General features: G+C 42.5%; 5 protein-coding genes and 1 long non-coding RNA gene across 15 annotated transcripts in view; 2 read left to right on the top strand and 4 right to left on the bottom strand.

Moving 5' to 3' along the window:
* dcp2 (decapping mRNA 2) overlaps window positions 1-4444 on the bottom strand; it is an 8610-nt gene extending 4166 nt beyond the window's left edge. For 2 of the 5 annotated variants that reach the window (XM_042058574.1, XM_042058573.1), the window contains exons 1-7: window positions 4135-4441; window positions 2786-2937; window positions 2515-2642; window positions 2176-2274; window positions 1534-1686; window positions 1314-1426; window positions 1040-1138 (exon numbers count right to left, since the gene is read on the bottom strand). In XM_042058574.1, the coding sequence (XP_041914508.1) occupies window positions 1040-1138; window positions 1314-1426; window positions 1534-1686; window positions 2176-2274; window positions 2515-2642; window positions 2786-2937; window positions 4135-4187 (797 nt within the window). In that variant the 5' untranslated portion in view covers window positions 4188-4441. Of the gene's footprint in view, window positions 1-1039; window positions 1139-1313; window positions 1427-1533; window positions 1687-2175; window positions 2275-2514; window positions 2643-2785; window positions 2938-4134 lie in introns of all 5 variants that reach the window. The other 3 variants (XM_042058575.1, XM_042058576.1, XM_042058577.1) reach the window with 3 other exon arrangements.
* A 537-nt stretch (window positions 4445-4981) lies between these two features.
* Window positions 4982-8371, top strand: reep5 (receptor accessory protein 5). The gene is made up of 5 exons (XM_042058578.1): window positions 4982-5206; window positions 5588-5681; window positions 6778-6916; window positions 7391-7559; window positions 7991-8371. The coding sequence occupies exons 1-5, from the start codon at window positions 5089-5091 to the stop codon at window positions 8038-8040; spliced, it is 570 nt and encodes a 189-aa protein (XP_041914512.1). The 5' UTR covers window positions 4982-5088; the 3' UTR covers window positions 8041-8371.
* A 660-nt stretch (window positions 8372-9031) lies between these two features.
* Window positions 9032-32564, bottom strand: chd1 (chromodomain helicase DNA binding protein 1). 4 transcript variants are annotated; one of them, XM_042058572.1, is made up of 37 exons: window positions 32239-32564; window positions 30143-30263; window positions 29294-29480; window positions 29029-29169; window positions 28797-28852; window positions 28347-28505; window positions 27764-28032; window positions 27296-27521; window positions 26949-27049; window positions 26658-26836; window positions 26374-26495; window positions 25700-25916; window positions 24993-25082; window positions 24659-24849; window positions 23370-23558; window positions 22929-23091; window positions 22246-22398; window positions 22019-22090; window positions 21518-21667; window positions 21170-21318; window positions 20301-20397; window positions 19883-19978; window positions 18515-18691; window positions 17377-17537; window positions 17221-17262; window positions 16939-17072; window positions 15970-16108; window positions 15595-15745; window positions 15131-15253; window positions 14673-14816; window positions 14072-14350; window positions 13524-13658; window positions 12947-13125; window positions 12465-12564; window positions 12235-12286; window positions 11756-12023; window positions 9032-10558 (listed from the first exon to the last, which is right to left on the bottom strand). In XM_042058572.1, exons 2-37 carry the CDS (start codon window positions 30193-30195, stop codon window positions 10543-10545), a joined length of 5160 nt encoding a protein of 1719 aa, XP_041914506.1. In that variant the 5' UTR covers window positions 30196-30263; window positions 32239-32564; the 3' UTR covers window positions 9032-10542. The 4 variants fall into 4 exon arrangements, with proteins under 4 accessions (XP_041914506.1, XP_041914503.1, XP_041914505.1 ...); XM_042058569.1 differs by having other exon boundaries at window positions 9032-11348; window positions 32239-32563; XM_042058571.1 differs by lacking the exon at window positions 32239-32564 and adding an exon at window positions 30730-32193 and having other exon boundaries at window positions 9032-11348.
* Window positions 32565-37008: 4444 nt separating this feature from the next.
* On the bottom strand, window positions 37009-50461 carry st8sia4 (ST8 alpha-N-acetyl-neuraminide alpha-2,8-sialyltransferase 4). The gene is made up of 5 exons (XM_042059876.1): window positions 50203-50461; window positions 47978-48109; window positions 46053-46310; window positions 43982-44275; window positions 37009-39154 (listed from the first exon to the last, which is right to left on the bottom strand). The coding sequence occupies exons 1-5, from the start codon at window positions 50316-50318 to the stop codon at window positions 38872-38874; spliced, it is 1083 nt and encodes a 360-aa protein (XP_041915810.1). The 5' UTR covers window positions 50319-50461; the 3' UTR covers window positions 37009-38871.
* A 17434-nt stretch (window positions 50462-67895) lies between these two features.
* pam (peptidylglycine alpha-amidating monooxygenase) lies at window positions 67896-121143 on the top strand. 3 transcript variants are annotated; one of them, XM_042059873.1, is made up of 26 exons: window positions 67896-68151; window positions 79328-80369; window positions 81050-81173; window positions 83774-83831; window positions 87718-87805; window positions 89981-90072; window positions 90403-90486; window positions 92284-92332; window positions 94390-94457; window positions 94954-95034; window positions 95151-95227; window positions 97777-97880; window positions 99487-99686; window positions 100456-100518; window positions 105531-105830; window positions 109130-109259; window positions 111334-111450; window positions 111598-111670; window positions 111779-111989; window positions 112184-112387; window positions 113239-113357; window positions 115516-115615; window positions 116702-116755; window positions 118093-118467; window positions 118903-118962; window positions 120194-121143. In XM_042059873.1, the coding sequence occupies exons 2-26, from the start codon at window positions 80278-80280 to the stop codon at window positions 120373-120375; spliced, it is 3105 nt and encodes a 1034-aa protein (XP_041915807.1). In that variant the 5' UTR covers window positions 67896-68151; window positions 79328-80277; the 3' UTR covers window positions 120376-121143. The 3 variants fall into 3 exon arrangements, with proteins under 3 accessions (XP_041915807.1, XP_041915808.1, XP_041915809.1); XM_042059874.1 differs by having other exon boundaries at window positions 81053-81173; XM_042059875.1 differs by lacking the exon at window positions 105531-105830 and having other exon boundaries at window positions 67897-68151.
* On the bottom strand, window positions 101027-117169 carry LOC121680467. Its single transcript, XR_006021713.1, has 3 exons — window positions 117098-117169; window positions 114702-114705; window positions 101027-101058 (listed from the first exon to the last, which is right to left on the bottom strand). It is a non-coding gene; the product is annotated as an uncharacterized LOC121680467 (long non-coding RNA).
* Window positions 121144-121896: the final 753 nt, after the last annotated feature.

Raw genomic sequence — 121896 nt, forward strand, 5'->3', positions numbered from 1 at the left:
AAAAGGGGCCGTGTTAAAGGGTGGGTTACAGGAACATTTATCATATACCCCAAACCCACTTGCAATCTAATAAGGGCAGATGTCTCTTGATTGTAAAATGCGGTTTGATTCACAAAAATACAGATTCTTCGAGTTATCCATCCATGGTCCAGGAAAGACTTTAGGACAATTTAAAGAGCTCAAATGCAAGCCTAAAATTCACAGAAGTAACAGTCCAAATATTAATATTGCACATTTTTAAAAATACAAGACATTTTACTATACTGAGTGAGGCTCAAGTATGCACACGAGGGAAGTATGAGGAAACGTAGCAATGGACTCTTTGCACAAAAGTCTCTCAATGCGGCTGCTTTGTTTCTGGTGGAACACTAACTGTGTTGTAATTTGCATAAATCCTTTTTTATCGTAAAGTGCTGATTTACTGGGTGCAACACCCAAACGGGTCCGTGTAGACACTAATTACATTACCAATGGCGGCAGGTTAAAACACACCTGGCTCCACTGGGAAACAAACAAGCCGTATGTGCAAAGAGCCTATTACACTATATTTGACTAAGTGTCTGTTCTACAGATAATGGGCTGAAGACTCAAAAAAAAAAAAAACTGGGTGAGAGGCATTTGCAAGTTTTGGAAAAATGTTGCCTTATTTATTACACACAGTACAATAATTAGACTACCTTAAAACTTGCTAAACACTTATTTGCACATACTAAATGTTGCCACCTCTCAGTTCATAAACGTATAACAAAGGGCAAGACCAAACATGTTCTCAAAGAACCTGCCACTTAGACTTGGTGATGTCTAATGACCTAAATAAGTCTAATTTGAATAACTTGTGGGGCTGTGCCTCAAGGCAAACAGACCTGTAATTATAAGGCCTGTTTGATAAAACTGCTGAACTCACCAACTGTATAGATCATATTAATTTCTATAAAATAAATATTTAAGAAATCTCTCAACTGCTCAAACAACCCTCTCCCATCCATCTCCCTAAAACACTGCTTTCTGAAAATGTGTTTTTTCATGGCATATGGCTTACCGGGTATGTGGTTTACATGGAGTGCTGCCATTGGAAGCAAAATCCTCATCACTGTCTGTAGACTCCCCTTTGTGCTTGGCAATCCATTCTCTGAGAGGTCTGTGGACATCCAAGAGACAGTTTTCACCCTTCAGTTCTAAGCGTATTACTTTCGTTAGTTAAAGTTGGTCATAGACTTGATAACAATGCAACATTTGTTATACAGTCCAGAGTTATGCGTGTCAGACAATAGCTACTGCACTTGAAAAAAAAGAGAAAGCCATTACATACAGACCTAACGAATGGAATGGCCATGAAAAATTTGTTGGGAGCTAGTCCAAGTTTGGATTTAGGAGTCATGTCATTCCTGTGACATGGAAGTTGTTCAACAGCAAACCATTCTATGTTCTGGGGAAAGGAACGAACAAAGAAATAAATAAATAAAATCAACCTCTCCAGTATTTATAATGTGGAAATAAAAATAAATATGCAACTTGACAAGAATTTCTTCGTACCCTAATCTCCTTTCTTGTTTTGGGATTGAATTTGGTATCATTTGGGACTCCAGGTATTATGTACAGTCGAGCCAACTGGTCTGTGATTTTCTGCTCAATGTACGTATCTTTGCAGATACGATCTCGGATATCAAAACCCGTCTCTTCCATCACCTACACAAAAAACATCAAAAGTGAATAAATTTAGTATAAAGTTTGAAATACAGGATGAAATTCTTACTGATTGCCTTCATTTTTAACATAGATCTCTGTTTCTCAAGGTCACCAAGTACTGTCGGTACGAAAAAACCCTGAAAACAATCGGTTCTAGCTGGCTTGAGTTGCTGCAGCCAGCAGCTAGAGCGCTACACTCTAGGGGCATGAACATGGGGGCTCATGAACATGACCCCAGAGTGTAGGTCTGAGAAACTGAGATTATTGTGAAAAAAAAAAAAAGAAAAAAATAATAATAATAATTCACTGGAATTTTCCTTTAATAGGTCCAAACATAAGAAATTCACAAGAGTACATAAACTGCATTCAAACAGATCAAGACATACTACACAGGAACAGTGGCAGACTACCAATAATGATAATGTTTCATGTGATTGCAATATCAGAAAAGAGAGAAAGAGAGAGAGAAAAAAAAAATGAATCTCTCACCTCACGCACTGCACAATCATGGGGGGCCTCATCCTCATTTACTTTTCCCTTTGGAAAACCCCATCCTGACTTTGCCAGGTAGCCCTGAACTAGCAATGCCTGCAGGAGACAATACAGGCCCAACTCACACACAGCTCTTATGATGGTCTAGACTAGAGAATGTGCTCAGTTCCCTCATTGGTAAACAAAAAAATCACTGTTAGTTCAGGGAGATTGTAGAGGCATTATTTGAAAACTTAACCTTTCTTAAAAATAAAAACTTTCCAAGAATTTCTAGACTTTCCCAAGAGCAGTCAAGTGACAGTAGGCCTTCATGGGCCCATACAATGTTTTACTTACATTGTCCAATGTCTCATCTAGGATAATTGCACCATATGTAGGAACACCCATCTTGTATTCCTTCCATTGATCTAAAACCTTTTGTACGTCCTCCCCATGCGGCAGCAGAAAGGGACAATGATTAAAAAGTATGATAGTTAAGGAAAGTAAGTATTCAAGGCCTTGTGGCTCAGAGATAAAGCACAGCGCAATAAAATACAATGCAAGGACAGATTTGGTATCTAAGGACAAAATTGATTAAAACAACCAAAATAGCAACAACAAAGGATATCAGCCTTGGCGAAGTCTCTTATCCCACACTGAGGTAGTCCTGGTGCATTCTGCATGCAGAAATCCAGGTAAAACCAATGGGCGAGCTCAATTTGGAAGCAAACTCTAATGGCATTGTCTCTCTCTTCACTGGGGATGTGAAGGATGAAGCGGCTGTAGTGAGAAAGAAATTCATCGATATAAATCATGTAGTAAGTAAAACAGAACAAGTACTCTCTCAATATGCTACAAGGTTGGGAATAAAATGCTATATGGATGCATGCATACATGCATTAAAAGGTAATAGAATATTAGGTGATAGAACAAGAGGCATCTTTGAAAGCGGCCCTGTGAATGACAACATTGGCGTTTAACATCATTTCGCGGCGTGTAATTTCTTAAGAGGAAATGACTAATAAATTAGCTGATAGCCAGTCATCTGGATATCAAAGCAACACATACTGTAACTCTCGAACTAAACGTAAGGAAACAATTAACGCGCCATTTTATGTTTCAAATCAACAATAACAACTTAATATTTCATTGAAAGTAAGGCTAACGTGCTAAATATTTGTATGGGTAGACATACTAGACATATAAGAGGAAGGTTTCGTTTCCCCTGTAGACAAATCTGTAACTTTAAGGAATCAACCTAAGGATTTCTTTTGCTAGCTAGCCTTTGATAACATTTACGTTCCCAAATAACATTGCAAATGACACATTCACATTTAGAGTAACGTTAGCTGAATTGGTTGAAAATAAAATGGGTGGCAGATATCTAACAAGACATAAGAGGAGGTTTCGTTTCCCCCCTAGACATACGCTGTGTAACTTCAAGGAATCAACCTAAGAATTCCTTTGCTAAGCTAACCTTTGCTAGCATTTACGTCCCCAAATAACATTGCAAATGACACATTCACATTTAGAGTAACGTTAGCTGAATTGGTTGAAAATAAAATGGGAGGCAGATATAACAATTTGAGTTAGCTTGGTTATAAAGCATACAGTTAATGTTTTCACATTTCAGATTTACAGCTAAGCTAACTGTTGCTATTGAAAAAAAAAAAAACAGTTTAAAAAGGATAACGTTACAGCTAAGTTACGTTAGCTGGCTTCTGCAGGTAAGCTAATGTTATTATCAGGTTAACCTATGTAGATACAAACAAATAAGGGGTAGAATATGTAATTTTCTCCACCTCAAAAACATCTCAATCGCTCAATATTTGCTACAGCTAAAATGCTTGAATGCGTTTGAAAGCCATAACGTTAATGGTATGCTAATGTTCATTGCAATCCTATTGTTTAATAGCCACTCTGAGACTACTTTGGATAGTTCAAGCTAACCCTTTCTAGCTAACTAGTTAACATTACCTGCAAAGGTCGTCCAATACGCCGTTGGGAATATCCCCTCGTTTTGTCTCCATGTTAAAGATAAAAACATCCCGAACAACCAAACTATTTTTGGAAGGTGTACAGCGCAAAGCTACTCTTTTTGCTACCCTAACATTAGCCAGTTCTGGCAGAGAGACATAGCCATGCTATACATTAGCAAAGTTCATAAAACAACCTAGAAAGTATTCTAGCTACATCGGAAATTAGCTAGCTACGTAGTTAGCTAGTTAGCCACTCTGCTAAAAATACAGTGAGACGCCGCGCAAATTCACGTTATTGTTCATGCAGGGTGGGCTCTAACCACGAACATATTAACGTTTCAACCAATGGTTGATAAATAAGGGCGTTCATAAAAAATATCGAACCAGTAATATTAAGCTATATATGACAGGCATCTCGCAAATCCAATCAAAATTCACAACGATGCCAAATAACTTAAAAGGAGAGGAAAGGAGGAAAGCTATCATAAAATAAAGTTCTAAGCTTCTTTCTCAGTCTATGCAAAGATCCCAGTGCATCAGATAAAAGTATAAACAATTATCAACAATACAAGACACAGAACATCATGACTTTGTATGTCAGTATGTTGATACTGAGTCATGAACAGTAAAGGCGCAGTCAAAATATAATACCATAATATTGTTAACGTTTTGCACTGATGCGCACTTTAATATTCCTCTTTTAAGTAATACATACATGGCTAATGAGCAACGTTAGCAGTAGAAATGTTTATAGTGACATAATTTATGTACAAGAAATAAACAATACTGTTTGCCCACAAGGGTGTGGTTGCGCCGTTACGTAGCAAAACGTACCCTGTGACGCTCACTCCATCATTTTGGGTGAAGCAGAAAAGAGCTATTGTGCATGGGTGTCGCAGTTTATGAAGTTTATTGAATAATCAACTGACACGGCCATACAGGAAACGGCGCCATGGCACAAGGATTAAAGGAACGATTTGATAAGTTTCTTCATGAGAAAAATCTTATGACAGATCTTTTGGAGAAGATTGAAACGAAAACGGGAGTGAATAGGTCCTATATTTCAATCGGTAAGTTGCCTACACTAGCGCAGCACGGCATCAGGAACTGAGGGGGAAAAAAAGCCGTTATGCTGTAAAGTGCTGTATGCTGTACATAGGGCCATACGCTCTCTCTTCCAATATAACCAAATCAAGTATTCTGATAGCAATAGTTCTTGTACATAATTTGGACACATTATTGTATCGTATATGTGAATGTATCTCAACCATTATAAAACGTTGCATGCGTTGCATAGCCTACACCATTTTTTGTCATTGGTAACAGATGTTGATTGTCCTGTAAGATACGATGTATTCTGCCGCCACAGTTCCATAATGTGAATAAATGTCCGTTCTATTTTGACATAGGACCTAGATCTAAATTGTTCATCACGCTGCCTTCTATTTCAGCCATCATCGCCATTATTGCTATATATCTCGTGATTGGATACGGAGCTTCTCTTTTGTGTAATCTGATTGGATTCGCTTACCCAGCATATATATCGTGAGTATATTGTGTCTTGTATAACCTGCAGTAGCATGGTAACATTACAAATGAAAAAGCTGTTGCTGCCATTGCCGGAACAATTGTCAGTGAATTACGTCACTCACCCTCCTACGGGCCATAGCCTACTGCCGTTATGATTATGGATAGGTCATACACACCCTCTAAACACATGGTAGCTTTTGGTGATAGCAAGGTGGGAGACGTGACGTACAGTAGCACACAGATGTGGACCACGTGGTCGACCTCACCTTTCTTTGCCTATGGAAATGTATGTAGGATCATACAGCTGACCTTTAGGAAGTAACAGGTGTGTTTTGAGGCCTATAGGCCAACGTTACCAGTTGTGTTCAGCCTCCCCACCCAGTGAATCATTTTTCTTGGGAACACTAAATGGAGGATGTCAATCGATAGGGTGATATTGCACCATCAGTGCCTCGCCTTGCCCCCTTCCATTAATTTAAGACCTGTAGGCCTTTACCTAAAGGGATACACCTTTCACATGTTGATAACATAAGCCTTTGTAATAGTTGAGTATTACATAAAAGGTTGAGATAAAAGATTACAGAGTAGGGTGTCATCATTTTCTTCAAGTGGTCTTAAAAAGAATTACAAAAAAATGGCTGTACTTTTTGCAAAAATGACTGCTGTAGAATTGTAGTGATTTGGTAAGTCCGTAGTTACACAAGAATATGTAGGCCTACAAAGCACAGAAATACAGGGTTACCAAACCACGAGAAGGCGAGTGACTCATCTCTGTCAGTAGTGACCACAGCTGCATGGTAGTTGGTTCCACATGCGTCTTAGTGTTCAAGTAGACACCAGTCTACAGACACACAAAGTCTGTATAAAGTTCAATGTAATAGCCCAGTTTCATAGTAAAACAGTGAGTCAGTGGCAAGGCACTGAGAAGTGTGTCAAGGAGAGGATACCCAAATTGTGAGCGATGTATTTGCCTGTAACATGGTTAGGCGGCACACTTGTTTTTTCCTGTTGTTCGATTTATGATACTGACAAGGTAATTACATTGTCTCTACGTGCTTATTTCCCCGTTAAGGCATCCACTTAATGAGGTTGTGTGTTGTGTCACTTTCAGGATCAAAGCAATTGAAAGTATAACCAAAGATGACGACACAAAATGGCTGACTTACTGGGTGGTATATGGGGTGTTCAGTGTGGCTGAGTTCTTCGCTGACCTCTTCCTGTTCTGGTTCCCATTCTACTATATGCTGAAGGTAAAGGGCAAATATTTGATTTAGGGTTGGCTTCAGTGTATTCAGTAATGTAATTAGCTAAGACAGACTTATATTGCAAATACCTGCTATTCAAACAATAAGAGCAAATTGCATTCATGTTATATTTAGTTTTTTTGTTCCGTATGTAGTTTACTACATTAAAAGGAGCATTATTGCACTTTTCCTAAATTTTCTCACAATGTTATGCCCAAGACAAATAAATGTCTATTTCAAAAAGTATTTTGAGAAGCACTGACAAACAGTGCTTTATTTGTTGCAAACCACAGACCAGTCCCATGCACATTCTTTTTTGTAGCCTTATCAAAAACTCCATGGCAACCCTTTCCCCCACTGAACCACCAGTGTTTGATCTAATAAAACTATTTGCATGGATATATTTAACAATGGTTTCTGGAATGAGGAAAAAAACACAATGTACAATGTAAAGATCTGTGTTTGTTTGGTACTCTACAGTGTGCTTTCTTGGTGTGGTGCATGGCTCCCACTCCCTCCAATGGATCCATCTTGATTTACAATCGCATCATTCGTCCCATCTTCCTGAAGAATGAAGCCAGGATTGACAGTGCCATGAAGGATATTAAAGACAAGGCATCCGAAGCAGCTGACAAGTTCAAAGATGAGGGTGAGGAAGTGCAAACAGTCAGTTTGGTACTCTGTGGGATGTGTCGATACATGAGCATTGTTTAAAATTGATGTCATGTAGGTTTAGTTTGTGTAATGATTTGTGACCTCTTACCTTCTATGCTGAACACGAAAGACAAAGCTTAAGAGCATCCAAAGTCATTTGTTCCAATTGACATCATTTCAGTAATGAAGTGAACACACATGATCATTTCCATGTTGCTGACCAATGTATTGTGTCACATTACCATACCTTACAATGTAACAGTTTACCATACATTACACACCTGTACTTCTATGACATTTTACATTAATGTCAGTTAAGGTGTTTTATCTCATTCTTTATTGTATTTTTACTTTTCTCATAAAAACCTCTTACTGAGAAAGTCTTTATGAAAACCACCCATTACAGCAAAGGTTTTTGTTTTGCAGCCAAGAGAGCCACAGCCAACATCATGTTCGAAGAGAAGAAGAGCACCTAAGGAAAATCCTGGAGTGGATCTCATATCAATCGTTGAAAACCCGAGGAGAATGTCTGTCACATATCTTAATAAATGTTGCCTTGAAGTTTTTTTTTAAATGTTTATTTTATAAAACAAAACTGGAGGATAGCTTTTGGTTTTGCGCACCTCTCCTGTCTCTGAAGGTAAAAACAAATAGACCTAAGCATTATAACTAATTTAAGGCCTTTTGGATGCAGTCAGATATCTGCAAGACAATTTCACAACATTTAAATTGTATATCCTAATGCTGAAAGTCCCTTTGTTCTCTTGCTATGCTTAAAATATCTAAATAAAGCCAAAAGTGGTCAAACTGGTTCATCACTTAAGTCATTTTCATATGAACATTATGGCTGTCTATTTAAGACAAAACAACTGCAGTTTGTTAAAGTTAGAAATTACCACGGTGTTGGAGTCCTAAAATGCAGCCTTGTTCTCTGTTTGAATCTTGTGTTGTTTATTCATGAGTTTGGATCAACATTTATTTCTCACTTTATATACACACTTAATCCTCATGTAAATGTAGTTTTATACCCCTGGAGTTGGTTCTTTTTTGTGTCAGTGTGACAGAACTAAGGTAGCACTGAACTGAACCAGTGAGGTGAAGGTATAAACTTTGAGAGAATTTCATTAGTAAGAAGTCTGTTGTCTCTTTTGCAAGTGTACTTTTGTGCATGTCCCCAGAAGAAGTGATTGTACCATAATTTGTCAAACAAATGAAGGGGTGTGTCTTTGGGAGACAATACACCTGGTGAACGCTGCCCATTCAAATAACTGGAGCAGAAGCTCCCTGTATTCTACGGTGAATTAAAAAGGGTTTTAAGTGGAACTGGAAACAGGTAGTGCACATGTGCAATGAAGTATTGTAGTTTTTTGATCCTCTTTAACTTGTACTGCTTTTAACAGCAATCTCCAGTTACGCAGTGTCTTCAAAAATCTGTGCCTGGTAAAAACTGACACACACAAACACAGCAACGTGACTACACTTCCACTTTCATTGTGAGAATGAATAAGTTACAACAGTCATGACATCCCATTTTGCCAAGCATCGGGAAACATTTGCTGAAAACAAAAAAGATTCAAAATGTCAATTTTGCCATCACAGAAGTCAAATGATCATATCAAAACCACAAGATTTTTCACAGGAGAAATGAACACTTTCTTGCAGGCAGCGACATGTTCTAAAGAGGCAAAAAAACTGTCCAGTCATCCACACAGGTCAGTGGTGACGAACAGAATCATGGTATGCCAGCTGTCACCTAAATGATTGGCCATGTGTTCATAAAATGTTCCCTGAGTTTTGCCAGAAAGGATTAGACACAGGCTTCTTTAAAGTGTAAGTATTTCTTTTATCTATACCTGGCAAGAATACCATAGGGAAACATTCTAAAGTGGAATTTTCGTACACAACTCCAGATTACAAGTGAGAACAGTGATTCGAGTTTAATGACTTTATAAACAATTATATAAAACAATATCTTTTAAAAATCCATGCATTTTTCAGTGTAAATTCAATTTGAAATATAGAGAAAATCTATATACATCAGTGTGTACTGTAACAGCATTTGACTTGCTTGGGCCGTTTGCCAGAAATACACTTGGGCTGCATAGATTTGACATTATTGCCTACAATTATGTATAAAAAGGAAGGAAAACAAAAAAGGAAGGAAAAAGGAAAGTCCATAAAAATGTTCTAGTTTATTTGAGATCATATAAGTGCCTCTATCTACGATAGACCCCTTACACTTTATCACATGATGCTTTAAAACGTGAGGTTTGCCATCTGCTTACTGACATATATTCACAACTCAGAATTATCCAAAGACTAGACTTTAAAAAAAAAAAAAAAAAAAGAAAGAACCCCCAGAGGCATACACAAATGGAATAGACCCCCCCCACCCCCGCCAGTTCCCGAGTTACATTCTAAATAGAATATTTATCATTAACTGTCATAACAAGAACTTGATCATTAATTCTTACAGTTGACAAAAAGCCTGAGTTGATGGGGAAAAAGTAGAGTCAAAACAACAACAAACTGAAAAAAGCCTGAGAGAAAAAAGCCCATTTGATTTTACTTTTATACAATAATTTACAGTAGTACAATTTGTGTGAAAAGGGACATTTCTCAGATGTGCACTAAAAAATCCAGGTTATTTTACATTTGAAACAGAAATTAAATATTTCAAGCATGATGCAATAAGGAAAAAAAAAAAAAAAAAAAAAAAAAAAAAACGAAGAAGAATCATCGGCAAGGTGGTCACAGGAAACACTGTAAACGAGGTACTTTGGAAGGTGAACCCAAGTCCTTCAGACTGCTTTCGAAAAAAGACCATTCAAATCCACACTTAGCATGATAACAGGACGATACTTTGCGCTACTTTTTCAACTGTGTCTGAACACTTCTTAAATAAGCCACGAACCACATTGACTTAGTGATGAGCCAATGCCAGGATCCAGTGTTGGTTGATGGGACGTGGGTAGCACTCAGGTCATTTTCTGTCTTTTTTAAAAAAGGAGAAAAAAAAAGAAAAAGTTCATTTATAAAAATAATAATTAAAAAAGGGAAAAATTATGCCGCAGCCTTTGCGAAACAGTGCAGCATTGCTTTTAAATACAAAAATATGTCTGTGCCCCCCCCCCCCCCCCCCCCCACGCATCCAAAACCCCGTCACTCCTCGGACTTAATACCGAGACACCCGTCAGATACAAAGAGATAGAGATAGAAAGAGATGGAGAGAGAGATAGAGAGAAGGCGTCCACACTGACCCCCATAAAGACGCAGTGTGTGCATGATACAGCGTTTGGACAGTCCCATAAGGCATTTCCTGTGTTTCAGTTGTGTCTATGGCTGAGTGAGTCTGCAGAGTTTGTTCGTTCGTTCGCTCGTTCGATCAATCGTTCATTTAGGTTTTTTTTTAAACCCTCTCACAGGTGGCATTCGTTATGTCTTGCGGCTGCTCCAGATCTGCTCGGGCGTGCTTTTGTGGTCGGACGAGTACTCGAACGGCGAACGGTGGCCCATGGGCGAGCGCGACTCATACGGGGAGCGCTGGTCGCGGGGCGACCGGGGCCCGCTGCCTGATGCCCTGTGGTCTGACTGCCAGTCCGAGTGGTAGCGGTAGTCGCGGGACGACTTGTGATGGCTGCTGTAGTCCGAGCCTGAGTGGCGGTCGGACCGGTGGTCTGAATGTCGGTGGTCGGAGTGCCGGTCCTTGGAGCTGCTCTCTGCCCGATGATCTCGGCTCGAGCGGTGGTCGTCTAACTTCCTGTGCTTGCTGTCGCTGTAGTATCTGAGAGAGATGAATGCGAATGGTTCAGATGCCAGCAGCTACTCTGTGCTAATTTATAATGGCTGATACTTGCACTCCTGTCAGAGCAGACCACACTGGGCAGTAAACATATATGCAATATGCAAATGACTCAGCTTGAGTGAAACCGACTATTAAAGAAGTTGTGGCAGACCATGTACTATACATTGCGTTATAATAAGAGAAGTGTTAAAAGATTGGAAAAAAGGAAACCCACTTATAACCACGAAACACACCGAGTCAGTGAAATACATGGTGTAATATTTCATTTTCACTTCCTTTTTAAGGTCTAGCAGACTATTAGCATGAAGCAGTGGCACATGCCCCTTCAGATTTAAACAAGAGGTCTAATAGTGCCATAAAGCCACACAGACAATTCAGTAGTGTACCTGCTGTCTTGACGCTCTGATCGGTACTGGTCTCGATCTCGATCTCTGTCCCGGTCCCGGTCCCGGAGGTCTTTGCCGTTGCTGAAGGAGGAGTAGGGCCTCTTGCGGGTGTCGCTGCCCTTCCTGTACGACTCGCTGCCGTGCCGCGGCTCCTTGCTCTGCTCGCTGCCGCTGTGGTAGCGCGTTGACGACGAGTGGTGACGGTCTGAACTGTAGCTGTCCCTGCTGCTGTCGTCCTGGTGCGAGTTGTCCTTTAACCTTTCAATGTCTGATAGAGACAATGCAATGAGTTTTTATTTTTAGTCAAATGTGAACAGAACATAGCATTAGGGATTTAATTACATGAATTAATTGAATAGATTTTATCACTTCGAATTACAACTAATGATTGACCATACAAAGGAGTGAGTGAAAATTTGTAAACGTTTCATAGTGAAAGAGCTTGGCTTGACCATAGAAACACACACAAGACAACATACCCGAGTGTTTAAAGCTTTGAGTATTTACAGTGCTAGTGTTCTGGTCCGCTGCCTACAACAAAAATAGACACAGTTGTTAACAGTGTAATGACTGCACACAAATAGAGTATAATTGTAGTATATCTTGGACTAATTGATTTTTTATGGCTTTATGGCCAACATTGCAAAACAGTATTAATACACACTTTAGTTTTGACGGCCAATAAATATATAAGAAAATGGAAACTGACCTGAGCATTCTCCTGTCTTTTCTTTATGGCATGCTTATATAATTTATGCAATTTTCTTGCATCAAATTCAGTGAACTTTGACACAAATATCCAGAGGTTTCTGTAATGAAAAGATCCACATTTAGCCAAGGATATTCCATAGGGACATTACCTGAGAATATGGGTTCAACATAATAATGTACATCATGTTCCTACTGCCATCAAGTTCAGCACAGATTTATTTATTTAAATCAGGGAAATAAATTAATATATATATATATATATATATATATATATATATATATATATATATATATATATATATATATATATATATATATATATATATATATATATTTATTTATTTATTTATTTTTTTAAATAAATTAGTTACAAATAGATACAATTTAATAATTATATACTTCACAACACAGCTAAATCACTATGGTAAAATGAATGCCTGACAGGATGACAGGATTTTCATATGCGAGTCAGCAACATACTTCCTCCACTGCTTGATCTGGTCTGGGTTGGTGTACTCCTTCAGACACTCGGTGATGTGGTCTCCGATCTTGATGAGGCACTGGCGGGTGTGTTCCAGTTGCTCGCGCTCCGACAAGCCCTTCTCCGGCCGGTCTAACTGCTTCAAGGCTGCCTTCACCGGCCGCATGCGCTCCTTACACTGTGGCAAATTCAGACACACTTACGTCAGTCAGGATAGACTAACCGGGAACGACAATATCTTCATAGCTCACCAGAGATAAGACAAGTTACTTTAAGGTAAAAGGCATTTCTCCTTACTAGCTGTTCACATTGAGTAGCAAAACATAATTGGCTGACAGATCAAATCATCTCAGGAATATCCAACAAACAAAAGGAAGTAAACCAGTCAGTCAAGACACTATATCCTTGTTTGGTTTCTGCCAAGATACTCGTTTTTGTTACGTCAGAGCATTCTCACTTGTCTCAAGGTTTTTTTTCCCTCCTTGGGAGCCTGAACATTCCCTCTTTTGATTTGATATCATGTCATTTGACTTTTTGCAGTGCCTGCAAAAAAATAAAACAATAACAATAACACACCACACTGAAGGTCTTCTGGTCCAGCTCCTCTGACTCCTCTGAGATGGGAACATTCTCTCCCCCTGAAGCGATGTGGACTGGCGTGTCGGCCTTCTTCCCTCCCTTCTCCCGAACCTCGGCTTTTATCTCCACCATCTGCCAATCAGTCACAGTGTCAGACACTTGACTTTGCCCACACCGAAAACTTGCTCAACCGTATGTCAGACATGCACATCAGCCACGGGCTTCTTGCACCTTCCAGACTAAATCATCGGTCAATCATGTCAGTGAGTATGCTGTAGAGATATCAGTGAAACAGTGAATTTCCTTCTGCAGTGTATCACTTCGACTGTCAATTCTGTGGTCAAGAGGCAAACAGATCCAAAACAAAAAACTAAATAATGAAAGATAATAAATAAATAAATAAATAAAAATCAGATTGCTGCTTAGCTAGCGGACTTAAATAAATGCATTGCCTTTTGAGAATATTCATGCATTCTAAGCATGTCCAGAATGAAACTACAGAAAACTGTGAGAACACCAGTGCGGTTCCCCTGGAGGTTGCCTACCTTCTCCACCGGTGGCTCCTCTACCCGAGTCACAGGCTCTGGGGGCTTGGCCTCCTTCTTCTCCTTGGGTTCCCTCTTCTCTTTGCCGTCGCGACCATCCTCTTTCTTCTCCTTCTTGATCTCCTTCTTCACCTCCCTGTCCTTCTCTTTCTCCTTCTCCTCAGGCTCTTTGGGGGTGAGGGGCTCAGGCTCAGAGTCCTCCTCTTCCTCTTCCTCTTGCTTGACGACCACAGGTTCCGCCCGCCCCCTTCTGGTGGGAGGTTTCACTGGGGCCACTTCCTGTAGGTGAGGAGAAATGAGGTCAGAGGATTCAAGTTCACCTACAGTCAGGCCATCAAAAACTAAGAGGACACCAAACTACTTTTTGACGCCGGACTGCGCTGAGAACAAAGTCGTGCACAACTCCAATGAGCTAGAAGACTCTTCTCATTAATACCTTATGGGGAACCTACTAAAATGCAAATTACATTTCCACTCCCACTAGTAAAAGAAATGTAGTGATAGTTAAACGCTATATCAGAACAGAGCGCTCATGTGGTGCATCTTTTCTATGGATTGAATGTGCGGCTCGAGTCCATCTCAAGTTTTGATCCCAACGTACCCTTTCTTCCTCCTTGTCCTCCTCCTCCTCTGAGCTCTTATCTGAAGGAGGCGCTGAGGACATGCTGTTTACCGCCTCGTCCACCTTTGCTGGCTTCACATTTTTGTTCTTCTTGCCCCTGGGTTTCCTCTTCCGAGAGTTGGCCTTTAAACACACAAGCAGGCCGTTTACAGGGAGATCATGTCTTTCGACAATCTGACACACCAGATATCAAGGCTTTCTTGGTCAGACACAGCTCAAACCAACTGAAGATGATGTACATAAACAAACAAACCGTCTGAAATGCTCAGACTGAGCGAGTTACAGGTGTAAATCCAGGAAGCACCCGTTTGCAGAGGCACCATTGTTTTCACCACATGTTCCTATTCTACTGCAGACTCAGCACAAGCGCACCCTTCCCAGGTCGACAGACCACAGTGGGCCCAGGTGTGTGCAGGTGCGGTCTACCTGAGGCTTACCGTGCCCGCTTGTCGCTGCGCCTCCTTCTTGGCCAGGTCTTTGCTCAGTAATTTGATGAGGTAGTCCGCTCTCGTCTGGAGCTGTTTGGCCTGGGGCTTCTTGTCGGGGTCGTCAGGCAACAACTGCTCGGGGGCAAAAACACAAGCGTCAAGTCTAGCTCCATTCCAGTTTATTTTTACACACAGGGAGGGTACATACAATCTCTCTCTCTCTCGCTGTGGAATCTCTGCCTTGTCAGTGTCTGTGGTCGTTACAAGGCCTAGCGGTTAGTATGAATGGGGTGGAGTTTATTTGACCAGCACAAAAATTGCTTTGGTTGTGTGGGAATGATAGCTATGGGATGCCTTAAGTGATGAGCTTGCCAAGCACCATTAGGCAAACAGAGAACAGCTTTGTGTAGAAACATTCAAGTGCTAACAGTGCTTCATGCCTGGGGCTAGCGATGTTGTGGTCCATGGTTTACCTTATGAGTCAGGTTGAGGTCTGGGTCCATTTTGATCATCTCCCAGCTCCCATAGCCATACTCATAAATGCCTATGAGCAAACTGGCATCATCTTCTTTGCCCCATTCAATGTCAAAGTGAGCTGCCTTTGAATGGCAAGGTAATTTATACCTGAAGCAAAATAACAGAAAAGGCTTGTAACATGCAAATACTGATATTTTCAAATACCAGACACTTATGCTCTACATAAGCCTACATCATGAGCTTACAACATGCGCACTGTTTTCCAACCCCACAATACTGCCTCTATCTATACTAAATTGGATTGGATCCACTGCAGAATTTAACCATCTGTCAAAAGTAACTGAGGAAGAGGAGCTAAGGGGCGTCCGCACCTTTTCCTCTCCTCGGGGTCTGCGGGGATGGCCTTGTGGAGGGGAGCCAGCTCCTCTTCGTGGGAGATGACCAGCTTGGCGTTCACCTGGACCCCGGAGATTCGGAATGTGGGCCCCTTCACTTTACCCCGTCTGCCTCCTGCGGCCAAACACACAAGCGACAACACTCGTTGGAAAGGAGAAGTTGGTTTGTGTAAATTCTAAAGGAGAGTGACTTCTCAGTTTTAAAAGTACACTATAGCATAAAGCAAGAACAAAAAAGGAGTACAGCTATTGACAACTACTTGTGCATCTTTCTAATAATACCCAGTTTGGCTAGTGTGTCGAGTTAAACTCTGTTAGGACAGACCTTGCATTGTATGAGTAAAAGCAATTGCACAAGCAGAAAAGTGAAGTAAAAAAAAAAAAAAAAAAAACATAAATCACAATCATTGTTGAGATCTACCACACAGACAGTCTGAGAGAATGAGGCTGTGCTGCAAATTCTGTTAACTCAAGCAGAAGTGTTGAGCACGTTCCTACTTTAACATACTTGAGATTGTGTATCCATTTAACCCTGACACTCAAGTATCCTTCACATTCAAATCTGTAACAATAGCAAGGTGCTTGAAAACAGGCTCTAGCAGCCAAATAGGCAAAGTGAGCTAGCCTTGCAAATGTTTAAATAACCACGGTAAGAAGTCATCCTGAGCAGAGCTATTCTTATTTGATGTGAGATGCCAAACGAAGGTATACATGAAACATACCCTTGGCTAGTCCATACTAAATAAATCAATGATCCAACCTAATATCATATTAACTGAAACAGCAAGCTAATATTGAAGCAGGACAGATGATCACAGCCTCTTCACCACACCTGTTTTACATCTTCATTAACACTGTGAGCGCTGGTAGCTGTTAAAGACTGTTGGTAGATGTGAGAGATGTGTGAGGTGTGTACTGTTGTGTAATGTGCGAGTGATCCGCTACCGGAGGTCTTCTCTGGACCACAGGGGTTCTCCCTCAGCGTCCTCACGCAGCCGTTGTGCACCGTCTCCGCCAGTCGTCTCAGGTCGTGCTCCGACTTGTCCACCAGCTCTGCGTCTCGCGCAATTGCATCTAACCTGGTATCCATCAGAAGGGTGAGTGATTTTGCAATGACTTGATTTTTATAGTGCTTTTAAAAAGATTTAAAAGTTAAAAGGTAGTCAAAGTTGACTGGATTTAGATGAAAGGAACTAGGTAAAAATAAAGAGAGAGGAGAGCAGTTACCTTTCCAGAGGGCCGCCAAATTTTTTGTAGCTCTTGATGAATCTGCAGGAGGAAAGCATATATTTAAAAACATTGTGAGGCCTCTCAAACTGGACTTATGCAACTGGAGGCTATGCTGGTATCATAGTATAGCCTCCACAGTATCATAATTTTTACCTTCGAATTTCAGCGTCTGTGAAGCCTTTGATGTTCTCTCGTGGGATGGTCCGAGGCCTGCCGCGTTTCTTGGGCCTCTTGCGGTCGGACACGGAGTCGCTGTCTGAGCCCGAGTACCTCCGATTCCGGCTGCGTCTGCCTTCGTTCCCGTTAAAGCTTATCTGAAAAGCCAAATGTAAATGTAAATAATAACAACAAACAAATAAACAACCACCGACTGCAACACTGGCACGTCACTCAAAAGCTCAAAGTGGAGATGTTATGTGTGGTGGAATACAAGGATCACAATGTGCTGAGAGCGTGCCTTGCTAAAGGTCAACTGTTTTTAGAAAAATGGCTCCAGGGCAGCCAAGGCACTATTTGGAGACATTAAACAAGCATGGGGGTCTAAAAGGGCGACGAAAACAGGTCTGACAAGACACTTCAGCTGGGTAATACCTCAAGATTAAGGAGCAAATATTATTCAGAATATATCAACATAACAAAATATCTATGAGGGTATTATTGCCTCATTCAGTGCATATTCACAGAAGCTAGGCCTTCTCTTCTCAGTCCCTGCAGTTTATGCCTACAGAACCAAATCAATCATAGGACAGGATGACCTCATCATAATGCAAGAAGAACTACATAGCACTATTGCCAAGGGAACCATTACAAGGCTTTCTCCACATAAAAGGCTTGGCAGTTCAGAAAGTTTCGCGTACACAAGACTGATCAGCAAGTAATTGGCAGAGGCACTCCAACCTGTATGGAATGCAAGAAGTATTTGACGCAGCATTAAAAGCTATTCACAGTATCTGTGTTGTCATTTCATTATATTCCCAGAACTGGCAAAAAACAAGTCTTGTCAACTCACAGATGCAATGTTTCTACTTGCTATTCAACCTAAGCCAAAATGACTATAGTGTGCAGATACGTTGCATGGCTATGTGAATATGGTATGTTCTATTGTTATAAAAAACACAGATGCACATTGTACATTTTAACATCAAACACTACAACACCAGTGAAGTACCTCCCTGACATAAATGACAGATCAAGTACCTTGCTTGTGTCACATAACATTCCAGGTGAGCTTTGGAAAATTCTGTGAATGCAGCAGCAGTAACCACATGGAATGTTCTAGAAGAGCACTCACCTGCTTGGCACAGTTCCTCATGCGCGGCAGCAGGTAGATCTCCTCCAGTTCCTTCTGGCGCTCCTCCTCCTCCAGGCGCCGCCGCTGCTCCTCGGGGATGATGTCGTCCCAGTTCCTGTGGCCCCGCTCCGGGTCCATGTCCATCTCCTCCTCCTCCATCATGGAGAAGTTTGCCACCTGCAGGACACAGTTGGAACATGCACGTGAGTCCAGAGTGAGTGGGTGGGTGGCACTTTATTCGGGCAGCCCGTCATAAACCATCAACAAGCCACCTGTTGAGGGACTGCTGACAATGAGCAGTACAAAAAGCCATTGTAGTTAGGGCTAAGTAAAGGGTTTGTTGACACATCAGAGTTGTTCTGCAGGTTGTTGAGAATTATGTGAACATAATGAGAACATGTGAAATAGTTGTTTATGGTCCCCTATGGCAGTGGTTCTTAAACGTTCTCAGTCATTCCCCACTTTGGAGGTGAGGAATTCACAAACCCCATTTACAGACCCCATCAACCAGGCAAAATGGTAACTTAAAATACCATTTTGGCTCCATGTTATATTTCCGGGCTCGTTCCGCTCAAAATGTTGTTTTAATCCATATGTCGGTCTGTTTATGACTCCTATGTTTGTGTGTGATTATTTTGTTTTGAATCTATGATCTTCCTTGTCAAAAAAGAAAGGCATTGTTAACGATGGGCTCAAAAAAATAAATAATTCCGCCACTTCATTGCGCCCCACCTGCCATGTCTCTGTTCCCCACTAGTGGGGGCCGCCCCACACTTTGAGAACCACTGCCTTATGGACAGTCAACAAACTGTAGCTGTAGCAAATTTTAGCCTTTTTCCTCCATTTGATTTATGTCAGTTTTCAATTTCTCCAACAATGACTCTGATGCATGCATCATTTCCTTTCCTGGTTTTGCTGGTGAGTAATTTTTTTCTTAAATGGAAAAAGGGTCTTTAGATGACAATCTGGCAACCAGACTGATCGTGTTCGTCATGTAAATGCAATGACCAGCTTTGTAGTTAGGAAATGCCAAATGCTGAAAAGGCCTTTGTGAAAGAATCAGATGACATTCTACTGTTTTGTGGGCTGTGGTGACATCGCCTAACCATTTGGTTTACACACAATTACACAACATTAGAGACCAAACCATGGCAACAGTGATGAGCTGATATTATTGCAATGCAATGCTACAGAGTCAGAGAATAAAGTTGATCCTTTCACATATACAGCAGTAAATAAAGAGGGCATCTAAAATCAAGTAAGGAGGCACAAAAAGGTTTTCAGGTTTTCAAAAGGTCTTAGAAATGTAATCAGAACCATGTGTCAGAGCCCATGTGCAGAACAGAGAAACAAGAAGAGAGAAAATACCTTGAACTGAGACAGGAGCTCTTCTCCTATACTTGACTGGCCAGGGTCATTCTCCCTGGTCTCTGCTCTCTTCAGGATCTCCTCAATATCCATATCCTGCCACACACACACACACAAACAATGATGTTGGGGACTAAAGCACACTACATCACTGGATATTCGTATTGGACAAATATTGACTATAAGGGGGTCAGTAAAAATATGCAATTCTGAAGCCAGAAAGAGATCACATAGTGGCAACTGTTCACACACCAACTTGATTGAGGCCTCTTGGTCAAACAAGAGTCTCCTGAGAAGGTTCACTAATCTGAACTGCTTTTGGCGGTAAATTATTCAATAGCCTCAATTTAGAATTCAACCACGATTACATATAAAGTGCACAACTCTGGCCAGGTTGATTTCCTGTGGGTGGACTAACCTGTGGTTCCTGCTCCTCCCCCTCGGGCTCCTTGAAGAGCTCCTCTGCACCAAACTTGAGGATGGCTGACAGCTCCTCCTTGTTGAACGGGGTGGAACTGCAGGCGAGAGAGAAAAATTTAAACTGAGCGGCAGAGGAGATCCAATTGCATTCTTGGGATGTTTCATTTGTGGAGTGCGGTGGCGAGGGTTCAGAGGCAAATACCTCTGACCTCGATAGCACGAGACACTCAATTTCAAACCATTAACCGTGCGACTGTGAAAAAGGCACAAGGATCAGGACCGAAAGAAAGGAAATGCAATCAGTGTAAATTTGCAATTTCCCAGCCAACCAAGGCAAACCAAAAAAAAAAAGCTGTGCATATATATTCACTCTTGCACATTCCACCTCAAGGCATACTTGAGAGCCAGTAAGGAAAGGACTGGCAGCATGTTCACAATTTTTACATACCCATAAAACACCTAATTAACTCCAGATGTGGGCCTTGTTCTTGAAGAACTGGCTTTTTCCTTTACACCCTACAGTTTCTCGCCCCCTGTTCTTCCCCTTGTCTAGTGTGGTGTCTCGGCCGTGCGAGCCCACAAAGGGATAGATACTCATTCTCCTGTCTGGGAGTAAATATAGGCCTGTGGTTTATCAGTGATAACCTCAAATCAAATGTTTTGACTCTCTGACAGTGCCAGATGGTTGCTGTTTGCTTTGCAAATCTCAGATTGTGGTGGCGCTGGAAGGTCAATGCTGTGACCAATGACCTCAATGTATCAAGTGAAAGCAAGAAAAATCATTTTTAAAGGAATCGAAAGGAGGAGAAACAACAACAACAACATGCCTACAACAACATACCCTACTACAAAGACCTGGAGTCCTACCTGGAGGGAGCAGCACCCGTATGTAGAACAGTCTTGCCGGTGGTGTCCATTCTTTGGATGACCAGGTGGTCCAACACCATCTTTTTCTTGGCCCGCTCGATGATCTCTTCCTCTACTGACCCTTTGGTCACCAGTCGGTAGATGTTCACCTAGACGCAGCCGAGAAAGGTGATGGAGTGAAGATAACAGATGATTCATAGTTATGCTAAAGTAATGCTAAAGAGTTGCAAACACTCTTTTGCTCTGACACACTATTGCTGGTCAACTACAGGTCTCTAAGAGGGAGGAAATACAATAATGTACTTAAAAAAATTGTGTTGAGCAGAGATGAGAACTAGGTGAGGGTACCTGTCTCTTTTGACCAATCCTGTGAGCTCTGGCCTGAGCCTGCAAGTCATTCTGGGGGTTCCAGTCCGAGTCGAAGATGACCACTGTGTCTGCAGATGCCAGGTTGATACCCAGACCCCCAGCCCGCGTGGACAGCAAGAAACAGAAATCCTGTGATGAGAAGAAATAGATAGATTACAGAGCCGAAAGGAATCAACCAGTTGATCTTTCAGTCCAAGTGAACATTCATACCAACACCATTCTTGAGATATTTGCGTTCACAAGAATGGGGCTTTCATGGTGACAGTGACCTTGAACTTTGACCTCTAAAAATGAACCAGTTCATCTTTAAGTCTAATTGAACTTTTGTACCAGATTTGAAGCATGTGACTTGAGGCGTTCTTGAGATATTGCGTTCACGAGATCGGGGATGGACAGATGGCCACGGCCATCACTGACGCAGAGGCATAAAAAAAAACTAGACAAATATGCATACAATAAATAAGAAACGGATTTGGTTACCTCAGAGCCCTCTGCGTTGAAATGATCCAGTGCCTGCCTTCTCATCTCGCCTTTGATGGAGCCATCTAACCGCTGCAGAGAGAACACATGATTACCTATGAGGAACACACTACAAGGGCCTGGGTATGGATCTCATGGTGGGGGTAGGCGCTGGCACCCATTTCTATTATTAAGAGAGCACACAACCAAAGAAACACACAACCAACTGGGCACAGTGCGACACAAACCTGGAAAAGGAACTGCCGGCTCTTCAGGTACTCGGCCAGGATGTCCAGCATCCGGACCATCTGAGAGAAGATGAGCACACGGTGGCCTCGCTCCTTCAGCCGAACCAGCAGCTTGTCCAGCAACACCAGCTTCCCACTGCTACGGATCAAGTGCTGCACACACAAACACAGAGGAGGGAAATAAGTTCCACACTTTTTACATTACAACATTACGTAAAGTTAATGAATTGTGAACGTAAATGAATGAATAAACGAATGCGTTGAAAGATAATGAAGGTTTTCACATTAGAATCAGATCAGAAAATGGTATGTTCTCCATGCCTTAGGCACACACAGGGAACATGTCAGTCAGTAAGGGAAGCTTGATGCTCTCTCTCTCTCTCTCTCTATATATATATATATATATATATATATATATATATATATATATATATCGCATTAAAGGCGGCATAAAAGCCCAATATATATATATTGGGCTTTTATGCCGCCTTTAATGCAACAAGATGGTGGAGAATGACAGGAAGTGAGTGGGAGAGAGTCTCGGGGTGGGATCCGGGAAGGACCATGGGGCGGGAATCGAAACCGGGTCACTGGCGTATGGTGCAGGTGCCCCAGCCAGTTGCGCCACGGCCGGGGCCAAGGCTTTAAGCTCTAAGCTTGAGGACGAAGAACTGCTGGGTTACCTGCAGCGCCTCTTGTCTGTTGTAGAACTCGTTGTCCTCTGGCGGCTTGATGAGGTAGCAGTGGTTACAGCACTTCTTAAGCTCCATCATGATGTTGAGAAAGCCTGACGTGCTGCCCTTTGTGCCTTTGCTAAGAGCTTTGTAGTTTCTGGTTAAAATCCACCTATGGAGGCCAAAGCAAGCAATTAGGCCCTCATCTAAACCCATGTGGTGATGCTCGCCTCCCTTAACTTTAACAAAGCAATATATCCATTACAGAGCTATTCAAGAATTATAATGTCTTTTGATATAACCAAACTAGTTATTCCAAGACCTATGATGCCTTTTAATTTAATAAAAACTAATTTTTTTCTTAATTTTTCAAAGCTACCAGTCTACACGACAGATGGGGACAGACTAGGGCCGAAACAGGGCAGAGCTCTCGTTGTCCGCTGTTCTTACTTGTAGTACTGCTTCTGAATGGCGCTCATCTCCACCCGGAGGATCTGCTCCACCTTGGCGGGCAGCGACTTCTCCACATCCTTCTTGACGCGGCGCAGCAGGAAGGGCTCCAGCTCCTTGTGGAGGCTGGCGTAGCCGGAGTCGCGGCCCATCCCGTGCTCGTCCTCGAACAGCTCCCACGAGTGAAACCTGACACCGCGGGGGGACATCGAGCAAAGCCACAACCACGCTTTAAAAGGTTATCCAGTGATAAGACGCGAAACCTTACCAGTCCCACCAATCTCAGCAAGAACAATGGAGCAAGGTTATATGTGGTGTGGCGTTTCAGACAAGAACACCATATAGTAGGCAATCCACTGAGGGGTGTGCTAAAAGAGTTACATTTAAATTTAACCAAATGAGAAAAATGGCACATTCCATCACATCTTACACCATCTATCGTTCATATAATTCCAATATAAAAACATCAGTAGGGCTGTCAAACAATGCGTTTTTTTACCGATTAACAGCTGAATTTCAAAAAAGTTAATCACGATTAATTCTTTTAATATATACACGATAAAATTCTATTACTTTGCATTTAAAAAATAATAATTAAGTCCATATTAACAATGTAAATCAAGTATTATCAGTCTATCTTGGGAATCAAATGAATGCAAAGAAAGTTACTTTATGAACATTTGTATTTTACTTTAAGATGTATTTGATTATTTCAAATCAAACTTAAAAAGATGTGCAGTGGGCCTGAGGCAACACAATCAGAAATATAGCTGATATAAACTGAAATAAATGCTACAGCATTAGTGCATGCACAAAATGTACACACATTATAAAGGGCATAACGAACAAAAAATACTCCATATATACTGTACATCCTATCGTTGAGTTCATTTGGAAAAAAAGGAACTTTTCATAATTGAGAAATATGCAAGTGCATGCAAAAATCACTGCTTGCAAGTGCATGTGCAAAATGTAGTCTAGGCCTACAGCACATTTCAGTTACACTTAAACTTGAAGTGCTTCAGTGATATTTTAATTCCATTCAATTCAATTTGAGGACAAGAAATGGCGCATCAAAGGATCAAAATAGTAGCAGCCAAAGAGAATCACTAATAACAGAACAAGTGATGGTGTAAAATTAAAAATATTCGGCGGCACGTGATTAGTGCGATTAAAAGGAAAGAACGTGTTATGCTTGGTCCTTAATCGCATCGCAACTAACGCATTCACGTTGACAGCCCTAATAACAAGACATCATCGAATGACGTGTGTATAGGTGGTGGGCCTACTTTTCTGGCATGATGAAGTGCAGTAGCGACCAGAGCTCTTTGAGGGAGTTCTGCAGTGGCGTCCCTGTGATAAGGAGCCTGTGGTTGGAGCGGAATTCGATCATCGTCTTGTAGAGGAGCGAGTCGTCGTTCTTCAGCCGGTGGGCCTCATCCACGCCGATGAAGGCCCAGCTCACGTTCCCCAGGAATGACTGATGCAAAACAAGAAAGAACCGTTCAAAAGTGTCTGAGAATTCACTTGGAGGTGGCCAACTGCCAGGTCATTTTTCACTCATATACATCTCTTCACGTGAGAAACTCTCAGTAGAAGAGTGCAGTAATGACTAATACGTACCTTATCTTTCAAGAGAATCTCATAAGTGGTGAGCAATATGTTGAGCTTCAGTCGCTTGTTCTGAACATGCATCCACTCATGCGTTCTGATCTGAAAATAAGAAAAATAAAGCATGGTGTTAATATTGTTCCAGCTCCTCAAAGTAAACACTGCACAAATGTTCACAGTAGATCAGCAGCACATCTGGCATAATTGCAATGTTTGGTTCCCTGGCTCAAATATTTTCCCTTATCGATTGATTTTCAAGGTGCCACTAGAGGTGAACATTTTTTTATTTGGGACATGGAAGTTTGCCCAGAGGCTGCATCAACAATCTGGACTTCCAGGTTAGCGCAGCTCCTGAACAGGAGGACCAGCTAATGAGGGAGAATGAATTCAAATCATCTGGCCACATTCATGCAGGAAACAAACAGAGCCTCTCTTCACTTCCTCAACCTGAATGTTGCCACTGAGGAGTCAAATGTCTCATTTAGATAATAATAAAAAAAAAAAAAATAAATAAAAAAAAAAAACACAGGTGCTACTGGGTACAACAACGCTCACTTTTTTGGTGTCTCGTTTCCTTTCTAGTTTTGTGTCCAACTGCTGTTGATCTTGCACCTCTTCCTTATCTAAACCTGAATATTGCCCTTAGTGACCCTCTGAGGATTTAGAGGTCAGAAATTCAACCACAAAAAAACAAAGTGCTATTGTGTGCAACAGCCTACCATGTTCCTGCTGTTGATGTCGCCCAGGTAGACGACCACATTCATCTGTGGGGCCCAGAGCTGGATCTCGCGCTGCCAGGAGGTGAGGGTAGACAGGGGCACCACCAGCAGGAAGGGCCCGTACAGCTGGTGCTCATGGAACATGTAGTTGAGGAAGGAGATGGTCTGGATGGTTTTCCCCAGCCCCATCTCGTCTGCCAGGATACAGCTGTTCCCTCTGCGGATAGGGATAAGCAATGTTACAGAACTAACTACAGTACATTGCACTCATTACTGTAATGTTATACATACTACATTACAGTACATTGCACTCATTACTGTAATGTTATACATACTACATTACAGTACATTAACTGTTCTGAAAATGGTGCAATTACAGCCAGGGCACAATTCCAAAAATGGGCATTATATATTATTTCACTGTGTTTCACTTTTTATAGTAATTATATTCAACCCTGCATTTTCACAGCAAATTCGATGTGCGAATCTTGTGACACACCGACTGTACAGGATGCTGATTCATCATAGAGGCTGACTGGTGTGAGCAAACCACAGCACTTCCATTAGCATCAACACCAGACTGACAAAATATTGTTTCGTGTTCTGTTAAGAAGGTTCACGACTGACTTAAATTACCATGGCGGCAAATTCAGTTCAATTCAATCTCAACATACTTGCACCAGGAATGAGCCATCCAGTTTAAGCCGTCCAGCTGGTAGTCTCGCAGCTCTAGGCCCTCTGTGATATAGCTGGGCTGCTTCTTCATGGGCATAAACCTCGGCCTCTGCTTCAAAACCTAGAAACAGGATAAACTGCATCACCACTTGTGCACATCTCTGTCAGAAATGAACAAGGTTTATTCCCTTCCCTTCCCTGTATTATGCTCAATAGTAGCATGTTTATTATCAGTAGTGAGACTAAAAAAAAAAGACAGTAAAAATTGCTTGGATGCTGATACCTTGCAGTCTCTGTAAGGAATGGTCTTGCTGTGGTTGCGGCACATGTAATCATCAATGCACTTCTGGAATTTTCTGCCGATGAGGGCGCCATCTTCCCAGCTGCACTCGGAGTAAGGAAGCCCCTGCCACTTACACAGGTAGTCAGGATAACCTGCCGCCGACTTCTGATTTGAGTGGCCTGTTAGTCCCAATGCATAAGATCTCATTACACTGCACGTGTATGGCTTAAAAAAATGTGACTTCTGACTATTGAATTTGTGTATTTCAGAACATATTTCTGTAAGCCTCACCAATAATTCTCTCCACAAGCTGGTACTGAGAGTGCAAGTCATCCATAAGCTCCTGCTGACAGTTAAAGTACTCAACATCCTCTGGTGATGCTGCTTTTAGCCTGAAGTGAGAAAATGCATTTCATTCAAACAATGACAGCAAATAAAGTCGCCAGATCACCACATGTTTAGCATTTAACAAGGCATGCAATCCAGGAGCGCTCCAGGATGCACATATTCAAATTAACAGGAAATGCAGGTGACAGCCAGTTCAGAAGCTTTGACAAAACGCTACTGTACACCTACACCTAACTGAAGCCAACCCACACGCAGCGCTACATCAAGAGAAATAAAAACATGGGGCTCACCACTTCCTCTCCTCTGACTTCTTCTTCTTGAAGTTGTCCAGTTTCTTCATGCCCTTGACGTTCTGCAGCTTGAGTGTGTCCTCGGTCTCCCAGGTGTTGTGAATGTGGGACCAGCCCTTCCACTTGATCAGGTACTGGACGTCTCCAGCCTCCTTGTGGGGGTTGAAGGTCCCGTTGGGGTCTCCGTCCGCCTCAACCGCATACACTGTAGTGGTGGCTCCCGTGGCTGCAAAAAAACAAACAAAGCTATGGTAAGAGGAGATCACAAATACAAGTGAGTGTGTGTGCATTTATGTGTGCAAATTGATCACGAAGTGCCAGAAATTCATTAAAAAAAAAGAGGCACCTATATATATATATATATATATATATATATATATATATATATATATATATAAAAAACAAACAGTAGCCCATAATTACACCAACAAGGAAGAGTCCCTTCACCCCACCCTTCTAATTGCTCACCTCCTTTCCTGCCAACTCTCGTGTCCATCACTCGCTCCAGCGTCTCAAACTCGTCCTCCTCAGGCTGCGGCACGTCCTCGCCGGTCACCTCCACCAGGTCGTCCGAGTCGGTCTTGAGCTCGTCATCCTCCTTGTAGCTCACATTGACCGTGGCCTGCCGGCGTGGGCCGGCCAGCGCCTTCTTGTCAAAGTCATCCTCGTCCGAGGAAGAGCCCGTCGGCGGCTTCTTCCTCTGTGCTTTACTCTTTTTGCCATTCCTGGCATTGGCCCTGGGTAGACAAAAGATTTTGAGTGCAAAAAAATAGGCATGTGTTCTATCCCCCCCCCCCCCCCCCCTTCTCATTAATGGCCTATTCTGGCACTCCAGACAGAGAGGAAATTCAATCAGCGGTCAATCACAGAGGGGCATTTCACTTGTCATGCAGCCTGTGGAAATATAATGAGGGACAGGCTCGGCGCTTCACGAGCTATTCTGTCAGAGGAGGGAGATTAGCACATGTGCTGGAGATTCAAGTCGTCAATTCAATCATAATAACAATAGATTCGCTACTCAGCGTAAGGAGCTAAGAGCTCAGGAACTCACTTGGTGGGTGGCTTGCGGCTCTTGACTTTGTGACTAGGTTCATAGTCTGATGCGGAAGCGTCGCTGTTTTCTTCCTGCTCCTCGCCAGAGGAATCAGAACCAGAGTTGCTGCCAGAATCAGACCCTGACCCGGAATCTGAATCCGAGCCTGAACCAGACCTGCAACCCCAAAACATACGTAAATAGGCAATTACAACATACAACAACCTCATCCTCGTGCCTATCTGGACTGAACTGTAGACCTCATCATCACGCAGCATCTGTCTCAACTGCCCTGTTTGACTCATCTGAAGATAAAGCAAAGAGGCAGCACACTATAATGAACATTCACCAGAAGTTCCACAACAATGACTTTCTTCTTCTTTTTTACAGCAACAGGAAGTGACTCCTGGTTGACTCGCTTGTAGCTTCAAGGTGGCTGGTTGTGCATCTCAGTGGCAGTGAACTCACCCTTTGCTTTTCTCTCTCGACGAATCATCATCAGAGTCGTCACTGCTGGAAGAGTCCTAAAAGAACAGAAGCAGTTTTAAAACACTCTGAAAGATGCGTGTGTCAACTTGGTCTGGCTAGCACTTAGATAGCACTCCAGCACAGGTAAAACTTCTGACAAGTGAATCAGCTAACCCATTCAATAATAAGTTTAAAAATAAGAAGTGCATCTTCAGAGACTAGGGAATGTTACCTCATCCGAGCTGTTTGAAGAGCTTTGCTGTTGCTGTTGATGCTGCTGCTGCTGTTGTTGCTGCTGCTGCTGCTGAAGCTGCTGTTTCCTGAGCATGGCTGACCTTTGCACTGCTAGGATACTGGGGTTTGACTTCCAAAACTGTGACAAAGCAAAAGAAATAAGTTTATCAAATACCTCAAATGTGATTCTATGTCATAAAAACTACAATTCGGTCACAAATCAACATGCAGCAATAAGAGAAGTTAACACAGTGGTGTTTTACCTCTGCCCCATCAATCTTTGCCGGTTCAGCTTTCTTGGACTTCTCTGAGTCCGAATCGGACTGGCTGCCGGAGTCGGAGCCACTTCCTGAGTCGCTGCTCCCTGATTGGCTGCTGCTGGAGCTACTGCTGCTGGAGCTGGAGCCTGACCCAGAACCCGATCCGGATCCAGACTCATCATCAGAGTTACTGCAACACACAGCCAGGGCAAATAAGTGGACAATGCAATATCATGACAATACAAGCACAACAACAACAACAACAACAACACATTTGGCAGGGGAATGTTTGACTGCAAACCAAATCAACCAACCACTGGAGGACAAGTTGTCAACACAAGATGAAAAATGTAATGTCATACACAGAAATGTGCAGGTCCACTCTAACAATATGGCACAGTGGAAAGAAATCAGCAAGCTATAAGAGCACAAGAATGACCCCAGCAGTCTGACTATGCATCTCTGGAGGTGATCGGCTAAACCCTCCATGATGTGAGTATTAAGTTAATGGAATGACTGGCACAGCAGGGGGACTGGGAGGCTTGTATCAATCACAGTCTGCAGCATCCTTCAACATAGCACTCAGACAGCAGTGATTTTTGTTACAGGAAATCTTGAAAACAATTATATAACTTTAAAGATGCCAAGTGTATTACAAAATACAAAATGCTGAACTATCAATATTCACTCCAAGTTGTGTCTTTTGGTCTCAAATTACACAAGACACTCATATTTTTATTGTGAATCAAGTGTTTACTTTTTCGGGCTCCAATGCCCACACTGAGTTTGGCTAAAGAGCAGGTCATCCACCTCATCCACAATGAAATGCTTGCACAAAGATTTAGGTACTACCTTGACTCTCCACTGCTGTTGCTCACACTTTCGTCTTCACTGCGTCCGTCCATATTGGAGTCTCCAAAGACGGCCTCAGAAATGTGGTCTCGCCCAGTACACCAATTACTGGGTAGTTTACCTGCAAGAAAAATAGCCATGAGCTTCAATGTGTCTTATCTACAGGTGCCCTAAAGACTTTCATAACACCTTCAGTGCAGCAAAACAGATGAAAATCTAAAGAACACTTGCATTTTGTTTTGTCAATAAGGACCAGGTAAACTGTTTACCTTTGGGGTAGTGTTGACATGTGTATTAAACCCTGCGCTGAAAATCTGTAGCCCTACATCCCTTCAAGATTACACATAACAGTGTCACTGTAAAAGAGGTACACATACAGTATAGTGCCTCTAAAAATCATCAAATCAAGTCAATCAAATATTTTCTCAATTACAAGTAGCAGTGGAAAAACTTTATGTTTTATACATTTTTGTCAGCACAATAAAGCAATCAATTATAATGTCACATCAGCTAATTAGTACTGCTAGCTAGGTCTAGTTAAACTGTACTGGTTACATTAAGGTGTACTGTAATAATACCGTTTTTACCTAAATGACAGCGGCGACAGCTTTGCCCGAGTTTCCAGAAATACGTTATTAAATGATAGGATTTGAACCTAAATTACTACCTTGGAGTTCATTTTACAATAACAGATGTGCAGATCTGTAGAATACTCAAAATAACATGTTGTTTTAAAACCCAATGAATTGCCCTCACGGCATGACCCGTTTGATAAAATAAACAGTGACAAACAAACACGCGATTTCATCATTTCCACGCACAATTACTAAAAATATTAGGAAATGTTACCGCGGACTGTAACTTTCTTTCCAGGATGTGTTAAAAACAACTAGCAACTCAATCAGTCCGCAGTCATATGTGTTTCAGTAAAATAAAAACCAAGCAACATCGCGTTAGACCGCAAAGGCCTCTTGCACCAGGCCTGAGAAGCAAGAGGGCTCTAGCGGACTCTCCTGGACAATGCCCCCAAGACGAGAACGTGAGTAGGAGGCAATAGAGCACCGACTCTGAGGACGTTCTTTAATCGCAAACCATTCGCAGTTAGCAATAAAATAACGATAGGCGAGCTGCGCACACCTTAAAAAAGACTATATGATCGCCAAACTTTGTCAACTGTTAAGCAAGAGGAATATTTCCAATAGACCCAAAGAGGCGTATTTCGCGCTATATTTCAAATGTAAGTTAGCTTGTAACGCAAGCTAACGTAACCATCCAGCAAATGATTGAAATTGTGTCTTTACTTTCTGAGCGAAAAGTTGCTAAGTAGCTAACTATCCAGCTAGCTAGGGAATGCTAGGTAGCCAACATCACAGCTCATGAGAGGCATGCTTGCTAGCCAACTTCAACTAACAAGCTATTCTCCACTCTTCCCAGTGTTTTGCAAAATAGAATAAATAGCCTCATATAAGGAAGAGGAAAAGGTTATTTCTTGCAATGCCGGTGTAATGTCAAGTTTAATTGATCATAAGAGCACATCTTCACGCGGTCATATGATTTAGCAGGCTATTGGCTAATATTTAGCTAGTTAGCGAGATCAAGCAAACCAGGTCACGGCGTGAAATGAAGGACTGTTAGCAGGCTAACATACGATAGCATTGGACAACGCCAGTAAGAATTCACTACTGTGGCTATTTAGCTATAGCTGGCTAACTTGATATCAAAGTGAAAGTTAACAAACCAACTGTGGACAGGTTGGCTGATGTTACTATTTATCATAACACTGAAGTCCACCTAATATGTACTAAACTTATCGAGATCCCAATATCAACACATCAGGTTTGCTGAATCCCGCAATGCACTACGAGCCACCAATGCTAGTAAACGTTAGCTAACGTTACCACCAGGCGAATAGTTGTTTTCATCCGTCGTTACTTCTCAAAATGTAACCAAAAAGCTTCTGCTCTGTAATAGTTACATTATAACCGGGAGAAGATCTTTAGAGCTAATGATAAACACTAAACAGAGACACAGCAATGCTAATCCAATGCATAACGCATCACACTTCAGCCTTGTTTTGCTTTTGATAGTAACGTTACCTCACTCAAGCGAGGGTCCACTCCGTCTCCGCGTCCGACGCCGAGGTCCTTTTTTCTATTTTCTTGAGCTAGCAGCTAACGGTTGCTAGCTCGCTAGCTTGCTCCCAGGGAGAGCAACCCAGCGGTCCTTCACAATATCAAACCAAGCTCCCTTGGTTTCTTCTTTCAAACGAGGAACTTTGTCTTCCTTTAAAACTTCCAAGTGGTAACTGGTAGTATATCGCTGAACAGTACTAACTGTTAAAGATTGCAGGCATTTTAGCTATGGGTCCTTCGACAGCCGGCCTCCGCCATGACGCCGTCGAGCTCATACACTCAAACGATGTCGAGTGTGGAAACCCCGGGTAGTGACGTCAGGACAGCGTTTTGTTACCCCATGTAATGCATCTTGGAAAACAAAACACAATATTTTTATATTAAATATTAGGGTTTGTTGTAAGGGCTTGTAATATCAATCGTCACATGTAAAAGACAGAAGCCGAAAACAGAGAAAACTACTGAAACTCAGTAATTCAGTGTAAAAATGTTAGCCTGCAGAAATTCATTAGAACACAGGATGGAAAGAAAGTCTCATTTTCAGCTCCTTTTGGGCGATTTTAAATTCTGACACATGATTATATTCTTATGAGCAGTTATGACACATAAATGTTAACTTATTGAAGCCAATGCTAAGTGTAGAGTTGGATGTTTTTCTGTTTACTTAAGTCTAACATGTTATAATCACCCATAAAGAATATTGCTCAAGGGATATTAATCACACAGCTTTAGAACAATCAGTTTCATTTAAAGTCTTTGCAAACCTAAAGTTGTTGTTACGAATTCACCGGGTAAGAAATTGTATACACTTCATAAGAAAAATAAATCAGACAAATAATTAAAATCTAAATTATTTTACAATATGCCTCCACATTTAATGTGCAACAGTCTTAAAACAGGGACAGAAGAATCTACATTGATTGAGGGGATTTTACAGTCATATAACTGATATTAATATCTTCATTCTGTAACAATTAAGTCAGCTTTCCTTTTTGTACAGCTATAAGAGAAACTATTATACAGAAAATTCTGAAAAGTTGGTGCACAAACTAACATTCAAGAAATCAACCGTTATCAATCAGTTGTGCATCTTTAACATTTTCCTGGTTAGAAATTACACCTTACGGTATAACAAAAAAAACAAGAAATTAACAGACAAATAATTAAAATCTAAATCTAATCTACAATGTGCCTCCACAAACACACATACTGCGTGCTGCGTTAGTCAACATGCTACCCAAGATACTGGTAAAGCTAGTAGGCCTATTTGAGCTTTGTCAGTGTCCTTTGAGGGCAAATGGGCAAGCTCTGGGCAATGCCTGTCAAGTTGGATTGGAGTTTTGCATTAGAGAAATTTCAAAAAGAAGAAACCCCGAACAAAGATGATTAACAAAAAGCTGTGAGCCATATTGTTACGGGGCCTCCTTACACTATTGTTATTCACATGGGCCACGTGATATGACCTAGATTCTCCTTCAGTCAAGTTCAGTAGTAGGTATTTACCCTATAATTATTGGTTCATAGTCAAGTCATTTATAATGCACACCATTTATTTTGTATACAATGGAGCATAATGCAATAGAAGCTTTAGGGATAAACAAACATTGTTTAGGGCTAAGAACTGAATGAGTGTTGATATGAAGATAAATGTACTTTTGCCACTCACTGTAACAAATGGTCGGGGTCTTTTTTAGTATTCAGAAAATCAATTCAACAGACCCTGACACCGAAACACCAAATTATAACTGATCTCAAATTCAAGATGATGTTTTCATTTACTCAGTACACCACAATGCATGTTAGACCACTGACCAGAGAAATATGGGTGCAATCCTAACAATCATTTTGCATAAAAAAAAGCCAAATAAAATAATACACTTGTCAACATAAACATTTCAAGTGAACTTTAATTCCTTTTAATTGATTTCATTGTTTCACTGCTTTTTACCTGTAAGAAACCGAAATAAGGCTTTTGAATACATATATAGCACAAACAAAAATGATTTGTAGTAGTTGACAATTATGACATAATCAGCCTTTACAGTTTACCTCTTTCTTTCTGTCTCTGTTTCTTCAGGTCAGATGCCAATGTCAAAGCCCTTGAACTTCACTACGCCTGCTACACCTTCAGTGGTTGCCCTCCTCCTGTGACCCTCTTGCTGCGTCTTTTCCTCTCTCAACTTCAGCCCGTGTGTAATGACGAACGCCAGCCAGAAGGGGTCAGTAATGATACGGCAAGCCACGCCACACCAGGCCAACGTGTCCAGCTTCAAGCCCACCTTCCTCAGCTCGACTTGAAGCAGAGTGGTGATTGCCACCAAGGCCAGGTCAAACAAAATTAGCCAGGTGCCGAAGGCCAATATGCCCAGAAACCGGCGAGTCCACGTCGACACCAGCAGCAGCCCGGCCATCACAATACAGACCAACTCCAGGGCGATTAAGGAGTAGTAGCAGTAGATGCCGATGGCAGGGACCTCTGTGCCATCGGTGCCATTGGCAGGCCCTACCATGGCAATGCGCAGGTTGCCTGCCTCAAACACCAACTGCATTACGCCCACCATCATAAAGTACAGGCCACCCACGATGGAACCATCACGTGGAGTCATACCACAACAGCCTTTTGCGAGCAACAACTGCATGGCCACGACAAGATAAACAGTGTAGCAGGGATAGTTTCTGAGTGCCCAAACAGGTATTAGTGTGAGATGAAGCAAGGAATTTCATGCATTGAAACAAAAGCCACAGCTTGGCATAAGGATGGCTTTGCAGATTCTCAGTTCTGATTCTGGATTCCCAAGGGGAAAGAATGGTGTATTCTGATCTGGTTTACAGAAAACACTGAGCTTGATCTTGTTTGAAAACTGGAAATGATGTTCCTTGTCTGTCACTGTTGGAACTGTTGCTTAATAAAAAAAAAAAAAAAAAAAAAAAAAAAATCACTCTCTGGACAAAAATGAGGAATTATCTGAGGAAACCAAAAGCCAAACAAAAACAGTTAGGCCTAACTTTCGTCTTCATTGACTTATTAGCTATACATAGCCTACTTATTTTTTTTAAGGAACTAAAAAGTAGGCTACTGTTGCAGATTAAATTTAGTGGAAAGGGAAACTGACAAGTCCTTTGCTTAGTTTACATATTTGCATCTCCCATTAATAGCATTGTCAGTCAAGGTTGTACAATTCATCTGCGCTCTAGCAGAGCTGGCTCTAGTCTTAACGCATCGGTTGCCTACCTAACGACAATTCATCTTAAAGCATTAGTGATAACTTAGCAGTTAGCACTTAAGATACTGTTGTAACCGCCATTGGTATTTAAGATAAAATAATTTGATTGCTTGTTAATGTTACTCCTTCGTAAAAGACCAATAACCAAAGACGGGCAAATAGTTGGAATATAACGTAACGTGAAGTTTTTCCATCAGTTATTACACAATGTTAGCAACCGAAACGCTGACATTGATGTTAACGTTCATAGCTATCCTATCAACCATTCTTTTACACAACATGGATAATAGTAACTTATTGATGGCAAACAAGTAGCCACTTCAGACACTAAGAGATGCAAATACCTTAGATGCCAAATGTCACCATGCTGTCAGCAATATGTTAATATTTAAAATTCTTTAAAGTTCTAAGCTCTTGACCAAAGATTCTAGAGCGCTACGAGTGTAAATCACTTTTTGCATAGTGCAACTGGGAATGTCTTCTATGTCATTAGTTAAAATAAATGTAAAAAAAAAAACAACTCGAATGAAATCATTCTTGGATCATAGAAGAGGTAAATGTCTTGCAATTTTATTAATTTCTATGATTTTGGTAGCACTACTCAAACTAAGCCCACAAGCTAGCAAACATGACGCTAAAAGGACATATCCAGGTAAACGTACTTTGGTAAAGTTGGCTTTATATTGGACGTTGGATATTCGACACATTCGAAAAATCTATTTAGCACTGACTATGAGGGTCGAGTTTGTGTCAAACTAACTTTAATGTGTTTGAACAAGGCCTGCCTATATTACACAAAGCAACCAGCTTACTTACTTTCATAGTCTAGGTAGGTTGGTTAGCAACACCAGGTTGAGAGATGCAAGTAAGCAGATTATTAACGTTAGCCTTCTATTTATTGTCATCTAAACTACAGAGGAACGAACACGTTAGGGCAGTCTTTGGTGTCATATGCAGAAGGTGCAGAAGTAAGTGTGCCATCTGGCTCAATATTCTGCGCGAGGGACTGTTGTGGTAGGTGAAATTACGATGATTGGTCAAATTTGCGAAAAAGTTGCGTGTGCCTTGGTAAGTGACGAAAACAATCGTCTTCGTGAACAGCTGTGCATAGGCTACTTTGTAAAAGAGAGAATACACTCATCTCTATACATAACGCAAGGGATAATTAATGTAATTATAGTTCGCCTTTTATTTGTGGATTTATTTAATGTAGCCTAGACTATTTAGTGTTATTTCTTCCCCATGCTCATAAAATAAATTTGGGTAGCACATAAATTGACAGGGTCGGTCGAAAACCGGAACCCAAGATTTTTTTTTTTTTTTATGCCTAGCTGTAGTAGCAGCCTGTTAGTCATCCAGCACGAGCAACAGACTGTCCTGAGTTGTTACAGAGATGTTTGTGATAGTTTGACTAGGCTGAGCTAACTCAAAATGCAGGCTGACCTTGGCTGGAGAGGTCACCATCTATCTAGCTGGCTCTCAATATTTCATAATAAATATGACACTATTCCATAGTAAATATTCATATTTAATCATCATTTCTAAAATGCATTTTCACAAACATAGAAATTTGATAAAAACAAATTCGAACAAAAACTGTAACTAAAATGTAAGAGGGAAAGTATCAAATTTCTTTTACAAATGATCCAAATCCTATAGGCTAACTATCACATTCAACACCTTAAGTCGGTTTGATTCAAAGTACAAAAACATTACATTAATATAAATTACAGACATATGAACCTATATAAAAAATAATATACAACACAGCAGATTTCACATGAATAAAGAATAAATAAATATATTACAATAAAAGGCATGATGCACATCATTATCTAAATGACCTTTCCTTATTCATTCTAAATGAATACTGATATTCTTTACAAAAGGCAGATCACAGTTTATTACATAATCATTACATAAATGGAGAGACATTCCAATTCATTCCTGTTGCTCTATATTCAATAGACTATCATGTATGTACATAATCACATTGTTGATACCTGACTTGAGTGGTTTTGACCTTAAAAGACAACAAATGATGCGAGAAAGAAATTAAATGCAATTCCCTCTGGCAATTCTGTTCCTTGACGGCACATTCTTGGATGGGGGCATACCCTTGTGTATTTCAGAACATGCTTTTCAACATTGTTGTGGAGGATGAGCATGTAAGACAGACTCAATGTGCCAACATCAGCAGCTAAACACATGACCTCACTATTTGAATGCAGAGGGTAATGTATGCCCAATAGTATAATTATCTTATTCAGTTAGGCTATGACTCACAAAAGCAGGCCAGTCGGTTGGCACAAGAATTCAGATGATGGAAACAGTATGATGGGTGTTACACACTTTGTGTAATCTATTGCCTATGATGACATCAGTATGGAGAAGAGTGAAAGACAAGTGTCAGTAAGTGACTGTAATTTTAATACTCTTAAGTAGTAATTTTTCTATCATCTACACAGCACACAAGATAGTATAGCCCACACCGCTTAGGCAGTTGTACATTCAGCAATGTTTTACATCCAAGTTTTACAAAAGGGGAAATTTATCCAGGCAAATGCACATTAGTGTAAGAAGCTGAATCAATCATATAAATAGTATGTGTGAAATTTCACATTGGCCACTATCTAAACATATAAAAATAATTTTTGACCTGAGGCCTCTAACTTCTAAAAAGTACAGCATTGAAGAACAATACAATCTCTAAAAGAAAGTGAAACAGAAATGACCGTCTTTGGGTTTAAAATTAAGGGAACCCAGTCCCTTTTGGAACATCCAAATTGCTTCAATAGGTCGTTTGGCATATATCCTTCTATCCGTGTATAGACCCTTTCAACAATAAAAACAAAAACAATGCTTGAACGTTCTATTTGGGCCCCAATCTACTTCCTCTGCATTAAGATAACATATGGAATGTTAAAAAGGAAGTCTTGTGGGGCCAACTATGATGCTGATAATGAAACTCTCTTGAAAGGGTCCATACTAAAGACAAATAGGGGAATTCAGAATATTGTAATTTATGTGTAATGGTTCAATGAAACCAGAAGTGACTGCGGAAAGTACAGTGTCTGACTCTGAAAGAGGTCACAGAACTCAGAATTTGAGTTCCATAGCGATGTACTGCATCCAAAACACAATTTATATTATCGAACAGTCTTAACATCCAGTCATTCAACGGTTCCAATACTGAAGGCACTCAGGCAACACACTCAGTACCTGTTCTCTTGACAAACTGAACCATGGCCTAATGAGTCTCTTCCATGATCTCTTTATGAGTACATACACTCTCTTCCAAATAGCATATCAATCACGAATGCCACCAAACGACATCATGATCAGTACTTCAAGGTTGTGTGCAAAGAGCACTTCAAGGTTGCACGCACTTTGAGGTTGTCAGCTTCAGAGCACCTTTGCTGTGTAATGTTTTCAGAGTCTTGAACTCCAATGGCATCCTGTGCGGCCCTGCGTTGGAGAAGTAGCGATATTTGAGTGTGTCGTAGTAGTGGTACTTCACTGGGTTCCCATGTGTGTCTTTGGGAAAGGGCCAGAAGCCATAGAGGTGAATCTCATCACAGAAACGAGTGGCCAAGGTGTACATGAGTAATCCAGTACTTGGCCGTTTGATGTGAATTCTATTGGTGAGCCAGTACCTAGAAGACAAAATATATCAGTTACATCCATCCAACCAACCAGTTACAGGCTCATTTCTATTACAACAAAATACTAGACTCCAATATCAGGTAATAAATTGCTTGCTGTAGTTCATTAGTACTGTCCCAATAACAGCTGATTTTTAGCAATACTCCGATGAAGTTATTCATCAGTGTAACTAGATGTAGCAAATGATTTTGCTCTGTAATGAGATTGAATATTTGGCAGTAGTTAAGTGATGTAGTCTCAATCCAACCCTTGAGAGAAGCACTCAAGAAGCACTGTATTATTGTGTTGTTCTTGAATCTTATATACAGCATATCAAATATTTAAAATAAAGGTTTAAGTTTAAATTAATTGGTTATTCAATCTACACATGAACAATCAACAGAATCGAAAGAGAACCGTCTGCACTTACTAATCTGTACCTGGAAGTGTAATTAGTTCTAAATGCAAAAAGCCTGTTGAAGTATGTGTACTGAATATATTTTCTGCTGCAATTTGACACAAACTGAAATAAAACCTTCCTGGAATACAGTTCCAAAATATTAATTTGGTAAAATACAAATCATTATTCAGTGAGTAACATTCAGGTCATAACATTCACCCTCTTCAGTTTCATGGAAAGCAATAGATTGCGGAGACCTCCATTTTTAATTACAGGCCCAAGATAGGCTACTTATCACTAACACTAAAAATACATGCAAGAGAAGTGAAGCTCTGTGTTCCATTCATTTCTATTGGACGGAGGAGACAGTGATGTAGATTAGAGGTTCTCAACTTTTCTGGAGCTAAGGGGCCCCATTTTTGACCTGGCGCATGGCGGAAAACGGCTTATTTTCTTGGCGCCATGTTTAAATTCTTATTTTGCACGTCTCTTTTTTTGAGTAACGTGCCAAGGGGTGTGGCAACTAACAACCTGTGGAGGGATCTGGTGCGTTGTCTAAAAATCACCATCATACACTATCTTACCTAAAACGCATTACACCACTGACCAAGAGAAACCTGGTCTAGAAGTCCATGGCGAGTTGTTTATAAGTCTTATGTTATTTTAAGAGCGCATTATCAACAGTGATATAGGGGGGGGGGGGGGGGGGGGGGGCACAACGTTGCGTTTATGAGTCATGGTCTGACGATCATCTGCGTCAAGTTTCGTGAAAATCGGATAAACTTTGTGACCTTTGAAAACTTGTAGGTGTTTTTGATTAAATCCAATATGGCAGCCGGATCAATTACGTTGACATCACAAATTCACATCCGTCGGCCTTAGGATCTCCCACAGACACCACTAGTACATTAATATTAACAGACACCAATAGCAAGTTTTAATTTCAAACACATTACCCGTTACAGGCCAAAATGTAATTTTGCTCATTATAGCGCCACCTATAGGTCAAAAGTCATCAAATTTATTGAGCCTCCTCCTTATTGGGTCTTGAGCCCATGTACTGATTTTGGTTTTGATACATTAAAGCTTTACTGAAATATTACTTCACTTCCTGTTTGGCCAAACTTGATTGGTCGTGACAGGCAACAGGTTTTGAATATGGCTCCAAAAAGCAATGCGTTTGTGAGTCATGGTCTGACGATCATCTGCGCCAAGTTGTCAAAATCGGACAAACTTTATGACCTTTGATTCCTTTTAAGTGTTTTTGATTAAATCCAATATGGCGGAAAATCCAACGTGGCGGAAATTGACGTCATGGGGTGCGTTGAGTTTGGTCTCATCCAAGGATTCCAAGTATACCTCAATTTGTATGGTTGAAACTTTAAGCGCATAGATGTAATGCAAAATCTGACACATTGGGGGCGCTAGAGCACTTGACATGAAACTTAGTGAAATTAATCATATGACTATACCGAATCAATGTGCCAAATTTCCCAACTTTTTACTGTATGGTTCAATGGCAAATGAGTGTTTCGTTATAATAATAATAATAATAATAATAATAATAATAATAATAACATAGAATCACTATGGGTTGCCTTGCAGCGTCGCTGCTTGGCCCTCAATAAAGATATTAGGAAATACATCTCACAACAAGTAGTTTGCAAATTGGTAATGACTGAGAGGCAAATAAGAAGCACAGCTGAAGACACATTGTCACCAGATGTAAGCAACTACTCTGCAGGATAAACTATTTTATTCAGTCATTTGAACATTATTGGGGCAAGTGTTGCTTTTTCCAAGGCTACAGTAAGTTTTCGATGGTAACCCATTGTCAGTCAATAGTGAAAGTAATTAACTGTGTATTAATGTTTTGTCGTTGACTGAAGTTAATAGACAAGTGCAAATGCGTTAATAGACAAGTGCAAATGCGTGTAGGCTATACTATGCTAGGTTTTAGTAAAGCTTGGTTTAGTGGAATAACTGTTCCATACAGTCTCGCGTGCAAGCAAATTCTTTCAAATGGGCCACTGACTATGAAAAAACTGCTGAGCTGTTTAAAATTGTGCTGCGTGCTGTTTAAATGATGTTACGCCCAAAACACACCCATGACTGATTAAACCTAGGAATGCCTTGTTGCGCCATCCGCCCGACGTTTTATAACGAGAACACTCCCAATGTGGACTGGACGTCCCACTACATTTAAATAAGCTTTTTGTGACCATGCATTTTAGACTGTCATGATAGGGCCCTAAAACTCCAAGGTCAAGGTCAAACTAGGTCAAACTAAAACTCAAAGGCCCTTTAGTGACCCTACAGCCTATTTCTTGAGCCTGTATGAAAACACATTGGGTGCCTCAAAATTACACTGCACACCTCATTTTGCTTCACAGAGAACCACTGATGTAGATGATCCAGTTGGGCAGAATGAGAAAAAAAAAGTTGACTAAATTATACTCGAGGTCTGTGCCATTCTTATAACTACAATGAACCTGTGTACCATTGAACCTGACTGTTGAGAGTACTCCTTTAAAGAACTATATTTAGCTGTGAGACAGGCTAGCCAGAGGAGGTCATTGTAAGAGAATGGCGCATGGCTGCTATGGCAACTCAAGGCCATCGGTCACAGCAATAGAATTACATAGCCATCATCCATTTCCATAAGGAATTGATAGAATGAGCAAAATCACAACTCACCCGGCTTATGCAAATTTTCATATAACTGGACTAGGCTACCATCACATTTACATAGTTTAGCATATGAACATTGAAATTGTATGGTAATACAAAGATCAGCCTTTTAAAAGTCTGCTCGTGTTGAGTGTGTGAGTCCAAGTTTTTCCCCCCATTTGCCTGGTTTATACCATAACATTTTATCATGGTTGTCTGATCAATCAGATTGTTTTATGATCAAGGCATAGCATTTATACACTTGCCCTTTTTTGGGAATCAACAGAGCCCAGATAAGAACCAGACATCATTTTCTTTCTGTCATTCACTATTTCATACAAACCAGACAAGCTGTCAACACTGGGTGCAGACACATCAAATCAAAATGTCTACCTGGCTTCCTCTGCATCAACAAACAGATCACACTCTGATCACAACCTTGAATCCTTGATCCACACTCACCCTTTCCACAGTATGTGAACCTAAAGAGCATCCTGATACAGACATCAATCACACCCATCAAACGAGCATTAGTGCACTGAGCGTATACCTGTAGATAAGCTATAGATGGGCTTGGGATGGAGGGGTGATCTGCACCACAAGTCTGCCTGTTGACTGTGTGTAGACAGACTAAAGGCTGGTGGGTAGCCTTTCCTCATCACACTGTGAGCACGATCTCGCGCAGCCTCACCACAGGAGACCTCTCTGTTCCTGCTTTGATTCTAATGGGGTCGCCAGAAGGGACTGTTTTTCTTACAGCCGACTGATGCAGGGGTTGCTGGCGGGAGCCAACAAGTGCTGTGCCAGTATGGGGCTGATACGTCTGCCACTGAAGTTTGGATTTTATAGAGTCTGTTAAAAAAAAAAAGAGACTGCTATCTCTAGAGAGGCAGTAAATGGCTTCCTCAACTAGGAAAACTAATCTTTTATGATCTTTGTCTGGTCTGTCTTCATTGTGGCCTTTGTGCTGTACAAATGTGCTGGTTGTGGTCTGTTGGTTTGACAATCACACAGAAAACATAGGCACCCACTACTCTCTATGTCTATACTGAGCATCTGGTGTTTACTGCAGATTCCTCTGCAATGGCAGTTTATTTTCAGTTTATATTGTTATATTATATATTTGCAGTTTATATTGGCGAGGCATTGTTTATATGTCGATAACTCTGCAATTTAAGCAAAGATTGCTGCACAAGAAGAGTCAAATGACTTATGACAGATAATTGGCCTATTTATATTGTAAATTGAAGGTATTACCAGCTCTTCCATTCAGCCGTTGTTGTAATTCTCTATTCACCCACTCATTTCCTCATCAGTCTCTTGTTTAATTCTGTTACCCACTCTGTGTCCCACCCCATTTCAATTTAATGCAGGTTGATGGAAAATACCATCTTTTCAAAACAGATATCAACATACACGTACATCAGAGTGGTTGCTTAGTTCATTAATCTTAGGAAAGTTTGGCAGATTGGACTGGGATGAAATAGGAAGAGAAAGGATGACACAAAACAAATTGTTTTTATCAGGGGGACAGGATTGGGAGGATTAGCTCAAGTCAGTTAGTATCCCAGTTGGCCATCACCACGTCACCAGTGAGCATGTCGGACGCTGTTTTTTTAAAGATGGTGGCAGCCCACTGAGTATATTTTTGGCCGAATTAGCTAGCCTAGCATTGGCTTTTGAAATGAATGGAGGTGCTACTTCCTCACTCTCAGTTCTATATAATACCGCCTTAAGTCTTAAAGTAAATAGCTAAAATGATGCTTACCCCCTGACAGCGTGGATGAGCCTCAGCGAGGGGTAGGCCGTCCGCACGCGCAGGCTCCGCTGCAGGATGAGCTCATTGACGCCCTCCACGTGCTTCTCGCCGCCCTTCACCATGAAGGCGGGGATCCACAGCACGCTGTCGTTGAGCGCCCGCAGCCGCTCCACGAAGCACTCACGGTCCGTGGCATTGCGCAGGCCCCCGTACGCCCGCTGGATAACCGATGGGTTCATGGTGGTGAAGTCTGAGCGCAGGCCTACGTCGGCCGCAAACTCGGCCAGTGGGGCCAGGTTACATCTGGGTAGAGGAGAGAGAAATATATATATATATTATCTTTCTCTCTAAAAGGAGAGAGAGAGAGAGAGAGAGAGAGAGAGAGAGAGAGAGAGAGAGAGAGAGAGAGAGAGAGAGAGAGAGAGAGAGAGAGAGAGAGAGAGAGAGAGAGAGAGAGAGAGAGAGAGAGAGAGAGAGAGAGAGAGAGCACCATGACCCAGGCGCCAAGGCATAGGACATGCGTTAATCACCCAGCAGTGAACACCTTCACATCCAGCTAGGCTGGAGCTCTCAGACAGGAAAAGCTCAGCTGGCTTTCAGGAGCAAATCAGCAGTCTCCATCTATAGAGGCATTATCGCGCAGGTGAGAAGTGATGCTGTGAGGGTAGTAAAAATAGAGCTCAAGGAGGCAATCTTCTGTACTCCGAAAATATGAAAAACCACAAGGCATCAGAATTGAAGCAGGGAAAAAAGAAAACAATTCTTCAATGAAATCACACCCTCCCCCTGAGATGGTTATCAGAAAGACTGACAGCAGAAATGCAATTTAGATTCTGATACATAGGAGGCAGTATTAAACTATGCGGGGTGGAACAGTAATAAAATCTCCAGGCCTTTTTGTGTTAGTGTTTTCTGCAAGTTAATTTTATTTTTGTCATAACCTGTGGCTATGCGCCATCCATCAAGCCAGCTTCTTTCACGCCAAGTTTTTTAAAATCTAATTTATATTTCTGTCTCTATGCAGGTGAGAGGCAATCACACCAAACAGAGAACTGATGCAAGGGGTCTAGCAGGTAGCCTGGGGAACCACCTGAGCCTGAAGTAACGCCGGCCGTGTGAAACCGAATAATATTTTCTATATGTTCCACACAGACAGTCATTGCCAACTCAGAGACAGTCCATTTTAGGGACATGGTCCTGCTAGCTATCGATGAAAAAATCCATCTCATATAAAAGTAATAATACAAACACTGTTTAAGCTACAGATATTTATGGATTATGGACATTTTAGAAAATGAATACAGTCCCATTTCACTGGATTTTAACATCAGTGTGTGAATAACAGTGAAAAGGTGTCATAAGTTCAACTACAATGATTCTAGAACATTTTTATATTCTGTTTGAGGGCTAACGTGGCAGTTTGGTTTCCTTAATGAAAAACAAGAAACAGCCCTTTCTTGCGTATCTGCACCAGTATTTGCTAAAGCGCTCAGTGTATACCCACTTCTATTCAGGATGTTGTTTTAGGTCACACACAGAAAAAGAAAAAAAAGTCAGGTTCAAATCTGGTCAGGGGAAGCCTGGTGCTACAACAGCACTCCAAGGGGAGTTAAAAAAGAAGATGTGGAGCAGGTTTTTAAGACTTGGGATACTCTCCGCTGTGTGCCCCTCTCCGCCTTGATCAAGGGCACAACGGTGGAAGCTGGGAATTGAGCCCATAACCGGGCACGTCCATCTTATTCAAGCTACTGCATGCTAGCCCCGCCCGGCCACTGCACTACCACCACCAGAGTAAGGTGCTACACAAAAAGGAATGAATACTAGTTAGACGGTTGCAGGTGTTCAAAACAAAAGTGGCCTTTTCACCTTCCTTAAACAGTTGCCTGTGAATTGTACTACAAAGTGGATGTATTGGCAAACACACTCAAATGTCCCGGTCAGCCAAGAAAAATTAATGTTTTCGCAAGATGCTTTTAGTGGTAAGATGAGTGTCAGGCTTTCTCTCACACCACACACACACACTAAGGCATCCAAGAAACAAAGACAGGAAGAAAAATAGAACATAACAGAAATAACATACCGTATTACAAAATCGTGGCTGTCTATCTCCTGGCCACATCCGCTACTTAGCAGCACCCCCGAGTTGCCAACAACAGCGCAGGTCTTGAACCTCCGGTTCTTCAGAGGAGAGACCTCAGGCAGCAGCTTGTGTAGGGTCTGCGAGACGTTGAGCGTCCGGCGCCGGTCCAGAACATAGTGGATGGTGTCACCAGGCTTCAGGCTGCTCTTCACCACAGACACATCCCGTTCAGCATCCAGGAATCGTAAGATGTCCTTTCTGATTAATTTTTTTTTTTTGGTGGTTAGGGTGGGTTGAAGTTAGGGAGCGTGTAAAGAAACAGCAGCAAATTTGTTAGATTACATTGGCGTAACGTTCACAGCTGTCCTAGCCTACCTCTCAAAATCCATCAGCAAGGGATATTCTGCTATGTCACACTTAACCACTTTTAATTATGTTTGTTTGTGCTGTTCCTCTTTCAAGAGAAGAAAAACAACAACTACACATCACAGCGCTTGCATATCCTTCTTCTAAGTGATATCTGATGCAACAGTCACAGGTTGCCAGAAACAGCCACAACCAGTCACATGAGTCTGTTTGTGTTCCCCGGTGGCATGGCATGTGGTCCGTGGTCCCAACAAATCTGTCAATTCCTCCTTACAATCTTACTCAGTGCTGGCACACACATGCACACACGCACTTGCACACACACACAAACAAACACACACACACCACCCTGTGACTCACATGATGTTCAAATTGCCCACTCCGGTCTCACTGTGAAAAATAAATAAGTATGTACCACCAACAAAGCTGTGTGTGTGTGAGAGAGAGAGTGATTTGTATGTAGGCTTATTCAATTATCAAATGCTGATTAAAATATGATAATCATCAAATGCTGATTATAATATGATAATCAAATCTCATTCAAACAAAGTCATTTCATGCACAAGTGAATACTGTGTCCTGGATCCTCTAGTGCAATGCAATTCAGCGATGAGTGGATACTATGGATCACAAGACAACGGTTTCCTCTAACCTTGTAAGACTGACTCCACAAAATGGTAAGGCTGTGATGGACTTGTGCGGGAAAGCACAGAATGCAACTGTGTCCACAAAAACTCACATGCACAGGAAATGGGCCTGCCCTACTATAAATCTAATTTCCATATCTTGATTGAATTTCAGCATGCAGCATTAAAGGAAATGCAGCATCATAACTCAGAGAAACTGCAGCAAAGGAACTAAATCAAGCCATATAGAATATCACCCAGCAGAGGGTGTTTTGCTTTTATATACAACTTTTATTCAGTGTAGTAAGGGTGTGTATGTGTGATATATATATGTCCCATCAAGGCTAGTTTTACTTTTTTAACACCACAGCCAGAAACAGACCAGGAGCTATTCTTAGCAGTCCAGGACACATTTGCAGCCATATTAGTTTTACCTTTTTTTATGAGACTTGTATACTTACATTTTCATTTGCTAGCTAAAAAAATAATAACTTTAATAATTACCTTTGATAAATTGAATGTGCAACAGCATTTGGAGAAAGATTCAGGAGGAACAGATGTCTAAACACACACACACACACACACACACACACACACACACACACGGTGTATTCCCTTTCCTTCATTTCTGCTTTAATTAGGTCAAAGGCAAAAAAGGATTCACTGCCATTTTATATTCTCTGCCGTTTTCATCTTTTCAGCCTCAGCCTCTGGTCTCTGTAGGCTTTAAATGCCTTATTACTGACCATTGGGAGAGGCACTGAATTAAGGCAGGAGTAGTGACCTTGATTTCCACCCCCCCCCCCCCCCTCCCTTCCCTTTCCTGCTGCTGTGGCTCTCCACTCTCCGCCGGCCCCAATAGTGGATCAGGTGACATCGGCGGCTCGACTCGTGCATTCAAAAATAGCTGGTGTGTCCCGTCGCTCCACTCACCTTATCATTAGCACCAGCGAGGAGTTGACCCGCCAGCCGTCCGCCAAGGGCTGGGGGGCATCGGGCACGGTCCTCCCGCTGCTTTTCTCCGAGGTATTGACCATTAGTCTGGAGGCTATTAGCTCACCATCCCTAGAGGGGAAAAAAAAGAAGAGAGGGTTGATGGAGGGAGAGGAGAAGGGGGACTGCTGTGATACGGATCTCTCCTCTCACTGTATTCAAAGCATGTGTCAGTTGTATCTAAGGGGAGTATTGTATGCTTGTCAATGATAACACACACTGCATTACAAACACAAACAGATTCAAATGGTTTCTTTACAGGAAACTCTCTTTCTTGGTAATATGACGACATGAGCCGATAGTCTATAAATGGTATTTAAATTCCAAATAGGAGAAATAATTTCCTTTACAAGCAAGCTCTGAGAACGTGGGGAATAACATGTTTAAAAAGAAAACAGAAATAATTTGCCCATCCTTCTCCCTACCATTTCTGCTACAACATGCCACAGCATGCTTGGCTTGGGAGAGATCATGACTGCAGTCAAATACCGACATACGCCTACAGTTAATGAACTCTTAACCTTTTTATCAGACACCAGGTATCTTGCAAAACCAGTGCAGACGCAATATGAGTTTTTGGATGTAAAGCACCAAAAACCACATCCTTGTGCCCCTCAGAATGGCAGAGATTGAGGCAAGTACAGCTGTATCTAACTTCCTCATGGCTGCACTGCTTTTCTGGAAGCAATCAACCATTGTGCACAAGACAAGACAAGTCTGTATGAAAATTTCCCAAGAACTACAGTGACAGAGAACTGACTTAACAGAGAGTTTTGATCTTTATCTGCATGCAACATGTTCCCGATAGGTCATAATTGTGCCTTGAGAGTATGTTAAAGAGCGTCATAGTTCACCACAGGAAGTATTGCTATTGTCTCACAGAGAGAGCCCTTCACACGCAATCCTTCGCCACTCTCGTCTCGGTTTTCGCCCTCCTTGTGTCTAATTCTCTGGGGGACTGTTCCACTGTTCCTGTGATTCTCTTGTGCTCTGTGATAAGTATAACTTGTGTGTAAATTCAAAAGATGAGGTGATGATTTTAGTGAATGTAGTAATAAAGACATCTAGTCCTAGCCCCTTTGTATAAAGGGATGACCCTCCAAAATATACTCTGAAATCTCCATTTCACATTGAGAAGAAATTACTATGTAGAGGACCGTTGACAGGCATGGAGTGCTAGGTGTTTTTTTTTCCTGTTCTGTAATTATGTGGTTATCATGAAAGACCTGCTGCTCGTCACGAAAAGGGAAACCACAGTCTCATAAACAGTTGTAGTGCTGTCTGGGTCTTGGGCTTTGATGTGCGCCTTTCTCCCCACAAACACACTCTCGAAACCAGAGGAAAAGAGTAAACATGTCTAAATACCTTAGCTGTGAGAGTGTGAGCTAACTAACTAATCCAACAAATGGATGAGGATACCGGTATGCAGCCTTTCTTGCATGTAGGCTTTCTATGGCTGGATATATAGTTATAGATTGGACTGTTGGAGCATGTCAAAAACTGAAAACATGAGATCTGATCAAATTAACGGCATTCATCTTTTTTTCACCTCCTTCCTGGCTCTGAAACCTATCTTACCTTGCTCACTCTCTCGCGCTCTCTCTCACACACACACACACACACACACACACACAACTAGGTACAGTAGTATTGTTATCTACAATTACTTAATCTTAGGCTAAATGGTAGACTTGTAGGCTACACTGCCCCAAGCAGAGAAGCAATTTGAAAGCAGAAGTAAAAGTCATCTTTCACAGGACACCACCAACTATAGTAGATTTAAAATAGGCCCAATATGTATATGATATACTGAATGAAGGGGAAATCCAGTGCGGGCAAAACAGTTAGACAGCTCACAGACGGAAAGCTTAGAAGGAACATTTCCCAGTGGTAAAATGATAATCAGTCTAGCCCAAACAAAGGAAAATAGCCATCCATCCCGACACAATTGCCATGGGCAGGACCACTCGCAGGATCCAATGGTAGGACACTGCTACCTGGTAGCCTAACATCCAGCAAACTCATTAACTAACATAAGCAGACTATTCACGGCAACTAGAAAAGCAACATGACATATCCAAAAGTACAGCGATGCATCAGCTACCTTCTGTGATGGACTATTCGATCAGCGGTGTCAATAGCAAAGAGAACGTGTCGTAGCCTACCCTTTGAGTTGGGCTTCCTGATGTTCCCCACTTCTTGTTGTTATGTCTTTCGTCTTGTAAAAAATCAAGAGAATACTAATGGTGCACACAGTCCATCGTTTCCAAGTAAGACGCATTTCGTTAATGTAGATAAGTTAGATCCTGTACAACGCGTCCTTCGGAGTCATCGGCTGATCAAGTCTCGTTCGGTTGATACAGACTAACCCCGTCTGTTGCACATTACCCATTAGTTTCTCAGCAGCTGCACACCATGTCCTGCGATTGCAGCCACCGCTTCGAGATTGAAACGCCGACCGTCCAATAATATCCACCCTGCGGTAACCTATGCAAATGTCTTACTTATCAAGCCAATGGTTATCGTGGAAGGCGTGGGTTAGTGACTTCGAAGTTGTGTCGAAGATCAGTAGCTCAGTAAAGCGCGGTCAGCCGAATAATGAAATTGATCTAAGACGGTCTTGTGGCCCCACTGGCACTAGAGGGGAAGTATTCGTTCCAATATCTATTTATTTTTTCTTTATAAAAACATGAAGTAATTGTATCAATTATTGGGCCTATTAATATAGCATGAAGTTCGTCTAAGGATGAAGTTAAATTAGGCTTTAGGCTTCCAAAGGCCCCTTCTGCTATTTTCAGCATGGTACAGGTCTAATCTGAACGATAAACTAAATTTATTTCATTTTATTTGTGGTAGGTAATGGTCAAGTGACTAAATGAATGTGGACAATGACACTGGACAGACTGTGATTTTAGAAGACTTTAGAATTAACTCAAGGCTTTTAGAGGCTTGAGTTAATTATTTGGGTAAAAAGAAAACAACATTTAAGGATAGTGATTAAGAGAAAGACAGACATAGTGTAGATATAATCGAGAAACCTTTTCCAAAGGGACAGGGTGGAAGCTCATTGCAATGTGCACATTGGTGAGTAAATGCTTGCAAACCAGCAAGGACTGAACGATCCAGAGTTAAGGAATTAGTGACTTGGATGGAAACTAATGCCAGTGATGATGAGAAGCAATATTGGAAACCACTTGGGCCTACTGTTCCTGCGTTAAATTCTGCATTGAATGAATGTGGCCAATTGCAGTAGGCCTATGATTGAATGCAAAAAAGCAAAGCTGTTTGCATCATAGGCTTTGTTCATAGAAACTGGGGGGAAAACACAGCCATGACCCAGTGGATATAAGAGAAGGAAACTCTAAATTGAACGAGTGAGGGAGAGCAGAGGTTAAGCGCGGGACATTGATGGAAGATAAAAGCTAGCAAAGAGGGGGTGCGAGATTAACAGTAGGAGACGGTACCTTTTACGCCCAGAAAAGAAGAGGATGATTCGATTGGGAGTGACGAGGGCAAGATGTCATTCGGATTACCAAACGAATAATAATAAAAAAAGATTAATCTGATGTTTAGCCTTTGAACAGTGGGTAGACATTATAACAAGGGCAGGGAGGACAGCAGTGGATATACATGTGAAGAAGGGAAGCGTAAATATTAACGCTTGTAAAGACAGAAGGGCTTGACTCTTTTAGTAGGTCTCTTAGCAATGTCATAAAGGCATGCAGAGTGAAACAGATTCAGGTTGGGGGAAAAAACAGATATCCACATCTATGCAGCTGTAACGAGGAGAATGAACATTTCACTGAACCTCAGGATTTCACGGCTTTGAGTCATTAATGCGGTTCTCATATTGAGAACGAGCCTGCAGCCCAGATCAACCATCCAGGTTAATCGCTCTAAGAAGGGGAGCAGGTGGGGCAATTCTTCATAGCCACGAAAAGCAAGCAAATAATGTGATAAATCAACAAGTGTTCATCAAGCATGTGATGTATTTTTTTTAAAGTAGGCCCTACTTTCGGGTAAGAGAGAAGGGTGCCAGAGGTAGTTTCCAGAGTTCCTTTGGCTCAGCTTTACAAAGGTTTCTTTGATTTGTAATTTCATCTCTTCAATGCCAATCTGATATGGAGCTAGCTTTATAAAAAGTCCCAATCCCCTTTCTTTAGAAACATCAACTACACCCACCAAGACAACTGCCTTCCATCAAGACTCTAACTTCCTTCATATAATTACATTACCCTGTAGACAGACTTTGCAGAGTACAATGATGCATATATCACTGGGCATGCATTCTGTTCCATAGTTCCTTCAGGATTTGTGACGATTTTGCCCCATGTTCCAATTCTATGTTTGTTTAATGAAGGCCAAAGCAGAAAACACCATCACACACCCATGGAACAATCTACACAGACATCAAAATGCAATTAATCTGAGCGTACAGCCGTAGGATTTAAAAAAATAAAACAGATGATGTAAAGGGGAACAATATGCTGTACAAGTGGTCCTGTGTGTCCATTCTATGACCACTCCACCCACTACTCATTCAATAACCCATGCCAAGGCATTATCATGAAGCATTCTTAATACAGTATAGGCCTATTGAAGTGTATTGTGAATTGTGTGTGTCCAGGGATTGTATGGGAGGGTTCCATTCCTCAAAGTCTGGTAAAGTGAATGCGTGCACATCCCACCTATATGTAGGCCAGGTGCAGGACAAAGTATACTATAAAGTAAAAACAAAAGATAATGTACACTGGGGTAGCTCCCAGAGTTTAATTCCCCATGTCTGTATAATGCTGCTGTAGCCCCGTGATGATGAAGCATTTGTTTATGATGGTGAGGTTTAGCGACACATTTCTGCGTTGAGTTAAAGAGGAGTTCTCAGCTGATCTGTTAAATGATATGCATGGCCAAAAACAAATGTTGAATTGCTCACTTCCTCTTGAGTTGCCTCCATGTGAAGAGGAAGAGAAAAACACAGATAACTGTAAAAAGCAGAACTCTGGAAAAAAAGACGTATGCATTTTAAACTGTCAAATGTTCCAGGGCTTTGTGTGTCCATACGCAACTCTGCAGTCTGGAATGAATCTATAGGTTATTCACATTCGAGTATCTAAACATCTGCTCTGCTCTCAGCAAAATGATCGTATTAGCTACAGTAACCTTATACTGTTGTGCTCAGACAGCAGCTGTTTCTTGGACATAACTTAGTTTTAGAAATACCACCTGTACATACACCACGCTGCTAGAGACCCTTTCAGTTCAGTAAGTCCAGTCTTATATCTCTTTCTATTTTTCTACTCTCTCTCTCTTTCTCTTTTTCTCATTCTCTCTATCATTCTCCAGACTCTGTCATTGTGAGACTGTAGTGCCGTTCTCCATCAGAGCACAAGCTTCATCACCTCCTATCTTGCTTTGTGAGAGCTGGAGTGAAATCCCTCTCTCTCTGTCCCTCTCTCTCTCCCTCTCTCCCACCCCCCCCCCCCCTCTCTGTGGAGTGTTTGTCCAAGATTTCGACACTCGTGTCTTCTAATGTTAACCTCGGGCTCTTGACTCAGCCTGAAATATTGAATCTCTGAGATAACAGCTCCCACTCGTTCGCAGCCTGCTGTACAGTGCAGTGCAGTTGTTGAGGAACATTATAATTTTTTTTTTGCACAGAGTTGAAGAAGCTGTGTAAGCTTCAGCCACTGTGATTATAATGCTGTATTTTTGGAGAGCCTCCACATTATGGCCTAGTGTGGAGCCTTGGTTTGTTGTTTCACTTGTGCGCAAAACAACATACATTACATTTGGCTGATGCATTTTTTTTTAACCAAAGTGACTAACAACATGATAAACAGTTTAAGCTTTTTAAAGCAATTCTTTCAACAATTCTAGGACGATTTTAAAAAAGGTGTAGTATAATAAGAATATGTGTATCGGTGAGTGCTGTTTTTAAACAATCGAGAGTGAGTTCTAGTCAGGTGGTAAGTGCTAGATCCAACATCCGTTGCCCAAACATGCTGCACTGACCTTGCCTGTACACTAACCGGGGCCTGACAACTGTAAAATATCTAGATAGATGATATATAGATAGATAGATACTTTATTGATCCCCAAGGTGAAATTCAGGAATATCTCCATTATTCCGGAGAACATTTTTGGACAATGTCAACCTTGCATCCTGTCCATCACACCAGTCTGGGCAACATTTACTTGTGCCCACTTGAAGCTACATTCAGGATCTAATTTCATCCATTTGCCAGATATACCGATCAGCATTCACACAACACAACAGTCTCTAATGGCACTGTGCTAGAACAGAGAGCAGTATCTCTTGATGTACCATTTAAATCCTCAGGAGCCCATTGACCTGCGCTTTGACGACAGCCACGTCCAGTATTTTTTCAACGGTTTGTCATAAAATGGAGGTCAGAGCACAATAGCTGTGCTTGACAGTTCCATCTTCAACGCCCCGTTTATTTCACGGGCCAGACATTATGGCTTACATATAGAGTGTTAAATGAAGAGTTCAGCTTTAGGCCCTTTTTATAGATCAGTTTCTCCCATACTGGAATGTGCTTTTTCACACTGAAAGATTGTTTCATACTAGATTGTGTCTTCTCATACTGGAATGTGTCTCTTAATACTGAAACGTGTCTTTCCCTACTGGAATGTATCTTACATGTGACATAAGGTTGTAGTCTCCACAATAGATAATATGAAGAAGTAAACACTGTTAGACTGTAAAGACGCCTGGATCGTATAGTTTGCTTGCCAATATGATGGCTATAGAGGCCTAAAGTAAAGTAACCTATGCTGGATGGGTCACTAAACATACAAATATCAAAAGAGGTGTATTTATTTACAATGTATGTTTATTTTCTCAATCGTGTAAATGTTTTTTGTACATTGTATTTATTAGAATGGTTTGTACATTATAGTGTGTGTGTGTGTGCATATATAATTATTATTTTTTATATTTTTTCTACACTGTAAACTCTAATAAACAAGAACAATAGGGGAGCTAGTGTGTGGATATTCCTTGCGATTTTTTACATATAGCTTGACACAGGGACATCTACTGTTGTGAAAATTTTTACAGCTCATCCCCCTTGGGTACTTTCAGGGGAAATCTGCTCACCAACGGAAATAGCGTTCTTTCATTTTTAATAAGATGCCATCTATCTCTAAAACCCTAAATGTTACAAGGACTGAAACAGTCCACTGATATGTCAAAACAAGTCGGAGATCAGACTACGCACTTGCGATTCAACCGTGCAGCAGGTTCAAAGACGTTTCCTGTCAAAGTTCTTTGAGACAGCTCAGATAAAAGGAGAGATAGCAGTGACATTTGATTCCATCTGACAAGAATATAAACCCTTTTTATCAAGCAGTAATCTGAGGTTAGATGCAGCGTTGCTGTTGCTTGTTTTGTGTGCTGCTGTTTCACAGACAAACATAAATATCATGCACCATACACTATTGAACTCAAAGAACTTTAAACATCACCATAAACTCTCAATTCTATTTCATGTCTATTTATTTCACTTTCGAATCATGCTCAATGTATAATCACTACTTAGTACACCACAGATTGCAGCATCTAAATAGTGTGTGTGCAGTGTGCTACATAAGAGGAAAAACAATATTTGTTTTGCAGTTACAGGAACAACTGAAACCAATAAATAGTTTCACTTTATCACACACTTGATCAAAACTGTCAGGCATGACAGAGATTGATAACAAGGCTCTTTTCACTGTCTGTTTTCAAGGTGTTACAAGGTTTCGTGAGTCTAAGGCCTTGGGCATGGTCAACAACAAGGTTGTCATTCCACAATAGACAGCCTGCCGGACCAACAGCAGTGCACATGTGCAATCAATCAGTCTTGTTAGCATTGCATGTATTTTCTATTCTCCCACAGGCAGCTGAAGTTAGCTGTGGAGCATATTATTTCATCCCAGAGCCAGTACATCCCCTTATACCAGTAAATTGACTGAGAGGATGGCAGTAGTGTAAAGGTTGCCTGTTCTAAATCACAGTGCACACAAATGGATGTAGCTGTAGCTGCCTGTTGTGATTGGCAGTCACATTACTGTTGCCCTGGGCCACCTTGCCCCGAGCCATTCTATCTCGACATCCCTCCTACCTATCCCAATGACACTGTTTTTGCAACTCACTCCATTGCCTCCCTTGTGTGCAGTTCAACTGGATGAGCCAGCGTTGCTGACAGTGACTAGAACTCTTGCTCTCACAGCTTTTATCTTTTTATATGTTTTTAATGTCTGCGGCTATTCTGGTTCCTGTCATTACCGTCTCCCTCTTGCCTACCTCAAAGGACTGACCTGCCGGTTTTCATCCCTCTGCCCCCTGTGCTTGAGAGAAAGAGAGTGTGAGGTATCTTAAAAGATGGCTGTTTCATCATTATCTTTCTCTGGTGTATTTTTTGTTAAGAGCAGCACTGTTCACTAGTGCAGACAGACAACTGAGGAATAATCTTTCCTCGGTCCATCATCAATTCTGCAGGCAGCCTATGAGTGGATGTTCACCAACAAGGCTAGCAAATTTTTATTGATTTTTAAGTATTTGTCGATATAGACTTGAACATAATGAACGCTGCCTATACCACATGCTTAGATATATGGGACAAATTAAGCCAGTATAAAAAAAAACCTCATACTCATTTGTACACGTTTATCAGGGCTGTGCACGGCACCAGTAATTTTCAAGAGAAACACAGAAGCATTAGGTAAGCTAGCCTCTCAGCCTATATGATGATGGTTTATTGCCTGGTGTGCACTCTAATGGACGGACATATACACTTCACTCAATCATTGTCAGGGGAGTTAACATAAATAGGCTGGTTTTCTGACAAATGGGAAAATGTCCAGATGGTGACAGGCTCCCTCACAACTTGTAGCACTTGATGTCACACAGTGCCCCAGCAGTAAAGTGAGGGGAAATGGCCAATAATGCTAATGGACGATGCATAACAGAACAGAACAGACACTGAGGAAAAGACACACATAGACACTGAGGCACAGAAACAGAGGAACAAAACAGACACAGAGGCACAGACAGAGGAACAAAACAGACACAGAGGCACAGACAGAGGAACAGAACAGACACAGAGGAACAGAGAGGAGATGGAGAGCCCCTTCAAAACCTATGAACCACCTATTTCTCCATCTCAGGGGCTGATGTACCAAGAGAATAGTGCCTGTTTCATGCTTTATTCGCACCTTAAAACATGGCATCATTATGTAGACTATGAAGAGATCGCACATGAGTGAAAAGGTATTTTGCCAGCACAGGAGAGCTGCTTGTCTTACCCAAGCATTAAAGGAAGGTTGAGGGAAAAGTAGGAGTACATAAGGGAGGAAAAGTGTTGATGATTGATTGAAGTGATTGATTTGGTATTCCGGCATATGTTTTGTGGTGGAACTTTTCGCCTTTTTAACCTTTAAACACTGTTCGTTGCTACCCCCCTTTATTTACTGTTCGCAGTCAAATTTGACCGTACAGTTTAACTTGCTCTTATTTTAACATAAATTAAAAATATACACTATAACAATAGTAATAATAATATTTTTTATGTATATATTTTTAAGATTTGTTGCCTCAATGGATGTTGGTATGGTAGTCAGGGCACATACTCAACCTGGCATTTTGTAAAACTTCATGAAGCACACATGATGCACTTCACACTGTTAAACCAGTGGCCTTGCAACCTACACATCAACACAAACAGGTGCCCCTCGTACATCCTTCCATCCACTGTTCATCACAGACACAGGGTGCCTCACTAATGCATCGCCTTTCCATGGGGGCCCCTAATGCAGGGGTCAACCCAAGGTCCTTAATACAGCTCTTACTTTGAGCACACTTCCTTTAGCATCACAGCAAGCCCTTTCACTTCTGGCATTACAGTATAGCAAAAGGAGAAAGCAGTCACCCCACCTGGCCTCAAACCCCAGTACAAAACCTGCACTCTGATTGCATTTTATTTGTAGAGCGCTTTATCATGTACTCATAGCACTGAACATTGTAGTGTAAAAAAGGGAGGCAGGCAGGATTAAAAGTAAAAAGAAAGTAGAATGACATAATAAATTAGGAGGCACACATAAAGTGTACAAGTGTGGAAAGAAACAGACATATGCCAGCATAATTAAAAAGTAAAGTATTACATATATAACTCTGTTTCTAACAAATGCAGACAATACATTTGCCAGTTTACTTACAAGTATAGGCAATATAGGCAAAATGTATTTGTTTGGCGGGTGTGGTTCACATTGGGGGAGAAGTACATTAGTTCAAGAAAACACTGGGCTCCCATAATTTACTCTAAGCTTTCTTGTGGAAAGTATGATTCATGTGTAGAATGGGCACACAAGCACAGGAAAGTTGTAGGAGTGCGTGTATGGAGATGTCTTTCATCTCCTTGATGAAAATGATACTCTTTCGCATTCATTTCCTATGATGGTCATTTTTAACCGTAAACAAAAGAACTGTGACCAAGTTGAATAAATAACTCAAAATTCAAAGAAAATTAGTCACAATGAATTTCATGTGTTCAAATGCCTTTTGTGAAGGATATCATAAGGTTCTGAGGTTGAGGTTCATCTTGGGCACCTTGAACAGACCAGCTGAGGATCGCAGCGAGCGGGAAGGGGTGTAGCTCTCCAAGAGGTCGGTGATATAGTTGGGAGCAAGGTTATGCAGGGCCTTATATGTCAACAGTAAGATCTTAAACTGGACTCTCTGGGTAACTGGTAACCAGTGTAGCTGCAACAGTACAGGTGTTATGTGGCTTGTGGACTTTGTGCCTGTTACTATCCTGGCTGCAGAGTTCTGAATTATTTGGAGGTGGTGGAGTGATTTCTGTGGAATGCCAGAGAAGATGGAGTTGTAGTAATCAATGCGGGATGTAACATAGGCGTTTACAAGTACTTCTGCACTCTGCTGACTGAGGGAGGGGCGCAGTCTTGCGATGTTGCGCAGATGGAAAAAGGCGCTGCGAGACACATTGTTAATATGGGCAGTGAATGAAAGTGTGCTGTCTAGTATAACACCAAGACTCTTCACCTTGATGGAGCAGGCAATGTTGGAGCCATCTACAGATAGGGAGAGTCTGTTTTCCATCCGTGCCAGCGTTGTTTTTGAGCCAACAACAAGTAATTCAGTCTTGTTACTGTTCAGTTTTAGGTAGTTGTTAGTCATCCACAGATTTATATCATGCAGACAGGCAGTCATCGCAGCAGGAGGAAGGGAGGCAGTCGGTTTGGTGGACATATAAAGCTGGGTGTCATCAGCATAGCAGTGAAACTGAACATCAGCAGAAAACAAACACCACTGAAACACTAACACAGCCAACAAATGATCAGCACTACCAGGCAAATTCAAATCCTGGATACCAGCATGGATACCGTCTCTGCATGTTGTTGGGATTACCACAGCACAGCCATCTAGGCAAAAGAAACGACCTGAAACTTCCCATCATTCTCGGAGAGGTTTACCCGACACGAGCGAGGGAGGGGCTGCTATACAGGGAATCCAGTGACCTGAGAGTCTCCCATCAGTCAGGCATTGAGATGAGATCTCAGGATGAACCTGTTGGCATCAATTTTTTGTCAGTCCATGCCAGGCTGAAGCACCAACATATCCCTTGTACAACCCCAAATCAGAAAAAGTTGGGACATTGTGTAAAATGCAAATAAAAACAGAATGTGATATTATACTATGTGATATTACTTGAATGTTATGTTTGTCTGTGGACCTAATTGGTAAAACATGTCTTGTCTCCACCGGGGGATAGTCGGAAACATAATTTCGTAATTTCACTTTGACTTTGACTTTGACTTTGATACAAGTCTCGTAAACCCATATTTAGCAGCCAAAAAAGACAAAGACAACATAACAAATGTTGAAAATGAAAATTCGGATTATTCCATGGAAAATATATGCTCATTTTGAATTTGATGCCAGCAACATGTTTCAATGTTGAGGAACTGAGAGGACCAGTTGGCAGAGTTTTGAGAATTAAATGTTTTCCCATTCCTGCCTGATATAGGATTGCAGTTGCTGGCCATTTCAGCATCTGGACTCTCCCTCTGTGGTTCTCAGCCTTTTTTGAACAAACACCCCCTGACCTCATCATGATCAATACAATTTTGGCTGTTGCATGTTTTTGAATTGAGTATCAAACTGTGCACATAAACAATAGTTATCAGAGATTTTCCTGAGCCCACACAATGATTTTCTTTACAGAAACAGGTCTGGTTTTGATGCAGTGCCCTCTGAGGTCCAAAAGACCACGGCCATCCAATATTGTTTTTCAGCTCTATCCCTTGTTTGCAAAGATTTCTCTGGATTCTCTGAATGTTTTAATTATATTATGTCCTGTAGATGATGAACTCCCCAAGACCCTGCCTCTCTGGGATGCTCTTTTTCATGCCCAATCATGTTGCCAGTTACCCTAATTAGTTGTGAAACATTCCTCCTTTTGTTTTCTTTATCATTACACAACTTTTCCAACCTTTTGTTACCCCTGTCTGAACTTTGTTGCTGATATAAAATTCAAAATTAACATATATTTTCCATGAAATAGTCAAATTTGTCATTTTCAACATTTGATATGTTGTCTGTGTCTTTTTGCAACTAAATATGAGTTTACTAGATTTGTATATGATCACATTCTGTTCTTATTAGCATTTTACACAACGTCCCAACTTTTTCTGATTTAGGGTTGTACCAATGAAAAGGAACACTGGAACACATCCTCAGCAGCTGCACTAAAGCCTTAGGGGGGAGGGTCGCCATCGCTGAAGCACTGAGGGTAATCACTGAGTCACCAATGACTAGAAAGCATCTCAGATCACGGAGACACACACCGAGAATCACAAGCTTCACTGGCAGATGAGGGTGGACCTAGGGAAGTGAATCGATTCCCTAAAGGCATTGTGGAGACCACCCTAAGACCTGATATCATGCTGGTCTCAGAAACTAAAGAGGTGGTCGGGCAGGATGGAGCTCACAGTTATTGTTACTGTCTTTTTGTCTCAGCCACAGAAATGGCTGAGATCAGAATATGTATTGTAAGCAGACAGAACGGCAAATTGGGTACCTAACTAATTGCTCACCCCAGAAGAGACATCTTAATTAAATCTACCCAGGAAGGTCACATCACTACCTGCCCCTCTCCAATCTGCCCCCAGACAGGAATGTATATCCTGTCACTATATTAATCTCCATGAGTGTTCTACATGTAAGTTCATGGTCTTGTCTTCACTTTGCAACACTTTGCTGTGCTGTGCTTAGAGATCTGATGTAACATCCAGAATAAAGAACTATTCTTTTGCAAGTCAGCCTCAAGTTTTACCTGCTCTTAACTACATTGGATCAACTCGGTCAACTCGATGTCTCCATTTGGATTTAAGGAGATGGTTTTTCAATAGCATTCTTCAGCGATTTGCATACACACATATGTGGTTGGTATAAATGGCCATACACAAACAGACATTCTCTTTCCAGCCTACTAATCAGCGTGAGCAAAGTGTGTTTACTGCCTCCGTACACAACTCAGTTCATCCTTGCAGTGTGAATACGGCTGCACCACCACAGGAAAAGGAAAAGGGAGGAATGCAGAGCTGGTGGAGGAGTGTCACAGATGGGAGTGGGTGGCGTGCACACTGCCTATTGAAGTGGGGAGCAGGGAAATCACTGTGCAAAGCTTACAGCCTCCTAGGCATGGCTGGGGCATGTCAAAGAGTAGAGCAGAGCTTCAGTAGAGCTTCAGAGGTGACAGGGAGAGCCTCAAGATGGCTATGGATCAGAGGGGACAAGCCGTGGGCAAATCACTCCTGGCCAGTTTGCCTGGGTGAGGGTGGATGAATCGGAGGACCCAAAACACCCGAGGACTATAGGTAATATCACCGATCGATGATGTGTCCAACCAATTAATGTAACTACCATATCACTGACAGTTTACAAAAGAAGGATAAAAGACAAACACATTTCAACAGAAGAATACGAGACAAAGAAATGAATTCATAAATTCATGAATTCCTCTTTGAAACTGAAGCAACTATGCCATTGAGAGAGTGAGTGGAATCTTTGATTCTTGAACAGTTACCATGGCTATATCTTCAGGGCTGGTTTGCTTCTGAAGAGTATCTCAGTCTTTTTGCTCCCAATAGCTATTCTGTTATTTTAATAGTTCATTAATGGATCCATGCAGCGATAATACACTCATATCTGGATTACCCTGTTTCTCTGGTGAATTGCTGGTTGTGGAAATCAGAAGATGGAATCATTCATCTTAAATGCCGCTCTGTACTGTTCATAGATACAATTGCATGTCAAGTAACAATGTACACAGAACAGCTTGTGGCTGTTTTGCATAGTTTCAGAAACTGCTGCTTAGAAACAACACTTGGGGTTTTGATATTTTAAATGTCTGTTTTGAAAGATATGCACATTCAGTTCAATCTGTTCCCCGTTGACTCTATGTAAACACTAATATTTTGGAGAAAACATTATACTAATATTTATAAGGAAAATGTTGCAAGACATAATCATAATTGTTTGCAAACACAGTGGAAGAAGCCATTTAAAAGTGGTTGAGAAAACCAAAGGAGGTCTTTCCATGCCACTGATTTCAAAGCCGGACAGTAAAAACAGTTCAGACTCCAGAGTATTATTCCTGTAGCCTTCCAAGAGCTTACGGGGGAGAGACATTTTTAAAGCGAATAATAAACAACGGATCAATGGCCTATTATCACAATGATCATTTCCTTTATAATTTCCCTTCCCCACACTGCAGCTGAAATGTGAAAGCACATAGACCCAGTTGCACTGGATGACCAAGAGGCTTTAGTGGCACGGCTGAAAGGACACAGCTTTGGTCCTGGCAGAGAGCGCCGTGTCAAAGTAACCTTGGAGTTCACTGCTGGAGTCCAAGGATTATTTGTTTAGCTGCAGTTTATCCAGCCCACGGCCCAGTCCCCCAGACCTCAAAAGAACCGGACTGAGTGCCCCATCCCTTTAGACCTTTTTTTTTTTTTTTTTAAACCAAGATTCTCTTTTTTTACGATTATCCCTCAATGTTTCTAAGCCATGACGTAAATTGCTTTTTATCTTTTTATAGTTGTATGCTGCATTGCATTCAATTGCACACGTTTGTACATTTGGACATACTGGACGTCACAATGCTTCTTTTGGATATTTCCTTCAGTGTTTCTCTTTCAAAAATGTTTCTAACCATGCTCAAGGCCACATTGATTTATTGTGGCAAAGGATGCTGGACATGTGCTTCACTAGATCATGAACGATTGTGGTGCAGTTTTAGTACGTACTTTAGTACTCGAATACAAAATCCTTAACATGAAGCAGCATGAGTTCAAGGATAAGCATACCGTGCTCACAAGCATTTCTCTCCCTTTGCTCTGCTGAAACAAAATCTACATCCAATTGAATTTGAAAAGGACTCTCTAAGATATCCTCCACATGCCAATATGAATTCTTACATTCTACTACAGCAATGTCAGCAGAATTGATGCCAGAGTCCAAGCTGCTTTGAAGGTGAAGCACTGAGCATATTTTATATGGAGAAATATTAAGAAGACTTTCAAATGTCCTTTTTAAAAAATATTGGAAATTACGTGAGTAGACCTATTTGAGAGAATTACTTTTTTTCATTCGAAAAAATATTAGTGAATACATTTCCATGTAAATGATGAAATTTCTTCTTGAAAGGTCAGATCCTGTTAAAGTTATATAAACAGCATTTTATGGTTTATTTTTAAAAAGCAATTCCCTTCTCTTCTCTGGTAGATGCAGACACACTCAAATACTGCACAAGCCCATTCCTGGTAAGTGTTGGCAGAAGACAAACACACACACACACACACACACACACACACACACACACACACACACACACACACACACACACACACACACACACACACACACACACACACACACACACACAAACACACACACACACATATACTGATTACATTCTCATTACATAACACAAAGGCTATCAGTCTATTTGGTCAAATGTGACATTTTTAGGCTTCGATGGAAGACAGATACCTGACAGCACACATGCTTTTAATTCATGTCATGGCGCTGAGGTCTATTCGGGGTGGGATTCTTTGTTTCCTCTGCCGCAAAGTCATTTATCAACTCCTCATGCACGGTGTGTGTGTGTGTGTGTATGTGTGTGTGTGTGGGATGCAACAGGAAGTCGAAGCCAAGTGAGTAGACCCATCTCCCTCTCCCAGACACCACTGCAGGGCATTCTGTACATGTCAAAGCAGTAGAGGTGAATGGAATACTCTCTTTAAATTTTGCCCTCCTTCTTGAAATTCATTCTGTGCCGTGCTTAGTGTGCAGGGGGATCTGCAGAGCTGGGGTTACATGTGATTTTTTAATTAAATGTAGCCATTGCCCAGATTCACTCACCTTTCACCTGCTAATGATCTTAGTATCTCTCTGCCTTTTTATTAAGCAGTTTTTCAGGTATTCTATGTTACTGTAATATTGGCAAAATAACCAGGGCACTGGGGTTGTTTTGTTTGTTGTGGATTTGTATATTAAACAAGGAAGAGCACTATGAAAATCAGACATCAGATGCCATATATTCTAATGTTTTTAGACAAAAAAGATCTGAGGATTTTCTACTGCAAGTAATTACTAAAACTATTGAGCTATTACAGTTACATTGCCTTACTGCAATATACCACTAGATGGCAGTGTCATCTAGTTTAGTGGCCGCAAACCCAAGATAACACCGCTGCATGAGCTGGGCAACACAAACAGAAAAGTACATTATTTTGCTCCATATAATGCTGTCGTCTTGACACTGGTTCTTAATTCCTTAATCAAATTCTTATTGTTTATTCTAGATAGGTAGACTATATATAAAAAAAGATAACAAGATAATAAAAACAGATCTTTATTTCATGAGGTCATAAACCAAGATGTCTTGATAACAGTAAAGCTCATCCTTCTTTGTTGCTTTTCCTTCAGTCAATCCACTCTCTCAGAATAGTCACATATGATGCAGTTAGGATATCAGAATATTATTCTGGCTTCAGTGCTCAGTCTGCGCACACAACCTTCTTCATAACTTTTCGTGAATGACTTGAGAGACTGTCATTCTGTGACACCTCCACAGATCAGTATCTAATATATGCCTATTGCGTAGAAATAAAAAAATCCACAGCTGGGCTTATCTTTGCACAAGCTGCTGCTGGGAAATTAAATTGTATTATGCCACTACAGTGCTTAAATGAGACTGGAGAGTGCGGGAATGAGGAATAGAGCAGAAAAAAGTGTGTGTGTGTGTGTGTATTTATGTGTGTGTGTGTGTGTGTGTTTATGTGTGTGTGTGTGTGTGTGTGTGTTTATGTGTGTGTGCGTGTGTGTATGTTTGTATGTGTGTGTGTGTGTGTGTGTATTTATGTGTGTGTGTGTGTGTGTGTGTGTGTGTGTTTATGTGTGTGTGTGTGTGTGTTTGTATGTGTGTGTGTGTGTGTGTGTGTGTTTATGTGTGTGTGTGTGTGTGTGTGCGTGTGTGTATGTTTGTATGTGTGTGTGTGTTTATGTGTGTGAGTGTGTGTATGCACCTGGCACAGTATTTTTTTTTTATCCCACGTACAAGATTTCCCAGTAGCTAAGAGGTATTATTACTCTGAGATTCGGAATACCCAATCCAATTGAAGGCAATTAAGATCTGATTGCCTTGTTTCCAATGTTTTGAATACCTAATTTCTTAATCCTTCTTCTGATTTTCGGTGCTGTCATGATTCATTTGGCATTGGAATCTGAGTAATGCTTAGCCTATAAGAGGCTATAAAGCCTGCTGGGCTTTGCTGTCTGTCACACCCCCTCGGCACTGCCTCTCAAGCAGATTCATCTCCTATCCTGCTGCTGACTGCTGGATCCATATGGGAATAGATCACTGCGCTATGACAGTCCATCGACCAGACTCATGCAGCCTTGCTTTCCGCAACGCTGAGATGACTGATTAAGACCCGCAGTTCTACATCAATGATAACTAACCACATTATGATAATCACAACCTTTTATTAGAGCCTGAAGAACAACTTCTTTCAACTACAGGATTGGGAACAGGATTTTTTCTAATGGTTCTACTACACTGCGACACACAGCATGAGTTAATAGAATTGATGTGCTACAATGCCTCTTCCTAAAACAACACACACACACACACACACACACACACACACACAGAGGTGGAGCAATGGAACAGTACAACTGAGACATAAACTAAGAAATCCAGACATTGCAAAGCCAGGAAACATCTTTCCACACTATTGTCAATATTTAGTTAATTAGGTCAACTGCTACTGCCCTCTGTTATAGTCCTTCAGGATGTTCGTCAGTACTTCTTACCACTTACCACCAGGATTAATGACACTGATATTAGTCATAATATAGCTGCTTAGACTGATGCTGATAAATTAAACAAGTACAAATCATGAAGACCTACCATGGACATTGGACAAGGCACGTGATCAAGGCACAATCAAGGCACAATAAAGGTACAATAATGGTACAGTGCCACTAGGATACAGAATAACAATGCAAGTGAGTCAAGGGAGGAAGAAAAGGGATAGTCAGGATAGGGAAGAGGGAAGTTGTAAGTAAGCACGTCCAACATAAAGTACAACTAGATATACGTGTAGCATTAACCCCTTTGTGTCAAGCTGTAGCCGACATAGCAGATGCAGACAAATTTCTGGATACCCAGTAGGGATGTGACATACAGTATGTGCATTGGTATGAGTAATACCCTAAATAATAATAATTTGTATCGAGATATTAATAATAGTTATTAGCATAATATACATATCTAAATAGCTTTAAACGTCCTCCATATTAGTGAGTGCAGTGAGTATTACTTTTACCCCACCTAGATGGATTGTACAATGGTTGTCTTTATTGTAGTAACTCAGTAAATATGAATAAACGGTACATAACAACAGTTCTCTAAATGGCTATTGTAAATGAAAACATAATTCATATAGGGTAATTCTTTAAATGTTGATACATACATTATAGGCTACATTTAGATTTTGAATGCCCTTACTCATTTTAGTCACTGCGAGTAGCCTAGTTACAATAACATAGACAAAATTACATGACAAATTTCACAAATGAATTTGTTGGTTTTGCATATATGCAACCAATATGTGTGTCTGTCAGTAGAATACAGGTGTGTCTTTTATAACAAGAATTCATAAATGATATGGATCACCGAGAGTAAACTCTGACCTGCATGTGAAGAGGTAAATAGCCTAAGGGTGGAGAATGCTCTATCTCTGGTCTCTGAATTCTGTAACTCAACACTAGTTTGTCAGTCAAAACGCACCAACTTAGTGAAGTTATTTCTAAACCATTTCTAAAAGCTGTAATTGAGTAGGCCTACCTGGTTGAGTCCTATAGGTCCTTGGTAATGGCTACTCTATTTAGGCTACATAAGTTATACATTGTTACATAAGTACAACATTGTTCATAACCAGCTGTTTGGCTACTAGTCTTTATCTTTGACTCTACACTAATGTAGGCCTACATTCATTTAATAAGGGCGTTATGAGTATCCACCCATATTTATAATGTCATTAAGTGCACAATTATCAGGCGTACACATATTTCATATTTCATATCTGACTATTGCTTTACAAAAGAGATATCTAATTAGGTTACTGTACTTAACAATATGCCTAAGTGGGACAAATGCAACAACTTATGCGCTTCGAATGAACCGGAGGTTGACGCAATGCAACATGAACAAAATATTTCCCCGCCCAACATTACAGTAGGATCTGTCTTATCCCGCATTGCGTTGACCACATTTGGGAACAAAGTAGTACGTGCACAGGATCACATCCTCTACCAGCTACCAGACTCACGTGGCCACTATTCGATATTTAATGACTTAATAACGATTATACGATTGTAGGCCGACGCTACGTCTTATTATCTCCCCTCCCCTCCAGTCTGAGCGGTAGACGGAGTTGAAACCATAGGAAACAAGTGAAATGAATAGTGAGAGTGAGTGAACTGAAGACTTCAAGTGACGGGAGTGAAAACAATACAAGTAAGCAAATCTGGGCATATTCTCTAGCTCTATCATAACTAGTCTTCGAGCCAGTCTCGTAGGAAAAGTTTTACCAGACTGTCGTTTACTTAAATGCGTGCGGTGGTTCACGGGATTTTACCTCTGGATTTTACTGAACTTTGTTGTGGAGCCAATCTACGTCACGAACAGCAGTATTCAGCTAGCTAATTTTCGACGCTATTCTAATGACCATTGGCATGTCAAATGAGGGGGGGGGATAGTAATGTTTTGAAATATCTATGCAGAGAAAACTCACTCTATATCCCGTTATGAAAAATGCAAAGTAAGTAACAGTGACATTAACATTGTCCAGTTAGCAGGCTAGCTAAGCAGTTACAACTTTATTTTTAGCATGCAACAGCCCACATTTTGAAAGGCTGCTAAGCTTTGTCTAAAAGCATTAAACCACCAAATCTATTTGTGTAAATGTCCTCATCTGTTCAGTTTTTAATGCCGAGTGAACAACTTGCCTGGCAAGGGGCTACTTGAACTGTGTCCCACGGAGTCCTCTTGGACATCATGCTGCCAAGTCAATCAGGCACCATGCATGCTCTCTGAAGCACTAAATTAAGTTTCAGCTGGTCTAATACTTGGATAAATATATTAGATAGATGAATGCAGCCTAAACAGTATGAACATACTGTTTGTATAGACAAAGAGAAATGTATTCCCACATATTATACTTTGTCTATGTGTATACTGTCTATTTCCTATTGTAGGCTAGATAAATATAGCCTCTAAACAGTACACACAAACAAAGATAAATGTATGTAAACTGTTAGTAAATAGCCTAAGTGTTGACTGAACCAAGCTCTCAAGTGTTTTTCTCACTTCAAGGACACTGTCAGTTTAATTCTACATTCCAACAGATGCTTCAGTTTAGTCATGCATTTGTGTCATCCTAATGCTGGCCGAATCAAAGAGAGGAGAATTGATCTGGAATGGCATCACTATCATGTATTTTCTGAGCAAGCTTACCTGAATCTACTGGTATATGACCTTTCAGTGTCTGTAGGATTATTGTAAAGGTTACTTAATTCTTATGCCAACTTTCATTATTCATCATATTGAAGTTATATTGAATATGGCTTAAAACATTATAGGCCTAAGCATTGAAGACACTTTATAGATCAACCTCTCTATATCTTTAATCAAATATCTGTAATGTTTCAGAAATCTGAAACATTCAAGGGTAGGCCTGGCTATATAGAGTATATATTTAAAGATATTACAATTAAACCATGCAAGGGTAGGCACTAGGCAGTTGTAATGTCACCGGCATTATATGATGATGTAGATACATAGATAGATAAATAGTTTGTTTACACATTTAAATGACAATTTTTTGATTGTTTTTTGATTTTTTGATTTCATGATATTTTGCATGATATTGTCATATGGTACATTATCAACATGTTTTTTTGATAATTATATTGTGCATCATTAATGCTAATCATAGGTCCATAGGTCTTTTGGCATGAGAATCGCCTCTATTGAAAGTTGTGGTGAAATTAATAGAAGTCTATGGTATGTGAATCCTAATGTGTTGACACAAAACATGTTTCATCGGTTCTTTTGCAGAGTAAGCGGAAAGACTATATCAGGCCCTCTCAATCTTTTTTCTTTTCTGGGAAGTCTTATTCATAACATACCATGCAGCTTTTGCCAGCTATAGAACATAAATCCAAATGATTTCTGTGTAACAGTTGGCTGTTATTGTTACTTATGAATAAGGTAGTGTTACTATCTTCAGTATTTTTTGTCATTTATATGTGTATTCAGATATACCGGAAATTAGTGGGGTAGAGAGAGAGTGACTTGGAATTACGAAATAACCACATGGTTCAGATCTGTGGTTGAGATGTTGCCAGTTGCACCACAGTTTCATATTACAATCTTTTAACACTTTCATGGACTGTAAGTTTAAATAGTGCTGTAAATTGCTTTAGAAAGTTTTATTTTTAGCATAATTGAGAATTTTGAAAATTTAAAGTATTCCTGCGGCCCTGTTGATGACATTCTACCTACAGTTGGACATGTAGTTTCACTGAAACATAGTGGCTTATGCTAAGTGGGGTTCTCAAAATTGCATGCAATTTGAGGTTCTTTTGAATGTTTTTAGCATGATCGTTTAATGTAAATAACTGCCTGTTGTGATAGTGGACTATCACATAAAATAAATACCACATGCTTCTAAAGGGGCTTGCTACCAGATAATATGTGGCCATGCTTCTGTGTGACGTGATAGGGCACTCTTAAACTCCCTCACACCTTATTGCACCGTGGTTGAGTAGTGGCTGCTCCACAAAGCTTTACTTTTCTGAATTTGCATTTCAGACGTCTCATAAATATTGTAATCCCCCCCCACCCCTCACACACACACACACACACACACACACACACGCACACAGATGATTGAAGCTGAGGCCATGTTTGGAAAGCCACTCTTCCTTATGTCACACTTGAAAATCCTTTCCAATTATTGTTTGTTTTTTTCTGCTAGTCTACAGCCATATGTTTGCCCTGTAGCAGAGAAATATGTGACACCACATCTATTTAAAGTTTTTTGATATGCCGTGTTGCGTCGCAGACTCTGCAACAGACATCTTTGGCCCTATCTTTAGTGACGGCGTCAGGACTGCAGCTTCTTAGCCTCTGTTGCGTAGACACAGACATGCTGTGTTCAGAGTGTCAGTGCGCATGGTGGTTGCCATAGTTGCCTTCGCACTGGCTCCAGTGTGTGATGGCGTCATCGCTCATGCTGAGTTGACTCCACTTCTGCTTCTCTCTCTTCATCTCTCTCTCTTCATCTCTCTCTCTCTCTCTATCTATCTATCTATCTATCTATCTGCCACTCTCTTTTTATTCAATACTTCACTTTTATTTCTGTTCCTTCTCCATTAGTTTTTTTTATGCATGCCTTCTGCCTGGCTCCAAGCTTATGTCTCCTGAGGTTCAGAATATGCTTTGCTTTCAGCCTGCCTGTAACTGTGCAAATACCTGAATCATTCCCCATTCATGACCAAGCCATTTAATTGTCAAGCCAGGTGAAGTGGCTTTCCCTCTCTAAGGTCCTTTAGCTAAAGTATGTACACTACCAGTCAAAAGTTTGGAGACAGTTAGAAATTTTCATTCCACTCCATTATAGACAGAATACTAGCTGAGATCATTTGCATTGTTTTTTGTATCAGGGCAGCAGTTTTCAGATTACATTGTAAAACTATGTTTTAAGTTTTATGCTTACATAATTGCAAAAGGGATCTCGACTGTTGTAGAAAGAAATGATCTTTAATGCAATATCTACATTGCCCGTTATCAGCAACCATTCATCCAATGTTGCAAAGGCACATTCTGTTTACTAATCTGATATCATTTTGAAAGGCTAACTGAGAAAATATTGGAGAACCCTTTTGCAATGTATGCACATAATGTAATCAGAAAACTGCTGCCTTGATTAAAAAAACAATGCAACTGATCTCAGCTGGTATTCTGTCTATAATGGAGTGGAATGGACATTTCTAAGTGTCTCCAAACTTTTGACTGGTAGTGTACATGTGTACTGTGATCTTTGGGCTTTGTCAGTTGTTGCAATGCTCTCAGTCTGCACCCAGTGTCCAAACCCAGAATCACACTCCATTCATAATCTAGCCTACCCATTTGATTGTCAAGCAAGGAGAAGGGTTTCTCACTTTCTAAGGTCCTTTAACTAAAGTGTGATGTGTGTACAATTATATTTGGGGTTTGTCTGTTGCAGCAACACTCTGGCTTCAATATCTGGAGCTGAAATTGTAACAGATTCAACGTGGGGTCTCCCCAGGCAGTCTGTGGTATGGCTGATTGATGTTTGCAGTTAGAGGGGAAACGTGTCTGCTTGGGAAGGAGAGAGAGGGAGAGAGAGAGAGAGAGAAAGAGAGAGAGAGAGAGAGAGAGAGAGAGAGAGAGAGAAAGAGAAAGAACTGGATCAATAGAAATAGCTGTCATGAATCCGGGAATGCTTTTTCCGTGTGTTTTTCCATCGCCTGTGAAATGTTAAGTTAACCGACTACGAAGGTCAATACCCTTCGCAATTGCAGACGTCATGCAGATTGCTATGCTAAAATGTAGCTGCCTATTAACATCAATATTACAGATTCTTAGGCTAAATGTAATTGTACTCCTTGCAGAATGTGGGGTGTCTGTCTTGCGGAGAAAAAGGAAATGCTGCTGACTATGCTGATTTGCACTCACGAAGACAGGCTACAGCTGGTATTCGTAAAATATAAAAAAGCTGAGAATGTGTGTAGAATGGGGAATTATCAGTGCTTTGCTATTCAGTCCTGCCAAAAAGGGTCATACTTTTTTACAAATATTTTTGAGTTATGAGGAATGCAATAAGAGATGTTATTATGGTGTTATTTATGACTTCATGACTCTACACTCACTGCCTTCCCATAGACTGTGAAGGTAAATAAAACCAGTATTGTCTTTCTCATTGTGAGCACTTGTGCAATTTGAGCTGAGGTGCTTGGCATGGCTGGGATATAGTGAGACCTTAGCCCTTTGCCAGAGGGCTGTGTTTTGTTGGTATGAAAGAAAAGTATCTCCTGGAACAGAGCTGACTAGGGAGGACGCCCAAGAGATTATGTCCCCTCGAAACTAGAAGGAAATGGAGAAGAAGACGTGATTTGGCCTGGTTTATTTTATGGGTCTCACATGAATGGAAATGGTTCATTTTACCCTAGTTCAATTTTACAAGGAAGATGTCTGCTGTTTGAATAGTTCAGTTTTACAAGGACGATACTTCTGCTGTTTGACTAGTTCAGTTTGACAAGGAACATGTTTCCGTTGTCAGTGTTACCAGTTATAGGCTAGTAAAAAAAGACAGTTTCATTCCTCCTTGAAAGGCTTTACTGTCTTTTCTTTACTTGGTTTCTCTTCTATTGGTCTATATTCTGTTTGTGGCGTAAGACTTCTGTCCAGTCATGCATGGCATGTGAATGGTGCAAGTATGATGACATAGTGTAAATGTCCAAGGTGTTTACTGTCAGTGCATGGCGTTGGATTTCAAAATAACGTGAATTTCAAGACTGAGGCAATCCTTCCACCTTAGCCTGATTTACACTGGGATTCTTTTGCAGCCTAAGGGGATGGGTGGGTTCCTTAGTGTGCCCTATAAAATGTGAAAATGATACACTTTATTCAGCTATTGGTTTGCCTCCAGCTGTCCTTATTGTCCTATGTTATGTTTGGCTCAGAGGAAGTTACACGTCTGTGATTAACCTCCTGTTATTCTTACACTTAGTCTTAGTTATAGTCTTGTTGTGCCAGATGTGGTTTGGATTTTGGGCAGAATTACGTTCTGGCACTGTGGGGATGGTCCACATCTGTGCACGCAACTTAAAGAAGTTTTGGTGTTGGAGTGGAACCAAAGCCCAGTGCAAACAAGACTGGCTTTTCCCTCTGAAATTAAGAGGATGAACCAAAGTAGTAATTTCTGTCTTCCACAACATTTCACTTTATGATTGCCTGTGTCCCCTGCACATCATTATTATGATTCTTTTTAACACAATATTGTAAACCATTATTTTGGACTCATTTTTGTGTCCCTCATGTAACCATATTTGTTTTCTAAATTATTTGTGAGAAAAGAGGCCAATCTCCTGCTTGGAAATTCATCATTAGTTATGATTATTATTAAGACATTCATAATAAGAATACCCGAAAAGGTCTTTAATTGGTTGACTTTTTAAAAGAAATGCTCCATTTTATCGCTCCAATGCTTCAGCACATTTTTTATGTTTTAAAAGTTATTGTCTTTGGAAACGGATCTCGTTTTAACATTCCAGCCTGCATGACCATTATGTATAAAGACCAACCACTGGCAAGAGACTAGTCTGAGGCCTTAATCAGTGCACTTCTTTTAAGTGGAACAAAATGGCCAACAAAAATATGAGGGCCAGCAATCACATTACTCTCATCATTGCAGAAAAACTCTTGCTCTCGCTTTTGTTAGCTAATCTGTCAGTTATTTTACTGTTTTTTCTAAACCACCTGTATCATGATTCAGAATTTCCACAAAAAAAATCCTTCTTGAAGATTTAGGCTGATTGTTCCTTGACACTTTACATTTTAGCTCTACCTAGATGGCCTAATTGGCTCAATGTGCCATTTGAAGTCGTATGAATCTTTGCCGATTGAATTAAATTGATTGCGCAGGACTTAATGAATGTTTCAATATTCTGCTTGCCACTTGGCAGAATCCAATAGGGTTAAAACTTAATTATTTCCAATGACATAGTTCACCTGCTGAATAATTTCACAGAACAGCTATTTGAATGAACATGTCACACATTTCCTTTCGGTGTTGTAGAAATATAACATCAGATATGATTTGAATATAAATAGTCTCAGAAATAGCATTAAAATGTGCTCCGCCTTACTGATTGTATCTGTGTTCAGCAAAACATTTTTTCACATCTATTTATATTTAACAAAAAAAAAATCTGCTTAGACGAGACACAAGGTGCCCTTTGCTGTCTCATCACTCTCTGACCGAGTGAGGCCAAACATGGTCTTCTCGTGCTGGGCTCAACATGGCCTCTGTTGACTTGTGGATTTCCTGGTGATGAAGAGAGCCCTGTTTTCTACCACTGGCATATGGAAAGTGTTTGGCACAGAGCTGTCCCTGCCTGCCTGCCTGCCTGCCTGCCTGCCTGCCTCCACCCCCATAGCTTGGCATCGGGTCTGTCTGCCCTTGGGCTTTTTATCTCTCATCCCCCCTCTCTCAATCTCTCTATGTCCCTCTCTCTCTTTCTCTCTCTCTCTTTCTCTCTCTCTCTCCCTTCCCACCTCTTTCTCTCTCTCTCTGACCCTCTGTCTCTCTCTTTATTTGGCCCTCCCTCCTCTCTCTCTCTCTCTCTCTCTCTCTCCTTCTCTCTCTCTCTCCCTTCCCACCTCTTTCTTTCTCTCTCTCTCTCTCTCTCTCTCTCTCTGACCCTCTGTCTCTCTCTCTTTATTTGGCCCTCCCTCCTCTCTCTCTCTCTCTCTCTCTCTCTCCATCGCTCTGTCACCCAAGCTGTGGTTCATGCCATGCCTCTATGCACTCTATGCGCATCATGTGTCCTCATACTTGTGCTGGCTTGGCTGCTCATGGAGCAGGCCAGTGTTTCCGTGTATATCTTTCAGCTGCATGTACTGGGCTGTGAAGTGGAGCTGGAATTCCCAGATTTCCATCACATTTGGTCACTAGCACATTTTTTGTTGCCAATTTTAGTGTAAATAGAATAAGATAAATCTTGTGAATGCAGTGGAACAAATCATTTTCTCCCTAGTGTAAGAATGATTATTTTTTCCTGTGGTCTAGAATACATACCGGTACTATGAAGTTAAAATAGTTAAATCGGATAATCTGTAAGAATTGTTTTTTTCATTGTGGCTTCACATGCCAGTGGCTTAAGCCTTAACAGCAGATCCATTTTTGTTGTATTTAGATAATTAAAAATTATAGAGTCTTGGTTTGCAGATAATCATGTAATGTGGTCTTAAATATGCAGTGATTTTGAGGGAGTCTTACTTTATCCTTTCTGAAAATGAAAAACGAGTGATTTGTTGACAGAAACACACGTTGCTTGTAGGCTGGTGTCAATCTGTCAGCTTTTGCATGGGATCACCAGACCGAAAGGTGGTTGGTTTTGTGATTGATTTAATGTATGCAGGAAAAGCCCTTATTTGCATAGATCAGGGCGCTCTCCATCCATCGGCTGTCATTCAGGGAGATAGACGTGTGTGTGTGTGTGTGTGTGTGTGAGTGTGAGTGAGTGAGTGAGTGAAAGACAGAGAGAGGGAGAGGGAGAGGGAATGTGTGCGTGTGAGTGAAAGAAAGAGATGGAGAGTGTGTGTGTCTGTGTGTGTGTGTCTGTGTGTGTGTGTGTTTTAAGCAGCCCATAAGGTTTGTAAATGAGGGCTCATGTCAGGAGCTCATGGAGGGTTCACTGAAGCACGGAACCAAGAGGTCCTTGTTTCCTTTCTGGCTCTGTGCTCTGACAGTTGTGTGGTGTGTCACCATGACTGTTTTTGTGTGTGTGTGTGTGAGTGTGAGAGTGAGAAAAGTGTATCCAGATAAGAATACTGTTCTGTCATAGGCAGATAGGCTAGTGTGAGGGAACAAAGTCATAGTAAGAGCCCTTTTAAATATAACAATCACTCTTCTCCACCACTGCCTTGTTTGACTGACCTTTACACTGTCTCAAATGTCTATTTGTTCCTGCCATTTTGTTATAAACGTAAGAAATGTAGGCCTACGTGTATGAGAAATACCAGCTCTGTATATTTTAGCCAAGACTACATAATCTACTGTACCAAGGGAGGTGTGTATGTGTTTGTGTGTGTGTGTGTACGTGTGGGGGGGCATCTAACTAGTGTGGAAAACGATACTGTCCCTCTGAGTACATTCAGGGGATTATTCCAACGATCACGGTTAGTCAAAAGCAGAGTAAGCCTGCGTTTTGAAATTCTGCCAGTTCCTGAACTGTAGATTGCTTTCTCTGCGGGCCTGTTTGTTTGCGAGTGATCCAAGCTGGCCTCGCAGCTTAAAGAGTTTTCTGCGTTCAAATGCCTGTAGCTGTAATATGCTTCCAAACAAGGAAGTATGTAAGGGCTTGCTTAAAGATGTTTTCTAATAAGCTGCTGTATCAGCATTTGAACTCTGAGGGCTTTGACTTGTTTGGCGGTCTACATGAATCTTCCCCACATTGCGTAACAAATTACATTTGTCTTTAATTTAGCAGTTTACATGCGGACAGAGGGTGGGGAGTTTTTTTTAGTTTAGTTTTTTTGGTTTGTGGCTTGGCACTCCTCAGAGGAGTTTTTTTCTTCCCAAAGAGAACCCGTTGAGCTAAATAAAGAATGAGCCTGTGTCTTCAACACTGTCCAGAAAAGTCAACAGCAACACAGACCACATGATTTTACCCCTGGGAAAAAACTGAAGAATTCACCAAGGGACACAAGATGGTTTTTGTGTCACATAACAGTGTGACACGTTGGAGTAGGTCCGTCTGAGCAAATATTTCTAGATTGAGTCAGTGATGCTATCAATATAGCTGCTTCCTTTAGTGTTCAGGCCAAGGTCCTCCCTCTGCATGTGCAGAAAACGTGACTGACAAGCAGAATATTTGGTAATTCCCTGCTGGCTGAGTGTAATCATCTTGCTTTATAAGATGGTTTTCAACCCCTTATCACATAGGTGTGTTATGTAACCAACTCTTACACATACCCTATGTTTTATCCCTATATTTTTCCTTATAGCATGTAGTGGCTTGTGATTTAAGGAGAATAATGCCAAAGTGCTTCAACTCTTTCACTCTCTTCACTTTTTCACATTGAAATCCTGTTCCTGCTATCCATTTGTTCCCTAATTACATAGTCTAACGTAGCTACAGAGGGCCATTGAGAGACATTATTTTTCCTCGTGTATTGATGGCAGGTATAACTTGAGAAGATTTTTGTCAAATATTACTGAAGAGCTGGAGAGCTGGTAATGCTTGTGCTCTACTGATGATTAAAGTTCAGTGACTCTGTACACAGCTGCTGGGAAATGGGAAGTGTGTGTGTCTCTGTGTGTGTGTCTGTGTGTGTGTGTGTCTGTGTCTGTGTCAGTGTAGTGGACTGAAATTACCTTAGGCAGTTCTGGTGCTCGTCTATGATCAATAGCCCTATTGATGAGATCAGGAGTGTTAAACCGAGACACATAATTACTACTCTTTTGGGTGGTTTAACACTCCAAGGGCAGGACAAGAAGCATGATGAAATGTTGTCATTTAAAAAAAAAAGTGTGGAAAAAATGCACAAGTCACTTCTGGTGAGAATCATCTTTTTCTTGTGGCTCCATGTGCTGACATTTTAAAGTGTTTGAGGCAAGTGTGTCATGCACTATGCACTGCCTCGTCACCCTGTCGTTTGGGCTGTAACTTGTCTTTCGAAAGTGTCTACTAACATTTTGTCTTGTGGCTCGTGGTGGCAGGCCCACACACACCCCTCGGATGAACACTCGCCAAACGTGTGGGGAAGGGCTTCTCATTCCTCTCTCCTTCTCTCTTTCTTTTCTTTCTCTGGACTCCTTCTCATCTGTCTCTCCCAGTCTTTGTCTGCCTGTCCCTCCTGTTCAGGCATCCAACCATTTCTCATTTTCTTCAAACCTCCTCCTAGCCTCCTCATCTGTCTCTGTGTGTCTCTCTCTCTCTCTCTCTCTCCTTTTTTCTACACCTTCCTTGTCTGTTTCCCTTTTTTCTCCTCTTCTTTTCTCCTTCTGTTATCTCCCCATTGATCCAGCTCTGCTTTCTCAGTTTCCCAGCCTCCCTTGAGCTTTCCTCTTTTTCCTGCTTCTATCTCAGCCCTGTCCACCTCGCTTCACCCAATTGCCTTCTCTATTTCTTCCTTTTGTTTCCCTCTCTCTCTCTCTCTCTCCCCTGTTTGGAGAGATGTTGCCTGTGTCACTAAGTGTTGTGAATGTCTGTGTTGTCTTTGTTTTTCTTGTGTTTGGGTGTCTGTGTGTGTGTTTGTTGTCTGCGGTGTGTGTGTGTGTGTTGTGTTGTATTGTGTTGGCGGTGCCATCGTCGATTGGAATCCTCTTTGCGGCAAGGTGTGGGGATTGGATTAGCGTCGCAGAGCTAAGGTCACCAAACCTCCAGGCCACACTCTCACTTTCTCCCACCTCCTCTCCCTCTCACCCTGTCCTGCCCACAGATCTCTGTCCATTCATCTCAGCTCTTCTCTTGTTGCTCTGCATCTCTCTCTCTCTCTCTCTCTCCACTCTTCTCTCTTCCTGTGTGCATTTTTATTTATTTTTTCGTTTTAATCAATGGATGAAAAGTAAGGTTGTGAAAAAGATTAATGAAATCCTATACACTCCCATTGGAGGAGAGACGCTTGAAGCTGCCACTTCCCATAATGGGAGTGTATTAAGCAGGCTTTGCCCTGAAGGGAGGCGGAGAGAGGTGGTTGAAGGAGAAAGAGAGAGAGGGAGGGAGAGAGTGAGAGAGGGAGGGAGGGAGGGAGAGAGAGTGAGAGAGGGAGGGAGAGAGCGAGAGAGAGGGAGGGGCAGGGGAACGCTGGCGTTACCGCTGGTGCGCGTGTTGTGTTGGCGTCACTCATGCTGCGCTCTCCGCTTCTATTTTTACAGGTTGTGACTGAAGCTGCATTCCCAAGCGTGTGATGTGTGGCGGCCGTCTCGTTTGAAGGAGCGAGAAGCTGCCGCTGCTGCTACTGCTGCTGTCCGTACTGTCCCCTCCTCCCTACCCTTCTCTCTCTCTCTCTCGCTCTCTCTCTCTCTCTCTCTCTCTCGCTTTCTCTCTCTCTCTCTCTCTCTCTCTCTCTCCCCACACTTCTCTTGGGATTTTGGGAGCTGAAAGCAAAGAGGGGGACAGAGCCAGCCGAGTCCAGGGCTGTCAGCGTGCATCTTGATTCGACCGCCTGCATCAAGGAGAAAAGAGAGCGGGAGGGAGAGAGAGGGTGTAAAGAAGTGGGGAGGGGGGGGGGAGAAAGTCAAATCTCTCTCTCTCTCACTCACTCTGGGACACTTGTGAAGGGGAACCAAGGGAGAGTGGGGGAGATCCAAAGCTACGGAGAGGAGCAAAGACGAGTAGGAAGAGGAGGGGGGGAATACAAGGGAGAAAAAAAGAAAAAGAACACACGCTCCCAACTCCTGCCTCAGTTTCATGCGCTTGGAAACAACGAGAGTCACAGAAAAACGTGAAGGAATAAAAAAACCAAAGCAAACAGAAGAGAAAAAGAAGTGTGCGGGAGAGAGAGGGGAAATAAAACCAAACAATAGAAGCAGCCAGCCTGAGCACTCGCGCTCAGTGTCAGATGGAGAGGAGGAGGAGGCGGGATTGATGAGGTTCCTCCCGCTGCTGCCGACGCTGCCGCTGCCCTTACTGCCGCTCCTGCCTGGACTCTTCTAATTGCCGTCCGCGCGGCTGATCGGAGAGGACCACTCGCTGCCGCTGCCGTTGCCGTGACTGCTGTTGCCGTCTCTTCCCCCCCCTTGTCTCTCGGTCTCTGCGTCCCTCCCCCCCGCCATCACTCTTGAAGCTAATCAGCCCCGTCCGCGGGAGAGAGGAAAGGAGAGACATGGGAGTCCTGGTGTGTGGCGTCTTACTTCTGGCCCTCATCTGTCAAAGCCATAGCTACAGCGTCAGAGACCCCCTCAGCAGGTTTAAGAGGTGAGTCAGCCAGGAACAATTACCTGTGCGCACATATGCCTTAAGACAGACTCGCTTGCTCTGGGTTTCAGTACATTGAGTTCAGTTTGTTTTGGCATATTGAGGCTGAAAAATGCTGTTGGCTGATGTTAGTTTTCTTAACTCTTTGAATTTGAGATCATAATCAGAAACGGTCGGGTTTTGCAAGATTGCAAAAGAACAGGAAGGATTGAGCAAAGCAAAAAAACAAGAACTGCATAAATTACAGTCCTTCATGCAGTGAGAGATTTCATGGGGGGCTGATTGTTTGCTTTGTGCAGATTGCCATATTGAATACATGGTGTTTTGTTGTGTTATGTTGTGTGATATATCAGTGATATTTCAGTGATGTTAGGGGTCCATTTTATTCATATATATTTTTGCATTGTTGTTATTGTTGCATTTTTATTTTTTCTGCTGTGCCATTTTGGTTTTGGCTGATCACATATTTTAAAATGTATCAAAATAGTGCATTTTTGCTAAATATATACTTAATATAAATTCATATTACACCACATGTATTTTTGAAAAAAAACAAACAAACAAACAAACAAAAAAACAAAACCTTTAAATCAAACGTAAAACAAAAGATGATGGGAGGATGTTTTATTTTGTGCTCGTCCCTGTTTGTTTGCAAACCTCTCCTCTTTTGATTCTGGGAGCAGGTATCAGGAGGCTCCCTGGTCCGACCCAAATGACTGCTCCAGGATAAGACAGCCTGCCATCCAGTCCAACCCCCATAATCTGACACTGGACATCCGAATGCCAGGAGTGATCCCATCAGCAGTAAGCTATGCCACACCTCTCAAAGACACATGTAACCAATGCCACAGCACATATATACCAATACAGTGATCACATATCCACCATGCATGTCAGCGGTGAGCAAAATATCGTTGTATAACAGTCCTGTGAAGGGGTTCTCGTTTGTTTGCGTATTGATAAGACCATACAGGAAGGGATTGTTAAGATCTTTCGTATGGCTATGGGTCTAATTTATGCAGAGGAGGGGGGTGGGGGTGCAGGCCTGTGGACGAGAGTCCTCCGGGAGGGGTAGAGGGGTGGATCTCCCGCAGTGTTTGTGTTCTCTCTATTGATCCATCAGTAATGTAGTCATTAGAGCTTGACCCTCCCCCCCACCCCTCTCACACACACTCACACGTACACACAGATGTAGCTAATTGAGCTCTCGGCTCCCAGCTACGTCCTCTTGTCTCGCTCACAATAAGACCTGCCCTTCTCTGGTTTTGCATGAATGGGGGCTGTTCCATTGAGACCAGTGTGAGGTGCATTCTGGGAGTCTTGTGCTTGTTGTGTTTTTCCGACTTTGCGTCCAACCCCCCCCACACACACACACACACACACACAACACCTTGTGAAAAGTTGATAAAATCGCTGTGTGAGGGAAGTAGGCAAGCTAGGAGGCGCTGGGTGGCGATGTTTGCAGTGGCTCGGGTGAGGTGGAGAGAGCAAAGATGGTGGTGGGGGTGGTGGGGGTGGCATAGCTATTATTATTCTCCGCGCAGGTCTATGACTCATCGGCGAATGATTCATCGCAGCCGCCCGTGCTGATAACTCCGCCAGGAGGATTATGTGGTGTGTAACAATCCCAGGAGGGTGAGGAAAAAAGAAGACCAGACTTCTATCTGGGCAGCAGGAGGAGGAGGAGGAGGAGGACGAGGAGGGAAGAGCAGTCATTTTCAGCAGTATTGCGCTATTGATCATCAGCGGTTGACCTTTCACTAGTTCTCCAGCTTGGCCAAATATCTTGGCCGTACAGATACCATTAAATCGCCTCTCCTTCTCCCAGGATGACTGTTTCATGTTGTTGCTTTACACTCTAAGCTAGGATGAGGAGGTGATTGAATGTATGGGAAGGCGTGTGTGTGTGTGTGTGTGGGTGGGTGGGGGGGGGGTTGTATCCGACCTCATGACGTGCTGATCCTCTGCTAAATATCCACACAGCTGCTGACCTTAGCAAAGTTCCCTATCAGCATTTTGTCTCTGATTCAAACTGATGTCATCATTTATATAAAAGGTTTCCCTGCCAACTATCTGTCCCTTTGCCCTTATGTTTTTTTTATAATATTTATTTATTATTTCATTCATTTATTTATTTGAAGACAAACTTGGCTGGATTAGTTTGTCTCTGCCATAACAGCTTCGAGAAAAAGAAATGCACCATCCCTTACAAATTGATGTAATCATTCCGAGCATAGCACACGGATGGAGGAACGACAGCCAAAAGCCATCAGCCATAACTAAGCAATTACGGCATTTGGCTGCGAACGACTTCCTGTCATGTTTGTTACAAATGTGTCAGTTAAATGGCTGTTCCCAGGAACTACGTTCACAGCTGCCATTTTTCATCCCTCCTTCTTTCTCCTTTCCTCTCGTTCTCCTTCTCTACACCATGCAGCTTTTGTTAGTGAAGCAAACAACAATATCACGCACATCCTGACAAGGCGGGGAGGGAGGAAGGGGGGGGGGGGGGGGTTTATGAGGATGGGGAGAGAAGGGGCTATTTCGCTTGAACCGACTGCAGATGGAGAGGTCACCGAGAAAATTGAAACCAGGGAGAAAAGAATGAGAGAAGGAAGAAAGGAAAAAAAGAAACAAAAGGGTGAAGAAAACAACAAGAGAGCGTAAGAGGAAGGAACAAATATAGCCATAAGAAGAAGAGGGGGAAAAAAAGACTGTTTTTTTGTGGACGCAGTTTGTCTCCATTAGTGGATGCTATACCATGGGCCCCCTCCCCCTTTTGAAATATATCTCCCCGGCGTTACGCAAGGTTGGTCCTGGGGACGTGATTTAAGGCCGCTGTGTGTCTGTCTAAACCAGAGGACGTGGCCTGACGCTCAGGTCTGCTGCCTGCGAGTCTGCGTTAGTGTACTGCCCGTCTACCTGAATCACATCAGCATGAAGGTCTGTCTCTGCACCCCCCATCTCAACACCCCCCCCCCCCCCCCCCCCCATCTCACCCTGCTGGCTGGAGATTAAGAACACAGCAGTGCGTTTGTGCAACTCTTGGGGGGGGGGGGGGGTGCGGTTGTCTTCTGCCGTCTTCCTATGACTCACGATGCAGAGCTCTTTTTTAGTCTGTTTGCCCTGCACTGGCACATCGGAGATAATGAGGGGGTTGAGTGAGATATTAATGATTGACTTAGGGACTGACTCATCTCTGAGTGTTTCCAAAGAGCTTTAAGGAGAGACACAGAGCCTCCTGTTTACTGTATGCCTAATTGAGCTTCATGCATCGAGTGTAATGTCTGTTTTTAGCCTGTGAGAAAGAACCTAACCTAACTTCCTCAGGTCTTTTACTTTACTAACGATATATTTACTAACAATATTTATTACGTTTCTTTTTTCTGTTTCTTGTCTAACAGTCGGACACGTACCTGTGCATGGCTGTTCCTGTGCCTACCCAGAGGGACACCTATATAGGTGAGTGCCTCTGTGCAGTTCCCCCCTCTCGGTCCTCCATCTCAAGTACTCCCCTAATTTTGCCATACATATATATGTAAACCGACAAACACCCTCTTCTTGTTCAGTGGATCATTCTGAATGAAGGTGTTTAGGGTATTATGCCTTCTGTTCTGCTGTTTTCTGTTATTTTCCTGCGCCTGTAAGTGGCAATTTTATTCCTTCAAAGAGGATTATGCATTTTCACTTTGAGTCTCAGAGCACTCTGACAGACTTGATTATCAGCCCTCCTCCCCATTCATTCCATTACAGCAGGTGAATTCATAATAGTGTTAACGTAATTCTGGTCCACCGTCAGTTGCTATGGCTAGACATCCTCATTTGTCCACGCACACAGGCGGCCTGTTGTCAGAGTTACAGCAGTCTCACAATCCTGCTCTCTGACCTCTTGACCTCTGCGTTGTGTTTGTGTCTGAAGCTGAGAGGCCTCTGTGGAAACAGGGATCACTATAGACGGTGTGTACACAGCTCCGTTGGTCTCCAAGACTCAGCCCCGGCCAAGCCAGCCCTTATTTCTTTATCCCCCACCGTGTGAGTGCAGTGGCAGAGTGGTGAAGTGAGAGCGTTTCCAATCCTGTTAACTCGTAGTGGAGGAGAAGACAGGACGGGGCGCCTAACAAAAACACAGAAAGCTGTAAAAATCTGCTCTGAGCTATCGCACTACACACATCAGCACCTTTACTGTCAGCACAGTTTAGTGTCTCATGTAGATTAATTGAAAAAAAAAAAACTTGCCTCGCGTGGTTCCTTTTATTGCAGAGTGCTGTTGTAATGATTATCTGTGAGTGGCGAAGAAATACTGACTTCACTCATGAATAAAATGCTGATAATGGATTATACCAAAAAGTGTTACGGTCACATTGTTTCGGAGGGCTAGTAGCATTGCAATGCATATGCTGGAGGGCTGTGATTTTGGCAACACTTGATGTAATTAAATGAGAGACTCTGAGGTGGATTTGCTGAGGGTTTAAGGGGATTGCCTGTATAACCAGTGTTGTAATGTTTAAAGACAGTAAACAAACAAAGACGCAATATCAGCATGTATTCAATTAATTTGTTTTTGTATCAGAACAAGTTTTATTATTAATTCTAAGATAGAAGTTATGATTTATACCCACTTCACCAACCAGTTGATTCTACAAGCCGTTGTAAGACAACTCTTCATCAAGGGAATATAGCTATAGAATGCTAAAATCTATAGATATGTAGTTATGGACACTTCAGGAAATGTACAGTAATCCATGGGCTCTGGAATAGATACCCTTTAAGACAGGATCAGTATGAAACATGAAACATATCGCAGGAAGGTGTAATTATTTATGTGTACTTACAAAATAGATGCTTACTTTGGGCTGAAACAGCAGCCGCATGATTGCGTCTACCCATGTTGATTGCACACACACACACCCACCTCTTAAGATGTTGGCTAAGAGCAAACAGCAAACCACCCCACAATGCCTCATCATGCTAACGAGCGTTTTGTAACGCTGCAGTCATTGCGGTTAGGTGTTCATAGGGTGTTTGTGTATCTTCGCCTCTCCTGTTGGTCTGAGGTTGTTCTCACAGTCTGGAGTCTTGTCCATTTAGAATAGAAGCCATCTGTCAGCTTTGATTAGGGCGACATCTTTGGCTCATCTCTCTGCGTATGAATATTTGCATATTCAGGGAGTCGGGGAGCTGCATTAACAGCATCGCAGACAGGCTATGATGGGTGACAGTCATAATATGGATATATACAGATGCATGCCTCATCTAGAATAAAGGCTCATCTTTTGGGGGTGCTGATTGAATGAACTCTACATGGATCTACATGTTAGAGTTCATGTCTTTCTATCGTTATCTGGTTTGTCGCCAATTTGCACAGGTGAATGCTAATACCGCGATGGAGAGGTTGTTTACAAATATAGATGTTCACTCAGTCACGGATAGCAGATCATAATCTGGCAATAAATAAAATTTAGGTTTGGCCTCTTGAGTTTTCCCTCCAATTAGCATCTTTTAACACAGGCAGAATACTAAGGAGCCAGTTAAATAATATTGTAACTCCCAGGCACTGTGTGTTGTGATTTACGTTCCACAAATTACTTACAAGGGATCATTCTTGAAGAGGCCAACGGCTGCATTTTATACTTTATGGCTCATGATGAATTATTCAATGCCTCTGCAGGAACAAACAAACAAACAAACAAACAAACAATAACATGCAGCAAAACTGACTTTGCTTATGCCATGTCTTTGATGACTTCCTAAGCCCCTGGCAATCTGGTTAGCCAATTGGCACGGGGCACGTCTCCAGTAGCGTCGTCGCTGGGTGAGAAGAAGCAGTCATGTGACCAGCTGGCATGCAACAGTGTCGTTTGTTATTGCATATTTTAATCCTTCTCCTTTCCCTTGGTGGGGTCTGTGTCTCTTCACACGGCTGCGTTGGGTTATCGAAACTCCAGGTGCATTGAGCTGCCATTTCAATTACGCCGTGTCGACAGCAGTGTGATCAGTGGCAGGCCACCCAGCCACGCGTAAAACACACCGTGTAATGGCGCCCAGTGAAGCATGTAAAAGAAATATCGACAGTGGCCGATGGCTTGATCAACAGAGAGAGGTAGAGAGAGAATAAGAGAGATATGAAAGAGGGATAGAGAGCCCAGTGATGGCCTGATGGGTTTGGTTGTTTACCCAACTGTCCACCCCTGTCCCTGAGTGGAGAGTGATGTCTACATCTGCTTTCTCGTGTCCTCTCCTTACCGCTCATGGAGGGCGACTGATTGGAGGGGGGGACTCCTCATTGCCTCGGTGATTAGCATCCAACTGTTTGTTTTTCCACACGAGTGCATGTTTAGTCCAACGGAAGAAAGAACGCTTCCTTACACAAGATTCCCATCACAGCACAAAAAAAGCAGCAGGCTATTTTTTAATTACATTTGTGCTGTAAAAAAAGAAACCTGTGTTTACAATTTTTTTTGGGAGGGAAAGAAATCCTCCACCTTGGGTGAAGACGAGTGGGTCACAGACACACGTTGGCTAATTCTAGGACTACACAATCTGAAATGTGTACAAAACTGAGTGGCATGCATAATTCAGATAGAATTTGACAGAATTTGTCTGGAAGGGAAAAGTGCTGCGATGGCCAAGGCTGAGCTGCTGTTGTGTTCTGTCGTCCCACGACAGATGAGGAAATACACCAGGACTGTCCACCTCTGGCCTCTCCTCAAACACATCATCCATTATTCATGGCAGGATTATTCTTCCTGGGAGAGAAAGTGAGAGAGAAAGAGAGAGGAAAGAGAGAAAGAGAGAGAGAGAGAGAGAGAGAGGTGAGAAGAGACTAAGTGAGAACAAGGGACTTCGATGGAGCTAGATAAGAATAGAGAGGAAAAGAAAGTGTGAAAAAAAGGAAGAAGGAGAGAGAGGGAATCGTGGAGCTGTCAATCACTTTCGTATGGAGAGTGCATTGATTTTTCTCTCTTGCCCACAAGGACGGCTGGCTGGATGGTTTGTTGCCAAGCTTGATGCACGGCCCAATAACCAAAGAAAGATATGGAAGTGCTGCTCATATTTCAATTCCTCCACTTCCCCCCCTTCCCCAGCTCTTGGTAGTGCCGCCCTGGGTAGTCTGAGGGTACGTCTCCTATTGCATATTTAATAGAGTGGTATGGTCGTAAATCAATGAAAAAAATCAGCACAAAACCTAAAATCCCGTTATCAACAAAAGCCCTGCTATACATACTTAATGTCCTTTGTGGAAATGCACAGCATGGGCAATTTGTTTCGCAGTACAAGATGCCTGCCTGGAGATGAAAGCGTCTCTGAGTTGTGTATGCTAACTTTTGCTCTCTCTCATCCTTCACAGTGGACTTTGTGCCTCATGCGTCAATGGACACAGCTCACCACATGCTCCTGTACGGCTGCAGGACCCCTGTGTCCACCAAAGGTTACTGGTAAGCAGGAGACTGTAGATGCTACACTTCTGTGTTGTCTTTGTTGTCTACCTGAATTTAGTAGTGCCTCTCTCGCTTATTTACCTCAATGATAATCTCGTAATTTAAAATCTGAGGTAATTACAGGCTTTGTTAACTCTGGAGTAATGAAGCCGTCTCTTGCATCTGACACCCGAGATATATGGGATGCAGGGGGGGGACGATTATCTGGGATTATCTGTCTTGCTTTACCGTGATGGAGAAATGTAGCACACTCCATCATAGTAGACATGAAAACAAAGTGGCTGTGGAAGGTTTTCTGTTAAACGAGTTTTAAAGAAATTAATTCGGCAAAAATGCGCCGCTAATTGTTACTTTTCTTTCATTACGGTGAGTGCCTGAGGATATCATGCCAGCCTTGCACAGTGTCACCGAAGCAGTTAATGTGTGGGATGACTATTGTCTCCCTGAGCAGAGAGAAAAAGAGACAGAGAGAGAAAGCCAGAGACCTGGAGCTGGAGACATTCACTAATAAACTTGCCAGTTACCATAGCAACTGCAGCCACCTCAACAAAAGAGGGGGGAGGGTAGGATGGGGGGGGGGGGGGGGGGTGTTCAACCCAAGGGAGAACTGTTCTTCTCCAGATCCCTTCAGAGTGTTATCTTAAGGCTGTGTCATGGAAGAAACACAAAAGAAAAACACCACCGAATGTGAGCCATCTCCCACGACATGAGCAGAACACCCAGCGAGGCCCACTGGATGAAAACACTTTGAAAACAAGGCCAGAGAAAACTACATCTGATAGATCTCAATTCAAGAAGAAGGAACACAACAAAAAAAACATGTTTTTTTGCCCAGAATTCAGTCAAAGAAGCTATCATGCTTGACATGGTCTGCATCTTTTGTTTTATTCCATCCTGTCGTAAACCTTATTATAGGGAAATTGTTGCAGTGCCATGCTATTCATATTTGCGTGGGCGGGAGTTAATCCCCCCCCCCCCCACACACTGTTTCATTTATCCACCCTTTTTTTCCATCCAGTTTTTCATCAAAAATTAATCTCTAACAGGGATGAACTCCCCCCTCCTCATCCTCCCGTTTGCTAACTCTTAACACCCCTTAACCGCCCCCACTCCGAAATAGCATTACCCATTCTGAGTGTGAAAGCTGTGCAGAATTGCAGAAGATCCTATGAAGCTTTAGAAATCAAAGAGAGAGAGGGAGAGAGAGAGAGAGGGAGAGAGAAGTCAGTGGGGGGGCTTGAAAATAGGCCATTCAGCGGGACGGGACTAGCAATCACACTCCCCAACGCCCAGATCCACAGCAAACTGAACCAGAATTGAAAAGCACCATATTTGTGTGCCTGTGGACATCACAGACCAACCGCTGCAGCTGCAGTCCACGAACGGCATCAGCTGAGTGTGCTGTTTTGAATGGAACAGCCGAGACAAAAACGTACGTCGCCATTGACGTACTGTCAGACTCCAGCGTCAGTCAAAATATGTTTCTCACAGGGTGCTGCTACAGTGTCTTTGGGGAAAAACACAGGTGTCAAAACCAGCTTGAAAGGGCATTTGTGCCACTTTAAGCCTTTCAGTTTCTTTTCCAGGAAGAGTATCGAGAAGATGGAGCCTTACCTGTGCGTTACTAATCAGAAATGCTTGGTATCCTGACATATTTTTAGGATTCTTTTAGTTGTTTTTCTTTTTGGACGAATTGGGCTTTTTATATTTTCGCCCCGTAAGGAATTGATTTGTATTCATACTGCTGTTTGCAGAAAGCAGCATCCCAAGATGTTGGTAATAATCTGCGATTAGGGCATTAGCACAGTGCCTCACAGAGTTCAAGGCTCGGAGCCAATTAGATTTCAGTTCAGTTCTGGAAATGTGAAAAGTCTATTTTCAGGGAAGTGAAGTCAGTTTCCATACAGTCGGTGTTACTTGCGTACGCTCGCGTAACCAAATAGATTGATGGCTCCATTATGGAGTGAATGTGAAGTGGAGGTCTGCCGGTATCCCTCTCTGAAGTCGGCTGTTTGGTTTGTGTGTGTGTGTGTGTGTGTGTGTGTGTGTGTGTGTGTTGAGGGGGTGGGGGGGTTTGTTTGTGTATTGATGATTCCCATGCACCGTGAGGGATTAATGGACTGGGTCTGCGGGTTGCTGCATTGAGCGGAGCTTCTGTGTGTCTTCACCCAGGGACTGTGGGGCGGAGCAGGGCACCTGTAAAGACGAGGCCAAAATCATGTACGCCTGGGCCCGCAACGCCCCTCCTACCAAACTGCCCAGAGGTAACCCCCCCTCTTTTTTTCTCTCTCTCTTTCAGTCTTTCTTTTCACCCCTCTCTCCCTTTTAGTTTGCATTTCACAGCATCACTCTTTCTCTATCTGCCCCCAATTTGTCCCTTTCCACCCTGTGGTCACTCTGTTTCTTTCTTTCTTGCTCTCTCTCTCCCTCTCTCTCTCTCCATCTTTGTTTGTCCTTTCATCCCCATTTCTTTCCCTTTCTCCTCCTGTCATAATCCCCTTCACGTTATCCAGCTCCAGAATAATTGGTCTCTGCTGAGAATCTAATCAGTCTCACAGCTAGCTAATGCCTGTGGGGATCTGCTGTCTTTCCAGATGTTGGATTCAGAGTTGGGGGTGACACCCGCATCACCCACTTTGTGCTGCAAATTCACTATGGTGACGTCAGTGCATTTAGAGGTAAGCATCGACCAGACACGACAAATAACATTTGTTAAGAGTTAACCGATTAATCATTCCATGCTCATGTTTTTGAGATGGGTTGAAATATTTAAAAATGTCAATGTCAGTCAGTCAGGCTACCTTAAAAGAGTCTGACAGGTCTCAGACTCAGACGCTAACAAGCGTTCTTTCCCAGTGTCGATCCTGCCATTTTTGTTTTAGCCCCGGTTATACATGCCGTGCTTCCAGACCCAGCGGTGGAAATATCCGTGGCTGTACGCTCCGTAAGCCCACCCAGAGCCTCTTAATTCGCCTGCGTGGAACGCTGGCCTCGGTGCAGCGGGGGCAATTTAGTTCATTATGATCTAATAGGCATTGCTGTGTGAGCTCCCCCGACAGACGCCATTGCACCAGCCGGCCCGGCCCAATCAGCTGCCACAACTGTTGACTTAACCGGACCGGACCGGCTGGGCCTGGCCCTGACTCTGGCCCTGACTCTGGCCCTGCGCCGCCCTACTCAGGGGAGAAGGGATTGTTTTTTCGGGGCTGCATGCAAATAGGCCTGTCATCAATTGATTGAGCCCAACCACAATGCTGTGAATAAATTGTGTGTGTGTGTGTGTGCGTGTGTGCGTGTGTGTGCGCACTCTTCCTTCCTGCTTTGCCCTGTTTGTTTGTGTGTGTGTGTGTGTTTGTGTGTGTGTGTGTGTGCACTCTTTTCCTTCCTGCTTTGCCCTGTTTGTTTGTGTGTGTGTGTGTGTTTGTGTGTGTGTGTGCACTCTTTTCCTTCCTGCTTTGCCCTGTATAGGGAAAATAAGGAGGGTTCGCTGCCTCGGTAAACAAAGGTGGACCCGTTTGATGCCATTTCAGTGAATAGCCCTCTTATCTGTGGTCCGTCTTTGACAAAATGTCATTAACATTGGAGTGAATGCATTTCGGACTAAGGGGTAATTCAGTATGCAGCAAACGCATTATGCTATCGTTTCTATTGCCAGCTTTGAAAATGAAAAGGAGTAGAGACAAAAGTGGCCTGAATCACCTGAAATATCCTCCGTAAATAATATAGGAAGTGGCAGCGGCAGCACATTGTAGCCCCAGTAGGTAGGGTGCCCTTCCTGACACAAAGCACCCCCTCAGCCCTAGTGCTGCAGAGTGGAGAGCCTGCACGTGTGCGTTTATATATAGCCTAGCCAGCTGCAGCGCGCGCTACGTGCCTCTGCCCTGTTAGCATGCAGAAGTGGTTCTGTTTACCGTTCTAATGGAGTGCTCTAGAGAATTTTCGCTTGCCGTATTGATGTGGACCCATAGGGTTGGAGTTCGCTCACTGCCTCACACACACACACACACACACACACACACGCCTGTCTACTGCATAATTTACGAAAGCACCTCTGGATTTATTCGGATGTGTTTTGGGAGAGAGGCCCTAAGTAATGAAATAATTGAACGTGATGATGTTGCTATAGTCTATTTGTGTGTGTATATGTCTTTGTGTGTGTGTGTGTATGTTGTGTGTGTGTGTGTTGCTACTCACATATTCAACTCTTCCTGCTGTGAAGTCGGGGTCATGGAAATTTCAGGCAGCGTTTTATCTGCCTCCTCTGAAGATCTCATCTGTGTTTCATTTGAACTAAACAATCTATGTTGCTCCTTAAAATGGCAGGTGTCGATGCGAAGGCAGTGAGTCATTGATCTTCATTACGCTCAGTTGTGTTTGTTTATTTCACTTGATGAAAGTCAAAATGAGACACAGTTTTTATACTCTGACATTTTCAGTCATTAAAATATCATCCAAACTTTTTTTTTCTCCCTCAGATCACCATAGAGACTGCTCAGGGCTTACTCTCACGATGACTTCCAAACCGTAAGTTTCAAAGGCCGCCGTTTTCCACATTAAAACACTTCCTCCTTCTGTGTGAAAGCTCTCCTCTGCAGGGCTTCTGCATGTGTAATATACTTTATAGGAATGAATGTCTGCTTTTCATTCGGACAAGTCCAGTTGCTCCGCTTGACTCTGCTAGATGTCTATATGCCTCATTGAGTGGTCAGTATGGTGGAATACTAACGCCTGCCAGACTCTTTAATATTTATCTACCTCTGCTGGCGTAGCGCAGATGCCCTTAAAGAAATAAAGGCCATAATTTGTGTTCAGCACCAGGAGCAGATCTGCAGTGTCTTGGCAGTGGGCTGATGAGAGAATGCAGGTATTATGTACTTAAAGCAGCCAAATGACTTCACGCTTGACAGAGCACCGCACTCCAGGAGGCAGTGATAATCCGAGCGCTTTAAAAAGACATCCCATAATGAAGCAAATGAATGCGAACGGATGTGAGGTGTGTGTGTGGGGAAGACCCATTTCAAAGGCACCCTAGTTTTCCTCATAAATAAACTGGAGTGGATGCTTAGGAGAGAGGGAGAGAGAGAGGAAGGGAGACAGAAAGAAAGAGAGAGAGATAGGATGGATGCGGTGGTGGCAGCAGCAGTCTCTGTGCTCTTGTTCTGGGCCGAGGTGGGGGCGTGTTGTATGGTAATTGATAAATGGTGATGTGGCAAGAGAAATGACATTATTGAAATGGCTCATTGACCTGCGCTGTGTCTCTTAGCTTACAAGTTGCAAGTGTGTGCAGTGTGTGTGTGCAAGTGATGGAGTGGGAGGAGGTTGAGTGATGTACCAGCTTCTTTAGAGGAGCACAGTCGTCTCTCTCTCTTTCACACCCATCCACATACACACACACACACACACACACACACAATCTCTCTCTCTCTCTCTTTCTCTCTCTCTCTCTCTTACACACTCTCTCTATTTCTCACTCGCTCACTTCTGTCAGCATGCAACTTGTGTTTAAAAGCAAAGATTAAAAAGCTACAAACATCATCCATGCAGGGAAAGTGATTTTGCAGGTCACCTTGCATTACCTCCAGCTAGTTGGCATTGTCATTGACTGTGGCACAGATAGACTTCAGGTTCAGTTCCTACAGACATACTTCTCACATCTTAGGGTAGCAGTGTGAGCAAGGTGTAAATGATAGATTTTCTTGAGGTGTACTTTGGATTACTTTTCCTGATATTCAGCATGGGGTTAAAATCAGGGCAGAATTTGCCTATGATGTTTTTAACCTACTGCCTTGGTCAGATTACATGTAATTTTACTAATACATGCTATACAAAAACAAGTACACTATCATGTAATCTCACCTGACAAATAAACTGACCAGCTTGTTTCCTTTTTAATCCCGTTTCTCTTTGCTATGAAAATGTATAACCTTTAAAAAATTCCAATTTTCATATTCTCAACTCCTATCTGTACATGGTAATAACTCCTCTTTGTATGCTGTGTTGTCCTTCATTATCGCTCAGTGTATTCTAGCTTGAACATGTTACCATGGTCACGCTATTTATATTGTTCTCTTTATTGAGCATGATATGATTATGAATCTTGCAGACCTTGCTACCATTTCATTAACAGTATATCATTTTTGACACTGTTCATATGGTTTTATCATACATGTTGTTTCACCTATTGTTAACCCCTTGTTTTATCCTAATGATGCTGATGAGGATTGTTATTAGCATGAATAATGATAATGACATAAGTATTTGAAGCAGCACTACTTACAGTGGTAGTATGTAATGGTGGAGTGTATATATAAGCAGGGGTGCCGCTTGGTGACAGGTTGGTGGTGGGTTAGGACGATTCTAAGGGCCCAGCACTGTCAGGGGCCCCCAGAGGCTATGTCATAGGGCCCAAATTATCTAGCTGCTCCCCTGTATATTAGCATGTACTACTACTGTATATAATATGGCTAAATAATATATATTATGGCTATGCTACTGTACTATAGAGTAAGTAGTAGTTGTATGTTTTCCTACTTGTCCATCTCCGAGCTCTCACATGTTGCTGTATGGCTTTTGGCCCACAGACAGCTCTTTATTGCTGGCATGTACCTGATGATGTCTGTAGACACAGTCATCCTCCCGGGGAAAAGAGGTGAGTGGACAACCCAACATGCATCCTTTCCTTCCCCTTCCCTTTTTCTATTCCCCGTCACACACACACACACACACACACACACACACACTCACACTCACACTCACACACACTCTGGGCCCAATGGCTTTTGTTTAGCTCTAAGCGGGACTCCCTGAAGCGTTATAGGAATCGAAGCACTTTGCGTCCTCCACACACTATCTCATCTATCGACCCCTCCCCTCTTTTACCCCCTTTTTTTCCCTTTTTTTCTTTTTTTTTCTGTTTTTGAATGACCTGCTGATTTGGTAATCATCGCCTGTAGATTACTGTTGTATGGCGAGATTGAGATAACGTTCCCTTCTTGCCTCAGGCGCTTTATCTAATAGCCCATTTCACACTTGTGCTTATCTTGCGCTTTGGCCTCCGAAAATGAGGTTGTCTCAGCTGTTGTTTGCACTTTCTGTGCATGTTATTGACCAGACTGTTGTTTTTGTGTTCGCCTCCTCCTCCACAGTGACAAACGCAGACATCGCCTGTCCTTATGTGTCATATCCAATACACCCTTTTGCCTTCAGAACCCACACACACCGTCTGGGTAAGTTTGTTGAGTGAGTTTGCAACAGTATACACAATAGTGCTTGCTTGTTTTTCCTTCTACTGGATGTTCCTCTGTCTGTGGCTTGACGCAGGTATATTGTGTACTTATCACAGGTCAAGTTGTCAGTGGATACAGAGTACGTGATGGAAAGTGGACCCTGATTGGACGTCAGTCGCCACAGTTACCACAGGTACGTATTGTTCTGAATCAACAAATGTTAGGAAATGCCGTTATCTTGACACTATGTATTTTTAGCCATCACTGAGCAACGGTATTCATATCACCATGGAACTTACAAGAGCTTTGTTCCATTTTACTGGTGCTGCTTATTTAATGTTGTTTTAATGTAGATAAGAGTAGGGCTGCTGCTCCGAAGCTATTTGACGAATGCATGCTAAGCCACACTAAAGGCAACTGTCAATAACAGTGACAGTCAAATCCGTCACTGCGGTCGATACTCAAACGCGTATGGTGTGTGTTAGTGAATTTAAAGGTCATCGCTAAATGATGCATGCAGAGGTTTGGACTTAGGATGAGTGCTACATCCCTCTCCCTCCAGAAACAGACAAACACACAGACACACACACACGCACGCACGCACGCAAGCACTTGCCCTGACTTACACTAACATAGCAGGGCACTGATCCTGAAAACACAGCAAGCTACAGTAACATACAGAGGCATCTACTGCGTAAGTAAACAAGCTAAACAGTCATTGACACGAGTGTTGTTTATCTGGAGTATAATGCGATTTGGAGCTCTGGTGTCAAGCATGCGTTTTTCAGAGCACTTTCCGGATGGATGAAGCATGTAAGAAACATCACTGTGGTGGAGCCAAGACTTTGTCGGGCCATATAATGAGTCGGTCTCAGTTTGTTTGTCAGCAGCACTGCAGTAATGGGATGGCCTTCCTGGGAAATCTGCTTGTTTGGACTTTGCTGTGTTTACTTGTCCGTGGCCCCTCAATGTCGGATTTTCCCCCATGCTGTTTGTTTTCTGGTGCAGCTCTAATGAAATCTAAAAATGCACTACAGTTGATTGGCTGATGATATGCAGCTGTGGTGGCTGGCCTTGGCTGGTGCTTTATTGAAAGGGTTGATCCAGGTGCTGATACAGATTAATCCCATCAAGGATTTCAATCAGCATCAAGGGAACAAATATGAAAAGCATCGCGTCGGATACAGTGAGGACAAATATTGCATAATTTCAGTGATGGGTTTCACATTTTCTGAAATTTCGATCCCTTTTCCCACCCCTCTTAGTTTCAGCTTGACAGGCAGGCTAGCCCAAGACATAGCACAAGAACAGAGATGAGATATAAACGCTAGGACTGAAATAGCATTTTATTTTATCACTGTGCCCTTAAGCAGAACCCGGGTCTGGCCACTGCCCCCCACTGCTTCCTCCTGCCTGCCCCCCCTACCCGGCCACACCCCTGCACACAGATCCAGTCGCCTTTCCACTTCCAGTCTTCAAGCTCAATGTCAGAGCTCCCGCGGACTAGCCATGAGCCATGCCAGCTCGCTCACATGTGAAATAGGAACGGACACGGACAATGCACCGTCACAGCGCACACTACCACGACACAGTCATTCCCACTTCAACACGCTTACCCTCTGCATGCGCTGCAGTCATTAGGGCAAATCAAACAGGCAATATACACTTCATATTTCATCACATAAGCACATTAAAGGGGAATACTGGCCTAGATGAAGTAGAATGCTTTACAAAGAATACATTTTGAGCAGTGGGGCCAATGTCCACACTCCCCACCAGCACTGTGTAAACATGAGAGAATAAATATCAAAGGTGAAATAGAAAATAAGCCCTATTATATTCCCACATTTTAAAATTTGCTGTGATCATTGTACATCAAAAACATATGAACGGCTGTTACAGATTTTTTTTTTTTTTTTAAACAGCCACTTCTATTTGCATTGAAAATAAAAGTACAGAATTGCTCTCCACATGGTTTTAGTCTAGCACAGGAATTTTCAAATCTATTCTCTACTTTCCATCATCATCATCAGTCACTGGTCTGACCCCGTTGGTCCGGTCGTTTAGATTGGCTGAGGACTCTTTGCCCTTTGCAGCTGTATCCCTTTGTTGAGTTCTGTCCAACTATTAGATTTGGAAACGTTGCCGTTCACCCTTTTAACTTTTCCAAATCCTCACATATGACCGTGCAAGAAACTTTGATTCTTTTTATACTTAGGTGTCATCTCAACCATGAAATTACTTTTGCCCTTGAGAGAGATTCACTTTACCTTAGCTAAGCACATGAAAATCTGCGAACATACTTTTTTTTCATTATTAAACTTATAAGTGTCTCCTCTTGTAGATAGATATGTATATTGATTTTTGGGCCTCAAAAATACATCACAGTGAAATTGGTTTCTACCTCTTGCCCTTTTCTTATTAGTTTTCTTTTTTGCAAAGGATTTAAACTCTGTCAGTACTGGAAATGACATCTCGACAATTTGAGAAAGGTTGCCGTAAAATCATATATGCCATTGGCCTTTTTTGCTGCCATCACTGTTGCATGGTTGTTGCAAATCTGTATGTATAATTTAGGGGGAAAAACACTGTGGGAACTACTTTGCTGTTTGAACAAAATGGCGGACTTGCTTCTGAGGTTTAGTAATTTGACACATTTCTTTTGTGTTTTTTCTTTCTTTCTTTCTTTTTTTTTCTTTCTTTCGTTCTTGCTTTCTTTCTTTTGTGTCTGTTCCTGTCCAGGCGTTTTACCCGGTGAGCAACTCCATCACGGTGGAGTTCGGAGACACGCTGGCTGCCCGCTGCGTCTTCACTGGGGAGGGGAAGACGACAAAGACGCGCATCGGGTGAGTTCTTTCTCTTCTCTCCACTGATAATTTATTCATCGTCGCCTGCCCCATCGCCTGGTCCACAACACTAGTCCCAGTACTCCATAATTCAGGATGACGGCGGAGAGCTCTTCTCAGCGCTTCTGGAGCTGTGCAGTTCAATATGGTACACTGATTTCTACTAGCTTTACTGTGAATAGTGCTGTTCCGGTGCTGTTCACCGGTCAGTCTGTTGTTCCCAGACCGTTGAGCAAGCACTACACATTTTACTTTTACATTTATGCACCATCTACAGTGATGGTGTATATTTAATCAAGATGTCGGCCCTGGAAATCATCAAATTAATTGAGTAAAGTAGAGAACCGAGGGACAATTTGGATTTTAAAACAGCAATAATAATAATAAACAATAATAAACGGACAAAAAATGGATTTAATATACATACATTATAAACATGCATACATTTTCTTAGTCTTTTTAGCATCCGTCTCTACTAGTTGAATCAAATGCACATTGTATCCACTGAGGGTTTTTCTTGGTCCTGATGCTGAGTGCTGTGCATAGTGACTGCTCTGTGCTCTTTGGGGCATGCCTGAACGCTCCCCTGAATCTGTTTTGCATGGTGTCAAGATTGCGTGTGTCAGTCCCCGTCCGGTGTGTGTGTGTGTGTTTGTGTGTGTGTGTCTGTGTGTGTGTCTGTTAGAGCAGCCGCTGCAGCAGGTACGGCTGCCTGCCCGCTCAGAGAGGCAAGCATCATCAGTCAGTCCTGCTCACCAGTCCCTGAAGATGCCTGCTTGAGTGTGTCACGTGTGTGTGTGTGCGTGTGTGTGTGTGATTGTGTGCACGCGTGCGAACGAGTGAGTGAGTGTGACTGCATGCATCGGCACACTGGCACTCAGAAAATCTAAGCCCCACCAAAGCTCTCTCTCTCTCTCTCGGGGTGTCCCTGGAGTGCTGTGCATTTTTCATGGCGAGAAGCCTCGTCGTCTTTACCAAGGCCCTGTCACACTGTATGTTGTATCTGTGCCTGTGTGTGTGTGCCTGTGCCTGCGTGTCTGCCCATGTCACTCCTGTTGCTATGGTGATTGTTAGCGAGGCGTGGCGGCGGTGGCAGCAGCGGGGGGAATGTGCACTGACGCATCTTCCCAGGAAGTGCTGCGGCCCACGCACACCTTCTCCCTTTCTTTCTCGCTCTTTCACACATACACTTGCCTATCCTTATTGTCAGCAACACAAGTGAGAGCGAGGGAGAGAGAGGAGGGGGGGGGGGGAGAGAGAGAGACTGTAAAAGTAGAGAGGTGTATTAATTAGGAGCTTTGATTAAAATCGACTTGTGGGAACATCCCTGCCAAATGGAATTGTTTATAGTGACCCCTGAACCACAAAAGACTGCTGTACCCCAGGCTGGGTAATTGGATGCAAATTTTGGATCCATGCTCTCCTGCCTGGAAAATACACTTTTTTTGGTCAAGCACACAATCAGGTAGTTTAGTGAACAGAAAACACCTGATAAGTGTGTAGATAAGAAAACAAAGAACTTTCTAGATTTTTTTTTTTTTTTTTTTAGTCACTGAGTCACCTGCAGTGCTGACTCGGCAATGTGCTCTGTGTTTTCCCTCCGCAGTGGGACTTCGGAAGATGAGATGTGCAACTTCTACATCATGTACTACATGGAGAGCAAGTACGCGACGCCCTACATGGACTGCATGAATCATGGGCCCAGCGAGCTCTTCAGGAGCATCCCCCCCGAGGCCAACGTTCCCATCCCCGTACCTGCGGGCCACATGATGATGGGCATGATGCACGGAGGCGCCCATGGTACAGGTAGGTGTCTGCAGACTTCACTGGAGTAAAAGCTTACCCGAAGCGCGTTCAAATTCGGTAAACAGTGGCGAACATATGTGGCAGAGATGTTTTCTCTGAACTGTTAAATTTGAACGATTTGGTGTAAACGTTCCATTTTAATGGTAACCCGCCTCCTCGCCTTCAGTTCTACTGTATGTTCAAGAAGAGCTATCTCCTCAAACTGTTCGCAAATGTTCATGGAGAACTCAGGGCAAACAGAGAACTGTTTGCTATTGTTCGCGAAAGTTCGCCTTTGTTTGCGAATGTGAATGCACCTCAGCTCTATACATTTCATTTGATGTAGTGTACGCGCAGAGCATGAATCATGCTTTGCATGGTGGGGAGATCTTTTTTATAAGTTCAAGTGTTTTAAGAACGGAGTTGAAACTATACCATTTTGTGACATTCCAAATGTGTGGGTGTGTGTGAAGAACTGAGGATGGAAAGAATTTGCTGCTTGTATATGTCTCCTGGCTGCAGTATATTTCCTTTGTATAGGATATTGTGAAGCATGTCTAAACTCTCTACATTATGTCAATATACAAGAGGTTACTGTGATATGGGAACATAGATGTTATTTATGTGTTTTTGTCTATTTGTAATACACACAAGGATTTTGCTGAACCTTACACAATTAATGTCCTCAACCTTTTTTTTAGAGAGGATAAGATAATTGTTGTGTTATATATTTAGATGGTTAGTGCAAGAACAATGCAGTGACTTCCTTTTCTCTCAAATGTTTTTAAAGATGATCAGGATGACTCTGCCTTGCTCGAGCCAAAGAGAGCGGAGGAGGATGTTCTTGATCAGGGTGAGTTGTCTTGGAGACCGGTCCGTAGATCTCAGAGATGAAACGCAGACCCTGACAGTCTGAAGGCAGTCTTGAGCAGACAGGCTGAATCAGTAGGGAGTCAGTTCATCAACTCAGAGTAACTCAGAAAACACCGTTCAATACCGTGGCATTAGCCAGCCGTGTGTGCAGTGATACCAGCGGGGACTACAGTAGGTGATATTTTCTGATCCCTGATCAACACATGTAATTGAAAGAAAAGGGATGGGGTTGGGAGGAGAGAGCAAGTGAATAGGAAAACAAGGAGGTCCAGGCACTTGGGAGTTGGTGCTGACGTTTGGAAGCCTGTTGCCATGGTTACCTTTCTCGTCACCCCCGCCTCGCAGAGGATGCTAATGTTTCTCACCTTCGTGGCGTTATCTCTTAACACTTATGCAATAACAAACGCAGCCCCAGTCAAGTCACGCACGCACACACACACGCACACACGCACGCACACACACACACACACACACACACACACACACACACACACACACACACACACACACACACACACACCTGAGGGCCTATTCTAAAAACGACACTGGCCATCTCGATAGCGAACACCTGGCCCGTCCGCCCTCCATGCCTGACGCTAAGCAGATAGCCAGATAGACGGGCATCTGGGGGTAAGAAGGACGAAGCGTTCCCTGGGGGGGCCTGGCGCAGGGAGAAAGTGAGCTGAGCCTGGCTTGTTGCCTCAGCCTCGGCCCCCTTTGATGTTGTGACGCTTCTCTTCTGTGTTTGTTCATTAGGGAGCAGTCCAGGACATGGGCTCCCTTTAATCTCCGGACACCTGCTGGGAGAGCACAGCGGGGGGTGGTGGGGGGGGGGGGGGTTTAGAGGGTTTGGGCACGTCTCCCCCACACCGTCACGCAAATTCGCAAATCAGCAGAACCGGGCCGCGCGTACGTGGCGCTGAGCTCGCCCAATCCCCGCCCGATCACCCTCTCCTACGCAGAGAAATCTGCAGCCTGGTACTGCACCCCCCCCCCCCCCCCACACACACCCACACACCCACACCCACACACACACACACCCTCCCTCGTGGGTTTCTGGGTAAAATCAAAGACGTTAAGCAAAGTTCACTTGTACATTAAGCTAACGAGCAAAGACAGATCAAGCTGTCTGCTAAATCATAAGAAAAAAACACCCTGCTCTGACAGTGATACAGCTGATAATTAAACAAGCCCCAAGACAGATACTCAGACAGATGGACAGGAGGTAAAAAATATTCAACAGCTGACTAGTTATTTATGTATCAACATTCATTATCCGGTTTTGCATCATTACATTATCTGTCATGAACAGATAAAAAATTGGCATCAAAAAGTGCTGTATGCCAAATGTTTCAGCTAGTGAGAAGTGCTTGTGCTACCAGCGTTACGGAATTACTTGTCAGCCTGTGGAGGTTAGGGAACATGCCGGCATCCGGAACGGCTCAATGAGCCTCATCGTTGTTGCCGCTCCTTGATACGACTCGGAGGCCGTGCACCATGCTGTCGGATGCTTTCTCGTTTTTTCCTTTCCCTTCGTCTTCTTTACTTTAATAACGGGAGCAGATTGCACCCACGCTCCTACGGGAAGATGCCCGCCATTAAAACCGCTCGCTACGTTTTTCTGCTGGATTCACCGCTCCATTTCCATGCCCCAGAGTGTCGTCGCAATTCTTGCCCCAACGACATCATACATGCTGTAGTCAGGTATACAAGGGCCTGCTTGATGCAACCCAACACACACACACACACACACATTAGGCAGACGCTGCAGAGCTCACTTTGTTTGTTTCTATTTGCTCAAGAATGCTCTCCCCGATTTCGGAAATAAACCGAGTGCTTTCAACCGCCTTGTCTGACCTTGCCTGGACGGACGACAGCAAGGAGTTGAGGGTATAGTTAATAATGCAATAAATATTCAGGGCCCAAACAGGACCCCCATGTTGACACTGTCCATGAATATTGGAATGGTAGCAGAAATCAATTTGTGAGGAAATGTAAAAGTAATTGGGTCTTGCTGTCAAGGCTGTCCACCTACGCCACTCAGCAGGCATGACCATCCAGATACACACACACACACACACACACACACACACACACACACACACCCATGAGCTGAGGGCACTCGCTCAACAGATACAACCTTCCCAGATCAATGCCTCCCACCCACGCCCAATTTTTGTCCTCGCTTGCCTGTAGTTTGGCCACTCAATGCCATTATTCTGAAATGAGATTTGCCATTGCGGGCTCGCCCATTCACTAGGTGGAGTGAAGAACGGCCACTGTATGGCATCAGAGTTGTTTGTACAGCCTACGCTCTGGGCAAACAGACTAAACCATTCAGCTTTACAAAATCTGCAAGTCAATCAGAAACCTAATCATCATCTTCTTGCGCTCTTCAATTGTTGATACATAGGATGATATTATTCGTGGATTACTTCCTATGAAGAAGTAGCCTACTTTTGTATCAAAGACAGCGATATTAGAATCACTTGCATTGTAGTTGGGCTCTTCAGTATTACTGACCATTCAACTATAGGAGGCTGCATCTGTTTCGTGCCATGCCCCGACTTTGCCTAATATCAACATGACCAGTTGTATGCCCATTGATTTGTGCCACTCAGGGAGAACAGGACAACCTTAGCTTTCCTCACCTCTATTTTGATTGCACTCTCCTGGACGTGTTGGAGAGCCTGCTAAGTAAACAGCTCCCCATTGGTTTGCTTTGGTTGCCCGCAGCAACCCAGGGTTTGTCCTGTTGCCATGGTTCCTCCATGGGAACAGTGACAGCCAGTCATTCTGATGGCTTTATTGGTCGGGGAGGCCAATCGCTCAACAGATGGGCCCTCCCTTTGAGGAGCTGTGAGTGCCTTAGTTTTTTTCCCCCCTCTTGACTGAAAGATTGAGTGAATGTCCATCACATCTGTTTCAGTCCATGGAGACAGATTTTTAATTCCCTTTGACAAAGATCAGTCACATATCGAGGGCTTTGAAAGTTAGTGAAATGGGGTGTGATGTCTGCTGCTTGGTCCTGTGGATATAATTTGATCTGAATCAGATTTGTAGATAACAGTACATTTAAAATATTACACTTGTGTTGAAAGTTAAAATTGATATTGCACAGACACACACACACACACACACACACACACACACACACACACACACACACACACACACACACACACACGCATACTCAAACACACGGCCACACAAATACACTCCCACACATTGTGTGTATTGAGATAAAATAAAAGATGTCCACATCGGCCATTTTCTCTCCTTACTGCTTATCCAGTAAATACCGAGATTGGCTGTGAGAACAAGGATTATGCCACCTCTCCTCCTCCTCCTCCTCCTCTTTTGCTCCGCCCTCTTTATCCCTCCCTCTTCACCTTCTCATCAGCGGCAGCGGCGACGACAGTGGTATCCTGAACGTGAGACTGTCATTATCTCACAGGCTCGCTGGCTCTCCGCCAGACAACTTGATAAATCGCTGGCTATATTTGCCTTTGCTGTTATTAGGACACAAATTCCGGGGCTGTCACTCAGGGCTGCGGCGCGTTGTCTGCCCGTGTTTGCCCCCGTGGTCGCTGACGGATGGGTGCAATAAATAAGAAGTTGCTCCGAGCTCGTATATCACTCCGGAGGCGGGTCCAATGGAACCCGGTTGTTCCCCCACCACCCACACACCCATACGCTCACACACACACACACATACATATACCCCCCCTCCAAAACACCCACCACCCACCACTGACGCATTTATCCCGAATCATTTTGCCTCAGTGCGGTCCGGTTTCCCGGCTGTGACGCCACAAAGTGGATGAAACCCGAGCTTGTTGCTTTAGCGGCAGCGGGCCGTGGTGCTGGTGTGTCCGTGATGCCGCTTATTATACTCCCAGATGCTGTATTAGCCTAATGGGCCTTCAGCTTAATCCATTAGAGCTGACAACGACGTGCACGGAGGTCCGTCCACTTGAGATGCGGCGCGGGTCTCTGTCTGAGGCAGAGGAGGTCTCTGGGATTTTTTAATGAAATGTGTTGGAGGCGAGAGCTGTGTGTTCTAATGAGGAGCTGACCTTTTCCCTGGCAAAGGAGCCGTCTTGTACAATGACACTGTGGCTTACCGTGGCGTTGCGGGTAGGGGTGGGCTAAGAAAAATGGCAGTCCTAGAGCAGCCATCCAAAATGAAAGGTCTTAGCCCTGAGATATGTCAGCAAAGCGTTGCATTGCGTCATTTCTCTGATTCCCGAAAAAAGTAGCATGCTCGCGAGTTGATTGAAACCAGTTCGCTCACGTCAAATTTAGTTTTAAACACACATTTTAAATATATCATAGTAAACTGCTGCAAAAAGGCTCAAAAAGATTTTTAGCTCCATGTCAATGAAAGTCCCTGAATGAACTCCTCTTGTAATTGAATTGACCCTAATCTTTTAACTTATTTACTGTTCACTGGATAGGGCCTCAGTGATTAAGCTATTGGAATTGGTATACTGTATATTGTGAGCCAAACCCAAGAAATGCCTTCTCCAAGAAATGCCTTTCTCTATCTGTGTATGTCCTCATGTCTTACAGCTTTCCTCCTCTGTCCTTCTGTAGTAAATGTTAACACGCCTGTTTTATCTGCGCTGCACTGTTTGTGCAGTTGTCATTCTTTGACGCATTTCTTGTCTTTTAACTTGCAGTCTAACTCGACAAATCAGTTAGCCTGATATGCAAATCTCTTCAATCCATGGTCCAAGCTAGATGGATGCTACTTTTATGGCTCTTAATTTGTCCTAGAGGCCCCATCATGTAGATCTCCTCAAGAAATCTGTAAAAGAATGACATAACTGCAGATAGTCTTAGGCACTGTTTTTCTCACTTCTCAGCTTAATTCACACCGCCCACTCCTGTTCTTGTTCTTTTCCTCTCTTCCTCTCTCTCTCTCTCTCTCTTTCTCTCTTTTCTTGCTATTGTTGTTGTTTTTTTCTCCTTCTTCTGTCCGTGCAGGTGACATCTATTCCCTTCTCTCCAAACTCTTAAGGGAGAGGGAGGACGTAGTCCACGTGCATAAGTATAACCCCAGCGAGGTCGAGCGTGCCCAGGCCGACCTCCTCGACAGCTTAATGCAAAAGAAAGACCTGCCCTGGGCCAGTGCCAGGATAGGCTACAACCAGAGAGGCAATCCTATTCTGGTGAGGGACAGAGTACACAAGTTCCACCAGTTAGAGTCCACTGTCAGGCCGGCCTTGGGCAGGATTATGCCAGTCTTGTGGCCCGCTACTGTCGTGGCCAAGGCTGATAAAACAGGTGGGTTCATGTTTTTTTTAAAACCGTGGGAGGAGGGGAATGGAAGGGGAGGGCTGTGTGGTTGCACAGCATATCAGCACCATGTCGAAAGCCAAATCGAATGCTTTCTTCATTGTGTCCCAATCCATACAAGCTTTTTTTTGTTATTAAAGTCATCGAGGCCACACGCCGTTCCATCCCACTGTTATCATGGCGCTTCTGATGTCACTTGCGTTGTCACACAGCCGGGGCCACCTCAATCCACTGCACACTGGCGGAACGATGCATGCATGACAGCAGAGTGGACAGAGTATGTATATATATTCCGGCTGATACAATCTAGACGCAGAATGAATTAGCTACTGTTGGATTGGAATGATAAATGAATTTAAACAAGATTGCTGCTTAAATGATGGACAATTGCAAACATGGTTCTTGGACCAGTGCACTTCCACAGCTTGTTAGCAACATTCAATGCTTGACTGGAATTGTAAATGCTCGTCTGGCTGACATTGGGGGAAACAAACCACTGACATGTCAGTCTCTGCGTGCATTCATTAAGCATTTCACCTGAATGGAAATGAGACCGTTTTGAGTGAGCGCACTCGCTCTGAATCCGTGTTGTTCCGCAACAGTCGGCCTGGTGCTTTTGTTTGGGCGTTAATTGCCTTGTCCTGGTATACCTGGTGCCTGTGTTTAACTTCACAGCCCATGTGAACATTTCTGTGACATCACAGGATGCTTCCCATTGGCTTGCCATGTTGACACGATTCAGAGATTCAATTACCGAGCTGAACAGACGAAGATAAATTAGATTTCATGCATTTTTCCCCTCCCGACCCCCTCCCTCACTGTAGTGAAAGGCCAGAATGAGGATCTCTCTTCCAGGCCTAATAATTGTTATTCCCCAGGAGATGTTTTCTCAGGAATTATTCATGGAAGCTTCTCTTCCCACTTTGTGGGAGTCTGGAGTCTTGCCCTTGAGTCTGTTTATGTACCGTTGGCAAGTCAGGTGACAGGAAATGGAGTGCCAGGACTTGAGTGCTGTAAAAAAACCCTCCCCTTCCTGGTGTCAGCTGGTAGGAAGTGGTTTCATGTCTTTTTACAAGAAGGCATTAGTAGCCGCTTTTGTTGACATCTATCAGAAACACAGCAGTGGTACAGGTTGTTATCAGTACCTAGAGATTTAGACTGCTGGATATTGGTTTACGGTCCATTTCAGTTGCAAGTGCAATTGGCATTTCACATGATCAAGTACCATTTCAATGTTGTATAGTGTTTCCCTGTCTTTCCTGTTAGTGTCTGTTAATCCGTTTAAAATACTGGCATCATTGCATTGAACATAACTCATTTCCCTCATTTGGGTTTTATGGATTGCTCCACAGTTTTCGTTCCCAGACAAACAGCCAGCGTCTCTGTTAAATCAGTAAATAACTGCATTTTGATAGTCACTCATCATAAACATAAACCATTTTATTCACACTGCAGACATTACAGCTGCCCCCTCTCTTAGCCATGTATTCACTGGAAACCAATATGTGCATTCTTGGAATTTCTTGGCATTGTTGTAGTCAGTGAGATTGAATGGAGACGATCGTTCTTTTGGCCATTTTTGTTGTCTGGACTTGGCTGACCGCAGCCTGTCCCACAGACCACTGCTAATTAGGAAGGCCAATATTTTAGGACTCAATTGCTGACTGCAAACATCAACTGCGGTTGAAAAGTAAATACTTTTTTTTGTGCAGAAAGTGTTTGTGTGTACTGCTTCATTTTCCATGCATGTGATTTTCTACTTTGCATTTTGTTTTATTTGATTTTCTTGCTTTGGCAAAGATTCAATCTTTTCTGATAAATATGATGCTGCTTTGCCCAATCGAATGGCCTCAATTTCTTAACCAGCACTCTTGAATGAAAGAACAGTCCCTCGATATTGAATCAACCCTTATAAATATTGCTAGGCATCATGCATGTGGTACATCAAGGAATGTCCTTGAGACATGATACTTTAATTTGAAATCAGACAGCACTTTTGCATAGAATATATTTAAAAAATATTGATACATTTCAGTGTCAGCAGACATTACAGAACATTAGCATTAGAAAGTGGAAAACTTACCAAAAGAAAAAATGTCCAAACCACACGTTACTGAGGAGCAGATGTACAAAGGAAGTGTAATCAGCATCTTTGTCAGTCTTCAGAAAGGCATGCTGTGCTTGTTTTGGATGGAATTTGCTAAGCACTCACTTAATCAGGTAAACAGCACTCGTTTCCATGCTCCAATTTGCGGTGCCCACAACTGAACAGTATGGTATCACACAGCTGTGAACATTAAAAAGAATGAAAAGTTCAACAGGCATGAAATAATACAATACATGATAATAAAATGTCGACAAACAGCAAGATAATTCAGGGCAGTAATTCTGCTCCACTTAAAAAATACTCAAGCTATTTGTGCAGCTAGGCTATGGAAGATGTAATAGGCATAGGGCAGGCATAGCAAAGGCTTAAGAAAGTTGAATTGGATTTTTTTACCCAAAAACAAATGTGTGCTGTTCCGAAATACCTAATAATTCGTTCTCAACACTTCTTCCACTTAACCCACTTTTTCCTTGACCTTCCCATAAATGCATATGCATGAGTAAGAAAAGTGCAGCTTGCCTGATAGCTCTCCAGTGGCCAACAAAATGCTCTTTCATTTATGTGCAGTCAGTTTGTTCATAACGATGCCATGTCTTAAGGTGCAAATAAAGCGTGGAACGGGCACTAATGCAACACCAACACCACAGATGCCCTCGATTTCGTACCATCACTGTCAGCTTATCACTCCAAAAACTTTGCAAAGATTCACGTGGCAAAGAACATGGAGGCTTAGTGTCGGGTTAATTGAACAAATCAGATTGCTCACATCCCATTACGGCGAGAAATGAGGCAGACGGAGTATAGCATGATTCTCTGTCTCGATTAAACTCTCTGGGCCTTCTGCTCAATCAATCTCATTTAACTTGCCTTCATCTTCTCCCAGTCAGGACAAGGTTATCTAACACACAAGGTTATTAAGCAAGTTACTTAAAAAATTTGATGCTCAGGCCGGGAAGAAGAGACAGGGCAGTAAATCTTTCGAATGGAAGGTTTTGCACTCTTTCTTTGTGCTTTACCATGTGTCATTCTCTCATCACTTCCAGACGTCTAACCTGTGTGGAGCATTGACATTTGATTTTGTTTTGTTGTTTATGTCTTTTGTTTGTTGTTGTTGTTGTTGTTGTTGTTGTGGAGGCCTGTGACACTGAAGTACCTCTGCTGTGTTGTGCTCGCTCACCAGGGGCTCATCTGGAGGAGACGGCCGACTGGCCCGAGGCGCCGCTGCAGCTGGGCCAAGTGTCAGGCCTGGCCCTGGACTCCGACGGCAACCTGGTCATCTTCCACCGCGGCGACCACCGATGGGGGATGAAGTAAGTTCCCGCCATCGCGACAAGCTCTTCCACAAGCACTTCCTCAAGCTGTTCCTTTAGGACACCCCACCCCACCCTAATAGCCGAGGATTCTCTTCACCGTCTGTCCATTAATGGCTTGTGGCTCTGCAGTGCACAGATGGCATTAGGAAACGTTATTTGCTTTGGCCTAATTTGCCACTAAAACATATTCGTTTTTTCTTTTCTTTTTTGCATTTCCCTTAAGGCGCTATGTCTGGATTCATTGCTAGCTGATGCGATTTCTTCCCTCTTTTCTCCATTTCTTTTCTTTAAAAGCGGATTGTTTTGGGCGGGAATGATGCCGTATTTGTACTGGAGTCATTAAATGTGTTGGAGCCCCTGTAGCAAAGCGCTACAGTTTCACCGTGTCATTAGGCTAGCAGTATTCACGGCTCCCATGCAAATCTGCTGAGCTCCCAGGGTGCTAGCATTAGCATAAATTGAACTCTATCTAGGGCAAGTCATGAAAGAGACTTTGGCTTTGACGATGGCTTTTTATGAGGACCTCATTATTTGCCAGGATGCCTTCCAGATTGAACGCTCCAGACTCCCATAATGCCTAGTCCCCTTTAATGATGGCTCTGCAAAATATAACCCTCCCCTTGGCCATGAGCGGCAATCAGGCTGCGACGGTCAGCAATCACACCTCTTTTGCAGCTGCCCAAATGGATGTGTATTATAGGTGCGGTTTGTGTTTGAAAAAAAAAGAAATTTCACAGAGGAAATCAAGCAAGCAAAGACCTCCCACAGGAGATGATGAAACAGAATTGTGCGTCCAAATCATACCGCTGTTATTTCCAAGTGGATCGTTTCATTCACCAAAACACTCCCTGATTCTCGGAAGACTGCAGAATCACCTCTCCTTCACCAGTGCGGTGAGCCAGTGACACAGGGACAGGAAGGCTCGAATTGGAAGGCATTGAGTCTATTATAGCAACAGCTCTGATACGGCACTCCTCTCATCTGCTCAGCGTAAGTCAAGTAGAAGTGCCAAATGACCAGGCCCTAATGGGGTTGCTCTGGATAGTCGGCCGGCGCCACATGGGGCCGGGGATCCAGGTCTGGTACGGATCTGGCGCAGAGTTGAATGCTTTCTGGGATGGATGAGCCAAAGCCATCCATTCACACTCGTATGGCTGTGCCAGGCCAATGGCGATTCGAGGTGACCTTGCCTCTGTGATCTCCCAGGTGAGAGAGTGAGAGAGTGAGAGAGAGGGAGAGAGAGAATTAATGATGAGGAGTCAGAGGAGGGCTGTCACCCCTGTTAATCCATTAGCTCTGTTCAGTTCATCCAAACTCCAAATGGCTATTGTATTCCCCCCTCAAATCTTGTTTTAATTCATCATCTAAATGGTGTTGCAAAGCTCAGACAGGGGAAAAAGTGAGATTAAACACCAGGCCTGCAAAACATAATGTTGCTTGATTGAACTTGACTGAAGAATATAACTACTGAAAAACGAGGAGTTTTAGCCAGTTTTTCCGGAATATTCTAGCACCAGTGTTTGTGGAACTGATGTTGTACACCAGGGTATTGCCCAGTGAAGTTTCCAATACAGAAACAACCCAGGGGGTCTTGATTTCCTATCTATTCTCTTTGCAGTGTTTTTGCCTGTGAGGGTGCTTGTTATGCACAGCCTATTGCGAGGGAAGTTCATTTGGAGGCCACAGGCACAGGAAAGTGATGGATCAAGGACTCTGTGTTTATGCATGAGGATGCAAATATGCCTTGGCCCACAAGATAGCCTAACAGCCAGGCTTGGCTGATGGGTTTCTTGGCTCCCTTCAAGTTGTATGATTGAAGAAAGGGGGAGTAGTGGAAGGCTGTTGGCTGTTGGCTGTTTTATACGACAAAATGTTCAGTTAGGTTAAATGACTTTTTTCATTAGTTATCGTGTTTTTTGCGAACAGTATAAACAAGGAATCAGTGGGTTTGCCTCTTTATCCATTTCACTTTTTATGGACAAAAGAGCACATTTAGGTCAAAGAACCCATTATGTATGATGTTAATGAGAACAACTTTTTTTCTCTTTTTGTGTTTTTCTTTGATTTGCAGTTCCTTTGACTACCAAGGCAGATACCTGGAAAGATCACTGGGGCCTATCCAGCAGCCCACTATCTTGGTCGTGGATCCAGCCAAAGGCAAAGTGCTCAGGGCTTCAGGCAGCAACATGTGAGTAGTGAAAGCAGCACTTATTTTAATCTAAAAGCCTAGAGAAAGTACAGTAAGTTTGATGCGAAACAAGCTTTTAAGCATCTATTTTGCCTTCTTTTAAATTTGTAAATAATGGAGAAAGTGTGTATTTCATTCCATTCGCAGGTTTTATATGCCACACGGAATCACAACGGATAAGGATAACAACTACTGGGTCACCGATGTAGCACTTCACCAGGTAAACACATGATGCGTCATTTTTGGGAGCTCAGACACACATATTGGATTAGTCATCACAACAGTGTTGTCACCCGCCCCTTCATCATCACCCCCTCTGTCTGTGCAGGTCATGAAATTAAGTGGTGATGGTCAAGACAAGCCACTGGTAGTGCTGGGTGAGGCCTTTGTACCAGGAAGTGACGAGCACCATTTCTGCAAGCCCACGGATGTGGCCGTGGATCCCGAATCGGGCAACATCTATGTGTCCGACGGTTACTGCAACCGGAGAATCCTGACGTTCTCTCCCGACGGGAAATATCTCAAACAGTGGGGAGCAGGTGAGAACACACACACACACACACACACATTCTTGGCCATGATGAATGATGATGGCGATTCCATTACAGATTTTTACGAAGCCAGAATGGCAGCCACAATGTTGCACACTTTTGTTGCCATTTCATTGCCGTGGCTTTACTCCAGAAGTGTCTAACATGCCTCTGGCTTGTCCTCTCTGTGTCCTCCGTTCCAGGGTACACTGACCGCAGAAAACGACTACCCTTCCAGATTCCACACAGTCTGGTGTTCCTGCCAGACAGACGGGAGCTCTGCGTAGCGGACAGGGAGAACGGACGCGTCCAGTGCTTCCTGGCCGAGACTGGGGAGTTCATCAAAGAGATCAAGAAGGACGAGTTCGGGGGAGAGGTTTTTGCCGTGTCCTACTCACCAGAGCAAGGTGGGTGCCTATGGTGACTGGTGATACTAGCACTGTACTAATATGAAGCTGCATTTCACAGTAAACAGTAATACCAGTATCATGCTCAGTTAGGCCTGCTGTTGTTGTTGTTGTTATTGTTGTTCTCGAGTAGCATTTTTATTAGCTTTTTTTCCTATTTCAGGTTTTGATCCATGAGAGCCAGTGTATTTCAGTATCATTTTTCATAAACATGCAATTTCTTCAGCCTATTCTCTGTTCAAACCAAGCAATATTATAAACAGTGACTGCAGCCGCCCCAGAAATGAAATAAATAGGATTTAATGAGCCTTTGCATGTTACCATTCCCATAACAGCACTTTAATCTGAAGGCCGAAAAATCATAGTATGCATATACCAGGCTATAATAACCAAAGATTGCACGACTGTGTGAAAGGCCTAGCGTACATCATGTAATTGGTCATTAATGACAAAATTAGCCAGCGGTGTGTAAATGAATAATCCCTTTTTCTGCAGTGTGGCCGATTCCTCAACCCTGATTAGCCAAAACTCATTAAGATTAAGCCAGCCGGCGTTTTTCTCCGCCACTCATCCGTGAACACATCAAAGGCACACTCAAGTGCACATCGCAGGCAGAGGGAATGATAATGTTGCACCATTCAGAGCTCATCTGCATATATGAGTTCAGCCCAAACCCTCACCAGCCTCGCCTTGTCATGGCCGCCCTTTTGAATGGAGCCATCGTGGCCTACCACTGTCTTTGATGATGAATGCGATAAGGGGCTCCGATCAATATTAATGCCGGTCCTGCAGACCGCTGCTCTGTAATGCTAATCCATTTTTCTCTCTCTCTTTCTCTCTCTCTCTCTCAGGTGGTCTGATCTATGCCGTGAATGGGGAGTCTCCTACCGGCGTATCGGCGCCTCTCAGGGGTTTCGTGGTGAATTATTCAACCAAGGAGATCCTGGACACCTTCAGCCCCGACTCACAGGTTGGTAATCTCTGTGTGTTTTGCCCTTCTTTCTTTCTTTCTTTCTTTCTTTCTTTCTTTCTTTTTCCTTTTCCTTTTCCCTTGCTTCCCCTCAGGTTCTTTGTTTTAAAATGCAATACTAAGCTGAGGCGCCAGGGCCTTCCACCCAGAGAAGACCAGAGCTGGGGGAAGTCAAGCGGACGTCTGGAATAGAATTCGAGCCTAGCGAAGGGGTACAGGCATTTTCTTTTTCTGCTTTTCCGTTCTGAACCTGTCAGGGTTTCTGAATCATCCCCTGCATGGTTATACAGTGTCTCCAGAGTAGAGTATGAGCTAGGCTGGGAGAACGAATGAGCACGCTTGCACTGAATCTAACGCCGTCTGAAAGGAAATGGAAAACTTGTTCTCCTCCGTTCTCCGAGCAGAATCTCCAATGTCGTCACCATGGAGTCAGTGTGGTGCTTTCAGCGCGGAGGTCGGGACCGCTGAACCGTCACGAGGAAAAATTCACATTCACATCCTGCAGGTGTTCAGTGGCGGCCAACAAAACACTAGAGGTTAAATTGGCTTGACCCCCTTTAGCCGATGGCTGTGTGCTCTTATCCAGAGCTGGTCCTAGATGGGCTGCCTTATACCGCGCTACCCTGGCTGTCCAGTGCAATGCTCTCAGCTTATATTTATGTGGAGGAATCGAGAGTGATGCTTCGCAGTCTGGCACACTGTGCTTTCACAGCCATTTGAAAATGAAAGCCGGGGAGCTGCAGATGTTATGCTGTGTCCATCAGTGTTACGCCGCGGTGTGGACTGTGACTCAGCTTTGTAGCGCATTGCTCGGTGGAACTGGTCCCCGTCTGCTGATGCAACGCTTGATGGCGTCGCGCTGTGACTCAGTGATGTTCACTGCAGTGAAGCGTGGTTGGCGAGGGCTGGGGCCTCCTCATCAAATGACTCAAATTCTTATGATTTTTTTTTTTTCAACCAATGCTATCTCTCGAGGTAATTAACAGAAAAAACGGCTGGTCCTGGTATTTCTTTCATGTCTTATGTGTTATTCTCACAGAGTCATTTACAGCTACAGCATTTAGATGAAATGATTGAATATCAATAGCCATATCAGAGCAAGTCGACATTTGGGACTAAATCTCTTAATCTACCTTCTTCACTGACCAATCTAAATTTAATTTAAGTATCGCCTAGCAAATCTATTTCCTCAAATCTCGTTTGTTTGGTAGACCATGATTAAAAGTACTTGAGTAATTTTCATTGGCTCATTACCACAGTAATAGCCAGAGAAACCCAAACAGAATAGATTTGCTGTAGTATGCTCATGAACACAGGACTCCAGGCTGAACAGGCATCAATAACATTTCTATGTTCTCCAAACCCTGCATCGAAGCATTGATCGTCTTGTGTACTGCGCCAGTATACAACCGATAGGCTTTTAGATATGGGGCAGGTAATCTTTGAGGTGGTGGCAAAGTAGCCTGTAGCTTTTGTCACTTCGACCCCCCCCCCCCCCTTTCCCTGCCTCCCCCTAAAGAAACTCACCCTAATCACACACACACAAAAACACATCAATGGGACATTTGTCCCCACAAACCCCCTTACACCAAGGTTATCACTGGGCAGCAGACTAGAGGCCAGCTTAGAGGCCTGAGATTGATTTTCCTTGCCCTGATGTTCTTGGCTCCCTTCACTGATGCCACTTAAAAGATTGAGTCACTCCTACTGAAAGCCCCTTGTTGCTTCTTTAATTTTTTTTTCTTTTCACTAGTTTTTTTCCCTTTATTATTATTTCCTCTTCCTTCTTAGCTGCCTGACACAGTTGTCCATGATTTAGTAGCTCTCTCTCTAATCAGATGCCCCCAGGGGCTATTTCATCAGTGTGGCAATAAATTCATTATGTGACAGAGCTATTTTGGGTTGTTACTGCTACAAGGGCAAAGCTCTGTTAACCACACTGCCAAGGATTCATTTTAGAATATAATTATAATATTATATGAAGCTAAGTATTAATAACTTATGTTTCAGTCAGGGAATGTATTGCATACATGCTAAAGGAACTGGTCTGTTTTTAGGTGTACAATTTAGAAAATGTCTTGAACAAAAGACAATTGCATTTTTGTACTCCAGTGTAAGGTCATAGATTTTGTTTTGTTTTTCTTGTGTTCCACTGTAGAAGTTCAAGATGCCTCACGACATTGTGGTCAGCAAGGATGGAAGTGTTTTTGTTGCAGATGCAGACACCAACTCTGTGATCAAGTTCGTCCCTGGAGGAAGTGAGTTCAAATCAGAAAAAAATCCTGATTTTTTTTTTTTTTAAGCTCAGCATGCCCAGAGTGTTCGGTGCAGAGATTTTTACAAAGTGTTACATCTTCAAAGGCAACACGTCAGGGGGAAAAGTTTATAAAGCCAATTCATATGAGGGAAAAGTTGCAGTCTGTAGAGGGGAAAGTTTAACAAATCTTGTCAATGGTGAAGTAAGGGTTTTTGGAGCACTTCCTAGATGTCCTAAAATGATCTCATGGAATAGTAATTGCACAGCAGCACAGTGTGTGTATATGTATATATATATATATATATATGTGTGTGTGTGTGTGTGTGTGTGTGTGTGTGTGTGTGTGTGTGTGTGTTTTTGTCATAACATGGTCCTCACAGAATAAAATTGCTTTATGCAAATAGTGATATGGATTGCAATGTCTTATGATATACATCAGGAAGTTTATCATATAGTGTGGATCAATACAGTTGTTATTTAACACGGTATGCCAACCAATGACAGTCATTTACAATCACTGACATATTTATACTGATTAATTACCCAACACGTCAGTACGTCATGGCTGACTGCCATTGTAAATAAGATATGAATACTGAACAGTGCTGATGTTGAGTAAAATAATAGAATTGCTGGTGCATCCAACTTTGTGTAAGTCCTGCAGTGTCGAGAGACATTCTGGTTTGTCCTGTCCTACATTGGTTAGTAGAGGTGAGCTAACACAGTCTGGAATGTACAGCTCCCTTTACAGTACTGTATATACAGTACCATATCAGTTGAATTTGTGCTCAAGCAGTTTCGAGGTCAATGACGAAGGAAGTTTCATAGTCAAGAGTGTTACAGTGTAGCGGTTTTCAATGATCCTTGTACAATGAAGTACCTCTGAATATAAAGGCAAGATTTCAGGTGTAGGATGTGAAAGTCTGGGAAAAGGACAAAGAGGCTCGCACTGACTGCTTTTGTCTGATATCGTGCCAAGGTCTGATGTCAGATCAAGGTGTGCTCTGTTGGATATAATTAACAATTAAACTGTGTCAGTGTTGTGCCAAAAAACACAACAATGATTGACTCTCTGTTTCACTCTCAGAAGCTGACCACCGGTCTGTGAAAAAAGGTGGAATTGAAGTTCAGGAAATTGAAGGTACAAACCTCTGCGTTGTACATTTGCCTTGTATTTTTTCTCAGTAACACCAAAAGAGTTTTTTCAGCATTCCATGCTATCCAGTGAAATCTTCACCCACTTACACTATTACTTATGCAGTGATCTGTTTGATATATTTACATGGTGAGTTGTCAGGTACACTGGTCACACTATTCATTAGTAAACCATTACTTTGAAACCAGCATACTAGCATGTGAGGCGCTGGCTACACCCAGTATTTGACCCATTACACTTTTGCTGCTCAAACACCCCTGTTTTCTCCCTGTGATTAGGAGCTCCTGATGTTGTTCGCCCTAAGCTATAATTGACACACACACACACACACACACATTCAAACACAAAGGCAAAAATGGGGTGAATTTAAGCTCAGTAAAGGAAATATCTTTGACAACACCATCTGGCACTGAAAACAACATCTACTAGTGTATACACCGAATGTACAAGTCTTTAAAAAAAAAAAAAAAACACAAAACAAAAAAACATACTGATGTTAAATGGTACGCCTTGTTTTTTCGCCTTGCAGTCTTCTGTAAAGGATATTCCTCCCCACTATTCAAACAATTTAGTGTGAATGTGATACTGTATATATATATATTTTAAGTTGGTGTGAAAGCAATTTAAGCAGTCTTCCAGTGCAGATTAAAATGGGTAAAGAAAGACAAGCATGCAGTAACATAGAATAATAACAATTTCCTCCAACACCACCAACTGTGAATACAAAATCCCCCCCTGTGTTCCGCAGCAAAGCCAGTGAGGCTTAGCAGCGTTAGTTGGGCCTCCAGTTTTGAAACCACGCTCAAACATGGGCTCAGCCGTCAAAGCAGCCTGCCTTAGTCAACGGCGAGTGGGTAATTAGTTTCAGCCAAAATTCCAAACTGAGTGACGTGTAGTTGTCAGAAATGACTATTATAAGGTCTGAAATGCTTGAATGAGGAAAAAATTAATCTCTGTGCAATACAATTTATTTTCGGTTATTATGTTCTGATGTTTTCTGATCTGATATCTTTGGTGCTGTCATTTTTATTGTTGTCCTCTTTGCTTCTTATCTTCTTTTGTTATCTCCTCACCACTCCCTTCACCTCCTGTCACTTCTTCTCTCCTCTCTTCCTCTCCCCTCCTCACTTCTCTCCTCTTCCTCTCTTCTCCCTGCTCACTTCTCTCTCCTCCCCTTCTCACTTCTCCTCTATTCTCTCCTCCTCTCTCCCCCTCTCCTCACTTCTCCTCTTTCCCCCTCTTCTCTTCCCTCATCCTCTCTTCCTCTCTCCCCCTCTCCTCACATCTTGCCCTGCCCTGTTCTGCCCCTCTCCATCACTCAGAGACAGAAACCATTGTCCAGGCCCACCTGACGCCTCTCCATAAGCTGCCTCAGCAGCACGCCATCGTGGTGGCAGCTGTTCAGAAGCAGCAGCAACAGCAGCAGCAGGCACTACCGCCCCGGCAGCAGCAGCCACACCTGGAACAGCACCAGCAGCAGCAGCATCAGTCTGCTCTAGCCCCAGAGCCTCAAAAGCAGCAGCAGCAGCAGCAACAGCAGCAGCCCGAGCAAGAGCACGAGAAGGAGAAGAGCACGGTCCGGCAGGCTGCCCAGGGTGTCTCCCCGGCCGTCATCACCACACTGCTGCTCATCCCGCTGGTGGTCGTGCTCGCCGTGGGTGTTTTCATCCGCTGGAAGAAGAGCCGCATGTATGGAGGTACTGACACATCCAAACAAACCATGTGCATTTTTACATATATGCTTTACAACACATGTAATGTATTGTAGTAGATAGATAGATAGATACTTTATTGATCCCCAAGGGGAAATTCAAGAATATATTGTATAGTATAGATATATTGTATTATATCGTGGATATGAACTGTGATATATTGTATTATACTGTGGATATGAACTGTGAAATCCTCCACATTACAAGTTGCCCTTCCAACTTGAGATGTCTGATCAGAACAGCTTCAGTTCTATTATCAGAAAAGATTAAATAAAGGCTGTCAAAGCTTGTTATTTTATGGCAGATTTAATATAAAAAAATATTGAGCTGAGAAAATTGCGGTATTGTAATGCTGCTCTATCAAACTATCAAGCATGTAAGTGTTGGGTTTTTCATGGGTCTTCTTCCCCTCTGCCCTAGATGACTATGAAGTAAAACTGGAACCAAACTCCTCAGGTGGAATCCTGGGAAAACTGAGAGGTAAGTGTCCCTAATTACGAATGCTTCCCGCTTCACTGAAAAGGTAAACTATACATAAAGTAAAATGGAGGTTTGCAGGTGTGCTCCTGACTAGGCTGAGGGTTAGGAGAAATGATAGTGTTGCCCGCCCTCTAGTGTCCAAAACACACTACTGCAGTCGTATCCCTCTGCCTCCCTGTACGGTTCCACCCATCCTAGCTGGGGCTTCACAGAGCAAAGCGTTTAACCCATTAAGGCGCATCAGCCCAGTGCTTGAAGCCATCTTGTCTGGAACGAGGCCACTATGTCAAAGTGATCTTCACTCTCACCATCTGGCCACACCAAATTGCCTGTAGCCTGGAGGCAGAGGCTACACTGACGCACGTCCAGACTTGTAGGAGAGGTCGTGACTCTTCCCAGTGACAGTCAAGCCAAGCCCTTTGTGTCAAATCCTTGGAGTGTTGGTCACTAAACTTGAATCTTTTATATGATATTTGTGTGATATGCTGAGTCCTGTCTATTCATCTAGCATACCATCTGTGCGTTTCCAAGTGCCTATGAAGCAATTTCAGTATAGAGAGAGGTAGTTGGAATCCCTTTGCTTTCTATAAGAGGATAATTACAAGGTACTAATTCATGTAGTTGATTGGCAATAATGGATTCACTTTATTGAATTACGTAAATACTCCATAAAGACATAAAGCGTCTCTGATGCCAGGGGTTGTGGACTATATATGACGCAAGATGTAATGCACTACACTAAGATTAAAGTCCTTGCATTATGAATATTTGATTTTCACTAACCTCTTTGTTAATTTTTTAGTAGTTGTACATAAAAGCCATGTTTAGCATGCCATGTGGGAGGAGGTTATTATAAAGCCATCAGTCCCTTGCCATACACGCTCACATTAAGATGCACACATTTGAACTGAATGCACAAAACTGCCTGACAATAACTCAACCCAGGTAATATAGAGGTGTTGATTTTGATAGGTTAGTGCACCCACTAAGAGATGGAGTGCTTTTACAGTTGTCAAAAAGTTTCTTAAGTTCATGTCTAGCTTTAGGCTTGAATGTGTTATGTTAGGACCATTAATTAATAATAAAAAAGACACCAGACCATAAAATTTAATAAAAAAAAAACAATGATTACAGCAACACAGCTCTTGTCTTCTGTGTGTAACACTGCACCCAGAGGGTGTTAACTACAGTTCATAGTCATCTCACCTCTACCTGCCCCTCCATCTCACAGGTAAAGCTGCGGGCACCTTGAACCTGGGCAACTTCTTCGCCTCTCACAAAGGCTACACCCGGCAAGGCTTCGACCGCCTGAGCACCGAGGGCAGTGACCAGGAGAAGGACGACGAAGACGCCACAGACTCTGAGAACGAGGAGTATGCTGCCCCCCCACTGCCCCCCATCTCCTCCTCTTAGGGGACCCATACCCCCCCCTCCAGAGATTCCTGCTGACCTGCCCGACAAACGCTGCCCACCAGAGCAATCCTTCTGTCCAACAAACACCGTCAGGATGTACTTTAATCATATATGTAAAACTGTTCATATCGGCTGCCAACACATTTCTTATTTATTTGTGCAAACATTTCCCCTCCGTAGGAGCGTTTTCTGACTGCCACTTTAATTTATTAGATACGGGGACCAGATGTAGGTGTGAAGCACTGGTAGAGCTATGGATGTAGCTCTAGATGATTATTTTCAAATAGGATATATGCGATAATGACTAAAGACAGAGAAACTATTTAGAGTTTTATTTTTACTTTTTTTTTTTGCCATGACTGAATTATTATTGTTCATATACTTCCAAGTGATTTATCAACCAGATAGCATTTTTATAAGTTATCAGGTAATTGCTCCAGATGTTTGGTTGATGACTTTATCTGTACATGTGTGCCTTTTTGATTGTGTATTTTTTGCCTTTCCGCAGCACCTGTTATTACAAATGTGCCACATAATGAAAGCGCTGCTATTGTCATCTGTATTTTGATTTATGTTGTACCGCATTCAATGAAAGGCTAAAAAAAATTGAAGATTACTATTATTATGTATCTAAAGCTGTATTTACGACATTTTCCAAGCGGATGTATAAGATGTGTCTGATGTTTGTTGTGACACTGAAGTTTTATCGCAAGAATACTATTTTCAGTAACAATGTTATTTGTGTAATAAAGTGTCTGCAAAGCATCATCCACTTGTGAAATTTGACCTCAGTTGTATGGTGATGTTACTGAAGTGTGTGTGTGTGTGTGTGCGTGTGCACGCGCATGTGTGTGTGTGTGTACTTGCAAGTGTGTGTTTTCATGAATATAATCTGATCCTGTAAGAAATATATAAAACCACATACAATGGCTACATTTTAAACGGCTTGATCCATTTACTTAACTGTAACTTTTTTATTTTTAACATGGAAAGTCTGAAGTTACACAAGACAGGGATATCTGATGAAATGTTTGACTAAAGGGACAACTAATTAGCCTGGGAATAGGCCTACATACAAACCTTCGGCAAATTGTGGATTTGCTCTGCAGGTCCGTCTGGCCAAGAAGCCATTAAAGCCCATTCCCAATGTCTAAAATACGGGCGCGCAAATAGAATAGCTAATCCGGCATGGAAGTGTATTTCTTTGGACCCGAGTAAACAACTGCATGTAAAACATGTGTTTACAAGATTGCTACACGTTTGAAACGATTTGGTAAGAGTTTAATGAACCAATTTAAGTTTAAATTCACTGCTAGTTACGCCCCTTAGTCAAAGTCAAAGTCAAAGTCAGCTTTATTGTCAATTTCTTCACATGTTCCAGACATACAAAGAGATCGAAATTACGTTTCTCACTATCCCACGGTGAAGACAAGACATATTTTACCAATTTAAGTCCACAGACAAACATAACATTCAAGTAAACAAAAATATGGGGAATTGTGTTATTTTAGGAACGATTCA

This window comes from Alosa sapidissima, chromosome 13 (assembly GCF_018492685.1).
Source record: "Alosa sapidissima isolate fAloSap1 chromosome 13, fAloSap1.pri, whole genome shotgun sequence".
NCBI classification, from domain to species: Eukaryota; Metazoa; Chordata; class Actinopteri; order Clupeiformes; family Clupeidae; genus Alosa; species Alosa sapidissima.

Excerpts from the sequence above, each read along its gene's own strand:
- chd1 (XM_042058569.1), bottom strand. The coding sequence starts at position 30,195 with ATGGACGGACGCAGTGAAGACGAAAGTGTGAGCAACAGCAGTGGAGAG. Across the intron at positions 15,254-15,594 it reads ACCTCAACCTGACTCATAAG|TTGTTGCCTGACGACCCCGA; the intron begins GTAAACCATGGA and ends GCCCCCGAGCAG. Across the intron at positions 12,024-12,234 it reads TCAAAGCTTTAAACACTCGG|ACATTGAAAGGTTAAAGGAC; the intron begins GTATGTTGTCTT and ends TGTCTCTATCAG.
- reep5 (XM_042058578.1), top strand. The coding sequence starts at position 5,089 with ATGGCACAAGGATTAAAGGAACGATTTGATAAGTTTCTTCATGAGAAA. Across the intron at positions 6,917-7,390 it reads CATTCTACTATATGCTGAAG|TGTGCTTTCTTGGTGTGGTG; the intron begins GTAAAGGGCAAA and ends GGTACTCTACAG. Across the intron at positions 7,560-7,990 it reads TGACAAGTTCAAAGATGAGG|CCAAGAGAGCCACAGCCAAC; the intron begins GTGAGGAAGTGC and ends TTTGTTTTGCAG.
- st8sia4 (XM_042059876.1), bottom strand. The coding sequence starts at position 50,318 with ATGCGTCTTACTTGGAAACGATGGACTGTGTGCACCATTAGTATTCTC. Across the intron at positions 48,110-50,202 it reads CAGGAAGCCCAACTCAAAGG|GGATGGTGAGCTAATAGCCT; the intron begins GTAGGCTACGAC and ends TTTCCCCTCTAG. Across the intron at positions 44,276-46,052 it reads AGCCACGATTTTGTAATACG|ATGTAACCTGGCCCCACTGG; the intron begins GTATGTTATTTC and ends TCCTCTACCCAG.
- pam (XM_042059873.1), top strand. The coding sequence starts at position 80,278 with ATGGGAGTCCTGGTGTGTGGCGTCTTACTTCTGGCCCTCATCTGTCAA. Across the intron at positions 90,487-92,283 it reads TGACGTCAGTGCATTTAGAG|ATCACCATAGAGACTGCTCA; the intron begins GTAAGCATCGAC and ends TTTCTCCCTCAG. Across the intron at positions 111,671-111,778 it reads CCGATGTAGCACTTCACCAG|GTCATGAAATTAAGTGGTGA; the intron begins GTAAACACATGA and ends CTGTCTGTGCAG.